This window comes from Perognathus longimembris, chromosome 28 (genome assembly GCF_023159225.1).
Source record: "Perognathus longimembris pacificus isolate PPM17 chromosome 28, ASM2315922v1, whole genome shotgun sequence".
In the NCBI taxonomy this organism is placed as follows: Eukaryota; Metazoa; Chordata; class Mammalia; order Rodentia; family Heteromyidae; genus Perognathus; species Perognathus longimembris.
The window spans coordinates 38,857,565-38,976,390 of record NC_063188.1 but is presented as its reverse complement, the minus strand read 5'-3'; the positions used below and the strand labels follow the sequence as shown (position 1 = coordinate 38,976,390).

General features: G+C 41.3%; 2 protein-coding genes and 2 pseudogenes across 2 annotated transcripts; 3 read left to right on the top strand and 1 right to left on the bottom strand.

Moving 5' to 3' along the window:
• Positions 1-11,966: 11,966 nt before the first annotated feature.
• On the top strand, positions 11,967-25,327 carry Arl13a (ADP ribosylation factor like GTPase 13A). Its single transcript, XM_048335347.1, has 8 exons — positions 11,967-12,025; positions 12,391-12,461; positions 16,331-16,580; positions 17,387-17,492; positions 18,192-18,379; positions 18,992-19,154; positions 19,460-19,640; positions 25,251-25,327. Exons 1-8 carry the CDS (start codon positions 11,967-11,969, stop codon positions 25,325-25,327), a joined length of 1,095 nt encoding a protein of 364 aa, XP_048191304.1.
• A 13,720-nt stretch (positions 25,328-39,047) lies between these two features.
• On the top strand, positions 39,048-40,940 carry LOC125343016 (annotated as a pseudogene).
• Positions 40,506-45,042, top strand: LOC125343015 (annotated as a pseudogene).
• A 2,770-nt stretch (positions 45,043-47,812) lies between these two features.
• Trmt2b (tRNA methyltransferase 2 homolog B) lies at positions 47,813-91,465 on the bottom strand. The gene is given in 15 exon segments (XM_048336107.1): positions 47,813-48,315; positions 54,385-54,484; positions 54,676-54,795; positions 55,806-55,907; positions 56,073-56,258; positions 56,261-56,286; positions 56,613-56,707; positions 65,841-65,987; positions 79,432-79,502; positions 80,935-81,034; positions 82,151-82,211; positions 82,213-82,283; positions 85,174-85,228; positions 85,913-86,147; positions 91,339-91,465. Coding segments are annotated over 14 exon segments (1,476 nt in total). The 5' UTR covers positions 86,128-86,147; positions 91,339-91,465; the 3' UTR covers positions 47,813-48,188.
• Positions 91,466-118,826: the final 27,361 nt, after the last annotated feature.

Here is a 118,826-nt window from a genome sequence, read left to right as displayed (position 1 = left end):
AAGTGTGGGTATTCCATCTCTTCTTCCAGACAGAGCAGAGCAGAACTTCTTCATTAATTACCATGCAAGATTCCTCTAAGCCACTAGTAGCTCTCGGAGAGGGGCATCATGGGTACCAATTTCAATTTCACCTAACTTGGACTTACTCAGCTTGAAAAAATGAGCCACAGAGATATCTAGGGCACAATATGCTCAGATTTCTGAGAAAACCCCAGCTTTCAGCTCTGGTTGATCTCTAAGCCCGATGCAAACAGGAAGAGAATGCTAAGGCAGAGTTGTAAACAGCTTGGATAAAGGTAGAATGCTATGCCAGCAACGAATGGAAGAAGCGAAGGGGAGTTGTAATAGCTTTTTGCTTGATGTTAAAAAAAAAATCTCTGGGAGCTGGGGATATGGCCTAGTGGCAAGAGTGCTTGCCTCGTATACATGAGGCCCTGGGTTCGATTCCCCAGCACCACATATACAGAAAACGGCCAGAAGTGGCGCTGTGGCTCAAGTGGCAGAGTGCTAGCCTTGAGCAAAAAGAAGCCAGGGACAGTGCTCAGGCCCTGAGTCCAAGGCCCAGGACTGGCCAAAAACAAAAACAAAACAACAACAACAAAAAAATCTCTGCCAAAATACTAACCTAATACATCCTAAAAGTACAGGGACTTCTCTGACAATATACAAGATAACATAGTTTTCAAAAAATTTTTGGAAGGCAGGCGATATTGGCTCAGGCCTGTAATCCTAGCTACTCATGAGGCTGAGATCTGAGGATTATGATTTGAAGCCAGTCAGGGCAGAAAAGTCCCCGTGAGACTCTTATCTCCAATTAACCACTCAAAATATGGAAATGGAGGTGTGGCTAAGTAGTAGAGTGCCAACCTTGAGCACAAAGAGAATCTGGGACGGCACCCAGGCCCTGAGTTCAAGTTCCACAACTGACAAAAGAAAAATTGTTTGGAAAAATGAGTAAACTTGGACCAACTGACTGAACCAGTGCTATAAATTCTAATTATTAATTGTATTCCCCAAAGTAAGAATATATATTAGAAAATGTATTGTTAGGGTTCTAGACCCCCTCTCCCCATTTCTCCCAAGATGCCCAAATCCCAAACTATGAAAGAGACTTGGCTTTACCCCTCCTGCCAGCAGAAGGAATAAAGCGTATCTTCGTGGATTGCGCTAAGCTGAGGAGAAAGTTGCCGAAATCCCCTTCCCCATCAGTCCCCTTCACGTGCCCCGAGCTGACGCAGGAAAGAAATTCCGGAGAGTCGGTCTGGATGGTCCACCGGTCTCAGAAAGCTTTAGTCAGTGGGGGGGTTTATAACGGTAATGGCGGGCAGGAAGAGGAGGGACTAATTGAATATTAATGATTGGTTGCATGGGCTGTCCCTCAAGTGATGTCATGGAACTTCCTCTATGGGCGGAGACCACAGCCCTCCCAAGAGCCGGGTCTCTGGGGGCTCCCGCCATGATGGCACGCACGTGTTCGTCCCCCAGGGGCGGGGACTTCTCTTCCGGTTGAAGCCGGAAGGAGGCAGGACGGGCTAAAGCCAACTGTCCTCTTAAAGGCACAGCCATCCCCGACAATGTATAGTCTCTTGTGATACATATTTAGGTGACTAAAACCATAAAAAAAACACAGGAAGTTGCAGGTGCTGGTTGTTCACCTGTAATACCAGCTATTTGGGAGTCTCAGTATAAAGGCCAGAGCAGGCATACACTCAAGTCCCCTTTTCAGACAATGATTGGGTGTGGGGTGTGCATACATCATTCCAGCTATATGAGAAGGGCAAACACAACTAAGATGGTAAACTGCTTCCAGGACCACTGGGCAGAAAAGTCAATGAGATCTATCTCCAAGGGCTGAGAATGTGGCTTAGCAGTAGAGTGCTTGCCTAGCATGCATGAAGCCCTGGGTTCGATTCCTCAGCACCATATAAACAGAAAATGCTGGGAGTGGTGCTGTGGCTCAAGAGGTAGAGAGCTAGCCTTGAACAAAAAGAAGCCAGGGACAGTGCTCAGGCCCTAGGTCCAAGGCCCAGGACTGGCAAAAAAAAAGTCTCTATCTCCATCCTCACTACATGGAAGCCTGAGATTGGGAACATAATGGTTCAACGCAAAGCCAGGCAGGAAAGTTTGGGAGGCTCACTCTTAATGCCCATGTTGTCAAAATGTAGTTTACCAAAGGTTGAGGACAATAGTTCCAGGGCAACCTGGGTCTGCATAGTTTGAGAATCTATCTCTATAGAGGGACTTGGGCACAGTGGAACATATTTTCATCCAGATAAAAAGACTAAAGAGGGTAGATTATAGTCCAGGTGTGTGCCCAGGTGAGAAATGAAAAAATGGTGAATTAAGTTAGAACCAATGGCCCCTCTAGAGCACTTTGGCCTAGCAAGCTGACACGGGATGCAAAAGCCACATTGCTTCTAAATTGCTTCAAAATGGCTTGCCTCTGTCCCTCTCTACTCCGTTCTGATTTGAATTACTTTCTTGTGACCCTGTGTTTGCAGAAGGAACCTCATTAGGAATTAACCAATGGGAATGTTGTAGGACCTGACCAATCAAGTGTCACCTTCCAAAATGTAATTATAACAGGAGTACATTATCAGAGCACAGCCCAGAGTATAAGAACTCCTTGACACAAAGACACAATGTCTATATGCATCTATATGCATCTGAAATGTACTACAGGAAATGGAAACAATGGAGGAACAAAGGGTGAACAAACACAGCAGTGATACTTACTAGACACTATGTTGAAAATGAACTATATAATTTGGGGGTGGGAATGGGAGGGAAAAACTGGGAGAGAGCAAGGGTAGGAGTGGCACTGTCCAAAAAGAAATGTATTCTTTACTGTGTGTGTGTGTGTGTGTGTGTGTGTGTGTGTGTGTGTGTGTGTGTGTGTGTGTTTTCCAGTCCTGGGGCTTGAATTCTGAGGCTGAGCACTGTCCCTGAGCTTCTTTTTACTCAAGGCAAGCTATCTACCCCTTGGGGAAGAGCACCACTTCCAGCTTTTTTGAGTAGTTTATTGAAGAGGCTCGCGCAGTTTCCTGCCCAGGCTGTCTTTGAACCAAGATCCTCAGATCTCACCTTCCTGAGTAGCTAAGATTACAGACATGAGGCACCAGTGCCCAGCAAGAAATGTACTCTTTACCTGACTTAGGTAACTGTAACCCCTTTGTACATCACCTTTATAATAATAAAAAATGTTAACAAGAACTCCTTGACAGACTTACTTAGAACAGGGAGATATGAGAATGGTGCAATGGACCGATAGAATAGCAGCAAAAGCCAGACATAGAGCTGTGGTTTAAGGAGTAGAGCACTAGCTTTGAGTATAAAAGCTCAGGGACAGTACCCAGGCCCTATGTTCAAGCCTTGGGACTGGCACAAAATAATATATTTGGGCCAAACACCTATAATCCTAGTTATTCAGTAGGTTGAGATCTGGGGATCATATAATTCAAAGCCAGCCTGGGCAGGAAAGTATGTGAAACTCTTTCCAATTCACCACCAAAAAGCCAGAAGTGGAATTGTGGTTCAAGTGGTCAAGTGCAAAAATCTCAGGGACAGTGCACAAGATCCCAAGTTCAAGCCCTAGGATTGGCACATACACACACAAAAATATTCATATAATTGTTGCTCATACCTATAATCCCAGATATTCAGGAGGCTGAGATCTGAGAATCATAATTCAGAGTCAGTCCAGGCAGAACAGTCTTGTCTCCAATTAAGCACAAAACACCAGAAATAGAGCTGTGGCTCAAGTGGTATAGGTCACCAACCTTGAGTGTAAAAGCTAAGGGACAGCACCCAAACCTTGAATTCAAGCTCCAGGACCAGGACAAAAAAGTAACTAATTAATTAAAATGTTAAAATATTTATTTTATTTTAAATTCCTATAGAAATATTACAGTTCACAGTTCTTACTCAATTCTATCAATAGCAATTGGCTACAAATTATTACCATACATATAGCACTATTTTTTACAATACCCATATGGTGTAGCCTTTTCCAGAGTGAAATATCAGAAATACTTGGATACATACTCGATAGAAAATTCACTAGGGAATTGGCTGGAGATGAATTTGTTTTTGTTGTGGTTTAGTATTTAGGGAGGGGGGTGTTATTGTTTGTTTTACCAAGAGAGTGCATGTTGGGCCTTTGGCTCTCAGAATACTCTTTTTTTTTTTTTTTTTTTTTTTGGCTTGGACTCAGGGCCTGAGCACTGTCCCTGGCTTCTTTTTGCTCAAGGCTAGCACTCTTCCACTTGAGCCACAGTGCCACTTCTGGCCATTTTCTGTATATGTGGTGCTGGGGAATCGAACCCAGGGCCTCATGTATACGAGACAAGCACTCTTGCCAGTAGGCCATATCCCCAGCCCCCAGAATACTCTCTTGTCTAGTCAATGGGATAATAAATGGAAAGGAGCCAAACCGGAAATGCAGATGTGCTGGGAAGAGGCCTTGGGAACTTGCAGGTGAGTGGGAGGCATGGATGGCTTCTGATTTCTTTTTGATGATATTTTATAATAATCTAAATGTATAATTATTCAAAACAATAAAAGAATGACTTCCTTTTGCTTTTCCACTTCTGCCCCTCCAAAGTAATGAATGTAACATGCTCATGGTTGCTAAGTCATCTGTTTGTGCTCACAGACACAAACATATATACATACATACACATATATATTTCATGCTCATATAGACACAAATATACATACAAATATACACATACACACACTATATATATACACACACATACATTTATTTAGAAGAGGAAAAGGAAGCTCAAATAGGTTAAAAATCAATAATGTGACACACAGTGGCTGTAATCCTAGTTATTAGGGAGGCAAAAAAATCTGAGGATCATGTTTCAAAGCCAGCCCAGATAAGAAAGTCTGTGAAACTCTTATCTTCAACTGTACACCCAAAAGACACATGTGTTGCTCAAGTATTACAGTGCTAGCCTTGAGCAAAAATGCTAAGAAACAGCTCCATTCCCTGAGTGCAAATCCCAGTACTGGCACAAAAAAAAATTGAAAATCAGTCCATGTATTTAGAAAGCCTTTACCTGGGACCTCGCAAAGATTTTAAACATCTCATTAAGATAATGATAGATGTTCCTACTATATGTGTGTTATATACATATATCCATCCCTATATGTTGTTTTCAGGTTTTATAATTTACAAGAATATAATTTTCAAACCCACATCATCTATAGGACATGAATGGTCCAGAAAACCCGCAAGACCTTATGAATAGTTTATCAAAACTAGGTGGTAGGTGGTTTGGTCTCTCTTTGTGTGATAGCATGCCTATAGACAGCAAGATTATCAGCCAGCTTCATGATTACAGATATTTTCCTAGGTGGTGGATGGTGGTGGAAGGTAAGTACATATCACCGTCTCTCTATTTTCACATACAAACATTGTTTCCCCTCTCTAGGGCAGCTCACTTGGACTATTCCAATATCTGTTCTATCTTCTCCATCCTCTCTGTTTATTGGGACAAAACACACATAATCAGAGTTAAAGATTCATGTTACTAAGGAGATAAGGCATTGAATAATTAGTTTCATTGTCCAACATACTCATCTCTTGCACCTCACTTTTTATCCAGAGAAATTATTGTGAATTCCTCAGCTATTAGTTTGCAGTGAATGAAACTCTTAAACTAGTTCCTGTCTTTAAAAAAGGTTGCCTTTAAGTAGTTATGCAAAGGAGTTGCTATTGAACAATGTAGTTTATTAATACACTGCATCTAGATCAATATCTCCCCTTTTAACATTCTCACCCATTCTCACCTACCCCACCCCTACCCCCACTTTTCTTTATTTTGTAGGATACACATTGAATTCTTGGCTCCATTCACTCCCTCTTCTCCTTTTCATTCATCTACCACTCTCCACTTGACCTCATCTTCCCCCTTTCAAGTACCCTTTCTTGATGTTTGTTTTGTTGAACTTTGCCTTTCTAAACCAACTGTACAACTGGAGGGGGGAGGAGAAAAATGAGGGAGGAGGTAACAAGTTTGATAAGAATATGCTCACTGCCTCACATATGAAACTGTAACCCCTCTGTACATCACTTTGACAATAAATAAATAAATAAATGTAAAAAAAAGAATATAATTTTCTCATAAATGTAAGTTCCTCACAATTTAAAAGTAGGATTTATTCCTGATGATATGCAACACTAGACAATTATGCTCATTCTTCTCATTTAAGCTCTACTAATTATGAAGATAATAAATAATATTAAGTAATATTGCATATGCTCATATGGTTTTTATCAATTTTATCAATGTAATTTTATCAATTACACTCTTCCCTGGCCAATCTAATACCAGCCAGTGGCAACAAATAATCTCAAATACTACTAACATTTTGCCTTTCCCAGAATTGCCAGGCAACAGAAAGGATGACCAAAGATGATGGCTGCCATTACCTTTCAGAATTTTAAACTCAGACTCAAAATTTAAAGAACTAGATATACATTCCACGTTTTTGTTTTGTTTGACCATTGGTGTTTATTATCTTACAGAAGATGTGAAAATATAGGCCCCTGCTATTTTCTGCACAAAGTATCCTTATTTTTGGTTGAACTCTGGGCCTGGGAGCTGTCCATGAGCTCTGCACCTCAAGGTTAACACTCTACCACTTGTGCCACAGCACCACTTCCAGTTTTCTGGTGGTTAATTAGGAGACAAGAGTCTCATAGACTTTCGTGCCCAGGCTGGCTTTGAGCTGTGATCCTCAGATCTCAGCCTCCTGAGTAGCTAGGATTACAGGTGTGAGCCACCACTCCCAGCGTAAAGTAACTTTTGAAATATGTGTCTTTATGTAACCTTACACAAGGAATAAATTTTAATTCACATATTTTCTTTTTCAGCTTTTTTTAAAAAAGAAAATTATTGGGGCTGGGGATATGGCCTAGTGGCAAGAGAGCTTGCCTCGTATACATGAGGCCCTGGGTTCGATTCCCCAGCACCACATATACAGAAAACGGCCAGAAGTGGCGCTGTGGCTCAAGTGGCAGAGTGCTAGCCTTGAGCAAAAGGAAGCCAGGGACAGTGCTCAGGCCCTGAGTCCAAGGCACAGGACTGGCAAAAAAAAAAAAAAGAAAAAAGAAAATTATTGCCTTGGTGTGATAGCTCATGGGTGTAAACCCAGCTACTCTGGAGGTAGAGATCAGAAAGATCCCAGTTCAAGGCCAGCCCAAGCAAAAAGTTAGTGAGACATCATCTCAACCTACAAGCATGTGTGGTGGGACAAGCCTGCTCCCAAGTACAAGTAGTTGTGGTCCAGGCTAGCCCTAGGAAAAAGCATGAGACCCTATCAGCAAAAATAAGTAAAACAAAAGGTCTGTAGTATGGTTCAGGAGTCTAAAGCACTTTACTTGAAAGTACAGAATCTGAAGTTCAAACCTCAGGACTGCCAAAAACAGACCATTATTATTTTAAAGGAAGTACAGTATGAAAAAAGAAATTACTTAAATTCATTAGTATTCCATTTCTTACTTCTTTTTTTAAATTAGCTTACATTAGTCATACAACGGAGACTTCGTTTTTTAAATTTTATTGTTATTATAAAGATGATATACAGAAGGGCTAGTTACATAAATCAGGTAAAGAGTATATTTCTTATTGGATAATTCCACCCCTTCCCTTGCTCTCTCCCCGTTTTTCTCTTGCATTGCCAACCCACCAGTTGTCTAGTTCATTTGCAACAGTGTCTAGTGACTATTGCTGCTGTATTTGCTCACACATTGTCCCACCCTTATGCACACCCTCTCTTACCCTCCCCCAAACAGATAAACAAACAAGACAAAAAGAAAAAAAATTAAGAACAACAATGAAGAAAAAATTCTTGTTTCCATTTCCTGGAGTTCATTTTGATAAATATTATCCTATATGACCAGATGTACATAGATAATGCCTTTGAGTTCCTCTCCTAAGAATATCTTCCTATGGTCTCACTGTGTGTGAAAGCCTAGACTCCTGTATAATTTATCATGTCCCAGTATATTACAGGTCTAGCTTCTGCAGGGGTGAACTTCACTGTAACCTTTCCACATATGTTTTTTTTTTTTCTTTTTGCCTGAGCATTGTCCCTAAGCCTTTTCACTCAAGGCTAGTACTCTACCACTTTGAGCCACAGCACCACTTCCAGTTTTCTGGTGGTTAACTGGAGGTAAGAGACTCACAGACTTTCCTGCCTGGGCTGATTTGAACTGAGATTTCAGATCTCAGCCTCCCGAGTAGTTATGATTTCAGGCATGAGCCACTGGCACCTGATTTCCACACATGTTTACAGTGTATTATAATTAATCTCACTTCTTCTCTGATAAATATTCTTAAAGTAGTGCTACTGAAAAGTCTTTGTTATAAGCAGCTTTTAGAAAGTTTGTTTTTTCTTTAAATGTGCTGACATGTTTGGACTGGAGAGACACAATTTCCGAATTGACAGCTATTAGAACCTTTTGGAGGGTCCTGGTTGCTTTGAGCAAAATTACTGTCAACCAGGGAACTGCTCTCATGCCAGCATGAAAAGTCCAATTCCAGCTCCAGAAGGCACTACTCAGCAAGCAGCTTGTACCAGATTTACCAACTGTAATTTTTACCCAGGCTGAGAAGGTGAGGGGAGTTGAAATGACATTTCAGCCCAAGAGAAAACCTGTGGTTGGATAAAACAGAACCCTTCATTCACATATCAGGGTGTAAGTGGTAAAACAAGCCCTTCATTTTCATAATAGCCCCAATTGGTACAGATGAACACTTTCATTTGCATAACAAACTACACTATCATTGGTACAGACACAGGTTGAGATCTGAGGATGGTTCAAAGCCAGCCCAGGCAGGAAAGTCTGTGAGACTCTTATCTGAAATTAACCAGCAAAAAGCTGGAAGTGGAGCTGTGACTCAAGTGGTAGAGCACCAACTCTGAACAACCCCCCCCCAAAAAAAACACATACACAAACAACAAAAAATAACAACTGAGAGACAGAACCCAGACACCGAGTTCAAGCCCCAGTACTGGCCACAAAAACTAAAAACTAAAAAAAAAAAAAAATTAACAGTCCCTGCTTTCCTACTTTGTCATGTAGGATTAAATACACTAGCAAAGAGTAAATGCTATATAGTTTCTTTTTTTTTGTTTTTTTTTTTGTTGTTGTTGTGTTTTGTTTTTTTGGCCAGTCCTGGGCCTTGGACTCAGGGCCTGAGCACTGTCCCTGGCTTCTTCCCGCTCAAGGCTACCACTCTGCCACTTGAGCCACAGCGCCGCTTCTGGCCGTTTTCTGTATATGTGGTGCTGGGGAATCGAACCTAGGGCCTCGTGTATCCGAGGCAGGCACTCTTGCCACTAGGCTATATCCCCAGCCCTATATAGTTTCTTAAGGAACTAAAAATATGACTAAAAGTTCATTTAGCAACTAAATGCACTAGCACATAGTAAATCCTATGATTCTGTCAAAGAAATAAAAACATGACTAAAAGTTCATTTAGTAATTAGCTATTATTGCACAGGACAGGGTGATGTAGTTCAGTTGCTATGAACCAGTTAGTGGTTACCATAGATATCTTAGAACCTTGAAAGCCATTATTAGTAAACAGCCTTCCCTTTAAAGTGGACAACTGGACTGTCTTAATCTAGTGAGACTTGAAAGCTCAATGAGCCTTCCTTCATTCTGCAGTTTATGGTTTTCAACCAAAAAGAACCAATTTCTTATCAGATGAATAATTAGTCACTCCCAGGTAAGAAAAATTATCTTCATATTACAGGTAAGAATTCTTAAAGTGATAAAAGTGGTAGGTTCAAATGTAGGTGATTTTACTCCAGACTATCCAGGAAGGGTACTGGTTGAGTTGTTTCCCACTTGGCTATCATACCTACTCTGAAAAACTTGTGTACTGCCATTTTGACCTTTCTTCATGGCAATGACAAATAAATAGTCTGATATCAAGCTAGGACACTCCACCAATGATCAAATAGGCATGAAGCCAGGTGAAGGTGGCAACTTAAAAACTGTAATCTCAGTTACTTTGGAGTCAGAGACCAGGAGGATGGAGGTTCATGGCCAACAGGGGCATTAAAGTTAGTGAGACACCCATCTCAATCAGTAGCTGGACATAGTGACAAACATTTGTCATCCTAGCTGTAGAGGAAGTATAAATAGGATAATATCAGTCTAGGACAGCCCAGGCATAAACACAAGACCCTATTTGAAAATTAAAGCTAACAGGACTGGGGATGTGACTCGCTGGCTCAAGTGGTAGAATGCCTGCCTGCCTAACAACCATGAGGCCATGCGTTCAACCTTTAGTAAATGGGAGATGACTATTAGGACACCAGAACAATGAGGCACTGATGTTTCAGACTCCATATCTTCTCAGCCTGACAAGTAAGGCTAGGGTTTTGATCAAAGACCATATATAAGATTTCCTTTTTTTCTAGCACAAGCCAGAGCAATTCTCCAGGAGGTCCTTATGGAAGCCGGAGAACTTCATAGGGACTAAGCTGTGCTCTAACAGATGCTACGAAATGTGAGTCTCTGGAAATGGGAATTCACTAAAACACTAGATAACTGGATGACTCTACAGACACTTTCCAAGTTACCTGTTTATATAGTGTCACATAAACTGCTCATCGAATAGCAAAGCCCATCTAAGTATCAACTGAAGTAATTTCCTAACCCAACCAAGTCTTCTTGTAACTCTGGACACCAATATAATTAGCCATTAGGGAACTGTAAATCTAAAGTAAACCACAGTGAGGTGTTCTTTCACACCTACTAGGATAGCTACAAACTAAAAAAAAGGTGTCTGAGAGAATATGGAAAAATTGGAACTGTCCTAAATTGCTAGTGGGCATGTAAAATGTTATGATCACCTTGTACAATAGTTTTGACAGTTCCTAGTATGGTTAAACATAGATATGTTACAGTAACACAGAAATTAGACCCAGAGGAAATGAAAACATGTCCACACAGACACTTACATACAAATGTTTCTAGCAGCAGCATTATGTATAAGAGTCAAAAGTGGTAATAACCTACCACTCATGAGTGGATAGTTACAATGTGAACTATCCATAGAATGGAATTTTTCAGCTATAACAAAGAAAGAAATATTGCTACAAGCTAGAACATGATGAGCCTTCATACAACTGCCTAATTTTACCCTTTTTATTTAGGTAGTCACTTTCAAATTTGGGTGCACACTGAGATCACTTGGGGGAATTTCTACAACTTCCTGGGAATCTCTGAGAGAGGGACACCTGGATTGAGGTTTGAAATCCTTTAGGCTAGATAATGTCTATGGTCCCTTTCAGCTCTACAGCTGCATGCATCAATAATACCCACCCCTTTGAAGCATAGGCAATAAGAGAACCAAGCACAACACATAAAATTTTACTTAGAACAGGTACAGTAAACCTTTTTTTTTCCCTGGCAGTACTGGAGTTTGAGGATAAGGCCTCACACTTATTAAGCAAGTGTTCTACCTGTTGATCCATGTCCCTAGCCTTGTCTGGGGCTTGGTTTGGCACCTAGGCTTCATTTAGAATTAATCCACACCAGCAATTCCAGAACTTTGGAGGCAAAGGGAAGAGAATTGTGAGTTTGAGGCCAGCCTGGGCCAGCAAGGTCTCATCTCAAATCAGTGTTTGTTCTCCAATGACCAAGTCAGCAAGATTATCCCTGGAAGGAATGAACTACAGCTAAAGGAAAAGGCTGGACCTGATTGGGTTGCTTTAATAACAAGTCATTCTATTTCACAGGAAGCTACATATTAAAACCTGCCACTGGAGTTGAGAATAACCTATCTATGACATTTATAGAGAAGAAATTCTAATAGTCCCAGGCTTTCTAATTAACAGCATCTGTGTAGTTATAAGCAGACATAGTTTATAATAGGCCTGATTTCTCATTTGCTTTTTTTTCCTTTAATGTTTATGAACCAAGGTGAATCATGCTCCGGCTACTCTCCGCCTGCTGGTCTCTGCTAAAAACAAATGAAACTAGACCAAGGTGATGTTAACGATGATTTCTCTAGACCTACCCCACCACTTCACTTCCTCCTGTGTATCTACCCACAGTCACTCAAGGAAGACAAATGAGCATGACATAGTTGGGAAGTGATTCAATTGCATCTGTGGGATTGGGAATAGAGTATAATCAGGATGCCAATCCTGCAAGGGAAGTGAGTCAGACAAGAAAAGCATCCTTTGAGGTTTGGGGAGGGGTTCCCACACCACCTTCTACCACATTGGGCCTTTTATAATGCATACATTGGGACTACTGTAGGCAGAACTTCAACATAGGGAACAACTTTTCAGTCTAAAAATTAATAGTACTTTTTATGGCTTTGGCTCATTTTTCTTTTCCTTTTTCAGGAATGTGACTATTGTCGTCGTTGGCTTGAACAACTCTGGCAAGAGTGCTCTTGTGGAAGCCTTTCAAAGATGTGAGGAATAAGACCATTAGATACTATTGTGGATCTCCTAGGGTTCAATGAGACAATTAGTCCATCTTTGCCTTACCGCCCTCAGTTTCACTGTTAGAATAAGCACCTCTTAATACACACTGTCCCCTTCTTTGGTATTAATAGTCCTGTTTATGTAATGTCTGTTCTATGTTCCCTTTAAGAGACATTCTAATTGAAAGTCTTCTTATGGTGTCAAAATGAGTATGCCCAACTATGTAAAGCATCAAGCCAATTATGAAGGATAACATGTTTCAAATGATGTCAGTTCCACAACTCAAAGTGGAATTTGTTCAAGATAAGAGAGATAGTGTGGGATAATAAAGAATTTTAATAAAGTGAAAGACTTTGTGACAGCTAATATAGCAAGTTGGAACTTGAGAGATATTGTCAGTTCAGAGATGTGAAGGTTAATGGCACATCTCCACTTCAATAGCTCAGCATTTCAAGAATTTTCACAGAATTTCAGGAAGCTACTATACTAGTTGTGAAGCCCTTGCTAACTGCTAGTGAATCAAAGGCCAACACCATGTCTGACATAAGACACCTTCAGTGTTTATTCAATGAAAGGGTATAAGGCATGGCTGCGTTTCATATAACCTTACAACCCTCAGCAAAGTACAGGAAAGAGCTAACCTGTTTCCTTTGCTCCTGGACTACCTGGAACCCTCTCAATTTTCTTGAACTACAGCAATGGTCTTTTGGTTGGCCTTGCCACCTCCAGCTGTCCCTGTATACCAGGACCCAAAGCTTTTCCATGCCTTCCACGGGGCCTCATCCTCTCAAATTGACTTTTTCGCTCAAGGCTGTCACTCTACCATTTGAGTCACTCCTTCAATTCCATTTTTTTTTGTTGGTTACTTGGAAATAAGAATCTCATGGGGCTAGGGATGTGGCCTAGTGGCAAGAGTGCTTGCCTCGTATACATGAAGCCCTGGGTTCAATTCCTCAGCACCACATATATAGAAAATGGCCAGAAGTGGTGCTGTGGCTGAAGTGGCAGAGTGCTAGCCTTGAGCAAAAAGAAGCCAGGGACAGTGCTCAGGCCCCGAGTCCAAGCCCCAGGACTGCCACCCCCCCCCCCAAAAAAAAGAGTTGTTTGGGGCTGGGAATATGGCCTAGTGGTAGAGTGCTTGCCTTGGATACATGAAGCCCTGGGTTCGATTCCTCAGCACCACATATATAGAAAAAGCCAGAAGTGATGCTGTGGCTCAAGTGGTAGAGTGCTAGCCTTGAGCAAAAAGAAGCCAGGACAGTGCTCAGGCCCTGAGTCCAAGCCCCAGAACTGGAAAAAAAAAAGAATCCTATATACTTTTCTGCCTAGGCTGGCTTCAAACCACAGTTCTGAGATGGCAGCCTCCTGAGTAGCTAGGATTACAGGTGTGGGCTACCAGCACCCAGAATTCCCCATTATCTTCTAAATAAGACCTCCATTCCTTAGCAGCACCAAGGCCTCTAGAATGTGGTTCCTGCGTCCTGTTTTAGCTTCATTTCCTGTGTTCCCCACATATGTCCTCAGAAAAAAATCAACGTGAATTCTGTGTCATTCCCCTGCCATCATAGCATTCGAATCCATATGGCTACACTGCTGTACCACCACTACCTAGCATTTCAGACTCTCAGATATGAGTCAGTCACCTCAAGACAACAGCACAAACTTAACCACAGGAAAGCCTTCCTTAACACCAAGTGCTTCTTGACTTGATCCCACTCTCTTCTCTCTGGTATGCACTTATAACAGCATTTTTGCACATTTGCAGGTAAATCTCCTAAAGTTTAGGGGAATAGGACCACATAGGCCCACGAAATCATTTACTACATGATGGGACAGACATGTATGATTTGGGGATGTTTGTTGGATGTCTGCAGCCATCTGCCTAGATTGATAATTTTGTATGGCCTGTAAATAATGTAAGTATCCAAATGGCCCTTGGCAGAATAAAGGTTCCCCACCCCCTGTGATCTTCTTGATAAGTAGTAGATTGTTCCATTTCTGTATCTTTACCCTCTGTACTATTAGTATCTTCAAGTAGCTAATAAACATTTGTGGAATGAGTGTTCTCCTCAGTTTTCAGTTCCACCATTCCCTTGATACTACAAGCCACTGGGGTTTTTTTGGGGGGGGAGGGGGACGGTTGCCAGTCCTGGGGCTTGAACTCAGGGCCTGAGTACTCTCCCTGGCTTCTTTTTGCACTCTACCACTTGAGCCACAGCACCACTTCTGGATTTTTCTGTATATGTGATGCTGAGGAGTTGAACCCAGGGCTTTATGCATGCAAGGGAAGAACTCTACCACTATGCCACATTCCCAGCCCCTACAAGCTCCCGTTTTATACCTTCTTTTATACCTACCACCAAGAGGAGTTCCAAGAACCACATTTTAGCCAGTGGCTCAGGCTAGCATCCCTCTTAAATTTGAGTCTTCATATTTTATGGTACATTCACTGGCAATTCTACCATTCCCAATTCTTTGATAAGGAGAAATGGCAAGAAAGTAAGGGCAGCAGGGGAGAAAAGGAGCCAAGATTAATCACAGGACCATAAAAGTGGGAATAACCCAAGTGCCAGTGGCTCACACCAGTAAGCCTAGAGACCCAGGAGGCTGAGACTTGAGGATCACAGTTCAAAGCCAACAGGAAAGTCCAGGAGACTCTTATCTACAAGTAGCCACCAAAAAGCTGGTAGTAGCAGAGAGCACACCTTGAGCAAAAAACCTCAGGGTCAGTGTCCAGGCCCTGAGTTCAAGCCCCAGGACACACACACACACAGCTTGAGCTGGGCCTTGAACAGATTATGGGTGTGAGTCACTGGCACCTAGGTAGAGGTTCAAAACTAGCCAAAGCAGAAAAGTCCACAAGACTCCATCTAAAAAAAAATAACCAGTAGCTGGGCTCCAGTGGCTCACACCTGTAATCCTAGCTACTAAGAGGCTGCGATCTAAGGATCACTGTTCAAAGCTAGCTCAGGCAGGAAAGTCCATGAGATTCTTTATCTCCAATTAACCACCAGAAAACCAGGAGTGGCATTGTGGCTCAAGTGGTAGAGCATTAGCTTTGAGCAGAAGAGCTCAGAGACATTGCCCAGGCCCAGAATTCAAGCCCCACAACCGATAAAAAAGAAGAAAATAGTAAACACTAGACTAGAGTTGTGGCTCCAGTGGTAGTGCACCAGCCAAGCAAGCAAGCCTAGCAAGCATGAAGCCTTGAGTTCAAACCCTAGACCCGCAAAAAAACAAAAAACTAAAAGTATTCCCCTTCCTACTATTTATTAGTAAGTATAAGTAGACCATACAACTTAGAACACTATAATAATTCTTATGATAATGGTAAGTCTAGAAGAAAGACATCATATCTGGACTGAACCTGGGGGTATGAGGAAAAACTTTCTAGCATAGACAAGGTCTAAATTTTTACTTCATAAAACAGGCATTAACCAAATACAGAATAGTGAAGAGAATGGCAGCTGGTGAAGGCCAAGGGCAAGAAAGAGCATGGCATGAGTATAGTCAGCGAAAAGGGGCAAATGAGTATAGGAAGGAACAGACTGGTTGGAAACCAGGGACACTGTGGTCACCAATCAGGGTGAAGTGTCAGGAGACACATCTGGCAGGTTTTGGATGAAAAGTCTACATTTTCTCCTAGGAGAAGTAGATAACACTAAAAGTTACTAAGCCAAGAGAAGGTAGTGTGGTACAGTCACAGTATGGAAGGATGCATCTACACATGTGAGCAAGATGCTAGGATACTTGGTTATAATTTTTCAGAGCAGGTTTGAGGCAAGGATCAACAAAAAGAATCCAACTAATATTTCTCCTCGCTCTGTTTGCTTCTCTTCTCTGTTCATACGTGTAGTACTTCCCAGCAAGACACAAAACAGTATAAAACCATCACTGACTACACTTCTGCTAGATGAGTATGAAGTATCCATCTATGACCTGATTGGAGACCTGAGGGGCCGAGATAAATGGCCAAACTACTATGCTCAGGCACATGGATTTATTTTCGTCCTGGATTCTACAGACTTAAGACGCATGCAAGAAGCAAAGATCGTCTTAACACGTCTGATGTTTGATAAAAGAGTGGCAGGGAAACCCATCTTACTGTAAGATTCTGCCTTTGTGTCCTACTTCCCCTTCTCAATTTGTCCCTTAAGAGAAATATAGAGATTAAGGGCTGGGTAATCCCCTTGGGCTCAGTTAGATGTTCTAGGGACTATTGGCAAGAGCTACTTTCTACCATATGCTACCATGTGGGACATGTAACCTAAATGTACACAGATCATTTTGCAGGTATGCATCAAAGAAAAAAGATACTTGAACCTCTTATCATCAACCTTTGACTCTTCCTGAAGACTCCTTTCCTGAATTTGCTTCTCAAATTTTCTAGTTTCAGTCTTGGATCCTGAAAAGTCATGACAACAGAGAACAAACACTATTTCATATAAATGGTACCCATGGCCTCCTCCTCTAGCTTGAGTTATGTAACTGGCACTTGTTGTGGGGTGAGAGTTTCAGCTGGTCAGGCAATCCTCACTCCATCTAAACTCCTTTATTTTGCCTTTTCCATTGTACATTAACAATTCCACCCATAGCATGAACAGAGTTTGAGAGAAGATGCAAAAACTCAAATCTGTTCATATCACAAGTGATTCTAAATATAAGTGTGGTGGCTTAATCTAGGGGAAGTGAAAAATACACCCTAGGGATTCAAGTCATTTATGCTATGGTTTCCTCCACTGACAGTTGGCTAGAACAACTTCTGGCTCCTTTCATTGGTATGTCTTGAAACTTAATTCCTGGATATGTAGCAGCTATATCAGAATCAGAGCATCTCCTCTAGCTCTTTACTTCTATTTTGATTTTACTTTTCCTTTCTTCTTTCTTCCGTCTCCCTTATGCCATGTTCTAGCCTAGCAAACAAACAAGACAAGAAGGATGCTCTGTCACCTTGTGATATTATTGATTTTCTACTTCTGGAAAGGCTAGTAAATGAGACCAAGTCCATGTCCAGAGTGGTAAGTGTCAACCCCTTACTTCTCTATTTTTTAGGGCCTGCTGGATGCAGATCTGGCCCAGACCCTAATCTGCCCCTTATGGAAAGCAAAGCTGCTTCATGCTGGACATAATGTACAGCTCTACAATATAACACTCTGCCTTTAAAACAGCAATGTAAAAGTTGTTCATTTTGCATTCTCATTTCATAGGTAAGAAAGTTAGAGGCTTAGATACTCTCAGTGGCTTGCTCGAGGTTATAGTTAATCCCAGACACCACAACCACTTTACTAAAAGATTTCAGCCCACTGGGCACTGGTGGCTCAAACTTGTAATCCTAGCTACTCAGAGGCTAAGATCTGTGGATCCCTGTTTGAAGCCAGCAGGGAAGTCTGTAAGACTCCAATTAACTATCATGAGATCTCCAATTAGCTACCAAAAAGTCAGAAGTTGAGTTGTGTTTCAAGTAGTAGAGTGCTATATTTGGGCAAAACAGCTCAGTGAAAGCATGCTGATCCTCAAGCCACAGGACCATCACACACGAAAAAAAGACCTTCGCTTTTGAAGCAATTATCTACCTTCTCAGATATAGATGCAACATGTTTCCTAAGAGGTGTAGACCCTATTTAGGCACAGTATAACTTGTGTGCCTGTGCTATTTAGATGTGGGGACCAGGATTCCTGGGATCCAGGCCTAAGACCTCTTTTTTATTTTGTCACAGGAGCCATGTTCAGTCACCAAAGACCTCCAAAGGAGAAATTATCAGTCAATAATTACAGGGCTACGATGGCTATTAGCTGCCATTGGAGATAAATATGAGGAGATATATACTCGCAAACAAGCATCTACTATGAGCATCCCACCTTGCAAGAGTACCAGAGGCTCTGGAGAAAAATATACAGCAGAGAGGTACTAAACTGCCTCCATTAGATTTACTGATAAGGATAGAATCAGGAGTCAATATTCAAATAAACAGGGGGTTGTGGGAGATGCTTGACTTCTAGGTAGCACTGAGAAACTCATTCAAGATCAAACAGCCCAAATGAGACAGCAATGCCTATCAACATTCCAACATAGATAAGTATACTTCCTACCCTGACACAACTTAAGTGTTCACATCAGTGGGGAGAATCATAAAAAGGTAATGAAAATCTAGCCACATTAGAGTTTCTCCAAAACAGGGCTTCTGTTCTCTGGCTTACAATGTGCAGAAGAAACTAAATACGGAGCCTATTGGCACTATTCTATACATGGGTATCATAGAGCTCCTTTCATGTTTTTAGCCCCTAGTCCTCTGATCCTCCCAATAATGAGGCATAAGGGAAAAGGATGGAAATATGAGAAACAGAAAAAGAAAACAAGAGAAGATAAAGGTTTTGAGGAGTAAAAGCATAGTGTTCTCTTGCTCTGTTGTTACTTTCATTGCCCAAAGGCATATTGGCAGGAACAGTGTAGTAACTCAGTATATAAAGAAGATTGAAAAGTGTGTTTCTACTACTTTGTCTTTCCAAACTTCTCCAGCTTACCTGCCAGAGTAGGAATGTCTAAAGACAAGAGACAGCATTTTGAGAAAAGACAGCATTTTGAGAAAAGACAGAATTCTGAGAAAAGACAGCATTTTGAGAAAAGACAGCATTTAGGACAACGCACAAAGGAAGCTAGACCTCTAAAGTCAATACTACAGGTAAATGGCTCCTTAAACATTATTGCCCAGGATTAATTCTTTTTTTTTCTTTTTTTTGCCAGTCCTGGGCTTGGACTCTGAGCACTGTCCCTGGCTTCTTTTTGCTCAAGGCTAGCACTCTGCCACTTGAGCGACAGCGCCAATTCTGGCCTTTCCTATATATGTGGTGCTGAGGAATCGAACCCAGGGCTTTCTGTATGCAAGGCAAGCACTCTTACCACTAGGCCATATTCCCAGCCTCCCAGGATTAATTCTTGAACTCTTGAACAGTGAATGGTTATTTCCCCCATCTTCTTGTTATATAGAAAGATGGTCTACGATTAAGGCCCAAAAAAAATATATCCGTAACGTTTGCTTTGGATGAACCCATGAAAGAAGGTGAATGTTCCAGAGGAACTAGAGTTCTGAACAATATTGAGCCTTACTACAAACAACGCTACAAATTAAGGGCACCAGTCGAGTATGCTGATAACAATCTGTTTGAAGGTAATGTTAAATCAGTGATAAAAGAAGAAAAGTTATATAGGCTTCCTTCCCAATTTCTACAATAGAATTCCTATTTTGACGCTGAAAGTCTTTTCTCAAACTATGAGGAACTATAAGGAAACTATAAGGAAAAGTATATTGAGAGTGCTCAGGGACCACTTTCTGCTCAGCCAATGTGATGCCCCAGCATCTTTTGCTGCTATAGGGCTATGTTAAAAGGCTATGATAGCAGTAGAGGAAGTACAGATTGGAATGGACTTTATGGAGTATAGTTTAACTGCCTCTCCTTCCCTCCTTCTCTCAATACATTCTAAGAACTGTAAACATGATGTTGGACATAGTGACTTGTGCCTATAATGCATAACCAGCTCAATTATTTAGGAGGTAGAAACTGGGAAGATCATAGTTTTGAGGCCAGCAAGGCAAAAATTTAGCAAGACTTCTCTCTCAATATGTTGTACAGGCCTGTCATACCAACTACACAGGCCATAAGGAGGAAGACTGTGGTTCAAACCTGGCCTCAACAAACACAACAGACCCTCTCTGAAAAATAACTTAAGCAAAAATGGGCTGAGGGTAATGCTCAAATGGTAGAGCACAACTGACTAGCAAGTACAAGGCTCTGAGTTCATCACCAGTACTACCAAAAAATTGTGGAAGCCATTTGAAACAGTAGTCTCATTTCTTGAGCTGTATAGTTATGTACCCAAAAAGCATGCTGGAAGTTGTTCCATCATAGCATTGTGTAGAAAAGGAAAATGATGGAAATAATGTAAATGTACAAGAGGAATGACTACATTTGGTCACATCTGGTCAAATCCTATGGAGACATAAAAAAGGCTAATACTGACACAGAAATTTTTCTATTACATACTTTTGTACATTATAAAGTGTATATATATGGAGATATTTGGAGGGGTGACATCAAAATATTAAGTGTGATTTTCTGTAGTGATGAAGTACTAGGTGATATTAAAAAGTAAAAGATCTAAGTGCCCTTTCTTAGATTTTTTTCTTTTGTGTATGGGTCTGACTATGCGTTTGAACTCAAGATCAGAGTGATCTCCCTTAACTTTTTTACTCAAGGCTGACACTCTACCACTTGAGCTATACTTCCACTTACAACTTTTTGTTTCTCTTCTGAGGCTGGCTTTGAACCAGATTACAGGCACGCATGGGCCTCTGATGCCCAGCTTGGATTTTTGTTCTTTAAAAATTTCATTTCTGGGTCTGAGAATGTGGCTTAGTGGTAGAGTGCTTACCTAGTATGCATGAGGCCCTAGGTTCGATTCCTTAGTACCACACAAATAAAAAATAAACTTTAAAATAAAAGATCCTAAAAAATTCATTTCTGGGCTGGGAACATGGCCTAGTGGCAAGAGTGCTTGCCTTGCATACAGAAAGCCCTGAGTTCGATTCCTCAGCACCATATATATAGAAAAGGCCAGAAGTGGCACTGTGGCTCAAGTGGCAGAGTGCTAGCCTTGAGCAAAAAGAAGCCAGGGACAGTGCTCAGGCCCTGAGTCCAAGCCCCAGGACTGGCAAAAAAAATTCATTTCTTAGATAGTAAGCAAATAACTTCAAAATACAGTGCAACTGTCTATGAAGATGGCATAAGGAACTTCAATGAAAGGTGTTTATCAACAGGAGATTGGGAGGGCAGGGAAAGAGAAAGCAATAGAGAGGGTTATTCTGAGCAAAACATAATATATGCACATCTAAACTACTATAGTGGTTCCTTTTGTAACAATACAAACAAACAAACAAAAATAAACCTGGGTGCCAGTGGCTCACACCTATAATCCCAGCTACTCAGGAGGCTGAGTGGTAGAGCATCAGCCTTGAGCAAAAATGCTATGAGACAAGGTTCAAGACCCAGTACTACAAACAGAATGTAATAAGAACATCTTGTTTTCAATTCTATTTTTTGTGTTTTGTTTTTAGTTTTCTGTACCTTTTGTCTTGTTTATCTGATCCATGGAAGGGAAGGGTAATCACAGAAACAGCAGGACAAAGGATGAACTAATGCAACAATAATACTCACTAGACACTATGTTACAACGTGGGGGATGGGGTTGGACAGAGGAAAGCAGGAGAAACAGTATTCAAAAAGAACTGTACTCGTTACCTTATTTATGGAACTATAACCCCTGTTCATCACCTTTACAATAACTAATTTTTAAAAGACCTAGTACTGACACAAGGAAAAAAAGTGGATGTCAGGAAAGTGAACCAGGCTCAGATGGGTGAGACAGCATTGGAAGGGTAAAAGAGACCAATTAGGGTCGATGTAATTTATTTACATTGAAAACAGAATAGAAACTCTTGGAATTGTTTTAAGAAAGGGGAATAGAGTAGGAGAGAATGATAGAGATGAGGTTGACTATGATAGTTTATATGTGTATGTGGCAATGTCACAATAAAATCCATTTTCTTTTTGTTTGTTTTTTTTGCCAGTCCTGGGGCTTGGGACTCATGGCCTGAGCACTGTCCCTGGCTATTTTATGCTCTTCCTCTTGAGCCACAGCACCACTTCCTGCTTTTACTGTTTATGTGGTGCTGAGGAATCGAACCCAGAGCTTCATGCATGCTAGGCAAGCACTCTACCACTAAGCCACATTCCCAGCCCCATAAAATCCCCTTTCTACTAATGTATGTTAATAAATAAAAATGGAGCCGGGCACTGGTGGCTCATGTCTGTAATCCTAGATACTCAGGAGGCTGAGAACTGAAGATTGTGTATGAAGCCAGCCAGGCAAGAAAGTCCATGAGACTCCTATCTCCAATCACCACCAAAGAACCAGAACTGGAACTGTGGCTCAAATTGGTAGAGCACTAGCCTTGAGGGATAAAGCTTAAGGACAGCGCTCAAGCCCTGAGTTCAAGTCCCACAACCAAGAACAACAAAAAATAATCTCTTATAATAAAAAGATACCACTTATCATAACACAATAGACACATTTCTTATAAAGCTATGAGGACCTGAAAGTTCATTGTTGCTATTGGTCACTCCTCAGTGCTCCTTAGAACCCCCATCACCAAGACTATGAACTGTCAATATCATCATGTCATCCTAGCTCTGAGAGAAATCTGATCTTTCAGGTTACTCCGGAGCCTTGGGGTGTTATGCCTACATGGAGGGACCAACACTTCACTAAACCTACAAGGCTCTGAACCCTGGAATGAAAGGGTAAGAATAAAAATTACTCAACTCTGGTAGAAGAGGAAATGTCTTGCTGTAGGCACTGAATGAAAGAATTATGGAATATATTATAACTGTATATAAATGTAACAAAAAAGCTCAGTGAGAACTATAGATCAGTAGGGGGTTATGGAATGGAAAAATAAAATTAGGCTATATTAAAGGGATAGGTACCACCAGAAGGGGATTGGGCTAACACAGGGGGATAAATAAGGATGTATATGGTAGAAATAGTTTGTTTGCATGTATGAAAACTGAATAATAAAGCCAGTTGAGGTTGTGTGAGAAATAAGATTAAGGAAAGTAATGGATAGGGTGAGATTGATTGGGACATAATGTATGCATATGTAGAAAAGTCACAATAAAACCTCCCTGCCTCACTAATATATACAAATAAAATACTTCCTAAATACATAGAAGTTTTTTTTTATTAAAAATAAGAGGAAATATCATTTCAGGTGTAAGTAGGTACCCCTAAATGTTTTTGTTTCCATAACCTCAGAACCTAGGGCAAAAATGAGTGGTTATCTAGGACAAAGAGATGTTAGGAGTTAGTACTGTGGCTAGTATTCCTTAAAGTACTAATTAGAATCTTAAAGATCCAAGAGGAGAGAGCAAGAGTAATAGCAAGTATGAATCTGGGACATGGGACAGGTGCGTTGTGGAGTACAATCTACACCCCTGTTGGAAACTGGCCAGTACACTTCTACTCAAGTGGTTTAGGAAGGAAATCTAATACTTGGTTTTGCCTACAAGTGACTGACTATTTTCTTTCTCTGATTAGACTTTTAACCAACAAGGGAGAAAAACACAAGGAAACCAAAGATCACCTCATACCCTCATACCCCTCAGCAAATGAGCTTACTCTAGAACTGGCAGGAAGGCTCAGCTTCTTAACTCCTATTTGAAAAGATCTCTCCAGTCCACAAGTCCACCTACTCTTACATCACCACATATTTGAGAACCACCATTGTTTCTGTCCATCTGTGTTCTAGCTAGCCAATTAATCCTATACTCATGAAAAAGCTGATTAAGTGAAGTAGCATCCATTTAAGAATGAATACAACCTTTGCAAAAAAGACTATCTTTGTACTTACATGCTCCTGATGAAGCCTGTGGACATAATGTCATTGATGACCAACTAAAACTGAGCCTCGGAAGTAATAGGGTTACTTAAGTAACATTTTTTTTCTTAAGGTTCTTATGTGTAAAGGGAAAGGCAAAATAAACTTCTTGTTGTGAATTATGCTCTACTGAATCATTTGTAATTACTTGCCCCTCCAAGAATGTGTCCCAACCACTGCCTGGGAAGCCCAGCAATTGCTTTCCTGTCTCTTCAGAAACAGCAACTGCTCCGTCTGCTAACACATAGAAGCAATGACCCTTCTCTTTCCTAGGCTGCTGTGGTAGTTTGTGTTGTTGGGTGTTTTTTAAATCTTTAAATAGTTGTACAGAAAAACTAACATTCCACATGTCAGTTTATAAGTACAACACATCTTGATTGATGTCATCCCTTTCATCATTCTCCCCCATCCCTGTGTTGGTGGTTTTTTACTATTGCTGCTATTATCACCTCCATCATGCACCATACCCCCAATTTATTAGTGCCTTCTGGATGCTAGGCACAATGCTATGTTCACCTCAGCACACAGCCTTTCAGTGCAAGTATTTCACCTGACTGCATTTTACAGATGAAGATACTGTTTAGAAAAAAGCAGAACAGGAGTGGAATCCAGATCTTTCTGATTCCAGAACTACTTTAGGCTAGAAAGATCCACTTAACACTTTCTCAAATATTCTCCAGAAAGAAAAAGCTACAACCAGGAAAAAAAACTGAAATGTATGCATGCCCATGTCAGGAGAATTATGTTAATATAAATAAACACACCAGCAATGCTAGCAGATGTGGTTCACTGAGGACATCATTTTGTTTTGTTTTGTTTTTCAAATTTTTATTATCAACTGACGTACAGAGAGGTTACAGTTACATACGTTAGGCATTGGATACATTACTTGTACTGTTTGTTACCTCGTCCCTCATGAGGGACGAGGACATCATTTTGTTAGGTGCTGATTAAATGCTTTACATATATTATTGCCTTTATCTTCACAAGCCTATGAAGTCAGTTCTATCATAGACACAGAAAGTGCTATGTTCACATAATTGAGACAATGTTTCCTGGGTACCCATTAGGAGGTGACAGAACTGGTTAGTAGTTATGGAGCTATGAAGAACCTTACAGAATCCCTAGTCTAGATGGGAAACCTGGGGTAAAGGCAGGTTAAGTGACATGCCTAAGATGGTTCAGGGTCACAGGCAGACATTCTCTGATAATCCCTATGCCCTGTGTATGCAAGCCTAGCTCTACAGTGTCCCTAAATTCTGTGTCTTCCTCTGTCTTTTAAAGCTCCTCATTCCATCCGCTTTCTTATAAACTATCTGATGAATGTTACTGAAGAACTTTGTCGACAAATACTCAGATAGGAAATAATAAATGCTTCCTCTGAAGAAGTCTTCTGACAGATTAGAGATATAGTTCAGTGGAAGAAAACACCTTGCCTGCCATGGATAGGACCCTAGGTTTGATACTCTGCCTGTGCACAAGCACACACATGCACGTGTGCATACACACACAGAGACAGACTAAAAGTCAGCAATCCATGGTATTTTTTTTTGGTCAGTCATGGGGCTTGAGCTCTGGGCCTGGGCACTGTCACTGAGCTCTTTAGCTCGAGGCTAGTGTTTTACCACTTGGAGCCACAGTGCCACTTCCAGTTTTTCTGATGTCTTTCCTGCCTAGGCTGGCTTTGATCTGCAATCCTCAGATCTCAGCCTCTTGAGTAGCTAGGATTACAGGCATGAGCCACTGGTGCCTGGCAAAACATGATTAAGAAAACTGAGCCAGGCATAGTGGCTTCCATCTGTAATCCCAAGACTGGGGAAGTGGAATCAGGAGGACTGCAAGTTGGAAGCCAGTCTAGGATAAGACTATGTCTCAAAAAATCAATAGCAAAAAGAAAGAAAATTAGGTCCTCCACATTTTTCTTTATGGCATATGTGTTTAGGAGATAGACACACTTTCTTAGCCAACAAGGAAGGGAAGTGGGTGGATGAATGGATGTGTGCCCTATGAAGATGAACAGGGTGAAAAATTTAGGTTGAAAAATTTATAGCAAAACAATACTGATGGTTTAGGAGGGGAAAACTGGGAGAAAACGAGGAAAGAAGTGACACTGTTCAAAAAGAAACATACTCATTACCTGACTTATGTAACTATAATCCCTCTGAATATTATCTTTACAATAACAATAAAAAAGTATATAAAGGTGAATAAACATACATGCTACTAGCATTCAGAAATTTCAGGCTAATGAAATAACTGCCAAGTGCAAAACTTGGTCTATCACTGGCACTGGAAATATTTTATGACATATGAAAATGATTTGTTTGCTTTAATGGATCAGTTAAACAACTTTCACAAATAAATGACACACAAGTGTCTCAACTTAATAAAAAAGCCGAATACTGGCACAGTTCCATTTGTGGAATGTATGTGTTCCTGAGGGTCAACTAAAATTTCTTATATAGAATTTATCAATCATAAAAACTTTCTAAAAGATCCCCCCATAAAGCCAGTACACCTTTATTCAAATACAAGAAATAAACTTTTTTTGGGTGAATCTTAATTTTGTTGCTACAAGCTGTTAATATACTTTCCAAACTCTATATTATACTGGTGACCTAGCAATTTCTCCCAGTGAAGACAGAAATAACAGTAACTCACCTCACAGATAGACTGTAAAATTTCAAGGGGATAATCTATACAAAAAAAATGTTCACCATAAACCGTAGCTTCTTTTGTTGATGATCCTCTTGTATCCTCTTCCTGTGGTTGTACCCACGCTATCACTGTATCTCATCTGAGTACCCTGGATACTGTATATACTGGTATTAGAATTAGGGAAGTGAAAGGGAATATCAAAATTGAGAGACAAAGGATAAAAAGACAAAGGACTCCAAAAGCAGTACTTGAAAAAACATTTGGTGTAAACCAACTGACCAACTCATGGAGGGAGAGGGAAAGGGGGAGAGGGAGGGGGAATGAGGGAGGAGGTAACAAACAGTACAAGAAATGTACCCATGGCCTAACGTATGTAACTGTAACCCCTCTCTATAGCACTTTGACAATAAGTAATTTTAAAAAAGAAAAAAATGTTCACCATAATACCTGGCACATCATAAATACCCCATTCAGTGTTAGTAGCTATTATCATGATTTGGAAGAAAACCTTGGCACTAAGAATATGGCACAAGTGGAAGAGCACCTGCCTAGAAAGTGCAAAGCCTTGAATTCAATCCTCAATACTGCCATATAAAGTACTTCCAGCCTGGGGTATGGTTCTTGTAGTAGAGCACCTGCCTAAAGGAAGAGCTCAGATGGTCAGAAAGCTATGCTTCTACATTAAAAGAAAAGTAAGGATTTTATTTTGAGAGTCATCTCCTTATTCTGTAGAGATCAATTCAAAAAGCAATGTCTAAGGGGCTGGGAATATGGCCTAGTGGCAAGAGTGCTTGCCTCGTATACATGAAGCCCTGGGTTCGATTCCCCAGCACCACATATATAGGAAATGGCCAGAAGTGGCACTGTGGCTCAAGTGGTAGAGTGCTAGCCTTGAGCAAAAAGAAGCCAGGGACAGTGCTCAGGCCCTGAGTTCAAGGCCCAGGACTGGCAAAAACAACAACAACAAAAAGCAATGTCTAAGATCTAAAGGACAAAGAATATAAAGACTCTAGGATAATTACAACCATTATATCTGTATATTCTTTTTGGGGGAGGGGGTGGATCAGTCACAGGGCTTGAGCTCTGGGCTTGGGTGCTGTCCCTGAGCTCTTCAGTTCAAGACTAGCACTGTACCACTTGAACCACTTCTGGTTTTCTTGTGGTTAATTGGAGATAAGAGTCTCACAGACTTTCCTGTCTAGGCTGGCTTTGAACCTCGATCCTCAGATCTCAGCCTCCTAAGTAGCTAGGATTACAGGTGTGAGCCACCAGTGCCCGGCTCCATTTGTATCTTCTTTAAGAAATCTAACTCAGAGGTTGAGGAAAAGAGTTGGCTCCTCAGTAGGATGCTGCCTAACCCAGTTTATATCCATATCATGTTGACTTTATTATTCTTTCAAGTGCTTAAAAGAAAATATGGCAGGTGGACACTGTTAAAACCAACTGAAGAATATATTGCTGTCTGTAAAGATTTCTTGTCAAGATGTCTTGGATTGCACTGTAGTTGAGGGATGACAGTGTAAATAGCTGAAGAATGTTGATAAAGTAAAAACATTTAGTTATGGAATTGTGTGTTGTGTTAGAAGGTTTCTGTTTGTGAAGTATATGTATTACAAGTAGCTACAATCTAAGGAAAAGGAAAGGGGAAAGGAAAAGAGAGGGGGAAGGTGAAGGGGTAGGGGGAAAAGGAGAAAGAGGTAAGAGAAAAAGGGAGGGGAGGGGAGGGGAGGGGAGGGGAGCCAACCAGTGGTAAATTAGGTTTGGAGTATGGAAGCCAGTCATGGCTAACCTAACTATAAATCCTTGGGATTTGAGAGTGGGTGCCTGGGCCACACCAGGGAACTTTGAATATGGTTCTTTCCTTCTAAGGATTACTCCTCTTCAAGGCAGTCACTACTATCATGATAATAAAGTATGTCAAACACTTAAAAGAATCTTGCCACCTAGTGTTCTTAGCCCTAAGATGTCATTGGCTATGGCTGGGATAGAGGTCAAGCCTGGACTTACTGCTTTGTTACCCAATCATAGAAACGCTTTAGTGGAACATCAAAACTTGGACATCTGACAGGATGACATGTAGACAATAAGAGCTGTTCAAAGACATACCCAGAAGAACTAGAGCCACAACTTACCTGCTCTTCCCCTTATTTCATCAGCTGCAACAATCTACCCTCCCACTCTGCTTGCCCTTTCTTTGACTGCAGGTTCTGTGAGAAACACAAGTGGCTTGTTAGCTCAGGCAAGGGAAAAGGCACCAGATTCCTGCTGTTGACATATGGATACCATCTCAGTGTTAAGGTTTATGGGACAGAGGCCATACATACACCTTTGTGCCCAGTCAATGTGTGTGACATGTGCAAGCAGCTTGGGGAAGTAGGGGTTTGGAGGGATTCTGCTGTGAAGTGATAACACAGCAGTGTTAAAGCACTCAGACTGTGCTGTGCACCAATGACTCAAAATCTCATGAATCCCACACTCATGCTAGTCGCCACTTCCAGGAACTAAAATAGACCTTTAGTGCTAAGAGACAGCAAACCTTTAATTCTGCTCAGAGAAATCAATGCAGTACTAAGAATTGGTATACTAGTCTATGCAATGGAATGCTACATAATCAAGGATGGCAATTATGTGCACTGTGCAGGTAGGAACCAAACGCAAAATAGTACTAGAGCTGTTTTCAGCAGACAAGGAAAGAGCCAGAAACATGCTGACCACAACTGCAGAAAGCATGCATGTCAGAGGATGTCTCTAAGAATAAAGATACCATGGTTCTTTCACATTCTATGTCCCATCCCCCATCTTGGTTTTCTTTTCTTTCTCTTTCCTTTTTTTGTCTCTCTCTTTCTTTTTTCTTTCTTTTTCTTTTTTTGTCCTTATTCTGGGGCTTGGGGTTAGAGATAAGAGTTTCATGGACCTTCCTGCCTGGATTGGCTTTGAACCACAATCCTCAGATCTCGGCCTCCTGAATACCTAGAATTATACACATGAGTCAACAGTGCCCAGCTTGGCTTTTCTATTTTTTTTAAGACAGTCTAACTATATAGCCCATGCTAGCCTCAAACTTGCTAGGTAATCCAGGCTGGCCTTGAACTCTTGATCCTCCTAACTGCAACTCCTGAATGTTGAGATAATATTAGAATATGCTACTACACCTGACTCCCAACACACTTTTAGTATTTTTTTGGTTAGTTGTGGGGCTTGAACTCTGGGCCTGGGGGCTATCCCTGAGCTCTTCATCTCATAGCTAGCACTCTACCACTTGAGCCACAGCACCACTTCCGGTTTTCTAGTGGTTATTTGGAGGTGAGTCTCACAGACTTTCCTGCCCAGGCTGGCTTCGAACCGCAATCTTCAGATCTCAGCCTCCTAAGTGGCTAGGATTACAGGCATGAGCCACCAGTGCCCAGCTGCCTTTAACACTTTTTAAAAAGAAAACTGTCATGCTAAATCATAGAGACATCTTACTACCTTATAGATGACAGAGGAGTTAATTTCAGGTAATCTGCTTCAGTGACCACACAAGAATTGAATCCTATGGACTTTTTGCTTTAAAATGGACTCTCTCGCTGTACCTGCTGATGTTCACAGAACCTACTAGAACATCACTGATATTTCTATGATGAAGTGAAATTTCTTTTTTGTTCCATTTTTATTAGCATTACCTTGGTTGTACAGGGGGCAGGGGTTCACTTTTTCACACATGCATATAATATATACCAATCAATCTCACCCTTTCAATCACTGTCTCCCCTTTTAAAATAATTTCATTGTTCTGTTTTCATACATGCAAATAAACTACTTTGACCACTTTCTACTTCATTCACTCTATTTGCCCGCCCCTGTCTCGTTTATACCCACCCCTCACAACAGAATTTGTTTTGCTCTTGTCATTCATTGTTTTTTCAAGCATGTATTAATTGTACAAAGTTATCTCACTATGGAAGTTCAGGTGTGCATGCTATGCTTTGCTTAGAAGAACCCTCTCTTGCTTTTCCCCCGCCCCTCATACTCTCTTTTTAGAGATTTTTTTTTTGCCAGTCCTGGGCCTTGAACTCAGGGCCTGAGTACAGCACTGTCCCTGGCTTCTTTTTGCTCAAGGCTAGTTAGTGCTCTGCCACATGAGCCACAATGCCACTTCTGGCCGTTTTCTATATATGTGGTGCTAAGGAATCGAACCTAGGGCTTCAGGTATATGAGGCAAGCACTCTTGCCACTAGGCCATATTCCCAGCCTTTCCCCCATCCTCTCAAGCCCCTAGTGATCAACATCTTTCACTGAAGTTCCTTATGCTGTCTCCATAAACAAATGCACTGTATTTTGAAGTCATTCACCTTCCCACTTCTTTCTCATATCTCCTCTCGTCGTCTATTCCTCTAAAATCTCAGTTAACTCATGTTCTATAATATATATTTATGTAGATGCCCATGAAATTTCCTTAGCAATATAATGAGGAATTTCTCCAATATTCCAAGCCATTCTAATCCAGCTTGTTCAGGGTTCTTAAAATATACATTTAGACTTTTTCTTCTTACTTTTCATTTTGAAATTAATTTTGAACTTAAAAGAGTTGTAAATACAGTATTTTTTTATATTTTTACTCCTCCTTGATTAATGTAAACATCTTATATACTATGACATATTGATCAAAACTATCACATTAATACAAGACTAGTTACTAGACACTTAGTTCAGATGTTACCAATTTTTCCAGTAATGCCCTTTTTCTGATCATGATCACATACAACATGGATCTTATGTTTCATTTTTAAACTCCCCCATCCAGAAAGGTTTCTTGTTTGGGTTGAAAAGGGAAGCTAGTAGGCATCCCAAGCAAATTATGGCACTAAGCTACTGTACCCAGAAGGGAACTCCAGCACTCAGAACCAAACCCTTAATCCATGACACTTCATGGTTATTTTCAGCAAACATGTCTTACATTAGCACTTCTCACAGTAGTACAAAGGGATGTGACACATGGGTTATTTTTAGCAACCAATATTATGAAGGTGACAAAATGAGAGGGATGAGCTTCCCTGTTTTCTATGCTTTTCTTTTTGTCAAACTGTATTTAAACTTTTCACTAGAAGCTGGAACACTTAACTGCAAGATAAATGCCGAGAAAACTCCCACACCAACAGGGAAAAGACTTTCCAAAATGTGTTAGGTTTCGTTTGCCTGAAATTAAGAGGTCTGTCGGGGATGGCTATACCTTTAAGACCTGGGACTGCTGGCTGTTAGCCACTCCCACCTTCACCCTGGGTCTGGAACCTCCCCCAAACCAGCCCCGCCTCTCGGAGCACATGTCTCATAATGGCCCCAGGATGGTCCTGGGGGTCTGTGGTCTCCGCCTCTGCAGGAAGTTCCATGACATCACTGTGATGGACAGTTCATTAGCCAATCATTAATACCAGTTAGTCCCTCCTCTTCCCGCCTTCATCACTGCTATATAAACCCCTCCCCTGAATAAAACTTTCGGAAGTCGGTAGTCCATCAGAAGGCTCCCCAAAATCTCCGTGTCCAGTGTCTGCTCTTAAAAGTAAGGGGGGCTTGGGATGGGTAGTTTCGATGGCTCAACCCCATCTCAGTTTAGCCCCAACCGGGACACGCTCTGGCCTCCCTTGGGCAGGAGAAGCGCGTAGGGCTGTCCCCACAACCAGTGTAGCGCGACAGAGGTCCAACTTTCAATGGTTTGACTATTTCTCTACTTAATCTTGGTGTAATATGAATTCAGTAGAAACCATATTTGAACTTGGAATTTAGACTAGGTTAGAGGTATGTGGTCCCCACTTTAGAGATACAGGGCAGCTCCAACTCCTTCATGTAATGGAGCCCAAATATCAACAGATGAAGCTCTACAGTGTCCCAAGATGCTAATGTATGATGCTCAGTAAATTATGTGCATTAAGTGCATTTTTAATTCGTAATTTTCCTTGATACTTTTTTATTATTATAAAAGTGATGTTCAGAGGGGTTAGTTGCATAAGTCATATAAAGAGTACATTTCTTTTTGGACAATGTCACCCCTCCCCTTGCTCTCTCTCAGGTTTTTCTTCCTATCCGCACCCACAAATTGTGTAGTTCATTTTCAACAGTGTCCAGTGAGTACCATTGCTGCATTTGTTCACCCTATGCCCCTCCATTTTATTTCACAAATTATGAAAGATTTATAGGGAAGGAATCCCATCATAGGCTGAAGATCATCTACACAATCATGACTCCTATTTTACAGGGAGAAAGGAGGGGAACAGAGTGGAAAAGTCTAAGTAACTTGTCCAAGGTCACATACCAACTCAACAAATGATGGAACCAGTATACTAGCCCAGGTCAGTCATTAAGCTGGATTCTCTCTCTAAGCACTCACCTTGCAGGTTTAAGCAATGAGTGACTGACCAAGATCCTCTCAAGCACATATCCTCTCAAGTCCTTCAGGGCAGTGGGAAAGGACAACAATGGAAGAGCAAAGTATAATACAATCTAATCATTCAGTACATACACACGGTGACTATCAACACTTTAACATTTGAGTTCCTACTTTTGGGTTCTCATAGTAAATGCCCCTGCCCTCTAGAAATCTTGATGAGTTCTGACAACTATCAATATTTACACATTGCTCCCTAACAGGATATTTACATATTCATTCACAGTATGACTTTGGGCCAGAGGTAGGCATTGCCACTTAACTCAGTTTCTTCTGTGGAGAAATGAGAAATCTAAAGTGGAAATATATATATATATATATATATATATATATATATATATATATACTGATAGAATCAAATCAGCTGATGGAGGTATTATTAAGTTTCAGACATAATAGTTATATTCCATTTCAAGTGTCCTTTTGCACTTGGATTAATTGGTGAACTCTGAAGGAGCATCAAATGGTTCATGACTGCACTTTACAAGCATGCCATTTTGAATTATATTCCTTAGGAAAATGATTAATGATTCTGTAAGTTATAAATTGCAATCTGATCTTAAAGGTGAAGGGTTGGAAGACTTAAATCTCAGCAAATGACTATCATTCTCTTCTTCTATGCAGCCCTCAAACTATCAACTTGAATTAGTATGTACTGGTTACCCTGTGGTTTTTAAGCTGATTGGACACTGGAAACATCAATGCCTCCCTACAAGACTGTAATGATTTAATTGGACTGGGGTGGACTAAGATTTGAAAGTTTAGGAAAAATAGAATACTTAAACATAGGCACAAGTTTGGGAGCCATAGCCTTAATCGGAAGATTACATGTATGGCAATCCATTTAAATAACCTTGAAGATCTTTTAAATTTTCAGACACTAGCCCAGCACTGGTAGCTTACACCTGTAATCCTAAATACTCAGAAGGCTAAGATATGAGTTTTGAGGTTCAAAAATCACCCTGGACAGAAAAGTCTGTGAGACTCTTATCTTCAATTAACCAGCAAAGAACAGAAGTGGAGCTGTGCTCAAGTGGTAGAGTGCCAGCCTTGAGAAACAACAACAAAAACAACAACAACAAAAAACTAAGGGAGAGCACCCAGACCCTGAGTTCAAGCCCCAGTACTAGCACAAAAAAATGAGTTACTTGGATGATACCAATTAAATCAGAACACAGGGAGCAGGGCTGCAGTCCTAGGAACTAGAAGGTATTCTAAGGCTCCCCAAGTAATTCTAATGTGCAGAAATGACTGGGGTGGTGGGCTCTAAGCCTGAGATAAGAGCAATGGCAAAACTGTTAGGCTATGGTTCAACACCTTTTGTAATGTAGCCCAAGCTAGTCTCAAGACCTTCATGACTCAGTTTCCTGAGTGCTGGGAATACAGGTCTCAATGGCAAATCATACCTTAATAATAGACTTCCCTTTTCCCTGATGTATGAGGGTTAACTTTTTGGTTTGTCTAGAAGTACTAGCAACTAATGGTATTTAACTCCACTTTCTATCATACCCACTGACTGTAGAAGGAATGTGAAAATGTGTCAGTCATCTGAGAAGCTTTTAAAATAATGATGTAAGGGTCACATAAAAACGAAGTAAATAAGAATCTGAAGGCATGACGATCAGGATTATTCTGTTTTAAAAAGGTCCTCAAGTGATTTGCATGTGCAACCCAAAGCTGACAGTCATTCTAAAACCAAGGTGTCTCAAACTAGAATATGCACCAGAATCACCTGTGGAAAGCCTGGCACAGTGGTGTAATTCTCTAATCCCAGCCACTCAGGAAGCAAAGTTCACTCCTCAATAATGCACGCACGCGCGCACACACACACACACACACAAACACACATCATACTACGGGGCCCTACTCATTTTGTTTCTGATCCAGCTAAGGCAGAGTCCAAAAATTTACATTTCTAAAGAGCTTCCAAGTTTTGCCAAAGCTGCTGATCCAGAGAGCACCATGTTTTGTCAATTATAGCTTGACTTGTAAAGTACGGGTTCTCAACTTCAGCTGTATCTCAGCATCACAGGGTGTGGGGCTCATTTTAAGAATATCAATACTTAAACCACTCTCCAAAAGCAATAAATTGCTATGTCTAGTACCTAAGCATTAGTAGTTTTTCATCACTCTTTAGATGATGCTAATGTACATTTAAATTAGCAGTTGCCATAGACCTAGATATTTTATAACTAGAAGAGATCATTAGTACAAACTTTTTTTGCAGCTTCATGGTTGGTTTTGGCCAAACATTTTATTTAGTATTCTGTAGTTGTTTAACACACACTTAAATGGTCTTACTGGGGGAGGGGGAAGGGAGGCTCTTGCAGATTCCTAAGGAAATGTCAAAAGGCAGAATATGGCCAGCATTATCCATTGTTGGTTTTTGGTACTGGGTGAATAGCACTTTGCTAACATAGATATCTGATCTCAGGCTTTTCATACTGAGAACATTGAGATTTCAGTTGGAAGACACCCTGAAATACTAAGAGGAGTGAACCCCAACCACCCTCTAACAGATAGTTTGTCTGTATAGGCAGGATGATTCATCTCTCAAAGGACACCAATGTACATCTAGGTGGCTAGGTATTTGTGGAAGATCTGGGAACTGCTTGCCTCACTTACTGGGAAAAGTAGAGAGGAAGTGGCCTTTAAGTTGGAAAATTACACTAGTATAAGTCTTACACACTTACATTTGCTTATTGAAAGCAACTTGTAACAACAAATAAAATTAAACATGTTTAACTTTTTTCCCCCCACAAGAACACAAAAATTATGAAGGGGAACTTAACAGGAAAAATTTAAAAAGCTAACACATTTTTTTTTTCCTTTTAGTAGTCCTTGGGTAGTTACGACAGAATTGTTTCCACTTTTTGTTGTTTCTTTGAATGGGGATTTTGGTCCAAAGTTTTGTTTGTTTCTAGTATCTGCTACTGCCTCTTAAGTTCCCTGAGAATTCACAACTACTTTAGTTCCATTGGTCCTCATGCCCCAGCTCCAAATTCTACTGTTCCTCTCTAATCTTTAAAATGTATTAACAAAGTGACCAATTTAGTGTGAACAGTAGTTTCAGTTTGCCTGAGACACTCAAGTCTCATGTCCCAGGGAAATCAGGATAGTTGCTCAGAGAATGGAAAACAGTTCTACACTATTACAATTTTGCTTCTAAGTCTCAGTTTCCAGTTCTTGGTTTCTAACTACTATTATCCACTGAAAGAACCAGGGCTCAGAGGAAAGGGCTGAGTCCATGATTAGGTCAGAGAAAATATACAAAAAGCATGAGAATTGTGTGCTGGAATCTAAGAAAGTGATCAGACACTAATGAGGGTAGATCTAAAGGAGGTGAAAGCAAGCCAGAGAAAATTTGAATATCAAAAAGAAAACTATTTGAACTGACTATAAAACATTGAATTCAAATAAAGAAAAATGTTAAGTGATATTTTTAAAAACTGGTTTGTAATACTGGAAGTAACTATTACACAACATTCTTGCTCTAAAAATTGGTAAAGGAAGGGAATAAGAAAGGGAAGAATGACAGCTTTGGGGGGAAATACAATCCACAACCAGAAGATGAGGAAAAGCACATTTTTACAGAAGAATGCCAACATATACCTAAATAAATGTACATGAACAACAGCATTAAGAAATCAACATTTTTTTTTTGCTGGGAATATAGCCTAGTGGCAAGAGTGCTTGCCTCGTATACATGAAGCCCTGGGTTCCCAAGCACCACATATATAGAAAACGGTCAGAAGTGGCCGCTGTGGCTAAAGTGGCAGAGTGTTAGCCTTGAGCAAAAAAAAGCCAGGGACAGTGCTCAGGCCCTGAGTCCAAGGCCCAGGACTGGAGAAAGAAAGGAGGGAGGGGGGAGGGAGGAAGGGAGAGGGAGAGGGAGGAGAGAGAGAGAGAGAGAGAGAGAGAGAGAGAGAGAGAGAGAGAGAGAGAGAAACATTTTTGTAATCACCAATTAAGTCCAGAAAAAAAAATATGTATATATTGCCAGTCATGGGGCTTTGCCATGCAGAAACTTTTCAGTTTGATTCAGTTCAGTTTATCCAGTCTTTTTTTTATTTGTTGTGATTATAGCTAGCAAGATAAATAGAAAGCCCAAAGAATGGGAGAAGATCTTTACTAGCTATACATCAGACAAGGGCCTCATATATAAAATCTACTTAGAGCTCAAAAAAACTAATGCCCCCCACAAACAAATCCTCAAAGAAACAACTCAATTAGTAAATGGGCTAAAGCCTTAAGGAGATTTCTCAGAAGTGTGAATGGCTAATAGACACATGACATGATGTTCAACATCTCTGGCCATAAAGGAAATGCAAAACTCATATTTCACCTCACCCCAATTTGAAAGGCCATTATCAAGAAAACTAATAACAGGTGCTGATGGGAGTATGGCCAAAGGGAACACTTACTACACTGTTGGTGGGAATATAAACTTGTTTGACCACTCTGGAAAGCAGTATGGAGGTACCTCAAAAGACTAAACACAGAGCTTCCCTATAATACAGCAATTCCATTTCTGGGCATCTATACAATTGACCACAAACTGGGCTACACTAAAGCCACCAGCACAACCATGTTCATTGCAGCATTGCTGACAATAGCCTCAATACCCCTCAGTGGATGAATGGATCAAGAAAATATGGTATATATACACAATGGAATTATATGCTTCCATCAAAAAAATTTCCCCCTTTGTAAGGAAATGGAAAGACTTGGGAAAAAATTCTACTAAGTGAAGTAAGGCAGACCTAAGAAACATAAGTACATGGTTTTCCTCATATGTAATAACTAGAATGTGCCTATAAATTGACAAGTAAACCCAATGGGTAGTAAAATACAAATAATTACACTTGGACATGATTAATTAAACAGCAATTTAAGCATTCACACACTGAGAACAAAAAAGGAAAGTCTTGGGGCTGGGAATATGGCCTAGTGGCAAGAATGCTTGCCTCCTACAGATGAAGCTCTCGGTTCGATTCCCCAGCACCACATATATGGAAAATGGCCAGAAGGGGCGCTGTGGCTCAGGTGGCAGAGTGCTAGCCTTGAGCGGGAAGAAGCCAGGGAGGTGGTCAGGCCCTGAGACCAAGGCCCAGGACTGGCCAAAAAAAAAAAAAAAAGGAAAGTCTTAGGAGAGGATCACAAGGCTATGTGTATAAAATGATACTTACTGAAATGAACTCCAAGAAATGGAAGAGGGTTTTTTATTTTATAGTTTTCAGCTTTTCTTTTGTTCTTTTCTTTCCTTTTTTCCTTTAGTTTGTTCCCTCTGTCACTGTTTTTTATTTTTGTACCCTTTGTCTTGTATAGAAGTTTACCTGATTAGGGGAGGGGAAGCACAGAAATGGTGGGACAAAGGGTGAACCAATACAGCAGTGAAACCCACTTACACTATGTTGGAAATGATCTATACAACTTTGGGAGGAGGGAAGCAGAGAGGGGAAAACTGGGAAAGAATGAGGGGGGGTGACACTGTTCAAAAGGAAATGTACTCATTACCTGACTCACGTAACTGTAACCCCTCTGTACATCACTTTTACAATAGACTTTAAGAAAAAGATGCATCATACTTACAAACTAACATGATGAACTGAAATCCTTTTGTACAACTTAAAATTTTAAAGGCTGCTTTTCCTCTTCCTCTCCCTCCTTTCTCCCCCCTCATTACCCCCTTCCCTTTCTTGCCCCAGCCCACAGCACCTGGTGCCCACCCCATCTGAAAACAGCTCCCCACTGCCCATGGCTTCTTTCATACTCTTGATCCACCATTGTAATATCTACCCTGATTTGCTCCCGGTACCATGGCCAACTAGCATATGTTACTGCAGAGAAAGCCTGCAATCCCAGCAGCCTCAGACAAAATAATTGGAGATTCTTTCGCTTTCTAAGAAAATACTAATAAAAGGTTATTTGGCATGAAAGGAGGTTCAGGTGTTTGGGAATTGAAAAAAAAACTGCTTTACTGGAGCTTTTAGAAGGACTGCACAATGGACATATTGAGCATCATTCACTGTGATAAAGAAGCCCATGTTGCGGCTGTATACTGCACTGTGTGTGCAACTCACTTGTGCTCAACATTCTCAAGTTACTCACTCTACAAAGATGTTAGCAAGGCAGAGGCGAGTGCCTCTAGCTGATAAACCTCATGAGAAAATGATGAGCTCTCAGCACCAGGTACAGGCTATTGAGTTTGTTTGCCTAAAAGAGGGTTGTCAAACTAGCCCACTTATGTACTGTGTCTGCAAAGAATATGCAAACAAGAAGGTCACAAGCACTCAATATTAGAACCACAAGCTAACCAGATCAGAGCATCAATTTTACATATGGCTCATTGCATAAGGAACTTCACTGAGGAAATCTCAAAATTATTCCAGAAAGTAAGTTGTAATTGTTCAACATATTGAAGGAGGAGAACAAATAATGGATGATGGGAGTGGAATAGCTCACACAGAATATGTACCGGATACTGTGGAAAAGGCCCAATCATGTGTCCACTATTTTTCTGATCTACATGAAATTCTATGTCATTGGGAAGAAATGGCTCTAAGTGTTGTTGATGCTCATGTTCAAGAAAAACTGATCTGGTTCAGGCAACAAGAAGATATGACTATTTTGTCCCAGGTTTCAACAGCATGTCTCCATGGTGAAAAGACAGCAGGATGTCTGTAGAGTTGTCTTGGCAAAACAGGAAATTACAAGATTACCAGAAATATTTCAGAAACAGCACCAACAGTTTATAGAGGATGCACATCATATTCAACTGGAGGCCAGTATTCTTGCCACTTTTACAAATGACAATAGAGTTCACACTGGACCCAAAAGGAAATTTGAATTGTTATATTACATTTAGATGGTGCTAGAAAAACTACCTTTTTGTTTAAGTTAAAACAGGATTAGTTCATGTAGCTCATTCCAACAATTAGTTTTAAGGTGTAACAGCAGAATATAAAAATCTAAAATTCTGGGTTGGAGACATGGCTCAGTTGGTACAGTGCTAGCCAAGGAGTAAAAGCATCAGGTAAGGAGTCTGAGTCCTGGTCCCAGATCTAAAATCTAAAATTCACTATTTGGGATGTCAGTAGAACACACAAATGAAGACCACTGTGGAAACATTATTAATACCCAAGCTATTGTATTTGTTGATGAGAGCAGTCAGAGACAGAATTAGTGAATGACACAGCAAACTTTCAAAGTTGCCAATAGAAAAAGAACAATGGGATGCTTGGCTCCTGATTTTTGCTAACAAACAGGAATATAAAGTATGGGCAGAGAAATCTAAGAAATGCTCATTGAACTAGTGCACTTCATGAACAAGCCCTTCATGAGCCATCTTCAAAGACAAGGCTAAACAGAGAAATAGACTTGGGGTCAGGCCCTACTCCTGGATCCTTGCCCTGCAATGGGATGATAGGAGCACAGACCACAAACAGGAGGAAAGGTCGAGGATGAAAATGGCTAAATATGAGTCTGCATCACTGTGGACAATGGCAGGGGTCAACCTTGGGCTCTCCAGATGGGCTTCCTCATCATTATGCTACCTGGCCAGCTCCATGGACAAGAAAGACCAGGCCCCTATGCAGGACATATTCTACTTCCCTGTGGAGGAGGAAGATACTTTGTTCGGTTCTTAAATTATAACAGCAGTTGACAGAGGCCATGGTTCGGAATACTCAGCTTACCTGAGAAGATTGTGAGAAGATGCCAAGTCTGGGCACCCAAGGTTGTAATCTAGAGCTTGCTTCTTCCACCTACCCTGGAAGTTCTGCACACAAACACTGAGGTGATCCACCCAAGGAAAGGTACATCTTTGTCCTTTGAAATATGGCCAGATGTTTTGTGGTCTGCTTAGGAAATCCAGGGAGGCAGCTTGCTTGACCAAGTTTATCCCACACCCATCATCCAGTGTCAAACAGTACACACCACACAGCAGCCTCTTCCCATCACTGCACATCCACTGAAAACAATCAAAAGGACTTGACCTGAAGAGATGTGCTGTGTGCCAGAAGCCCATTCAGTCAGCCTCAGAAATACCCATTCATCACAGGGGTCCAGACTGAGAAATCCTTTAACCAAAGCAATTGTGTCCAAATATAGGGACACCACCTCTCCTGTCTGCTCATTTTGTCACCACGTGAACATTGAAGAACAGGACTAACAATGAAAGATAACCACTGGCTCCTTTTCCCACTAGCTTGTATTCACCGTGGGCTGCTTTTGCTTACTTAATTTTCAGCTCCCCTCATCATGAGGTCTATATATATTCCATATCTCCTCAGGTGAAGTATATCCCCTCCAGGTCACCTTGACTCTGTCTGCTCACTTCAGGTATGTCAGCTAAGTCTCCTTGTGAATTCAGGAGTCCATCTTGTCCTTGTCACCTCAGCTCAAGTCCTTATCCTCTGGCTCATCTCAGCTGGACTTTGTATCTTCCGTTTCACCACTAGTCTCTTCCAGGTCACCTTAGCTCCAGCCCATCTCTTTTAGAACACCTCAGCTCGACTTTGTCCCCCTCCAAGTACCTCAGTTCAACTTGTCTCCTCCATTTCAACTCAGCTGGAGGCCTTTGCCTTCAGCTTGCCTCAGCTAAGTCTGTCTCCTACAACCCAATGCAGCCTGAGTCCTTAAACTCCATGTCATCTCAGCTTCAGTCAGCTCACCTTGGCTAGTCCACCTTTGCCAGCTCAGCTCAGCTCAAGTCTTCCTCCAGCTCATCTCAACTTGAATCCATCTCTTCAGCTCACCTCAGCTTGAGTGTCCTCCAGCTCAATTCAACTTGAATCTACCTCATTCAGCTCAAGTTATCAGCCACCCCCATCCCTAGTCTACTATTCTAGAATGCTGCAAATAATCATCAATGAGTAACAGGTAAACTGACACTTCATTGCTGCTAAGGTCAAAGCGAACATGAAATTTAGGAATCTGCTGTCCAACCATCTTCATCAAACAATGTGAAAGCAAACAGCTACAGGGGCTCCAATCCCCTTTAAAATAAGCCCAGTTTGGGGCTCAACTCTCTGAAACCATTCAATTACTGGTTTTCAAATAGTTTGGATTGAATTGAACCCTTTTTAAAGTGAAGTTGATTCTTTAAATTTTAAAAATAAAATTAAAATAGTTAAAAACTAGAGCAAAAAAGGAGTGGAGGTATGACTCATGTGGTAGAGTACATGCCCAGCAAGCAGAAGGCAGAATTCAAATCCTAGTACCATCAATAAGGAAGAATTTGTAAAAAAGATCAGATCAGAATAAAGGAAACTTGTACTTTTCAGGAAAAATGAATTCAATGTGCAGAAACAGAAGCTCCATTAATTATAAAGTGGCTTTTAAGTTTCATCAAGAATTTGTGACTTCATTTTAAAATTAGTAAGAATGGCAGAACACCAGTAGCTCATGTCTATAGTCCTAGTATAAAGAGGCTGAGATCTAAAGGTTTTGGTTCAAAGCCAGCCCAAGAAGCGAAGTCTGTGGTAACTTCATTTCAAATTAACCACCAAAACAAGCCACAAATGGAGCTGTGACTCAAATGGTAGAGTGCTAGCCTTGAGCAAAAGACCTCAAGGACAGATCCCAGGCCCTGAGTTCAAGCTCCAGGATTAGCATGAAAATAAGCAGTAAGAAGCCAATGACAAATGTTTACCAATAGAGAAATACAATTAAATTTATAATTTAGAAAAAATTTTGGAGGTGGAAGAAACCAAAGGGGATGGAAACGGATGCAAGCAGCCTTACTTGGAAAGATGACTTGCAACAATAATCTGGTGAGAAATGATGGCAGCCTGAAGAGATGTCAATTTGGTGATAAACTGGATGGGGCAATAGTACAAGATTAGATTCTACCTCAAGTGATTGCATAGACTGCTATATTCATTCAGACTGAGAATAGAGAAAGAACAGGACAGGTAAAAGATAAAATATTCAGTATTAGATAGGATGCTTGGAGCATCTTAAACAGGGGTAGTAATCCTACACCATCAAAGGCCATACAAAACTATCAATAGGACTAGGAATGTAGCTTAGTGGTAGAGTGCTTGCCTAGGACGCATGAAGCCCTGGGTTCAATTCCTCAGTACCACATACACAGAAAAAGCTGGAAGTGGTGCTGTGGCTCGAGTGGTAGAGGGCTAGCCTTGAGAAAAAGCTCAGGGACAGTGTCCAGGCCTTGAGTTCAAGTCCCAGGACAGGCAATTTTTTTACACTATCAATACAAGTGAAACAAGGAGAAGCATATGAAACATATACATCTGTCCTGTCATGTACCAAATGAATTTGAGGGCCTTATACAGCCCTTGAGCTGGATATTACCCACCCCTATATTAGAAGAAACCTAGATGGCATATACCTGATAAGACAGCTGGACAGAGAAATGGTTTCCACTTTAGATTACTGATAAATGGTTTTTTCCATCTACTAATGGCAAAACTCCATGTGCCCCAGTGCTGCTGCTCCCCTTTCTCAGGCCATTGCTTACTCTGAAGTCTATGGACATAATGGAAGGCCCCTTCAGCTTAGCTCTTCAACAGAGCAATGAGCAGATGTCTTCTTTATTATAGATTCAGGGAAATATGAAGAGGCTGTTTTTTTTTATTATTGTAAAGGTGATGTACAGAAGGGCTCCAGTTACATAAGTAAGGTAATGAATATAGCTCTTTTTTAACAATATCACTTCTTTTTTGTCACACAAACTTTGCAGAATATCTTAGTGAGGCCAGGAAGCTGACACAGTCTAAGCAGGCTCATTTATCACTGGAATTGCAAAGGGATAGCCACACAAAACAGCTCCTCCTCATCCAGATGTGGAAAGGGGCAAAACAAGAGAAATGAACGAAAGTTCAGCAGAACACAGACAACGACATGGCTACTCATCTTCAGAAACCTTAGAAACCCTCTACCAAGGATGCAAAGGGTAAGAGCCTCCTTCTTTCTCACAAATACAGACCTTCTGAAGAGAAACATATCTCTGAAATTCATGGGATCTCTGACAAGAGATCCAGGCACACTATTTTTGCTTCAGCAAAACAGTGAACTAACATAGACATGTTTTGGAAGCAAAGCCCCAAAAGGTGACAAAACAATTACAGAGAAGCAGGCAACCAAAACGTCAGATCTGAAGAGGCATGTGGGGTTCCTTGTGGCCAAGAATGAAAGATAAGGGAAGAAGATAAACAACTAAAAGCTGAAAAGTACAGATTTCTACACGGTCCAATAGAACAGGAGCTGGGTGTAGATGCTGACTTTGTAGAAAAGTCAGTTATGGAGCTTGTTACCACAGGCAGAGATAGCCATAGCCTGGCAGGAGTTTGCAGCAAATACTGGGAAAGCCAAGAAAACTCCAATACCCAGTCTTTTTCCCTTGGATTTTCCATTTCAGAATTTCCACTGAGGGGCTGGGAATAGGGCCTAGTGGCAAGAGTGCTTGCCTTGTATACATGAAGCCCTGGGTTCGATTCCTCAGTACCACATATATAGAAAACTTCCCCAGCACCACATATATAGAAAATGGCCAGAAGTGGTGCTGTGGCTCAAGTGGTAGAGTGCTAGCCTTGAGCAAAAAGAAGCCAGGGGCCGTGCTCAGGCCCTGAGTCCAAGGACCAGGACTGGCAAAAAAAAAAAAAAAAAAAAAAAGAACTTCCACTGATAGAACTCTCTAAAGATATTCTGAAACAACTTACAAATAATTAAAATGCAAACCACTGGGGAGGTCAGAAGATAAAAGTATTCAGAAACAACTCAGTAACACAATTACTCCAGAAATAAAAAGGGAATAGCATATCTAAGGCTAATCCTGGAAATGCATCATCCTCTGGCACAATGTGGGAGAAGAGGCTTGCCAGGCTTAGAAACATTCACTGTGAAATGTGTGGCATATCTGATTCACTAACTTGAGCTAATGTTTCCAACTGGGCAAATACTAAACTTCTGGAGGTTTGTTTTCTCCTCATACAAACCAAAAGACTACCTGGAAAATGTTTTGTTAAGAATAACTTTTCTGGGGCTGGGGATATGGCCTAGTGGCAAGAGTGCTTGCAATATATTACCCTGAAGGGTTGCTTTGTATTTGAAACAGGATTTCTATCATGCGGTGACTGTATGCACTCCATTATGCACATTTTGTGCCACACTTTGCACTACCCACAAACATGAAGACTATCAGGAGAAATATTTAAATTTGTTTAATGAGGGAAGGAATCAAATAAAGAAAACTACTAGTTTGCATAATTAATCAGGGTGCCTTTTACGTTCTAAATTTGCTATATAAGGCATCATTTGAAAATACCAAAGAGATATCCTTTTGTGTTTAATGATACATGAAGTAATGCTAGTTAGCAGTATTTGTAAGAAAAGAATAAAGTGATTGTGTTTCATTAAAAAAAAAGAGGGGGCTGGGAATATGGCCTAGTGGCAAGAGTGCTTGCCTCGTATACATGAAGCCCTGGGTTCAATTCCCCAGCACCACATATATAGAAAAATGCTGGAAGTGGCACTGTGGTTCAAGTGGCAGAGTGCTAGCCTTGAGCAAAAAGAAGCCAGGGACAGTGCTCAGGCCCTAAGTCCAAGGCCCAGGACTGGCAACAACAAAAAAAAAAAAAAAAAAAAAGGAAAAAAAAAGGGGCTGGGATGTAGCTCAGTGGCAAAGAGCTTGCCTGTCGAGTGCAATGTTGTGGGTTCAATCCCCAGGACCAAAAAAGAAAAGACAAAAAATAGTTCAAAAAAAAAAAAGGGCTGGGAATATGGCCTAGTGGAAAGAGCGCTTGCCTCATATACATGAAGCCCTGGATTTGATTCCTCAGCACCACATATATAGAAAAGACTAGAAGAGGCACTGTGGCTCAAGTGGCAGAGTGCTAGCCTTGAGCAAAAAGCAGCCAGGGACAGTGCTCAGGCCCTGAGTCCAAGCGCCAGGACTGGCAAAAAAAAAAAAAAAAGAGGGACTCTTCTTTGGGCCTCTCGCCACATGGAGAGTTGCTGCTATTTTTTTCGTGGCTTTTCTTTTACTTACAAATAAATTTAAAAAATCAATTTTCTCTTATTTGAAATAAAAAGAAAATTTGCTTAATGTTAATAGCTGTTTTCTAAAAATTTTTATTTTATTTTATTTTTGCCAGTCCTGGGGCTTGGACTCAGGGCCTGAGCACTGTCCCTGGCTTCCTTTCTTGCTCAAGGCTAGTACTCCACCACTTGAGCCACTTCTGGCTTTTTCTGTTTATGTGGTGCTGAGGAATCCAACCCAGGGCTTCATGCATGCAAGGCAAGCACTCTACCACTAAGCCGTATTTCCAGCCCTCTAAAAATGTTAAGTTATAAAATATTAAAGTATAAGCAAGACAGACGTGATTGCATATCTGTAATCCAGCACTCAGGAAGTTGAAACATGAGCTTTGAGAGTTGCAGGCCAGCCTGGGCTATACAGCCAATACCCTGCCTCAAGAAAAATAAAAATTTAAATATAAAAAATATATATCCTCTTGGAGACAGAGAAGAAAAAGCTGAGCAAGTACAGGGGCCATGAATTCAAGCCCCACCCAATACCAGTGCTATTTATTTATTTATTGTAACTCCATTACCTAAAACTAAAACATAAGAAACTGGGGGGGGGGGTTTGGCTGACTAACATAGCTAAAATTTGTATCATTTTAGATTATTTCTAACTTTTCAAAATAGATTTTTTTGTATTGTGCATATATTTCTGTATAAGTACCACGCGCTAACCGATTGCGCCACTGGAGCTGCAGTATTGTGCATATATTTCTGTAATTACACTTTTTTTGTTTGCAGTACTAGGTTTTGGACTCAGAGTTACGTACTTGTAGGCAGATGCTCTACCCTGAACTCTCCAAGACCTTTTTTTGTTCTAGTTATTTCTGATAGGGTTCTCACTTTTTTTTTAAAATCTTAGAGGGGCTTCACTAGAGGATCTCACTTTTTTACCAGGCCACCCCGGATCCTCCCATTTATGCTTCAAACTGTAGCTGGGATGACAGATGAATGCCATCACATTTATTTTTTTCTGTTAAGATAGGGATATTGAAAAATTTTGCCCAGGCTATCCTCAAACCGAAACCCTCCCCATCTTGGCTTCCTAAATTTAGAGCTACCAGCTACATAATCCAAATTGTTGGGCAGGTATCCAAGAACATCTCTAAAGCTTAAGAAATGAGCTAGCTTTCAATATGTATGTTATTATAGTACTATTAGATTATTGTAAGATTTGGGAATGTTCTACCCCCATCCTGAACAGTAAAACTACAGGTACAGCAGTCAGTCTCTTTTGTTGAAAGTCCTCTTTCTATTGTGGTCTGCCCAATAACCAGTTTCCCTTTTATAGGTGACAGCTAATTGGTACTATTGCTTCTGGAAAAAGCTACATTTTTCAAAGCCTGGAAGTCTAGAAAACCCAAAGGAATGGATTTCTATCCGTGATCACTCAGTTACCTGCAATTGCTTAATAACTTGCTCTGATTTTTCCAAGGCTCATCTTGGTTCTAGTTCTAATCCTTGGCTCCCTCATGAACCTGAAGTAGTAAAACCACTAAGCAAATGCACCGATCCCAGCCAATGTAAAATATGTACAGCTTGCTTAAGAACCCAAAAAGCCAGGTACTAGTGGCTTACACCTAAAATCCTACCTATTCAGGAGGCTGAGATCCGAGGATCATGGCTTAAAGCTAGCCCAGGTAAAGTAAAAAATGGAGCTGTGGTTCACCTGGTAAAGTACTAACCTTGAGCACAAAAGCACAAGGACTGCCCTGCCCTGAGTCCAAGCCTCAACTGGCACACGCATGCACACATACACAGATACCCATATGATCAGCACAGCACAAGCAGAATGAGATGGGAAAATGAGGCTGTACATTAAGACCATGACAATCAGATAAGAAAGAAAGGAACAGTCCTAATCCAGAGCTGACAAGTTGGGAATGGTCCATACAAAGCACACAAACACTATCACAGGGGAGTCTGGCAGCTAAGGTTAACATGGCTCAGACATCTACTTACTATGTTCTTCTTACTAATGATCTTTACACTGGTTTTCCCCAATAAAGTCCTCAGGGCCTGAAATGCAACAGTATGGCTAACCTAGAAGTTTCTGAAACTTCAGCTTTAACACCATTTGCAGTTTCCTACATGGCTTAGCATGTAAAGAGGAGCACCAGTTCACAGTGTGAGGTGTGGGGAAACAAATCCACAGGTACAGCTTCTCTCAGGACAAAAGGCTTGCCTAGAAGCTTCTTGGCAGAGTCTGGAGGACAGCACAACCTGTAGAAAGAAATCATATTATGGCTTCCTAGAAACCACACCTATAGAACACAACTGTTGAAATGGAAGCTATCCATCCTCTGTATATTTCCATGGGCTTCTCGCTATATTTAAAGAAATGCTTTTCTCCTCTATCTTCCACAGTTCAGCACTAGAAGCTCAACTTAAGATAGGGCTCCATCCCAATAAACTCTAAACACTAGCTGAAAAGAGAAGCAAGTGAACAATGTATTTATGATCCTCCAGTACAACTTCATGGTTAAAACACAAACTTAGCCTGCAAAGTGTCGGCTTGAACCATAGGACCACAGCAATTGTTTAATATACAGTTTCCCAAACATCCCAGCTTAGCCATTTGACAAGGCACAGTGCTGGCATTACTCCATTTATTTACTTACTTATTCATTCATTCTTTCACTTATCCATTTATGCCAGTCCTGGGACCTAGCCACTATTTCTTAGTTTGTTGCTCGAGGCTGGCACTCTACCTCTTGAGCCACAGCTCCACTTCTGGCTTTTGGTAATTAGAGTAAGAGTCTCATGACCTGCACTTCCATTGAACTTTGATCCTCAGATCTCCACTGAATAGCTAGGATTATAAGCTAGAGTCACTAGCACCCAGTGGTAGTTTTTAGTCTTGCAACTGCGGGATGACTGGGAGCTCTATCTCACTATTGCTGACTAGCATCTTGCTGTCTAGCTTCCAAAATTCAGTGTAGTTTCTACTAAATATGTATTGCTTTCCTGTGGTTGTGAAGTCAAGAACATAAGCCAAACCCATCAGAAGTTGTGCACAGAAATATTCATTCAGTTAAATTCATTCTACTGAAACTTTTCAGAATAGATGATTATTTTTCCTCTCATTTCAAAGGTTCATTATAGAAAGTACAGACAAGCAAAAAGAACAAAATTCACCTACAAGGTCACCTACAATATCACCATTTGCATTGTGTGTGTGTGTGTGTGTGTGTGTGTGTGTGTGTGTGTGTGTGTGTGTGTTTGTATGTGTATACGTGCTAGTCCTAGGGCTTGAACTCAGGGCCTAGGTACTGTCCCTGAGCTTTCTTTTTTGGCTCAAAGCTAGTGCTCTACTACATGAGCCACAGCTCCACTTCTGGATTTTTTGAAAGATTATTAGAGATAAGAGTCCCATTTGTGAAGAAATGGAAAGACTTGGAAAAAAATTATATTAAGGAAAGTAAGCTAGAGCCAAAGAAGCATAGGCTGCATGGTTTCCCTCATTTGTAATAACTAGAATACACCTAGGATATTTGTAGCAAAGGATCACAATGGCTCAATATCTGTGCGTATATGACCATATAAAATGATGCTTATCGAAATGAACTCCAAGAAATAGAAACAAGAGGATTTTTTTAGTGTACTGTTTGCAGTTATTTCTTTTTTCTTTACTTTGGTTTATTCCCTGTTGACACTTTTTTTTTAATTTCTGTACCCATTGTCTTGTATATAAGTTTACCTGACTTGGGGAAGGGAAGAAGAATCACAGAAATGGTGGGGAAAAGGGTGAACCAATGCAAGTGATACTCACTAGACACTATCTTGGAAATGAACTTTATAACTTGGGGGGGAGGGAAGTCAGGAGATGGGACGTGGGAGAAAATGAGGGAGGGAGTAATGCTGGTCAAAAAGAAATGTACTCATTACCTTACTTATGTAACTGTAACTAACCCCTCCGTACATCACCTTTACAATAAAATTCAAAAACTTTAAAAAATTTAAAGAAAAATAGATCAGAAAAATAAGAATCTCAAGATCTTTCCTGCCCTGGCTGACTTCAAACTGCAATCCTTCAGATCTCAGCCTCCTGAATAGGTAGGATTATAGGCATGAGCCACAAACACCTGGTTTAAATTAGTTTTTACATCTGAAACCAGAACTCAAACTCGGTACCTGACACCTTTGCTCACTGGCTAGCTCTCTACTAAGCCATAACTCCAACCCCTTAAATTAGTCTAATTTTTTTTTATTCTAAAGATGATGTACAGAGAGGTTACAAGTCAGGTGTTGAATACATTTCTTTTTGAACAGTGTCACCCCCTCCCTCATTCTCTCCCAGTTTTTCTCATGACTCCCCTCCACATTAAGTTGTACGGTTCATTTCCAGCACAGTGTCTAGTGAGTATCACTGCTGAATTCATTCACACCTTTATCCAATGATTTCTATGCTTCTCATTCCCCTCCCCTAATCAGATAAGTGTACATACAATACAAAAAGTACAGAAATAAAAAACAGTGACAAAAGGGGAAAAACAGGAAAAAATAACCACAAAAACTAAAATAAAAATCCTCTTGGTTCCACTTCTTGAAGTTTATTTCAATAAGCATCATTATATATGATCATACACATAGCTATTCATCCCTTGTGATCCTCTCCTAAGAATGTCCTTCTCTGGTCTCACTTTGTGAATATTTAATAGTCTTGTTTAATTTATCATATCCACGTATATTTTTGTCTTTTACTATCCATTGGGTTTACTTGTAGATTTATAGGCAAACCATGGAGCCTATGTTTCTTTAGGTCTGGCTTACTTCACTTAATATAATTTTTTCCAAGTCTTTCCATTTCCTTACAAATAGCTCAGTGTCCTTCTTTCTGATGGAAGTATAGAATCCTATTGTGTTTTAAAAGACAAATTCACCCTATACATATTGTAAATATGGATTTATAATCAGTTTAAGGCCCAAACCACAAAACTGGAAGAAAATGTGTTTCCCTAGATGACACTCAATAATTTAAATAGCTCTGTTCAATTAAAATCAAGTATAAGGTAAACATATTCAGTATCATATCTCCAGGGAATACTGTTTATTCAATGTAAGAGAATAAATATTAGAAGGAGTCAGACAAGCATGAGTTTTGGGGTTTTGTTGTTGTTCGTTTTTGTGCCGGGCTTGAACACAGGACCTGGGCATTGTACTTTAACTTTTTTTTCTTTTTGTAAAGGCTGCATCCTACTATTTGAGCCATAGCTCTACTTGGTAGTTAACTGGAAATGAGTCCTTTTCTGTCCGGGCTGGCTTCAAACTGAGATCTTCAGATCTCAGCCTCCTGGTTAGCTAAGATTACAGGTGTGAGCCACCAGTGCCTGTCACCAAACATGTTTTTATATGGTGTTCATATAAGGAAAATCAAATGAAAATGACAAGTAATAAAAGAATAAGGTAGTTGGCCATAAGACCAGTAATAATTCAAAAATAGTACAAAAAGATCCCATTCATAATGCAATAAATACTCTACAATCTCATATCCCATACCTATCATCCATCTACGTGGGAGGCTGAGGCAGAAATTCAGCCTGGATTCACAGTGAGACCTTGCCCCCAAAAAGGATTCCAGTATCATGTATTATAAAAATACATACCTCTAGAGAAGCACACTGAAAATACTAGAGTGAATAGATATGACACACATTTGAATGGAAAAATAATGTAAACTTTGTAATTCCTCGTCATGTACTTGTAGCACACAACTGTAATCCCAGCTACATGGGAGGCTGAGGAAGGAAGAACACAAGTTCAAGACCAAATCGGGCAAAGTTAGTGAAAGGGAGGCCCTATCTCAAAAGCAATTAAATCTCTCCGCCAATACAATTAATGTATACTTATAAAAAAAATCTTGAAAAAAAACACTTAAGACAGTGAGATGTGATCTTATCATAAAAAATATATAAGCCAGGCATCAGTGGCTCACGTCTGTAGTCCTAGCTACTTGGGAGGCTGAGATCTGAGTATCACAATTCAAAGCCAGCCCAGGCAGGAAAGTCCATAAGACTTGTATCTCCAATTACGCACTAAAAAACTAGAAGTGGAGCTGTGGCTCAAAGTGGTAGAGCACTCAACTTGAGCAAAAGAGCTCAGGGACAGCGCCCAAGCCCTAAGTTCAAGCCCCAAAACTGACAATTAAAAAATGTGTTGCAAGGACATAGAAAGCAAAACTCTTAAACACTGCTGATGGGAATGTAAATTTGTACAACCACTAGGGAAAACAATGTGGAGGTTTCTCAGAAACTAAAATCAGATCACACTTATGATCACGCTATCTCACTTCTGTGCATGTAGCCAAAGGAAAATAAATCAACATATATAATCAGCAGTAGACAGATCCTTACTGCTACACTATTCACAATAGCCAATACATAGAATCAACCTAGATGTCCATGGATAGAGAAATAATGCCTTCTATATATAATGGACATTATTCAGTTAGTTTAAAAAAAAAAAAAAAGAGAATAACAGCCAGGTGATGGTGGCTCACGCCTATAATCCTAGCTACTCAGGAGGCTGAAATCTGAGGATTGGAGTATAAAGCCAGCCTGGGCAGAAAAATACATAAGACTTTTATCTGCAATTAACCATCAGAAAGCTGAAGTGGCCCTGTGTCTCAAAGTGGTAGAGTGCTAACCTTGAACAAAAAAAGAGCTCCTCAGGGACAGCGCCCAGGACCTGAGTTTACTCACTTCGACTGCCAAAAAAGAATGACATCATTTGCAACAAAATGATGGAACTAGAAGATATTAAGTGAAATAAGGCAGACACAGAAAGGCAAATATCATATGTTCTCTCACATGTATATCCTACCCCTTTAAAAATTTAGTATTTAGGGGGATGTGCCAGTACTGGGGTTTGAATTAGGGCCTTGGGCTCTTGCTTAGCTTTTCTATTCAAGGCCTGGAGCTCTACTTCTTGAGCCACACTTCCACTTCAGGTTTTCTGTGCCAGTCCTGGGGCTTGAACTAAGAGCGTGGGGAGCAGTCCCTGAGCTTTTGTGCTCAAGGCTAGCATTCTATTACTTGAGCCACAGCTCTACTTCTGTTTTTTCGTTTTGTTTTGTTTTGGTGTTTAATTGGAGATCAGAGTCTTACAGATTTTCTCGGCCTCCTGAGTAGTTAGGACAATAGGCATGAGCTCCAGTGCCTGGTGTGCTTCTGATTTTTTCCTGATTAGCTGGATTTCTCTGTCAGGATTAGCTTCAGAACTCAATCCTCAGATCTCGCTTGAGTAGCTAGGATTACAAACATGAGCAACCAGCACCCAACTAAAAAAATAGTATTTTGTTCATCATTATTTTGGAGGGTGAATTTTGATGTTTTTAAATATTGCACTAAAAATGTATTTGAAGGCTGAAGAAAGATGACTCAAATGGTAGAATGTCTGCCTAGCAGCATGAGGCCTGAGTTCAATCCCCAGTTTCATTTTTAAAAACAAGTATCTTGATCACTGAAATCTGTCATATCCTCTTACAGTGTTATAGCTATTAGGTCTGCCCAGGAGAACAGCCCCTTTCCCCCTTCCTCTTGTGAAGGACTGCACAAACCTTATCAGAAATCACCTACCTGAAACCATAATCACCTGACTGTCAATTACCTGACTGAGTAAGCAAAAGGTAAGGTCACTTCTGCATTCACTGCAGCCACACATCCTCCTCAATTTTCCCTATATGATTCTCTGTACCATCAGTCAAGCTGCACGCTGATCTACACACTGCTCGCACTACTTTCCAGTGCCACCCAGCACAACTCTCTGCACATCTACATCTGGTGCAGGCCAGAAGTTTGGTTCTCCTAATAAACTCTCTTCTGCCAGAACTGCGTGGTGGTCTCCTTTCAACCACCCTTACAGTAGCCAAAGTGAATGCCTGACCTGCCTCACTTGAAATCTGGCCCTGCAATTAACTCTTGAAGGGGACAGGATTGCTTTTTTTCCTTTTTCTTTCTGCTTCACTATACTTTCTAAATTGTACACACTAAACATGGATTATACCAGGCACACATGGCTCATGCCTGTAATCCTAGCTACTCAGGAGGCTGAGATCTGAGGATCTCAGTTCAAAGCCAGCCTGGACAGAAAAATCCCCATGAGACTCTTTTGTCCAGTCAACCACTCAAAATCCAGAAGTGGAGCTAGTGGTAGAGCGCTAGTCTTGAGCAAAAAAAGAGCTCAGGGAAAGCAACGAGGCACTGAGTTCAAGCCCCTTGACTGAAAAAAAAATTAAAAACATGGATTATTTTAACAACTGGAAAATAATAACAACAACAACAAAAGACTGACTCAGTGATATTCCTTGTGGTCTCACCATGAGGCTTGCAAGAAACAAAACCTAGTGTGTGGATAGCCTGGCAGTTCCGGATGGCTTGAACCACCTTGTAATCTAAAGAAACAAATACCATTATTAATACAGTTAACCTATCACGGTCCCCATTATAGATACTCCTAACCAACCCTTACTCAGGACTAACTAGGAAGCTGGTTCATAGCTGGCACACTGGGGCCCCTGTAGCATGGTGTGGGAGTAAGGAAGTAAAGTTCACCAGGAATACTCAATTAGCCACTCCTCCTTACGCAGGCCTGCACGGGCTGGGTTCACCACAGCAATAACTGACTGCCCATCTTCCTTTGACTTTAAGAACTGTGGCAAAATCTTCTCTGCTCTATCAGTGTGAAATTCACAATTGGTGATACCTGTGGAAGAGAGGCCCACATGACATAACTCAGCCCAGAAAGAGGATGCCTCAGCTATACAGAAACCTACAGATGCCTTTCCTTTTGGTTCGAGAAAATCTCTGAATAATCAGGAAAGAAATGCTTTTAGACCTACTTCACTCATCTCCTGGTACATCTCAATATGCCTTTCAGCTTGAGAGACATACTGGCATATGTGTTACCTACACTTAGACAAGAATCTTGAGTTTTCAAGTAGTCTTCCTGCTGTATCAGGTTTCATTCAGTGCTCAAAGAGTGTCTGGAGGTAGGGTAGAGATGACAAGTCATTTTCTATAGTGTAATCTGGCAAGGTTTTATTTGAAGAAAAGGTTTTAAGGCTGAAATTATATGTTTGAAACCTATTGTATTAGGCAGTGATACTTCATGAGCCTAATGTCAAGAAGGTTCTTCTATTCTGTTGGAAGCTTTACCCTTTCCTCCCTAACAACTAGACTTGTTCATTCCCTTGGGCTCTTCTTCTGAATAGAACAATGACAGTTATTGGAAGTGGGGCACAGATGGTTCATGCCTAGCTACTCAGCTCAGAAGCTGAGATCTGAGGATTGAGGTTTAAAGCCAGAAACTCTTATCTCTAATTAACCAGTAAAAATCCAGAAGTGGCTCAAGTGGTAGAGCACAAGCCTTAAGCAAAAAATCTAAGCAAAAGGAAGCAGCCCTGAGTTAAAGTTCCAGTATTCGTCCCCATCCCCTCAAATAATAGTTATAGAATTTTTTTCTGAAAGGCCATCAATTCCAACTTTGACCACTTTAGAACCCTGCCTGCCTACTGGTCATGGATATAATAGTCCCTCCTTCCCACAAAACCCTTTCCATGGTTCAAAAACAGTGGCATCTTCTCGTTTGCTTGTTTGTTCCTTGGTTATGGTACTGAAGATGGAACTCAAGGTATTATACATGATAGAGCTCTACTATGAACCACACCTCTACCCCCTCCACTGCATCACCTAATTTCTGTCCAGACTGAGTACCATTGAAGGCTGCTGTCCACCTGGCATCCTCTACCGCCTGCTCCATCAACTCAATCCCAAGAACCTGGGAGGCATGCTGCGCTAGGGAAAGGCCAATCACACCTGGAGAAAAGAGAGCAGGGTATTTTAGGGCTTAAAACCAACAATGCTGTACCCGTACCATTACCACCATCTCCTCCCTCCCACCCCTGCGAGGGTCTTAGGTTCTTGGCAGATGACAGGTGAGATCTAGGCAGCATGCAGAACCTTCCATGGGTAGCTACTTGCCAGTTCCACAGCAGATATCAAGGAGGACCATATTAGAATTCACTCCACTCAGCTCCCCAATGGTCTGATAGAGCACCTCAGCACCAGCAGTGTTAATCTGGAAAAAGGCATCTGGAGAAATGCAGACCTTCAATCCTAGAAGATCTGCAAAGATGTGGGGTTCCCCAAATAAGAGCTGGTAGGGGACTGCTGATGACTGCAACGGGTCATGGTGCTTGAAAAGAAGAAAGCATCTTGGAATGGCAAACCATTTTATTACTAGTGTTGCCTGGAAGGGGAGGTCCCAGCATGTCAATTAGGAGAGACAACTTCCTTGCCATGGCTCTCAGGGCTCTGTACGAGTTGCCTTTTCAAGAGAGGAAGGTACATGCACACTTTTTCTTTCACATTCTGGTCTGGTTTCAAAGATACAGCTGGTATAAAAAGAGCCATGTCTAGTTGTCTCAGAGCCTCCATTGTCAGAAACTTTTCACAAGCAATCCACAAACCTAGGCTACAAGCCATAGGCTCCTACTTGCTCTCTGATTGCCCCAGGTTTACCTTTCCTGGAAATAAAGGGAAGTCAAGTCGCAAACTGCTCCAGGGCCTTTGATGAAGAATTCCTTTAGAGTCTCCTTCTGAACACAGAGCTCCTCCTGTCCAAACCACAAAATCAAGTCAAATAGAGATTCATCTGACAGTTTTTTCCCCAAGCTCTACAGTAATCAGCCCTGAAGTCACCAGACAAGAAGACATATTTCTTTTTGTTTGTTTGTTTTGTTTTTTGCCAGTCCTGGGCCTTGGACTCGGGGCCTGAGCACTGTCCCTGGCTTCTTTTTGCTCAAGGCTAGCACTCTGCCACTTGAGCCACAGGGCCACTTCTGGCCATTTTCTATGTATGTGGTGGTGGGGAATCAAACCCAGGGCTTCATGTATACGAGGCCAGCGCTCTTGCCACTAGGCCATATTCCCAGCCCAAGAAGACATATTTCTTAAATTCTATTACAAATAACACTTAACATAAAGCAACATTCTGCATAACAAAAAATAGGCTATTTTCTCATCTCAGTAGAAGCACAGCTTAGTTTTTCAGCTTTTGACAAATCCTATACAATAGATCTGGCACTTTTTCTACTTTGAAGCTCTAATAGCTCTCTGAAGAAAGTGTGAGTTTTTCTTGTAAACAAGGAGCTAAACCAAGCCTGTGTTCCATCATGCTGAGGCAGTAACCTTTCAATTCCCTTCACTGCAGCTTGCCCAACCACCTACCCAAACATCACCTCACAAGATGTGATCCTTAGAAAACAGGATACACAGAAGAGAATTAGCAGGGCAACTTCCTTTTTTTTCTAGAAGTGCCACAGCTTGAGCACAAGGCCTGTGTACTATCCTTGACCTTCTGGCTCAAGGCTAGTGCTCTACCACTTGAGCCACTGCTCAATTTCCAGCTTATTTTGGTAGTTTAGTGGAGATAACTGTCTGACTTTCCTGCCCAAGCTGGCTTTGAATTTTGATCCTCAGATCTCAGCCTCCCGTGTAGCTAGAATTAAAGGTCTGAGCTACTGGCACCCAGCTAGTAATTTCCTTTTTTGAGTTCAGAACTTTTAAAAAATCTTTACATCATCACAGAAAGCTTAAGCATTAGCTTGGCACACAAATACAGCACTGTAAATGTGAAGCTATAGAATTAAAGAAGGTAGATTCAAGTTCCAGCTTCACTTTTTGGTGGTGATGGAATTTGAATTCAAGGATTTGTGCTTGCTTGTCAGGAAGGTACTCTACTACTTAAACCATGTCCCTAGATTTGCTCTGCTACTAAATGGCTTTTGTGTGGCCAGTACTACAACTTAAACTCAGCCTCATGCTCATTCAATTTGCTCGATAATGGCTAGAGCATTACTAAGGCTTGAGCCTCATTTCTAGCCAGCTTTTGATGCTTAATTAGAGATGTAGTCTCATAGACTTTTGTGCCCACATTAGCTTCAAACCACAGTCTTCTAGGGACTTCTCTGTTTCCTGGGTGGTTCATATTACAAGTGCAAGCAACTGGCACCAATATTAAGTGCCTTTTAAATCTTGAACGTGTCTATATCTCCATTTATTTTATCTGAAAAAATGAGAATGGCAGCCAAGTGCTGGTGGCTCACACCTGTAATCCTAGCTACTCAAGAGGCTGAGATCTGAGGATAGGGGTTCAAAGCCAACTGGGGAATGAAAGTCTGTGAGACTCTTATCTCCAATTAACCACCAAAGCAGAGCTGTGATTCAAGTGGTAGAGTGCCTTGAGCACAAAGCTCAGGGAAAACACCCAGGCCCTGAGTTCACACCCCAGGACTGGCATACACACAAAAAGAAACAATGAGAGTGACAATATTCTGCCAAATCAAGTTGGTTGAGATGACAGAAATGTTTTACTATTACAAATATTACAAATGTACAGCATAGTTTTTTTCGGAAAGATGGCGCCGAGACAATAGGGAGGCACCCCGACTCGCACCAACTGAATAGCGAGCTGGGAACTCCAACACCCAACACTCCACCAAGAACCCAGCAAAACCAGCATCCAGAAGCAGTGGAGAAACGCAGGAAAACAAAAAGGAGCAAAAAAGAAGAACCGAAAACCTACACGGAGCCGGAGATTAATCGGGGCACCCTCCCCCCACCAGCCGGCCCTGGCCCAAACAGGGTCAGGCTGGGAAAGGGAAACCCGGCGATCGGCAGACAGGTTGCCAGGAGCGCAGAATCCATATAGCGGGAGACCCCACGGACACAAAGCAGGGTGCGGACCAAGACACACCCAGCAGCGACGAGAAGTTCGGGTCCACACCGGATTCGGACAAGGGAACCCAGCGCGGCAGAAAGAGGGAACGGGGGAGCCACCACGACACTTCGCCAACCCCTGAAGGGCCAACGGCGGTGCGGGACACGCACACAAAGCAGCAAAAGTGAGTCCCCCATAATCCCTTCCCCCAACGGGAGACCCAAGCCCGACAAAGACGATATATCTCCCTCCCTCCCCCTCCCCACTCCCGTGGGAACAAAGATTCCCCAAATCAGGCGGGAAGCTCCCAGCAGGCACTGGGAAGCCAGTCTAGCAGGGGAAGGGCGGAACAGCCCCAAGCCCCCAAAGGTTCCTGAACTGGCAGAACCGGCCCCGTCCCCTTCCCAACAGGGGCCAGGGACGGCCGGCAGGGCAAGCCCCACCCGAGGCGCCTAGACCTTGCGGACTCTTACAACTAAAATCACAGGCGCTGGTGGGCAATACCAGCCCAGCAGGGTCACCTGAGCCTGATCTCGTTCCCCCTCCTCGAAGCGGAGGCGAGGTCTGAGGGTGCCAAGCCACACCCGGACAGTCGATCCCACTGGGCCCCACACATACTGCTTCCCCCCCCAACGGACTCGCGGGAGGGCGCAAGCACAACCCAACAACCCAGGGCTCGCTCTGGGAGGCAGACCCCACTTAAGTGCCTGTTGTAGGGGACTCACAGTGCACAGGAGGGCGGGGCCCCGGCGAAAGCGCCCGCTCTGATAGGCGTGCCCTGCACTGGTGGGCGGGGCCACAGCGACAGCACCTGCTGATGCAGACACGCCTACACAGAAGGGAGGGAAGAACTACACAGACTTCCAGATGCGCAAATCACAAAGAAACATAACTCAGTTCATCAAAGGACAAGCCAACTCGCCAGCTCCAAAAAGCAGCACGACTGGAGAGGAGATGGAGAATAAAAAAGCAAATGAGGACATGTTAACAGGAATGATCGAAACCGTCAGAAATGAAATCAGAAAACAATTCCAGGAGTTTAGAGCGGAAATCTGGAAGGACACCCAGGAAGCCAAGAAAGAAATGGAAGCAAAACTGGATACAATGCAAGCCTCGTTTAAAGAAATGGAAGCAAAAATGGATATAATGCAAGCCGCCTTTAAAGAAAATCTCCACACCCTGAGAATTGAAATGCATGAAAAAATAGATTTAAAATACAACTCTTTAAAGGAAGAAATTTCCACGATCAGAGCTGATATGACAACCATGAATAGCTCTCTGACATCCATAAACTCCGCAATTGAAACCATAACACAAAGAGTGGACCATATGGAATCCAGAATCTCTCGCCTGGACGATGAAGCAGCTGACAACAACCAGAAAATGACCACACTCCAAGAAAAGGTGAAGCTTCAGGGAAGATTACTCCAGGAACTAATGGACAAAGACAAGAGATATAATCTGCGTATAATTGGAATAGAAGAAGGAGCCGAATATCAGAGCAGAGGGCTTAATCATGTTCTCAATAAAGTTATTGCAGAAAACTTCCCCAATCTCACAGGGGACCCCATCCAGGTAACCGAAGCCTATAGGACACCTGGCAGGCCAGACCCCAGGAAAACCACCCCAAGGCACATAATATTCAAGACTACAGACCTCAAGATTAAAGAGCAAATTCTGAATTCAGCCAAAGCGAAGAAGGAAACTTTTTTCAATGGGAAGAGGATTCGAATAACATCCGACTTATCCACACAAACTTACCAAGCTCGAAGTGAGTGGAAGAACACCATCCAAGTACTTCAGAATAACAATTTACAACCTCGGATCAAATATCCAGCGAAACTGGAGTTCACATTCGAAGGGAGAACCAGATCTTTCCACACCAAAGAGGAGCTAAAGGAGTATGTGAATAAAAAACCAGCCCTACAGCGAATATTAAGAGGGGAAGCCCACCCAACAGAGATCGTAAAAGACACACAGACAGATTCAGAAAGAAACTTCAATAGCCAAAGTCCAGCAGAAACACAAGCTCACTAAAGACAAGAAGAAAAAAAAAAAACAACAGGAAAAAACAGCCCAACAAGAAAATGGAAGGAGAAAAAACACCCTTATCCTTGATCTCTTTAAATATAAATGGCTTAAACTCCCCGATCAAGAGGAGCAGACTGGCAGAATGGATCCGCAAGCAAAAAGTTGACATCTGTTGTCTACAAGAGACCCACCTTACAGCAAGGGACAAAAACAGGCTTCGAATGAAAGGATGGAGCAAGATCTACCAAGCAAATGCACCCACCAAAACGGCAGGTGTAGCCATCCTGATCTCAGACAAGCTGGATTTCTCTTTAAAGTCCACTCAAAAAGACAAAGAAGGACACTACATATTGATACAAGGAAAAATCCAGAATCAAGACATCACGGTGATAAATGTATACTCACCGAACAAAAGAGGCCCGACATATGTCAAGCAAATTCTCACAGAATTACAGAGCAAGATAGATGCAAACACAATCATAGTGGGTGACTTTAATACTCCTCTCTCTCCAAGAGACAGATCCAACACCCAGAGGATTAGTAAGGGAGCTGAGGACCTAAATAACACCATTGCCCAAATGGATCTAACAGACCTATATAGAACCTTCCACCCTACAGAGACCCAATACACCTTCTTTTCAGCAGCCCATGGATCATATTCCAAAATAGACCACGTCATAGCCCACACAAAGAACCTCAGCAAATACAAAAGAATTGACATCATCCCATGTATTATATCTGATCACAGTGGATTAAAGGTAACCCTCAACAACAAAGGATACCACAGAGCCTATACACACTCTTGGAGGCTAAACCCCACGCTGCTATCCAACACTTGGGCCACAGATCAAATTAAAGATGAAATCAACGAATTCATAAGCCACAATGACAAAGAAAACACATCACAAAGAAACCTATGGGACACAGCTAAGGCAGTACTGAGGGGCAAGATCATTGCACTCAGTACCCACATTAAAAGAATGGAAGCAGAGCAGGTGAATACCCTCACGATGAAACTAAAACAACTGGAGAAACAAGAAATGACAGAATCTAAAACGACTAGGAGGGGAGAGATTACAAAGATTAAAGAAGAGATAAATCTGATTGAAAATAGAAAGACCATTCAACAAATAAATAAGACTAAAAGCTGGTTCTTTGAGAAAATAAACAAAATTGACAGACCCCTTGCAAGACTCACAAAAAAAAGAAGAGAAGAGACTCATATACGTAAAATCAGGGACTCCACAGGAAAAATTACAACAAATACACACGATATTCAAACAATCATAAGGAGCTATTTCCAAAACCTCTACTCAACAAAAAACAATAATTTTACAGAAATGGATCAATTCTTAGAGAAGTACAAACTACCCAAACTGAACCAAGAAGAAATAAATCAACTAAATAAACCAATAACTTACGGTGAGATACAGGAGGTAATCAAGAACCTCCCTACTAAGAAAAGCCCAGGCCCAGATGGATTCACCAATGAATTCTACAAAACCTTTAGTGAGGAGCTAATTCCAATACTCCTCAAACTCTTCCGCGAAATAGAAACGGAGGGAAAAATCCCGAACTCATTCTACGAAGCTAATATCATACTCATCCCCAAACCAGGCAAAGATCCAACAAAAAAAGAGAACTACAGACCAATATCACTAATGAACACAGATGCAAAGCTCCTCAATAAAATATTAGCTAACAGGATCCAGAAAGTGATCAAGAATATCATACATCATGACCAAGTAGGCTTCATCCCTCAGTCACAAGGATGGTTCAACATCCGTAAATCAATCAATGTAATTCACCACATAAACAGAACTAAAATCAAGAATCACATTGTTATCTCAGTCGATGCCCAAAAAGCCTTTGACAAAATACAACATCCATACCTATTAAAAGCTTTGGAGAGAACAGGAATAGATGGAACATTCCTCAAAACAATAAAAGCCATATACAACAGACCAACTGCTAATATCATATTAAATGGAGAGAAACTTAAATCATTCCCCCTAAACACAGGAACAAGACAAGGATGCCCACTCTCCCCACTTCTGTTCAACATAGTACTGGAATCCCTAGCCATAGCAATAAGGCAAGAGGAGGATATCAAAGGGATCCACATCGGCAAGGAAGAAATCAAGTTATCCCTATTCGCAGACGACATGATCTTATATCTCAAGGACCCAAAAAACTCAGTACCCAAACTCCTACATCTAATAAACCAATTTGGCAAAGTAGCAGGATACAAAATCAATCCACAAAAGTCAGCAGCTTTTCTGTACACCAGCAATAGACAAACAGAAAAGGAAATTATGGAAACGATTCCATTTACAGTAGCCAAAAAAAGAATAAAGTACCTAGGGATCAACTTAACCAAGGACGTGACGGACCTATTCAATGAAAACTACAAAAATCTAATAAGGGAAATCAAAGAAGACACAAGGAGATGGAAAGACCTCCCATGCTCATGGGTAGGCAGAATCAATATAGTGAAAATGGCCATACTGCCCAAATTGTTATACAAATTCAATGCAATACCTATCAAAATCCCAGCCACATTCTTCACTGAAATAGAGAAACCAATCCATAAGTTCATATGGAACAGCAAAAAACCTAGAATAGCCAAAGCAATTCTAGGCAAAAAACATAGTGCAGGAGGTATCACCATACCAGACTTCAAGCTCTACTACAAGGCCATCATAACAAAAACAGCATGGTATTGGTATAAAAACAGATCGGAAGACCAGTGGATTAGAATTGAAGACCCAGAAATAAAACCGCACTCTTACAGCCAACTGATATTCGACAAAGGAGCTAAAGACATACAATGGAATAAACATAGCCTCTTCAACTACTGGTGCTGGGAGAACTGGGCAGCCATATGCAGAAAACTCAAAGTAGACCCAAGCCTATCACCATGCACCAAGATCAACTCAAAATGGATCAAGGACCTCAACATCAGACCTGAATCCTTGAAACTACTGAAGGACAGAGTAGGAAAGACACTAGAACTTATAGGCACAGGAAGGAACTTCCTGAATAGAGTCCCAGGCGCACAACAAATAGGGGAAAGACTCAACAAATGGGACTACTACAAATTAAAAAGTTTCTGCACAGCTAAGGTCATAGCCACCAAAATAGAAAGACAGCCAACGATATGGGAAAGGATATTTACCAGCACAGCAACAGACAAAGGCCTGATATCTGTCATCTACAGAGAACTCAAAAAACTAAGCCCCTCCAAGCCCAATAAACCTATTAGGAAATGGGCAAAAGAGCTAAAGAGAGACTTCACAAGAGAAGATATAAAAATGGCAAAGAAACACATGAGGAAATGCTCAACATCCCTGCTAGTAAAGGAAATGCAAATAAAAACAACCCTGAGATACCACCTCACCCCAGTTAGAATGGCCTATACTCTGAACTCAGGAAACAACAAATGCTGGAGGGGCTGTGGGGAAAGAGGAACCCTTCTCCATTGTTGGTGGGAGTGCAAATTAGTACAGCCACTTTGGAGAACAGTATGGAGGTTTCTCAAAAAGCTCAATATAGACCTACCCTATGACCCAGCCATACCACTCCTAGGCATCTATCCTAAACAGCAAAACCCAAGATATCAAAAGGACATTTGTACTTCCATGTTTATCGCAGCACAATTCACAATAGCCAAAATTTGGAAACAACCCAGATGCCCCTCCACAGATGAATGGATCCAAAAAATATGGTACTTATACACAATGGAATACTACATAGCGATTAGGAATGGTGAAATATTGTTATTTGCAGGGAAATGGTCAGAACTCGAACAAATAATGTTGAGTGAGACAAGCCTAGAACACAGAAAACAAAGGGGCATGATCTCCCTGATATATGACTGTTAACAAAGGGAGATGGAGAGACAGTAGAGACCAAGTCTGTGAACACTGTATATGTGCTTGATACATTGTATACTGCATATGGGTCTACCTGACCTAGACAAGGGATGGGAAAACAGGTTGTAAGATATCACAAGAAATGTACACAATGCCCTACTATGTAACTGCACCCTCTTTGCACAGCACCTTGTAAAAAAAAAAAAATTTATGTTCAATTGATAATAAAAAAAAAATAAAAATTAAAAAAAAAAAAAAAAAAAAAAAAAAAAACAAATGTACAGCATATTTTGAAAAGCTGCTATACTCACCACTATGCAATCAAACAACAGTAAAATATCTGGACATGCTAATCTCTATGGAATTGACATGTGGATTTAGTCAATTATCTATTACTATAGGAAAGTTCTTGTGAAAATACCTGGGATTCGGGCACCAGTGTCATAAACCTGTAATCCTAGCTAGTCATAAGGTTGTTAGCTGAGTATCAAGGTTCAAAGCCGCCCCCGCCCCCTTCCAGGCAGAAAAGCCTACAAGATTCTATCACTAATTAACCAGCCAAATTTTAGAACTGAAGGCATGGGTAGTGGTGGTAGAGTTCCAGCATGCAGCCAGAAAGCTGAGCAGAACTACAATATCCTGAGTTCAAGCCCAGGCCTGGGACAACAATAAAATTAGAATACTTGGGAATCCTTATATGATAATTAGCTTGGTAATGTAATTTAATTATGCCAGAAATATGGCTAAATAGTATTCTTACCATCTTCTCCTCCCTATTCTTTTTTCCAGACCTGGGGCCCGAACTCAGGGCCTAAGCACTGTCCCTGGCTTCTTTGTGCTCAAGGCTAGCAGTCTACCACTTGAGTCACAGCACCACTTCCAGCTTTTTCTATATATGTGGGTGGTACTGAGGAACCAAACCCAGGGCTTCATGTATACAAGGCAAGCACTCTAACACTATGCCAGATTCCCAGCCCCCTTCTCTCTCTTAAATGTTCTCCCCAACTTAAACAAATATTCTGAGGATGTATAGTTCCTACCTTCCACCCAGAAGCTTCTAAAAACCAACTGCAGCAGAGCAACAGGGTTGCTACAGAAGCTGCATCACACTATGAAACTCACCTGACTTAATTCCTGGGGATGGAAAGTTATGATAGCCATGGTGTGTCCCTGGCTATTGGTTCGGATTGTCATCTCACGCCAGTGTCCACCTTCATGAAAGACAAGGCAGGGATCCATCGGAGACTGTCGAAGGAATATTTCATAGTACTAAAAAGAAAACAATAACATTACACAGGCAAAACTAACAAGTTCCCCAGCTCATTTTTCATACTGGATAATTATTTCAGGCTGTATTTCAAAATTTATATACTGAAGCCTTTATCCCCAGTACCTGAGGATGTGACTATATTTGGAGAGAAGGCCTTTAAAGATGCATGGTAGCATAAACCTAATTCCAGCTCTGGAGAGATGGCAGCAGGAGGAGCACTAGCTCAAGGCCAGCCAAGGTAAAGATAGCAAGACTCTGTCTCCCAGAAAAAAGGCAAAAAGGGCTGGAGTGTAGTTCAAAACTGGACACAGAGAGTTTTTACCAGGGATAAATACTCACAAAGACAAGACCCTGTGGGGAACACAGCAAAAAGATGGACATTTGCTCCAGAAAGCAGGCCTGCCAACATTCTGGCCTTTGACATGTAGCCCCAGAAACCAAACATGCCAACATTCTGGTCTTTGACATCTAGCCTTTAGATAGTGAGGAAATAAAGTCCTGTTATTCAATGAACCACCCAGTCTATAGTATTTGCTATAGCATCCTGAGAAGAATAAAACACTGATACACAAAATATGATCCCTGCCCTGTGACCTTACAAAAGATACTATCCACTGTATTCTGACCTAGAAGCTCCATGAAGGCCTAGCTAGCATTTTATATTCAGTCTGCAATAAAATAACGTCCAGTGTGAAACATAGTATGAATAAATATATGAAAAAGAAGAACCTCAGTTTACTCTATACACGATGAGGAATACAATAAGCTTTCATTTCTGTGAAATCTTCCTGGCAGCAATTCCTAATGTCTAACTAACCTGCTATGAGTCATTCTTACTTATAACTTCCTGATGTAAGCCTATCATTTTTCTATCATATAAACAGGTGCCAACTGCACTATACCTTAGTTAGATCCTCCATTTCCTCTAGGGAAATAAACAATCCTGCAAATGCAATACCAATTTAGTTGTTGTGATCTCAACGATCTTTAAACCCGGGAGGAGTAGGGTAAGGGAGAGTCATAGAGGGGGTGGAGGAGATTGACTGGAATAGATTATACACACACAAAGAAATGTCAACATGAAATTCCCCCATTGTATAGCCAATGTATTCTAATAAAAAATCAAAATAAATCCTTAAAACCAAAATTTTTAAACAAAAGCCATTGCTACTCAACAGTGTGCAATTTGATTTACTAGGTCCTTTTCTTTTTCTTTTTTGCCAGTGCTGGGGTTTTAAATAAAGGCCTGATCACTGTCCCGGAGCTTCTTTTTCTCAAGGCTAGCACTCTACCACTTGAGCCACAGTGCCACTTCGAGTTTTATCTGTTCATATGGTCCTGAGAAATCGAACCCACAGCTTCATGCATGCTAGGGGAGCACTCTACCATTAAGCCACATTGCAAGCCCCTCTTTTTGTTTTCATAATGTGTGCCATCTAAGTATTTAGGTTTTTTATTACTGTTTGAGGGGAACAGAAAGGATGACATCATCCAAAAAAAGAAATGTATTTATTACCTGATTATGAAATGGTAACCCCTCTATATAATACTTTAATAATAATAAACTATATTAAAAATAAAAAATAATTAGTTAAGGCTGAACATGACCATTTTTGCTATAATTTGATATAAATACAATAGAAGATAGGCTTAAATGTACTCAACATTTTTTTTTCAAATTTTGAGGTTAGTGATTTAAAAGAAGCTTGGTTCAACTGTTATTTATTGGATGGTTTTAGAAAGGAGTGCTTTTTTACAAACATGATTCAAATGTCACAGAGGTTCTGAAAGAATAGTAACTGAAAAATTAAGCCTGACTTGGAAGAAAATTTGTAAGTAAATATGAAATACAGCATCCTGCTGGAAATCATTGGCTCACATCTGTAATTCTAGCACCTAAGAAGCTAAGATCTGAGTATCCTGATTTGAACCCAGCCTGGACAGAAAAATCTGAGACTCCAACTCCATTAACCAGAAAAAGCCAGATTAGAGGCATGGTTCAAGTGGTAGAGCACCAGCCATGAGAGAGCAAGCCCAGCAAGATGCTGAGTTCAAACTCTGGTCCTGGTACAAAAATTAAAGAAATAACTGCTTGCACTATATGACCAAAGGCCTCAGTTTCTTTGCTCTAAAATGGAGACAGAGTCCTAACCTTATATGGGAATGCCTAAGGGGCATTCTGCTTCAAAAAAAAAACAAAATATTCCTACTAAAACTTGTACGAAAATAAAAGAAGAAAAAGCACAAGTTTAAGCTCACTGTGCTATTAATCTTCCCTTCACATTTTCATCCACAATCATTTTCCTGCCTTACTATGAGATCATTCCCATGAATATATGTACATGCCTTTACTCTTTCACTTTAAGACAAAAAAGAACTTTCTCAAACACATAGCCCCCTCCTAGTCATTACCATTTCTCTATTCCTCTTTGTGGCAAATATCACAAGAAATGTGGATGCTCCACTTCTTCCATTCTTTTCCTTTTATACATTCACTTGAACCAATTTCCTACTACTCCACCAAAAGAGCTGGCATTAAGGTCTCCAAATTCCTTCTTGTCATGATCCATGGCCAATTCTTAGTGTTCACCTTACTACACTGGACACAACTGATGACTCCCTTCTCTTCCACTCACATTCCTCAGTAGGCTCTCAGGACTTTACACTCTCCTGTTTCCCGTGGCCTCATTAGCTGTTTCTTTTCAGTAAGGGGAACTATTTTCTAGACTTCTTAACACTGGAGTGTCCAGGGATTGGTCCCTGTTCTTCTTTTGTCTACTCTCAACCCCTTGGTGATCTCAGTATTTTGATTTTAAATAAATAACATCTATGCACTAACAATGCCTACTGTCTGGATTTCTCTCTTGAACATCCCTCCTCCCCATATTACCACAGTCATATGACACATAATGATGTCTGGGCCAACCACGATGGTTCTATAAGTCACAAAGAAGCTGAAAATTTCCTATTGTTTAGTGATGCCATAGCCATCATCATTGTACTGTAATACTGTAATGTATTACTCTCATGTTTGTGGTGATGCTGGTATAAGCAAATCAACTATGTTGCCAGTCAAATAGAAGTACAGCTCATATGCTGGGAGCCAATGGCTCATGCCTGTAATCCTAGCTACTCAGGAGGCTCAGATCCCGAGGATCAAGTTTTGACACTGTCTTGGCAGAAAAGTCTGAGAGACTCCATCTCCAATTAACCAAACATGCCTGACTGAAAACATGACTCAAACCAAGCACAAGGCTCTGAGCTCAAACCCTAGTACCAGCAAAGAAAAAAAAGTATAGCAATACAATTATGAATAATATACTTGATAATGACAATAAACAACCATTACCGGCATATATATATATATACAAGCTATACTTTTTATTATTTTAGTGTGTACTTCTTTTGTTTATTAAGAAAAGAAAGAAAGCCTGACTCAGTACTTCATACCTACAATCCTAGCTACTTAGGAAACAGAAATTGGGAGGATTGTTGCTTGGGGCCAGCCCCAATAAAAAAATGCCTTGGCATGTTGGAGTATACCTGTCAGTCAGCTATGTAGAAGGCATACAGTAAGAAGACTGAAGTTCAGGCTGACCCAAGCAAGAAAAGTAAGACTCCTATATGAAAAATAACTAAAGCAAAAGTGATTGAAGGTGTGGCAGAATTTGTAGAGTATCTGCTTGGCAAGTAGGTCAAGTTGAAAATCTTGTATTGCCATTTTTTGCCAGTCCTGGGCCTTGAACTCAAGGACTGAGCACTGTCCCTGGCTTCTTTTTGCTCAAGGCTAGCACTCTACCACATGAGCCACAGCGCCACTTCTGGCTCTTTCTATATATATGGTGATGGGGAACTGAACCCAGGGCTTCATATATATGAGGCAAACAGTCTACCACTAGGCCATATTCCCAACTCTGTATTGACATTTTTTTTAAAAAGAGCAAGTTTTGTCAGGTACCAGTGGCTCATGTCTGTAACCTAGTTACCCAGGAGGCTGAGATCTAAGGATTGCAGTTTGAAAACAGCAGTGAGAAACTCAAGCAAGAGTGTGAAGCATTGACCACACCAGTACAAATACATGTGTAAGTTTACTGTCAACGCATTGACTCACACAGGCAACAGCCTCATCTCCTGATTTCAGCATTATCCCTTCTTGATTTAACCTTGTTGTTTGTCCTCGTGTATGAACAGACCACACCATATATCTATACCACAAAGTGTAGGTGTTTAGTAGACTATGCCATGTAAGTTTGAGTAAGTACGCTCTGATGTTTTATCAACAATGAAATCACCTAGCAAGACATTCTCCAAAGACAGCCCTGTCATCAAGTGACCCATGACTATATAATCAGCTAACTACTTCAAATATTTACTCAGATGCCTAACGTGTATCTCAAATGCAATATATCCAAAGCTGAAGTTTGAATAACCCTTGCCTAAATCTTCTGTGCCAGCCTTTCCAATCTCATTTAGGAGTAACTCTATCAATCCACTTGTTCCACTCAAGCACTTGTAACCTTCCTGTTTCCTTTGGGTTCTCTCATGTCTCTAAACAATCCATTGACACACCCTGTTGTTCTACTTTCAAGATATCCCACACCACTACCCCTGGCCTCTATCATCTCTCACCTGGATTACTGCAACTGCCTCCTAAACGTTCTCCCAACTTCAACCTTCCTCCTTCAATATTCATTTTCAACATTGCAACCTGAGAAAGTTGGGTGTTGGTGGCTCATGCCTGTAATCCTAGATACTCAGGAGGCTGAGACCTGAGGACTGCAGTTTGAAGTCAGCCCAAGCAGGTAAGTCCAAAGACTCTTATCTCCAAACTTAACTTCCTAAAACCCAGAAATGGGAGCTGTGGCTCAAAATGGTAGAGCACTAGCCTTGAGCACAAAATCTAAAGGACAGTTCCCAGGTCCTGAGTTCATGTCCCACAATTGACAAACCAAAATTGCAACCTGAATAACCTGGCTTAAAAACCTAATCATATAACAACCCAAACCAAAATTTCTAATGGTTCTCCATTTCATTCAAAATAAAAGTTCAAGTCCCAACAATGACCTCTGAGTCACTCAGATCTGGCTATAATTAACACTAATCTCCTTTACTACCACTCTTCTCAATATTCCCTCAAGCCTCCTTTCATTCCCCCAGAAAGTTCCATCTTAGTGTCTTTACCAGGGCAGTTCTATTTCCTACAATCTCATTACCCTTCTATATGGTTAACATACTCACTTCATTTAATTCTTTTTTTTTTTTTTTGCCAGTCCTAGGGCTTGAACTCAGGGCCTGGGTATTGTCCTTGAGCCTCTTTGCGCTCACTCTACCATTTGAGCCACAGCCACTTCCAGCTTTCTTAGTTTAATGGAGATAAAGAGTCTCACAGAGGGCTGGGAATATGGCCTACTGGCAAGAGTGCTTGCCTCACATACATGAAGCCCTGGGTTCGATTCTCCAGCACCACATATATAGAAAATGGCCAGAAGTGGCGCTGTGGTTCAAGTGGTAGAGTGCTAGCCTTGAGCAAAAAGAAGCCAGGGACAGTGCGCAAGCCCTGATTCCAAGCCCCAGGACTGGCCAAAAAAAAACCAAAAAAACAAAAAAAGAGTCTCACAGAAATTCCTGCCTGCGGGCTGGGGATATAGCCTAGTGGCAAGAGTGCCTGCCTCGGATACACGAGGCCCTAGGTTCGATTCCCCAGCACCACATATACAGAAAACGGCCAGAAGCGGCGCTGTGGCTCAAGTGGCAGAGTGCTAGCCTTGAGCGGGAAGAAGCCAGGGACAGTGCTCAGGCCCTGAGTCCAAGGCCCAGGACTGACCAAAAAAAAAAAAAAGAAAAAGAAATTCCTGCCTGGGCTGGCTGTGAGCTGTGATCCTCAGATCTCAGCCTCCAGAGTAGCTAGAATTACAGGGGTGAGCCACCTATACCCAGCTTCCTTTAATTCTTTATACTGGGATTTCTCAACCTTGGTACTGCCTACATTTGGGAGGCTGCAATTCTTTTCCCTATACTGCCTCACTCTTAAATATTGAACAGCAACTTGATTAAAGCCTTCACAATGGAAAGACTATGCCCAAAACAATAAACAAAAAAAAAAATTCTAAGGTCCCAGGGCTGGTGGCCGACACTGTAATCCTAGCTTCTCAGAAGGCTAAAATCTGAGAACCACAGTTCAAAAGCAGTCCAGGCAGAAAAATCTGTAAGACTCTTATCTCCAATAAACTACTCAGAAAAAGCCAGAAGTAGTGCTGTGGCTCAAGTGGTAGAGTGCTAGCCTTGAGCACAGAGGCTCAAGGACAGTGCCCAGGCCCTGAGTCCAAGCCACAGGACCAGGAAAAAAATCCTAAAAAAAACAAAAAAAAAACAAAACAGAAAAGTCCAATTACAAGGAAAAAGGGCAGATAGTTAAAAAACATAGACATTGATATATTATATTGGATGATATATAAAAAGGACAAAAAAGGAAAGGGTTTTACAATTTAAAGACAGAGTAGTAAAAAAAAATCAATAAAGGTGTTGGTGTTTGTCACAGGGAACTAAGCATGATGATTATGCATTTTTCTTGCCAGCCCTGGGGCTTGAACTCAGTGCCTGGAGCTTCTTATGCACAGGCTAACACTCTACCACTTGAGCCACAATGCCACTTCCAGCCTTTTCTGTTTATGTGATACTGAGGAATTGAAGCCATGGCTTCATATATGCTAGGCAAGCACTCTACCACTATGCCACATTCTCAGCCCCTAGTTATGCATTCTTATAATACCAGCTACTTGGGAGGCAGAGCTAGGAAGATACAACTGGAGGCTAGCCTGGGTAAAAAGTGTAAGATCCTATGTGAAAAACTAAAACCAAAAACACTAGGTGGTGGTGGCTTAAGGGATAGGCAAGTGTAGGGCCCTGAATTCAATACCCTGTAGAGCAGATACACCCACACAAATATAAAAAGGAAAACAAAAAAAGCAATGATATCGAAAATAGGAGGGAGAGATGAGTAGATTATAAAAGCATTCCATGAAATCAAAGATCTAAATAGTAAGAGGCACAGAGAAAACACAGAAAATGGGATAGAGGGGTGAGTTACGAAAAAATGTCAGAAAAATTTCCCATATGTGAAAGTATTAGTTTCCAGGTGGACAAGCCCTACTAAGTGCCCACTACAATGACTTAAAAGGCCCATGGCATAAAGAAGTTTCAGGGATAAAGACTGATTCCCAAAAAAACTTCTGGAGAAACAATAAGGAAGCCATGCTACAATCAGATCTTAAAGGTACATACAGACTCTTATGTCCAGCAGCCAAATCACAATGAAATAAATAGTGTCTTCAAACTTATAAAAGTAAATGGTGTCAATCAAAGGACTTTACATCTAGAAAACTCCCAGTCCTTTCTCAGGAAGAAAAACAAGTGGCTTATAGACATTTGGAGACTAAAAATTTACCTCCAAGGCACTCTTCCTCAGGAAGCTAATGGGTTGTACTCTAGCCAAATAAAGGTGTAAATCAAAAAGGAACACAGGGGACCTAAGAAAAAGGAAAGTAAGACTATGAAGCAGCAACATTGTCAGGATCAAAGCTTCACAGGTGGCCTAGTAGGCTGGCATGACCAACTCCAGAAACTTTGATGGAGCCTTTAAAGCATTGCATCATGGTGCAGGTCAGCCCATATTATTATAAGGAGGAGCTGGGGGCATGGTTCGGCACTATTGCACCTGCCTAGCAAGCGCAATAGAAAAGAGAAGTACAAAGAGGTCCCAGGAAAAAGACTAGGATGCAGTAGCATCATCAGAAGAAAGCCATCAGGGGTAAGAAAAAGGATGAAAAAGTGCAGCAGTGGAGCTCCCTGGACATTGTGATGAAAGTGAACTATACAACTCATGAATGGAGGGCTGGGAATATGGACTAGTGGTAAAGTGCTCGCCTCATATACAATGAAGCCCTGGGTTCGATTCCTCAGCACCATATATATAGAAAAAAGCCGGAAGTGTGCAGTGGCTCAAGTGGTAGAGTGCTAGCCTTGAGCAAAAAGAAGCCAGGGACAGTGCACAGGCCCTGAGTTCAAGCCCCAGGACTGGTAGAAAACAAAACAAAACAATTCATGAGTGGAAATGGCAGGGACTGGGAGAGAGTGAGGGAAGGGAAGACACTGTATAGAAGGAAATGTACTCATTATCAGATGCAAGTAATTCTAATATCTCTGCATATTACATTTATAACAATATAGTAATTTTTTAAGAAAAAAAATCATCATGGAACAGCTTCAGATATCAAAGGCAATATTTCAGAAGGAAAAGAAGAACAACAAGCTAGCAAGCAGAAAACAAGAGAAAATTCAAACTACAGTCAAAAGTTTCTTTTGGATTTGGCCAAATAAAGGCCACTAATGATGGGCTGGTGGCTCATTCCTAAAATCCTAGCTACTCAGGAGGCTGGGATCTGAGGGTGGAGGTATAAAGCCCACTTGGTCAGGAAGAGTCCATGAGACTTTTATATCCAATTAACCAACAAAAAAGCCAAGAGTAGAGGTGTGGCTTAAGTACCAGCTCTGTGAGGGAAAAGCCAAATGAAGAATGTGAGACCCTGAGTTCAAGTCCCAGAAGTAACATACAAAAAACATAAGGCAACTGTCAATTTGTATAAGATATAGTTCTATGAAGTGTTAGAAGGAAAAGCACTACCCCCGCCCCCTTTTACTGAGAACTGAGTAAGGACTAAGATTTCAGTATTATCTGTAGATAGTTGACAAGAGTTCTAATAGCTCTACTTTCTCAATGAAGAAGTAGGACTGGCCGTTTACCAAAAGCAAAGGTAGAGGTGATGGGGTAGGAAGTTTAAGGAGAGGTTAAGAGTTTAGAAAAGTCCCAGATGAGGTTCCTGGAAGGAATGTTTTTTTCAGTATGATCCTCTATCAGGGGAATTATGGATGTGTGCTATCTGAAGGAAGACTCCAAGGCCAGAAAATACAATCAATTAGGATGGTAGGAGCTGAGAAGAATTAACAAAGATTTATTTTTCATTTTTCTTTTTTCTTTTCTTTTTTTTTTTTTTATTTTGCCAGTCCTGGGCCTTGGACTCGGAGCCTGAGCACTGTCCCTGGCTTCCGTTTGTTCAAGGCTAGCACTCTGCCACTTGAGCCACAAAGCCACTTCTGGCCATTTTCTATATATGTGGTGCTGGGGAATCAAACCCAGGGCTTCATGTATACGAGGCAAGCACTCTTGCCACTAGGCCATATTCCCAGCCCCAAAGATTTATTTTTAAAGAATTAAAAAGGATCCTTAAACTCTTCAATGAAATAGAGAGTAAAAGCTTGTTACCAAACACATTCTATGATGTTAGTATAACCCTTATCCCAAAACCAGACAGGGACTCATCAGGGAAAGAGAACTTCAGACCCATTTCATTTATGAACATTGATGCAAAACTTCTCAAGAAAATTCTGGCCAATCGAATTCAGCAAGTCATCAAAAAAAATCATACATTATGATCAAATGGATTGATTCCAGGGATGCAAGGCTGGTTCAATATATGCAAGTCAATCAACGTAATCTACCACATCAACAGGAGCAAGGTCAAGAACCACATGGTTATCTCCAGCACCCATTTATGATAAAAGCTTTGGAGAAACTAGGATTCCAGGGAACATTCCTGAATACAATAAAGGCTGTCTATGACAAACCCACAGTGAGCACTACACTTAATGGTGAAAAGCTAAACCATTTCCTTTAAAATCAGGAGCAAGACAAGGATGTCTGCTCTCTCCTCTCCTCTTCAACATAGTACTACAATTCCTAGCCAGAGCAATCAGGCAAGAGGTAGACATAAAGCAGTTCCAAACAGGAAAAGGTGAAGTTATTAAACTGTCTCTCTTTGCAGACGACATGATTCTGTATCTAAAGAACCCCATAGACTCTACTCCCAAGTTACTTGAGCTGATCCAAAACTTTGGCAAAGTAGCAGGATATAAAATAAATCCTCAAAAATCAATGGCTTTTCTATATACCAACAACCCTAAGAGCGAGGCTGAAATCAGGAAAGCAACTCCTTTTGCAATAGCTTCAAAAAGCATAAAATACTTAGGAATAACCTTAACCAAAGAAGTGAAAGACCTCTATAATGATGACTTTAAAAATCTGAAAAAGGAAATTAAGGCAGAACTAAGGACATGGAAAAAACGTCCCATGCTCCTGGATTAGGAGGATTAACATTGTCAAAACGGCAATTGTTGGGGATTATTATGGCCTGGGAAAGGCTGCCCTTCCACCAGCCTTGGGACAATAGAAGTCCCTCCCACCTTCTGGCCTCCACCCCTTGGGAGGTGAACACGTGCGTGCCACCATGATGGGGTTGTCCCGCCCACAAAGGGAAGTTTCGTGATGTCACTTGATGAACGTGACCCCTAGCCTATGACTGGCCCTTTGGCCAGCCCCCTTTCTTTCCCGCCATTACTTCTATATAAGTGCCCTTCCATATTAAAGTCTTTGAGACGCTTCCCACCACCGCAGCGTGTCCCTGATGCCTTCCTTTTCGCCTCCGCCCTTGGTAACATGTGGGGGGACTGGGGGGAGGGGAAGCATCAGCAACCCTTCCTCAACTTAGCACAGGTCCATGTGAGCACGCCTTTGGCCTTCCGCTGGCGGAGGGCCAGGCTGAGTGCTCTTTCATAGAGTTTGTGGTTACCATTCACCCCGTGGGGGGAGAAAGGGATCGTCCAGATCCCACAGCAATATTGCCAAAGGCTATCTACAAATTCAATGCAATACCCATCCATATCCCAAGACCATTCTTTAATGAAATAGAGGAAGCAATCCAGAAATTCATTTGGAACAATAAAAGACCCCGAACAGCAAAAACAATCCTAAGTAGAAAGAACAGTGCTGGAGGAATTTCAATACCAAACTTTAAGCTGTATAACAAAGCTACAGTAATAAAAACAGCTTGGTATTGGCACTGGAACAGGCCTGAGGACCAATGGAACAGAACTGAAGACCCAGAAATGAACCCACCAAGCAATGGGTACTTAATCTTTGATAAAGGAGCTAAAAAAAAATAGGATGGAAGAAAGACAGCCTCTTCAACAAATGGTGCTGGCAAAACTGGTTCAACACCTGTAACAAACTAAAACTAGATCCCTATATATCACCCTGCACCAAAATCAATTCCAAATGGATCAAAGATCTCAAAGTAAAATCAGATACCCTGAAAACAGTACAAGAAGGAATAGGAAAAACACTTGGGCTCCTCGGCACAGGACGAAACTTCCTTAATAAAGGCCTAGAAACGCAACAAATCTAAGGTTGGACAAATGGTACTGCATGAAACTGCAGAGCTTCTGCAGGGCAAAGGACATAGCTTGCAAAATAAACCAAGAGCCCACAGATTGGGAGAGGATCTTTATCTGCCATACAATACACAAAGGCCTCATATCTAAAATATATGCAGAACTCAAAAAAATAAATTCCTCCAAAACAAATCCTCAAAGAACCAATGGCCCCCTCAACAAATGGGCCAAGGATCTAAAAAGAATTCTCTGAAGAGGAAATGAGAATGGCTAAGAGATGCATGAAGAAGTGCTCTACATCACTGGCCATAAAAGAAATGCAAATCAAAACAACATTGAGATTCTACCTCACCCCAGTAAGAATCTCCTTTATCAGGAAAACTAAGAATAACAAATGATGGAGGGGATGTGGCCAAAAGGAACCCTACTACATTGTTGGTGGGAATGTAAACTTGTTCACCAGTCTGGAAAGCAGTATGGAGATTCCTCAGAAGGCTAAACATAGAGCTCCCCTATGACCTTATGGGCATCTACCCAAAAGACTACAAGCAAGACCACACTAAATCCACCAGCACAACTATGTTCATCGCAGCACAATTTGTCATAGCTAAAATATGGAACCAACCCAGATGCCCCTCTGTAGGTGAGTGGCTCAAGAAAATGTGGTACATATACACAATGGAATTCTATGCCTCTATCAGAAAGAATGATACTGCCCCATTCGTAAGGAAATAGAAGGACTTGGAAAAAAAATCATACTGTCAAGTGAGCCAGACCCCCCCAAAAAAACATGAACTCTATAGTATCCCTCAAATGGAATAATTAGTAAATTTCTAGGATAGACATAGCAGAAGATCACAATAGCTATGCCCGTATGAACACACAAGAAAATGCTAAGCAAAATAAACTCCATGTTATGGAAATAAGTGGTATACCATTGTTGTAGTTAATTTAAACATGCCTTGTGAAACCTTACCTTTTGTTTTTCTCTCATATTCCCTTCCTGTGGTTTTACTCCAGCTATTACTGTAACTGATCTCAATACTCCAGATACTGTATATACATGTATAGGATCTAGGGAAGGGAAAGGGAATATCAAAATCGAGAGACAAAGTACAAAAAGACTAACCATTGCAATAGCAATACTCACAAAACCAATTGGTGTAAACCAACTGGGGAGGGGAGAGATGGGGGAAAATGAGGGAGGAGGTAACAAGAGATATACTCACTGCCTTACATATGAAACTGTAACCCCTCTGTACATCACTTTGACAATAAAGAAGAAAAAAAAGAATTAACAGGGATTGCCAGGTGCCAGTGGCTCACACCTACAATCCTAGCACTTCAAGAGGCTGAGATCTGAGGATCATGGTTCAAAGCCAAGCTGGGCAGGAAAAGCTAGGAGTATAGCTGGGCTCAAGTGGTAGAGTGCTACTATTGAACAACAACAAAAACTGAGGCACACTCACAAAAAAAGAATTAACAGGGATCAAGAGAGCCAGTTGGGAGTTTTGTCCAATTCTCACTATCAAGGATCTGACTTTCTGTTGTTGTTAAGTTCTATAAGAACAGGTACCACATCTACTGTCTGGGTGAGTCACCATGCAGGCCCCACCAACTGACACAGTAGCATTCAATTAAATGTACCTGTGAATCAGCAGGACATAAAAATGTCTCAGAGGTCAACATGATGATGTATATATCTTACCAGCACACCTACATCTCTCAAGGGATTTTTTTCAATTTTGTTCTGCTCCATACATGGCATTCTAAATACCTCAAACACCTGACAGTTATTATAGTTTCTCAGCAGTGCTTCTTTCCTAATATTTTCCTGTTATTAAAGTCCTTGGACATCTGACATTTCTAATAATGGATATAGTTCTGCCCCCTTCTCTTCCTCCTCTCTGACATGACACGCTGGCAGTATCTGTCCAGATTAGGGGGTACATTTTTAGGTGAGAGGTATAGCTCAAGTGGTAGAGTACTTGCTTAGCAAGTGCAAGGATCTGGCTTCAATCCAAAGGACCACACATACACAAAGACAAATAGGTATGCTTTCAGTACCCGAAGCAGGTCTGATATTAAAATGTCAGGGAAAATGTTGTTCTAAACTGCAATGCCTCAGGCTATCTTCAACCAGCTCTCATTCCTTCTTACCTGAGCCACTTGATCATGTTTCTCAGGGATGTTTTTCAGATGGTTAGACTGTACACACACAATGTTCCCATCTATAGAAAGAAAGCAATTTAATTTACATAGTTTTCACTCTAAAAGATGATTTGATTTAAAAGAAATATCTGGCAATCCAAACTCTTTCCTTCAGAGGTATATGTAGGTATAAAGAAGCAAAATGTCTGGTACAACTGGGTGGTCATTTTTCAGAGAAAACCTAATCCTTTCCTGGTTTAGCCATTAAGCAGCTACTTCTTTTTTTTTTTTTTTTTTTTTTTGGCCAGTCCTGAGCCTTGGACTCAGGGCCTGAGCACTGTCCCTGGCTTCTTCCTGCTCAAGGCTACCACTCCGCCACTTGAGCCACAGCGCCGCTTCTGGCCATTTTCTGTATATGTGGTGCTGGGGAATCGAACCTAGGGCCTCGTGTATCCGAGGCAGGCACTCTTGCCACTAGGCTATATCCCCAGCCCAAGCAGCTACTTCTTAATGGAGCTAGTCCTCAATATTTTCTCTCATATCACAAATGTGCCATATGAAACTTCTGCTTTCAACTCAGATTTTTAAAGAGGGAAATAAAATGTAATGGTTTTTGTTTTGCTATCACTGAGTAATAGAACAGTGACGTCATATACTCATTTAATTCAGCACACAAAGGGAAAAGCCAAATGTCTGCCCTAATGAACTATAGTTTAAAGCATATGGATATTAAACAGTGTAACTAATATAAAATGATAGTGTTTCCAAGTGGATTTATGGAAAATGGGCAGACAGAAAAGCTCAGGAATGAAATCTAGGAATGGTTACAAGAATTAGGTCTCAGAAATGCAACCATGATTTTTTTCAGCAGTATTCAGTTCCCGATTCAATGCTCTCTCAGATTTACCACAGAAAGGTCTAGTTTTTAGGGGCAAGAGGATGTGAAATAGACATGAGTGCAATAAAGAGGGCAATCTCCCAGTATGGACAGCAGCATAAAAGAGGACAGTAGTGACAACAATGATGATGACATGACAGCAGCAGTGCTAGCTAACAGTCACATTGAGGAAAATAGCTTATTTTGTGGGCTAGTACTGGGCTTGAATTCAAGGTCTCTGGATCTTGCATAGCTTACTTGCTCACTGATGGAGCTCTGTCACTTGATCCACAGCTCCACTTTCAGCTTTTTGCTAGTTAAGAGATAAGAGGCTCATGGAGGGGCTGGGAATGTGGCTTAGTGGTAAATTGCTTGCCTGGCATGCAGGAAGCCCTGGATTCAATTTTGCAGTACTACATGAACATAAAAAGCCAGAAGTGGTACCGTGGCTCAAGTTGTAGAGTGCTAGCCTTGAGCAACAAGAAGCCAGGGACAGTGTCCAGGCCTTAAATTCAAGCCCCAGGACTGGCAAAAAATGTCTCATGGACTTTTATGCCCAAACCTACTGACACTGTTTCTACACTCTTCCCTTTCCCTCCCTGTTTTATTTCTACTAGTCACAGGTTTTGGTTGACCTTTCCAAGTTCCCAGGTAGTATCCAACAGTCTTCGGATTGCCATCTGGGCCTCGGTTCACAGAGAAGGTGGACTTATTTTGGTAGCCATTGATGAGAGGCTAGAGAAGGCAGAAAGACAGGAAGGGGATGAGGTTAAACAAAATGAGGACAATGGTAAGGAAATCAGGAAAGTTCTCTGGATGAGGAAACAAGATGTTTCCTTGGAAGATCTAGTATATGGGAATGTCTGCAGCCAAATAAAAGGACACTCTAGCCAGGTACTAGGTAGCTGAAAGCCTCTAATCCTAGCTACCCAGGAGGCTGAGATCTGAGGATCGTAGTTCAAAGCCAGTCTAGGCAAAAAAAAGTCCCTCAGCCTCTTACCTCCAACAAACTATTCAGAAAAAGCTGGCAGTGGCACTGTGACTCAAGTGATAATGCTAGCTTTGAGCAAAAGAAGCTCAGGGGCAGTGCCCAGGCCCTGAGTTCAAGCCCCAGGACCAGAAACACTTTTAAAAAGGGCACTCTATGGTAGAGAGGAGTTTCAATCTTGCCATAAAGCGGGAGTCAGCAATTCATTCTGTAATGGGCCAGGGTAGTTTATGCTTTGTGGGCTAGCCACGTGTCTCCTGAGACCACTATTCAACTCTGCCACTGTAACACAAACAAAATGCTATACATAAACAGATGAGCTTGGCTGTGTTCCAGTAAAACTTTATTCACAAAATCAAGCAGCAGGACAAATGGGTTTAAGGGTTAGAATTTGACAACCCCTGTCACATGTTAAATTCTGCATCTCTGAAGCTTCTGAAGCATATACTCTTTCTAAGAAGGTAGTACTATAGTGCTTGATAAAGTGATATCACTACATCAGACAGCCTTGAATAAAATAATTCAAGTACTTCATTAGTTATCTAAATATACACTGAGCACATGCTACATACAAGAACTTCCTGGTCACATTGACAGATGTAAAGAATGTGAATCTCAGCTTTGGCACTTTCCAAATATATGTCCTGGGCAAATTCCTTGTTCTTTCTGAGCCTTAATGTTTTCATCTATAACATAAGAGTACCTGTGCTTCAGGGTTATTGTAAACAGTACAATGAGGCAATGATGAATGAGAATCACCTAGCAAAGGGCTTGGTTCCTAGCAAGTACACAGTAAGTAATGCCTGATATCATTAGCCATTGAGTGGCCTTAATAAATAAGGAATAGGGAGGTGGTGGTTTACAGAGGGCATAATAGGATGAAGAAGACAACAGAGACCCTCTGATTGGGGTGTGGTTACTGCCATTGACTCCATTGAGCATTTGCAGGTCAAACCCCAGTCTTTGTAAAATTTTCTTCTGACCTTCAAATTTCACCTGTAAAAGAATATAAGCAATGACACAGACTTTTGTAGTTTTCCCTTAAAAATGGGAAACAAACAAGATACTTTAATTGTGATAATTTGCTTTTTTCTTAATATTTTTCTGATTTTATTTTTAAATATAACATGAATGCTTTTATTAAGGTGTTGTACAGAAGGGTTACCATTTCATAAGTCATTTCTTTTTAGACAATGTCAGCTCTTCCTTCACTTTTTCTCAGTTTCCCTCATCCCTGCCACAAGTTACACAGTTGATTTTCCACATAGTATATACTGAATAGCATGATTGCATTTGTTCACCCTTCCTCCGTCCCTTTGTGTTCCCTTTTTTGCCCCCTAAAAAGAAAAAAAAAAGTAAAAACAACCACCACAACTACCAGCAACAACAAAAAAATGTTTCCATGTCCTGGGAACATTCATAGGTCATAGTCTCAAAATTAAAACAAGACCTAACAGGGTACTGAGGAAAGACAGTAAGTTCTAGCTATAAGAATGGCTCAAGTGGTAAGAGTTCCTGCCTAGCAAGTGTGAGGCCCTGAGTTCAAAATCCCAGCACTGCCAAAAAAGTATGGTTCAAGTAATAGAGAACCTGCCTAGCAAGCATGAGACTCTGAGTTCAAACCTCTGTGCACCAGATAAAAAGAGTGAGCTCTATATAAGTTCATCCTTTTATCTGACCTTTCAAACTAAACACATCAGTCAGGGCTGTGCAGTAAAATTTTGCTAATGAAATAGTTCCATTTCTGTGGTATTTTGTATGTTCACAACAGGTACTGATGACCTGAAATGTGGCCAGTAGGACTGAGGAAGTGAATATTTGTGGTACTGGGGATCCAATACAGGGACTGACAAATCTAAGGTAAGCACTCTACCCCTGAACCCTCCATCCCATAGACTTACTAAAGCTTAATTAATTTAGCCAGGTATCAGTGGCTCAGGCTTATAATCCTAGCTACTCAAGAGGATCAGGGGGCTGGGAATATGGCCTAGTGCTTGCCTCGTATACATGAAGCCCTGGGTTCGATTCCTCAGCACCACATATATAGAAAAAAGCCAGGAGTGGTGCTGCGGCTCAAGAGGTAGAATGCTAGCCTTGAGCAAAAAGAAGCCAGGGACAGTGCTCAGGCCCTGAGTCCACGCCCCAGGACTGGCAACAAAAACAAAATAAATAAAAATCAAGGGGATCAGATCTGAGGACTGTGATGCAAGGCCAGTCGACAGATAAATTGGGGAGACTCCTGTTGGGGTCTGGCTATACCTTTAAGAGGCAAGTCCCTTCTCCCGCCCTAGCCCTAGGGCTGCTTGGCTGTTAGGCACTCCTACCTTCTCCCCAGGTCTGGAACCTCCCCCGGAAGAGGTAGCAATCCAGCCCTGCCTCCCTTCTAGGAGTACATGTCTCATAATGGCGCTGAGCCGTGCCCAAGAGGGCGGTTCTGTGGGCCGTGATCTCTGCCCATAGAGGAATTTCTGTGACAACACTATGATGGGCGGCTTGTCAGCCTATCACAAGTATGCACTTAGCCCCTCCCCTTCCTGCTGCCATTACTGTTATATAAACCCCTCCCCTGAGTAAATCCGGTGGACGTTCCAGAAACTTACCCCTAGACAGCCCGCGTGTCCTGCCTCCTTATTCTTAGCGGAGGGGGGGGAGGGGGGGACGTCTTGCAGCCACACACGCCAAGGCTTGCACATAGCCCTCACTCCAGCTTTGCCGTCTGCGGGACGGGTGGCTTACGCTCAAGGGTGAAAGGGGACTACACAGGAGGTAATAAGGCCCGACAGACTCCTATCTCCAAATGACCAGCAAAAAGCTAGAAGTGAAGTTGTGGCTCAAATGTTAGAGCATCGGCCTTGAGCCAAAAAGCTAAGTGAGATCTCAAGACCCTGAGTTCAAGCCTCAGTACCAACACAAAATATTTAATTAACTCATAGAGTCATCTCTTCTTCAAAAGCCCTTAAGTGTTGCTACACCATACTATGCAAAGCTGTACACGCCCACGCCAACCTCCCAAAAACCCTACAGAACTCAAAGAAAAATAGAGCTAGGAATGTAATATTCCAAAACGTTATCAGCAATCCCCAAAGGAAAGGTGCAACCCTAATTTTTTAAAGTAGTATTTTACACATGTGAAATGGTTATGACACAAGACTACGATGCCAAGCACAGCAATTTAGCCACAGACCTGAGATTTACCTATAAATTCGGATGTCATAAAGCTCACCACTTGTGGGTTACTGTGAAGTAGTAAAAGTATTAGTTGGATGGAATAGTCAATGGGTGTAGCTCATAGAACTAAGGGAGTGACAGATGTGCATGTGCATGTGTACAATTTATGTATTCTTACACAGCCTGGTTCAGCTGCATGAACTTTCCTTCTTTCATCTAGTACCTCTCCTGGACAAAATCACTCTTAGGCAAATGTGAAATCTGCATTAGGCTCAGATTGCTCCCTAATATGTCAATCAATTGGAATAAATTTCTACTTTCAAAACAACTGTGGTAGAAGTGACTTTATTTAAATTTAAACAGCACAGGCAACTACTAGCTCCTGTGTTGGAATAGTAAGACCACTGCTATATTGGAATGTACAAGAACACTGCATCTTACACACACACACACACACACACACACACACACACAGAAAGAGAGAGAGAGAGAATGCTATAAGAAGATAAAGGAAAAAGGAACAAAAAAAATCAGCATCTGAATGTATGGATCTAGGGTACACACTGTAACTGACCTAAAGTTCACATTTCAGAGTCATTTGCATAGCAAATTTAAATACCTGTGGAGCATCTGTGCAGAACTTCCCAGTAGGGCTTGGCATGACTCTCATGCCATGCCACTGCTGGGAGGAAGAGGAAGAATAAAGCTGAGAACCTACCTTCAGTTGTTCTTCATAGCTCAGCCTCCAGAGTGGTGTCACAACATCAGCCAGCCTTGAAGAAAATAATTCAGGCATTTCATTATTTACTGAAATTTGCACTGAGCACCTACTAGACATAAGTACTGCTTGCCACCACTTTCTCTGGTGCTTTACTTATTATTCAGAAGACAAAACTGTCATGCCCCAAGGGAGATGAAGTCTGGGAGAAGTGCCCATTTTGGTGGCATCTACTTAACAAAGCACAAGAGATGGGCAAACCTAATATAAGGAAAAGCCACATTTATCAGGTGGTAATTAATCATATTTTTAAAAGCTTCACTGTTGGGTTCCTTTAAATAGCTTACCACCCTAATGCTTTTAAAATATAATTTGATTTAGAAAATGTGTTTGTTGCATAAAATGAGGCATATTTGTGTTTGTATGGCTGCAATGGGACTATTCATTTCTAATCTATTCAATATCATTCTGGATTCTTGGACTTCAGCAAGGGCCTGTTTTAGAGATCAGGTCCTAGAGTAATACCTGCTTTCTGACAAGCACATTCAAAGAAAAGGAGAATGTTTTCTGTCATCCTAAAGCAGTTCTATCAATATCCTTCATATATTCTCTATATATCTGACCTCAGGTGCCCTCCTGAGCCATGGAAATGCCACACTAGTTAGGTTGGCAACATGGAATTTCAGGAGATGCATAGATTCAGACTCACTAGAGAAAAGGGGTATTAGCTTGATTTTACCTTTCCTGCCAAGAACCATCAGACAATCCGAAATGACTTTGTTTCTTCTCACTTTTTTGTCCACTTGAATACTTCTTGGCATTCACATGGGTGAAATTCCCCTTACATGCTATCCCCAAAAACGGTTGAGACCAATCTGGTGGTTTTCTGGCATACCAGAGAAGCAGTCTTGGCTTGGAGAAGAGACCTACCCTGGAGAGTCTCAGGCTATGCATTAGAATCCTCCTCTTGATGCCTGTCAAGCAAAAACACACACTAATTTACCTACTGAAGGACTGCCAAAATGAAGCACAACTTGCAAACTCTTTATTTCACACATAAACTCTTATGGAAAACAGTACCTGGCACAATGCTGGCATGGAACAGATATTCAGCACAGAGGGCCTCTTTGGCATTCAAGGCAGGGTTGTAAGGTCATAAAATAAAGAGATGAGGAAAATATTTGTCCTAAGAATTGACCTAAGGTGATAACATACCTACAGGCAATCTATTTCCCTCCCAACCAATAGCAATCAGTCAACCAACACATACTAAGGGCTTCCTTTGTGTAAAGCACCACGTCACACTAGTACTGAGGGGGTTACAAAGGTTACATCCTAGCTGAAGAGATTGAAGGTGGACCCAATAAAAAGTGAGAAATTAATATAATATTATTGGTTCCTGCTGAGGGCTCAGGAAAGGCTTCCCAGAGCAAGTCGGGTTGGCAACAGACCATAAAGAATTGGTCAAGTAGTCCTGTAAGGACAAGCTGTGAGATAAAATGAGAGCTCTGAGTAAAAGGAAGAACAAAATGCCAATGAAGAATAAATTGCCAATAACTAAACCTAAAAAAAGTAATATCTGGAAAGCAAGACACAATTCTGGTGACTCAGAGGAGAATCATAATTATGTACAGCTGTAGACGGCAAGGGGGTACCTTTGATGCATGCACTGACACAATCAGGGAGTCTGAGGCAGGAACAAAAAGGGAAAGATGGTGGAAGTAGTAGGAAGTAGGGCCAAATGAAGACTGTGAACTGTCAGGAGTTTAGACCCTAGAGTCAAAAGACCTGGACTGCACAAAGTAGATAGGTAGATTTAGGCCGGATACCCATTCATCAGACCTTACTTTTATATCACCTATAAAACAGGCACCAGTGGCTTACACCTATAGTCCTACCTACTCAGGAGGCTGAAATCTGAGAATTGTGGCTCACAAGAGCCAGAGTGGGCCTGCCCATAAGATTCGTTATCTCCAATTACTTACAAAAAGAGCCAGAAGTGGAGCTGTGACTCAAGTGGTAGACTGCTAGCCTTGAGCAAAAGATACCAGGGACAGCATTCAGGCCCTCCTGAGTTCAAACTCCAGGACAGGCACACAAAAAATGATAGATAATAACAGTATCTACCTCATACTGTGGTTGTAAGAGGTAAAGACCTGAACAAAAAGTACTACTAAGGGTGTAGTGTTTTGGGTAGTCAAGCACTTGTGTAGCATGTATGAGGCCATTGATTCAATTTCCAGCATTATAATCTTTAACAAGTTCTTAGCCGCTAGGCACAAGTGCCTCATGCCTATAATCCTAGCTACTCAGGAGGCTAAGATCTGAGGATTGAGGTTTAAAGCCAGCCTGGGCAGAAAAGTCTGTGGGACTCATGTCCAGTTAACCACCAAAAAATCCAGAAGTGAAGCTGTGACTCAGGTGGTAAGAGTTCTAGCTTTGAGGGGAAAAAACACTTAGGGACAGTGTCCAGGTCCTCAGTCCAAGTGTCAGTACCAGCATACACACAAAAATGTACTTAGCAGATTAACTAGAGATGATAGGTATAAAGCTCTGAGCGGTGTCCAGAACCTGGAAAACGTTCTCCAGTGTTAGTCACTGTCTGTCTTTAAAGTCATGTCTGGAGAGCCAGGCAGTGGTAGCTCCCATCTGTAATCCTAGCTATCCAGGAGGTTGAGATCTGAGGATTGAGGTTCAAAGCTAGCCTGGGCAGACAAATTTGATTCTTACCTTCAATTAACCAGCAAAAAGCTGGAAGTGGAGATGTGACCTAAGTGGTAGAATACCAGCCTTGAGCAGAAAATGCCTAGAGAAAGCATGAAGTCCTGAGTTCAAGCCCCAATACTAGTAAAAACTAAAGAGTAGAGACATGGCACAAGTGACAAAAGTGCCTGCCTAGCAAAGCAGGAGGTCCCAAGTTAAAACCTAATACTTACAAAAATACCTACATAATAATGTATTTAAAGACAGTATGAAGCTGATTTGGAAAGGCAATATTAAAGGAGCAGGTGAGTAAAGTAGAGGAATCATAGAAATAAATCTGAGACAAAGCAGAAGAGTTAAAACTGTTGGCTGAGAGCACAAGCAGGTTTCTCTTTGGAAAGAATAGGGCTCTTAACTGATCTTAGTACCCCGGATACTGTATAGACGTGTATTGGAAGTAGGGAAGGGAAAATAAATACCAAAAATGAGAGACAAAGAAGAAAAAGACAAACAACTGCAATAGCCATACTTACAAAACCAAGTAGTGTAAACCAACCATACAACTCATGGAAGGGGGGAAAAACGAGGGAGGAGGTAACAAGTTAGATAAGTAATATACTTGCCTTACATATCAAACTGTACTTCACTTGGACAATAAAGAAAGAAAATAATAATAATAACAGGGCTCTTTACTTGGGCCTATTTATCCTAAGGTAACTACCCACTGCTCTGTGAGCCCCTTTATTAAATGCCCTTGAACACAAGTGAATGGATTTAGCCTGAAAACCTACTCATTACCTTTTAACCATTGACCTTTGCCTAGATTTTTGCATAGCTCAATTCAGAAACACATGTAAATATTTAAAAAGAAGCAGGGACAGTGCTCAGGCCCTGAGTCCAAGCCCCAGGACTGGTAAAAAAACAAAGTTCAAATATGCAGGAAGTTTATTAACAAATACTCCTGCATGGTGCTCCTACTGCTATATTAGTTTGTAAGAGTCAATGGATCATTCAGAAGGTGCTGTCAGGGATGTTGTAGTATTTATCCCATAAACCATTTGGTATGATTGCAAAGTAATAAAGGAAAGGCCTCATCATGTCATCATTTGGGGGGGGGTGATTTCAAATTTCTAATAGAATATATTTAATTTGCCTGTAGTTCAGTAAACAATAGCCCTTTCTATCCAATTCCCTCCGTAAGCCTCAAAAGTTGTCTTAAGAACACAGTTTAAAAGGATATGTTTGCCTGAAAAGAAGTATACTCATTACCTGACTTACGTGAATGTAACCCCTCTGTATATCACCTTTATAGTAGCAACTTTAAAAATGGAAATTAAAGGGGGCTGGGAATATGGCCTAGTGGTAAAGTGCTTGCCTCGTATACATGAAGCCCTGGGTTCTATTCCTCAGCACCACATATATAGAAAAAAGCCGGAAGTGGCGCTGTGGGCTCAAGTGGCACAGTGCTAGCCTTGAGCAAAAAGAAGCCAGGGACAGTGCTCAGGCCCTAAGTCCACGCCCCAGGACAGGCAACAGAAACAAAACAAAAAAAAATGGAAATTAAAAAAAAATTAAAGGCTATGCATATTGGAGGAGGAACAGGAGATCTGAAAAACTGGAAGATAGCTATGCATGTTTCCACATTCAAACATTTCTGAGTATGTGGATCCTCTCACTGGTGAGTTGCCATCATGACTGTGGCACATGTGCCCTGTGCCCAGCAGGAGGTTCCTTATACATCTAAGTCTCTTCCTCCAAATAGCAATTATAGTCTAGTTTCATGTGCCAATCAGCCCTTATTCCTGGCAGGGTACATACTGTGGTATTTAGTAATTTGTGTGACTAAATATATTTTTCAAGGCAGGACAGTAATATGAGTCAGAAGTGACTTTTACTTCCTTGTTGATGTCAGAAGAGACATTTGTTTACCAAAAAAACCCTTACTACTTTCTTCTTATAGTTTTCCTGTTTCAAATAAATGTTTGGGGGTGTTTCTCTTAGTAAATTAAAGACATTTGTGATACAGTTGCTGTGTAACAAGCATGAAGCCCTAAATGCAAATCCCAGCATTGCCAATAAATAAGTAAATACAAGAAAAAGACATGGGCTTAGCACAGGTTTAGGCAAGTCACAGCAGAGGATCACAAGAGCCCAATAGCTATACCCTTATGAACACCTAAGATGATGCTGAGTGAAATGAACTCCATGTTATGGAAACGACTGTTATATCACTGTTTTAACTACTGTCAACGTGCTATGTGTAACTGTAACTTCTATTATTGATGATCCTCTTGTATCCCCTTCCTGTGGTTGTACCTACACTATCTCTGTATCTTATCTGAGTACATTGGAAACCATGTATACTGGTAAACAGTGGTATATAGGGTAAAAAAAATACAAACAACTACAAAAGCAATACTTGCAAAACTGTTTGGTGTAAATGAACTGAACAACTCATGGGGGGAAAGGGAAAGGGGGAGGGGGGAGGGGGGAATGAGGGACGAGGTAACAAACAGTACAAGAAATGTATCCAATGCCCAACGTATGAAACTGTAACCTCTCTGTACATCAGTTTGATAATAAAAATTTGAAAAAGAAAAAGACATGGGCAACAACTACACTACTTCTGCCTCACGAAATAATCATTGGCCAGAAAAGGGACCAGAGTCCAGCACAGTCACCTCCACTGTTGTGAGGTTCAACTCAGAGATTATTAAAAGTGTGATCCACACTAGGACAAAGATCCCTTTGGAGCAAAATATCCACACACTGGTAAGGGTCCATCCTGTTCATTGTCTGATTGCCTGACCCTCAGTTGTCTTGGCCTTGGCAAGGGTTATTTGCTAAAAGCTGAAGGGCAGATAGGTTTAATGCAGCTCCCCCATTGCAAACAAAGCACAGTCACGGCCTTCTTTCCTTTCCCCATCCCGACCTCCGTTATTCTTTGGACAACTTTTTCTGCCGTTGCGGGTGTATAAGAAAGATAAGAGAGGGTAGGAAGCTAGGCCCCAGTGGCTCATTCCTGTAATCGTAGCTACAAGGAAGGTGAGATCTGAGGATCACGGTGTGAAGCCAGCTTGGGCAGAAAAGTCCCCGTGCGACTCTCATCTCCAATTAACCTCCAGGAAAACGGAAGTGGAGCTGTGGTTCGAAGCTGTAGATAGTTAGCCTTGAACAAAGCGCCCAGGCCCCGAGTTCAAGCCCTACAACAAGGAGGGGGGCCAAAAGAGCGAGACAGTAGGAAAAACATATCGCATTATTCAACGTGGCCCAGAGAGGCCGGAGTCTGGGGAAAAGAAGCGACCGAGTTAAGAGTATATCCGCAGGCGCAGGCCGGGCCGCGACTTTGGCCTAGGAAAGCGTCCCAGCCCCGCCTACCACTTTAAATTACCCGCCCAAAGGCAGTTTGGCGAGGTGTGCAGTCAAGGCTCCAACGGCTTTCTGAGCCTTTTAGCCCCTTACCTTCCTCCGTAACCAATAGGGCTCCTTCTAAGTTTGCGGTAGCACACCAAAAGCTGGTGGGTGAACAGATTTTCTGGAGGGGAGGGTCACTTCCTGGTTTGCTAGGCGCCCCGTACCCATGCACGCGAGACTCGGGGCTCCTCCTAGCGGGCTGGAAGCTGACTCCCCGGGGGAAATGCTCTCCGTGACTTTCCTCTAAAGTCCCAGGCTATTGGAGTTTTCCAAGTTCTCCTCCCCTTCCCCGAGACCCCGCCTGCCCCTGCTCATTTCTGTCCCATTGGTGAATCTGGGAAAGCCCGGGAGTGAAGGGAAGCGAGAAGGGAGGGGGAATAAAAAGAAACCTGCACCACAGTGTTAATGCATCCAATCCTGGGGATGTTATAGGTTAATCTATTTTTTATTTTTTGGTCGGTGAACTCAGATCCTAGGCACTGTCCCTGAGGTATTTTTTTACTTAAGGTTAGTGATCTACCAATTTGAGCCACAGCACCACTCCCAGTTTTTCAGTGATTAACTGGAGATAAAACTCTTACAGCCTTTCTTTCTCAGAGTTTTCCATGGTATCAGGCTCCAAGCTAGGTGTTCAATAGGAATTAAACAAACATTTTGATTAACCATACTCACTAAAAGAAAATCTCATTCCCTTTTGCATCCCCACCCATCCCAACCATCCCAGCAGATCTAAAGCAAATCTGTTATTTGAAGAGGCAGAAACCTGCAGGATAAAGAGAAAAAAAAGAGATTAGGGAAAACATAACCCCGTTATATTTATTTAATCTGATATGGCACGTTTTGTAGAAAAAAAATCCTTAATTTGTAGGAGAATGAAATATCCCTTATTATAGAAAATGTTAGACTCTACAACCTGAAAATCAGTAAGTAGACATGTCATAGGTGATAAGCAGTACTGTTCAATTAAATAAGAGCTGAAGCCAAGATAACCTTCTGTGTAACTTCGTTACCAGCAAAACAAATCACAACAAAGTGAAATTTCTAAATATCTGTCAAACATTCTCATTTTGGTGCAAGGGAAGATACCTGAAAGACTAAGGGAATTTGGAAATAATTTATATGAAAATGATTTAGCAGTTAGGGCTGGTTTACTTCTGTTGAATAGATTCTTCCAAGTGCTTTGTTTAGAGCGAGGACTAAGACGGAGGCTGAGAGGAATAGATACACAAACCACACTCTGAAAGGTTGTGTGACTTGATGGGAAGACTCACTGGGTAAGAAAATGCAGCAATCAGAGCATTGGTAAGTCTAGGAAAGCAGCCATCCTTTTAGTAATCAGGAAGGAAAAAATAATGTGCAAACTGGGTTGAATGCCTAAGATATAAATAATCAGGGGGGAAGATGGTGAAGGCTGCAGTATGAGAACAACTTGTACCAGGCAGGCCTTGAGAAAGCAGGCCTTACTAAATGGAAGAGAGCTAAGGAAATGGGATCTGCATATTATATAATAGGTTTTAGGGGATACAGGAAGGCCTGGAGGGCTGGAATGAAGAGTTTTAGATGGTTCCTATAATAATAGCAAGCTTATGAAGAGAGTTCTAATGCAATGTTTCTGAAAGAGAACTTTGGTAGGTTAGAGACTGCCATGGCTATTCAGATGGGAGGTGAAGTCTGCACTAAGGCTATAGCATATAGTCTGTGTGTGTGTCTCTGTGTGTCTCTGTGTGTCTGTGTGTTTTTCTTAAAATATAGTCAGGGAACCAGAAGCTGGTAGCTCACACCTGTAATCCTAGCTACTCAGGAGGCTGAGATTTGAGGATCAGTGTTTGAAACCAGCTGGGACAGAAAAGTCTGTGAGACTCTTGTAAGGTTTGCCAGAAAGGAAACCCACCACATGGTTCAGGCAGAAAGGAGTTTATTGGGAGGGAAAGCAAACTGCCAGCCCACACAAGATGGAGGCGTGGGGAGATAAAGGGGAAGGAAGAAGGGGTAAAGAGAAAAGAGCAAAAGAGAAAAGGAAGGAGATCAGGGACCGTGTTGAGCCGGATTATAGGAAAAAAGCAAGAGATATGGCCAGGTGAATTCGATGTGACCTCAGAGAAGGAGGAGGTAACTGCCTCTAGGTGTGCCGTTACCTAGGCAACTCAGGTACTGGGCAAAGACTTAAATAGGTAGGGGGCATCTGCATGGAGCCCTCCAGGAGGTGGACCTTAAAACTCTTATCTCCAATTAACCACAAAATAAAAGCTTGAAGTGGAGATGTGGTTCAAGCAATAGAGCTCGAACCTAGAGAAAAAAAAAAAAACACCGAAAAACCTCAGGGACTTGAGTTCAAAAAAGCCCAGGCTCTGAGTTCAAGCCACAGAACTGGCACAAAACAAACAAACAAAAAATGTAGTCAGGGGCCCATCTGCAACTTAATGAGCTGGGATGATTGGAACAAATTCAGACTCATTATCTACACTCCAACATCACTGAACTGAAATCTCAGAGGATGGGAGGGCTCAAGAGTGTCTGGAGGCTGGGAATGTGGCTTAGTGGTAGGCTGTTTTCCTAGCATGCATTAAGCCCTGGGTTTGAACCTGAGTACCACATAAACAGAAAAACCAAATGTGGTGCTGTGGCTCAAGTGGTAGAGTGCTAACCTTGAGCAAAAGAAGCTCAGGGACAGTGCCCAGGCACTGAGTTCAAGCCCCAGGACCGGCAAAAAAAAAAGGTGGGTTTAAAGCAAGCATCCCAGATGATATTTATTGTACAATTTGAGCACCCTTTTCACACACCAACTAAAATTTCAGATTAATTGGATGTCAAAAAATTAAACAGTAAAAGGCCTGAAATAAAATATAACTAGGCACATATTTAAAATCATAAACCTTAAGATATTATATATGTTACGTGGTTAGAGACGTTATTGAGTTCGAGGGAGGGGATTCCCCATCCCTCCAAGAGTCCTCCACTCAGAGACAGTCCCAAGCAAAAAGATGGATTTATTGGGGAAGCAAAAAGCAAACTGACCGGCCAGGGATGCAGCACAGACTCAGGAGCTGAAACTGCAACAGTGAAAAGTGGGCTGACCAGGCAGAGACACAGTGCAGACTCGGGTGCTAACACCATGACCCCAAGCAGTCCTCAAATTGGGATTTATAAAGAAGGTAAACACGTAGCACAGATGTAGAAGGTTGACGCAGGAGGTAGGGCAAGCAAGAAACAAGTTAATCAAGCCATTTACAGAAGCAGAATTTTGGGGTCAGTTTGACGTAATCTACTCCCCCCCCTCAACATTTCCTACCATGTTTCCCTAATCAAGATGGAGTCAGCTGTACTCCCTACAACAATATATGACAAAAATGTAATAGCTGGGTGCCAGTGCCTCACACTTGTAATTCTAGCTTCTCAGGAAGCTGAGATCTAAGGACTGGTTTGACGTGAGCCGTGACCAGGAAACCTGCTCTTATCTCCATTTAACAAGCAAAAAGCAAAAAGTGGAGGTGTGGCTCTAGTGGTAGAATTCCAGCCTTGAGCAAAAAAGCTAAGCCAAGAATGTGAAGTCCCTAGTTTAGGTCCTAGTACAAGTATAAAACAGAAAATGAAATAAAATTAAAGGAGAAGTTAGGATGAATTACCTGTAGGATGGACTGGTGGATCAGGTTAGGGGCTTTTAGAGTACTAGTAATATCTGACTTCTTCATCTGGGTGCTACTTATACAAGTGAGTTCACTTTGTGAAAATGCATGGGGATTTATCAAGTAGAACTTCTTTGATATGTTCCCTTTTCTATATAAATGGTATACATCCATAAAAATTTAACTTAAATAGTGTCTTCAAAATTTTGTGTGTGGGGGCTAGTCCTGGGGCTAGGACTCGGGGACTGGGCACTGTCCCTGAGCTTTTTTGCTCAAGGTTTGAGCTGTACCACTTGAACCATAGCTTCACTTCCAGCTTTTTTGGTAGTTAGTTAGAGATAATGAAGAGCCAGACTAAAGCCATTTTAACCTGAGATAAGCAGGCCCTGTAAGCAAACCCAGGACAAGTTTATTAGGGCCCAGCCGGTCACAAACTCTAACTGCCTGGGAATGCTTAACTCTAACCGCCCCCCGGAATGCCTCGAGCCCTGAGCCAATCAGATTTGTACCCGTATCCTAATCTTGCTTGCTTGAACACCTGATGGCTGTAACTTTGTTTTTTGCCTTTATAAGCTCTGTGAAATCGCAGCTCGGGGCTTCCTCCTAACCTCCGCTGCGTTGGAGTGTACAACAAGGCCCGAGCTGCAGCCCACTTGAATAAAGCCGTGCTTTTGCATTTCGGAACCTCTGAGTCTCTTGGTAGTCTTCTCGCAACTTGGTATAACAATAAGAGTCTCTTGGGCTTTCTTTTTCAGGCTGGTTTCCAACACCGATCCTCCAATCTCAATCAGCTTCCCAAGTAGCTAGGACTACAGGCATGAACAACCAGCAGCCAGTGAAAGTTTTATAATGATACGGAAATAAACATATGTATAGGGCAGTGAAAAAAGCAAGATAAAAAATTGAGCAAGCTGTACCTGATGGCACACACCTGCCATCTTAGCACTTAGAAGCCTATGGCAGGAGGACCATGAGGATGAAGCCAGTCTGGGTTACATGGGGGAGTTTCAGGCAAGTTTAGGCTCATAATGAAATCTTGTCTCAAAAACATATTTAAATCAAAATTGAGGCTGGGGACATAGTTCAAGGAGCAGAGAGGTTGTCCAACATACATGATGCGCTGGGTTTGATACATATTAGCATAACATTTATTGCATACAATATGATCTTAAGCCCATTGTGTGAAAATATACTGGATTAAATGTGTAAAAAATGCACTGGAGTGCAAGTGTAAGTACACTTATAATTCTAGCTACTTAGGGAACTAAGATTGGGAAGGTGATGGATCAAGGTCAGCTTGGACAAAAAAAAAATCATAAGACTCCATTTTAATGAGTACAAAACTGACTTACCTGTCATCCTTGCTATGTGGGAAATGTAAATGGAAGGATCACAGGGATCTCCCTGTGAGAGACCCTATTAAAAATATCTAAACATTCACACAGTGAGAACAAAGGAGGATATTCTTAGAAGAGGATCACAAGGGCTCGATTAGCTATGTGCATAAGATCTTATAAAAGAATGCCTATCTAAATGAACTCCAAGAAATGGAAACAAGAGTTTTTTTATTATACTGTTTTGGTTCGTTGTTGTTGTTGTTGTTGTTGTTGTTGTTGTTGTTGTTGTTGTTTGCCAGTCCTGGGCTTTGGACTCAGGGCCTGAGCACTGTCCCTGGCTTCTTTATGCTCAAGGCTAGTACTCTGCCACTTGAGCCACAGCACCACTTCTGGCCGTTTTCTAAATATGTGGTGCTGGGGAATTGAACCCATGGCTTCATGTATATGAGGCAAGCATTCTTGCCACTAGGCCATATTCCCAGCCCCTCTCTGTTTTGTTTTTGTTTTTTGTTTTCGTTGCCAGTCCTGGGTCGTGGACTCAGGGCCTGAGGCACTGTCCCTGGCTTCTTTTTGCTCAAGGCTAGCACTCTACCTCTTGAGCCACAGTGCCACTTCCGGCTTTTTTCTATATATGTGGTGCTGAGGAATCGAACCCAGGGCTTCATATATACAAGGCGAGGGCTGGGGATATGGCCTAGTGACAAGAGTGCCTGCCTTGTATACATGAGGCCCTGGGTTCGATTCCCCAACACCACATATGCAGAAAATGGCCAGAAGTGGTGCGGTGGCTGAAGTAGCAGAGTGCTATCCTTGAGCAAAAAGAAGCCAGGGACAGTGCTCAGGCCCTGAGTCCAAGCCCCAGGACTGGCCAAAAAAAAAAATTGGGGGCTGGGGATATGGCCTAGTGGCAAGAGTGCCTGCCTCGTATACATGGGGCCCTGGGTTCGATTCCCCAGCACCACATATACAGAAAATGGCCAGAAGTGGCGCTGTGGCTCAAGTGGCAGAGTGCTAGCCTTGAGCAAGAAGAAGCCAGGGACAGTACTCAGGCCCTGAGTCCAAGGCCCAGGACTGGCCAAAACAAAACAAAACAAAACATATATATAAGGCGAGCACTTTACCACTAGGCCATATTCCCAGCCCCTGTTTTGGTTCTTTCTTCTTCTTTTTCTTTCATTTTTCTTTGGTTTATTCCCTTCTTTGCTTTTGTTATTTCTGTACCCTTTGTCTTGTATATAATTTTATATGATTTGGGGAGGGTAAGGGGTAGCACAGGAATGGTGGGGAAATGTTGAACTAATTCAGCAGTGAAATCCACCAGATAATATGTTGGAAATGTACTATACAACTTTGGGGAAAGGGGAATCAGGAGAGGAAAAACTGGGAGACAATGAAGGAGTGGTGACACTGTTCAAAAAGAAATATACTCATTAGCTAACTCATATAACTGTAACCCCTCTTTACATCACCTTTATAATAATTTTTTTAAAAAATATCTGGAGCAAAAAGGGCTCAAGTGCTAGAGCATCTATCTAGCAAGCTCAAAGGCTGAGTTCAAACTCCAATCCACTCCTAAACTGATATGTTGAATTCGAAGGATAAAAGGAAAATAAATGGATAAGATGCATGCAATAAAGACTGGAAATAAATATGCCAAATGTTTAAAGGGATTGTCTCTGGATAGTGGACAGGGGGTGATTTATTTGTTGGCTTCCTTTCCATTTCTGAACAATGGACATACATTACATTGACAATAGGGCCCTGAAACTGGTCAGACGGAAGAATCAACTTGCACTAAGCAGATTTACAGAGACTGGCTTAAAAGATAAATACTAGGGCAGCAAATATGGCTTAGTGGTAGAGTGCTTGCCTTGCATGCCCTGGGTTCAATTCCTCAGCACCACATAAATAGAAAAAGCTGCAAGTGGCACTGTAGCTCAAGTGGTAGAGTGCTAGCCTTGAGCAAAAAGAAGCCAGGGACAGTGCACAGGCCCTGAATCCAAGCCCCAGAACTAGGAAAAAGAAAAAGGTAACCACTAACGAAAAATAGCATTTCTCGTGACAAAAATATTCTTCTGTACTAACATCATACCAGATGTAAGCACCAACTCAGAAACCACGTGGACACATAGTCATGTAGAAGAAAGAAAGCATTTTAATGTCAGCTGGACACTGGAGATATCAGACAGCCAGGGAAGAACATTATATAGGCGATTTATAGCAAGGGAAAGCATCCTATATCTGGCATATAACCAGGACAATACCTTTTGTAGCAGACACTAGAACCAGGAGTGGGCATCCCGACTGTGGCAGCAACATGTTTTTGACACAGTTGGGGCTGGGGGTACTTGTAGTTTGGGTGGGAATGGGCAACTGTGGCCAGGTCTGGTTTGTGGGTGACTCAAGATAAAGGCCGTCAACCAACCTAAAATATGGGCAAATATGCCAACACTTACCAACTATTGCTTTTTTGTTTTGCTGGTCCTGGGGCGTGAGCTGTGGTCCTGGACCCTGTCCCTTTGCTTTTGCACTCATGGCTAGCTCTCTACCACTTGAGCCACAGCTCCACTTCTGTTTATTTTTTTTGTTTGTTTGTTTGGTTTTTGTGTGTGTGTGTGTGTGTGTGTGTGTGATTAATTGGAGATAAGATTCTCTTGGGCTTTTCTGCCCAGGCTGGTTTTGAACCACAATCCTCAGAAACCTGAGTATCTAGTATTGCAGGCATGAGCCACTGGTGCTCAACTCCTACCAATTATTAATGTACCAGATACACCAAACTAGAAGTCAGAAGGTCACATGTCATTTGAACAAATGGAGCTGAATGTTTCTAAAGGAGCTTTTTGATTGGGTTCTTTATAACATGTCTACCAGACCAGAGGTCCTGCTATTTGAAAAGTGTCACATAAACACTGACTCTCCTGTGCTTTTTTTTCCCACCACTGGTTAGCAGAATTTTCTGTCATTACAATCTTACTTGCCTCCTATCCTCATTACATGTCACAGTTTCCAAGGAAACAGCTCATCTTTCATGAATTACATTCTAGGCTGGTAGCTCCCAGGTGAGATATTGGGAAGCATCTTAATCTCATCTGCAGTGTATCTACAAATTATATTTACCAGGGGTTGCTTCGGGGAAGAGTCACAGATGGCTAGTTTCATCCACTGTGAGATTTAAAAAAAATTTCAACTGAGGAGTCTATCATTTCCTGATTTATGCATCTACATTTTTTTCTAAGCTATATTTCTTAGGTTTGGAGATCCACATTCTTTTCAGTGCCTTTCAGTGCTTAAGAGAATGCCACTGCTGCTAGGAAAAATAAGAATCCAAAAGGGCATCTTTGGGGAGACAGAGGAGATAGGAGACTGTCTAATTGGGGTCCAGCAGCATGCATGCAAAGAGTTAACATGATAGGAAAGCTCTTTTATTATGAGTGGGAGGAATTACCCTGGAGAACTGAACACAAAACTACCTAGATACTTTTATACTTCTGGTTTCTTGGTAACACAGATATTTACTACCTTACATTTACGTGGTTGGTTCTGGTGTTCATTTTCTCAATAAGGTCCCAAGCCATTGCTTTTTGTTAAGTGTGTGGAAATTTGCAATTCAATATTACTAACATTTCAACACTGGCGGCTCACCCTTCACAGCTAGATGTGCAAAAAGAACAGAGGGACATCTACTCCATGTTTCACTCAGGAATGCCAGCGATATGCCTGCACTAAAAGCACAAATTCTACAATCACCCAGAGGTTGTAATTTCTATCCTCTCCAAATTGTCATCCTCAGCAAACCTTTAATAAAGATACTTTTATATCCTGCATTTCTTTCAAGTGCAATTGTTAGGTTGCATGAGATGGTGTGACCAGATTGCTTTAGTGTCTCTCCACTTTCATGTTCCATGATTCTGTGAAGAAAGTAGTAAGTGAAACACTTTCAGTTCTACCTCATTTTTTTAAAGGAACTCAGTCCTGTTGGAAATGAAAGTGATTATTCAGAAAAGTTCTGACTATAAATAAGCCCTTGGTATGTAAATAAGCCTATTTATGGTACTTCCTTTGTTCCACCCATTGTATTAACAACTTTTATTTTGCCAGTCCTGGGGCTTGGACTCAGGGCCTGAGTGCTGTCCCTGGCTTCTTTTTGCTCAAGGCTAGCATAGCACTCTACCTCTTGAGCTACAGTGTCACTTCTGGCTTTTTCTGTATATGTGATGCTGAGGAATCGAACCCAGGGCTTCATGCATGCTAGGCAAGCACTCTACCACTAGGCCACATTCCCAGCCCCTGTATTAACAACTTTATATGCATCATGTCTTGCAGATACCTATGCAACACACGGCAACATTAGTAGCTGTACTTTATAGTTGAGGTAGAGAGGGATGAAGGACATGTCCGAGGTCACACAGTAACTGGGACTGAAACATGAATTCAGCTGTCTAATGCCTATAGTTTTACTTTACTCTTTTTGTTTTTATTTTATTTGAGTTTGAACCCACAGCCTTAACTTTGCTGGGTTCATGACCTATTCATTTAAGCCATTCCTCCACCCTCACCCCCCCCCCCCACTTTTTTCCCGCAGTCGTGGGGCTTGAATTATGGGTGTGCACAATGTCCCTGAGCTCTTCAGCTCAAAGCTAGTGCTCTACCATTTGAGCCATAGCGCCACTTCCGGTTTTCTAGTAGTTAATTGGAGATAAGAATGTCACAGACTTTCCTGCCCAGGCTAGCTTTGAACCACAATCCTCAGATCTTAGCCTCCTGAGTAGCTAGGATTACAGGCATGAGCCACTGGTACCCAGCTTCCTCCACTCATTTTTTTGTTTTAATTTTTCAGATAGGATCTTGCTCAGACAGGATCTTTTTGCACGAGATTTGGCCTCAGACCGTGATTTACAATTTCTTGTGTAGCTGGGGACTTCACATAAGTTGGAGGTCTCACTTTTTGCCTTGGGCTGCCCTCAAACTTATTCTTCTGATCTCTGCCTCCCAAGTGGCTGGTAAGAGCCATCACACATGTCACTTTTTTTAGGTCCAGATAGCTAGGTATCGGTATCTTGAGACCCCAGACCAGTGCCTTAACTTACAACCACTCTTACTAACCATCTCTCCTTGGCTGGCTCCAGACCAGGATTTAGGACCACTGTAACAGATGAGAGCCTTAAACAGACATCCCTGCCTGGTTTTCTTTCTTCCTCTGGCTATGACCCAATCAAATAAAATCAACTTCCACCAACTCTTGCAGTCCCACAGACCCACTGTCAAAAGTGCTAGACTGTACATGAGGGGTGCATGTCTAGCTTTGGGTGGAGGGTCCCTTTTGCAGGTTTTTTCCTGTGCCAGTGTTAAGCTATCTGTCTATTCTCTGAACCTCTTGAACCTAATAACTTCAACATTTTTGTGTGTCAGTACTAGGGCTTGAACTCAAGATCTCTCACTCTTACTTAGCTTTTTCACTTACAGCTGGTGCGCTACCACTTAAACCTGACTCCAGGGGCTGGGGATATGGCCTAGTGGCAAGAGTGCTTGCCTCCTGTACATGAGGCCCTGGGTTCAATTCCCCAGCACCACATATACAGAAAATGGCCAGAAGTGGCGCTGTGGCTCAGGTGGCAGAGTGCTATCCTTGAGCAAAAAGAAGCCAGGTACAGTGCTCAGGCCCTGAGTCCAAGCCCCAGGACTGGCCAAAAAAAAAAATGACCTGCCTCGTATACATGAGGCCCTGGGTTCGATTCCCTAGCACCACATATACAGAAAACGGCCAGAAGTGGCGCTGTGGCTCAAGCAGCAGAATGCTAGCCTTGAGCAAAAAGGAAGCCAGGGACAGTGCTCAGGCCCTGAGTCCAAGGCCCAGGACTAGCCAAAAAGCAAACAAACCTGACTCCAGGCTTTTTGCTGATTCATGGGCGATAGTCTCTTGGATTTGTTCCCAGCCAGCTTTGAACCCTCAGTCCTCACATCTCAGATCCTTGAGTGGCTAGGATTACAGGCTAGTGATCCTCAAATATTAGTGTGCATCAGAATTCCCTGTAGAGCTCTTGAATCTCAGATTACTACACTCCCATCTCCATTGTTATGATTTGGTAAGCCTGAGAACTTGCATTTCTAAGTTCCCAGGTAATATTTGGAAGACCTGTGTTTTCTACTCTACTGCCTCCTGTCCAAGAAAGGCGAGGAGCCTACCTGTGCTGAATCTAGGAAGGAAAACATGTGTGCTATCCAGGGCTTGCTCTCTCCTCAGGACTCTGCTGAGGGATCCTAGGTGACTTTCTGTTCCTCCTCTGTCTCCTAATCAAAACCAGAAAACTAGGTAGAGAACTTACTTTGGGGGAGAGCACAATGCATAGGCTGTGCTCAGAAACATAATAGTTCTGTTAGCAGCAGGATACGCCTTGGGTTAAGCTCAGTTTCTAATCTAGTCTTTGCTGTTATCAAAAGCTGATCCATTTACTGCATGCTCTTAGGTTCTCTTTTTGGAAGTAACTCAAAGTGTTAAAATCAAAGAGCACTATTTACCAAGTATAGCTGCTACCTGTCAGTTGGGGTTTTGATAGAACTGACACATTCAGCCCGATCCTGTGGAGGGTCTCGATTAGCACTATCTTGTGAAGCTGAGGAAAGAGCCATTACCACACAAGCTCTCCTCGGAGCTGTTGTTCACACTTACCTTATAAAGAACATATACTGCCTACAGTAGCCAGTCAGAGGTACAAGTTGAGCATAATACTAATCTTCCCATACTCTTGTCTTTTCATTTCAATTTACCTTGTATTTCTCTGAGGTACAACTGAGTTTCCTGAGTTTTTAGTTTTAGTCAACAAAGTATATTCCTAAGTGTGATATTCCTCAGTGTGAGTGCCTATTAGAACCCTTGGAGAGCTCTTTGAAAACACCTATGTCCACCACAATTACAGGAGAATCTCTATGGGTGGGCCCAAGATATACATTATAAATAATTTTCCAAGTGATCCCAATATCAGCAAAGCTTAAGAACCAATAGTGGTCAAGAAATTAATCTCCATTGCTGTGCAGGCTCCATTTTGAACTCTGCTACTTGTAAGAAGATAACCTTGGGGAAATAGCCCAGCATCTTTTGAGTCTCTACTTCCCTATTTAAAAAAAAAAAACCCAAACATTGGCCAGGCACTGGTGGCTCACACGTGTTATCCTATCTACTCAGGAGGCTGATCTGAGGATTGCAGTTCGAAGCCAGCCAGAGCAGAAAAGTCCATGAAACTCTTCAATAAACTACTCAGAAAAAGTTGGACATAGTGCTGTGGCTCAAGTGGTAGAGTGCTAGCCTTGATCACATAGAAGCTTAGGGACAACATCTAGGCCCTGAGTTCAAGCCCCAAGACAGGCTCATGATTGTGATTCTAACTACTCACAAAGCTGAGATGATCCAGAAGATTGTGGTTCAAAGCCAGCGTAGGCAAAAAAAAATCCATAAGACTCCACCTTCAAAATAACCAGCAAAAGCCAGGATGAAGTGGTAGAGCGCCAGCTGAGCAAGAGTACACTGAGTTTAAATCCCAGTACTGGCAGAAAAAAATGTCATAGTAATAGAACCTAGTGGATTGGTTTTATAAAGAGGATCAAATGGGATGGTAGGTTTGGTTTTGTTTGATTTTGGTTATTGTTTGTTTTCACAGTGCTGGGGACAGAACCCAGGGCCTTGAGCATTCTAGGCAAATGTTCTTTCACGCAACCCCGGAGTAGTAGTGCATATAATGAATGCACCACAGTTAAGGCCTGAGCCACATAAAGTATATTAGCTAACACATTATGAAAAATGGTAAAATAGTAGTTGAAGGTAGTAGTTAATAAAGTTTTAGAACAACACAAATGTCAAATCCAGGCTCAGGAACATACAGGCAAATAACTTTGAGCAAGTGATAAAGTTAAGAAATAATTAGACTTAAAATTTTAGTCATAGCTAGGTACCAGTGGCTCATGCCTGGAATCCTAACTACTCAGATGGCTGAGATCTAAGAATCGCAGTTTGAAGCCAGCCCAGGCAGGAAAGTCAGTGAAACTCTTATCTCCAATTAACCATCAAAGAGCAGAAAGTGGAGCTGGGGCTCAAGTGGTAGAGCATTAGCTTGGAGCAAAAAAAAAAAAAAAAAAAAAAAAGAAGTACAGACTTAGGAACAGTGTTCATGCCCAGAGTTCAAGCCCTGGAACTGGCAAACACACACACATAAAACTAAGCCATATCAAGCTTTAACCAAAGCCTAACAATAATAATAATTATTTCTCCTTTTAGAGTTTGCTATAAGGAATTAATGAAATTATGTGTGGAAAACATTTCCAATGGCACATCGTACCTTGGAGTTCCTAAGAAATAAGAAACTTCTATTACTTTAAATCATTTTTATTAGATTTGAGGACAAAGCAAAGTCATTTCCATTTACAAGTGCTAAATGGTATTCTGAGTACCAGTATCATCCTTAGTCCCTAGCAAGGATGGCTTTTTCTCTGAAATCTCTGCTTTAAAGATATTTCTTATTACAGATACTCAAGAGCAAACTCATTAAAGAAGGCATGGGTAGTTCTGTCACTTAGTATCCAGTGATCAGTGTTGGCACAGAGTTGCCCTTAAGTTTCCACTTTCATGAACTTAATAACTTAAGAATTCTTCTTATCTCTTGCTCTATGTACTTGAAACAAAAGGCAAATGCATCCAAATGCCATGAAGGTTTGTGCGCGGTGTTAGACACTGCCTTAAGAGTGCAGGAAAATTTTGAGCAACACAAATGCTTAGTAGTAAGAAAGACAAATATGTCACAACCTTCCTCTCTCAATAGCAATAGATGTTTCCACAACAGTGGTCCTTTCCCAATAATACCAAGCTTGAGCTTTCTTGCTTCTCTCTGTGCTACAATTCATGGTTGCTTGCCATGAGATAAGAGGGCATCTATTTGTACTCTTGCCCCTGGCTAGGCAAATATTAAAAGCTGCTTTGTAGCAAACATAGTAAGATGGGAAAAAGAAATGAGGTATAACTATTGAAGACAGAAATCATCATTATTTGCAGTTGATTTGGCTGTCTATTGAGAGACACCCAAGGAAATCAACTAAAGCAAGAGTAGATTTAAGGAGAGAATTCAGGAAAGAGTTTAGCAAAATGCCAGGATAACTAACAATCAACAGCTTTTCTGTAAGCCAGTTAAAAGATTTAGTGGGAGGAAATGCTCACATGCTGATGAAAAAGGGATAAAATTCCTAGTAAATCTCATCTAAAAATATATAGGCTGAGCCAGGTACAGTAGTATGCACCTGGAGTCCCTACTGCTTTGGAGTCTAATGCAGGATTTTCTTTCTGGTGCCATTAAGGGAGATTGAACTCAAGTCTTTGCACTCTTGCTTGGCCTTTTTCTGCTCAGAGTGGGTACTCTACCATTTCAGCTATGCCTCCAGTCTGGTTAATCAGAGAGAGAGAGAGAGAGAGAGAGAGAGAGAGAGAGAGAGAGAGAGAGAGAGAGAGAGAGAGAGAGAGAGAGGAATTCTCACAGACTTTCTTGCTCAAGCTGGCTTCAAATCAACCATGATCTTCTGATCTTAGCCTTCTGAGTAGCTAAGATCACAGGAGTGAGCCACGGCACTGGGCCTCTCACTGTACTTTTTTTTTTTTTTTTTTTTTGGTCAGTACTGAGGCTTGGACTCAGGGCCTGAGCACTGTCCCTTGCTTCTTTTTGCTCAAGGACAGCACTCTACCACTTGAGTCAACCACCACTTCTGGCTTTTTCTGTGTATGTGGTGCTGAGGAATCAAACCCAGGGCTTCATGCATGCTAAGCAAGCACTCTACCACTAAGCCACCTTCCCAGCCCTCACTGTGCTTTTGATTTGCATGTCCCTTAAATATTTTAAAACAGTAGCCCCTTATCTGATGGATGATTTTCAAATATGTCCTCCCAATCCAAGGATTCTCTTCACTCTTGTCTATTTCCCATGTAATATAATCAGCAAGGCCAGATGCATGGTTCAATGGTAGAGTGCCAGTCTAGCAAGCACAAGGCCCTGAGTTCAAAACCCAGCACCACTCTCCCACCAAAATTACATTGTAACACACAAACATACATGCACATACACAATTATTATTTGTCAATTAAGAATAAAATACAAAGATGGTCATATAACACAGAGGTTGAAGGATGATTTCAGCACATATGTTCAGAGACCACTCTGAGTAACATATCAAGGTCATGTCTCAAAACAAAAACAACCAAAATAATATAATAAAATAATTTAAAAAAGGAAACAAAGATATTTGTACACTTTTCAGCAACCAAAATTTGAAAAAGTAGAAGTTGATGTCTTATTTCCAAATGGTAGAATTAAATTGTATAAGACAACAAATTTTTAAAATTAATTACATTTTAAATTCCATACAGTGGAAACTCAAAACCATCTTATCTTCATGAAGGATTCTATAGTTCTCCTAAAGTAATAAATAAGGCAGAAGTCAGGTGTGGTGGTACACACCTATAATGCCAAGTGGGAGGCTTTGGAAGGGTGATATCAAATTAAACACTAGCCTGGGCTATATCACACAACCCTATATCAACAATGGTAACAATAAAACATATATAGGAGACAGAGGCAAAGGAAGGTTTGAAGAAGACAGTACATTTATAATATATTAACACTTCAAAAACTTAAGTTTTATAAAAATGGTCATACTGTCACAAAAATCAACAGAAAAAATATCAGGAGTATAGAGTGAAAAAAAAGCCTTGTAAAGGATCTAGTAAAAAAATGAGAATCTGGTATACAATAAAGGGAGCATCAAAAACTAATGGGAACAAAACTAATTAACAGTATTAGCATTAGAAAAGAGCGAGAAAGTATAAAACAGTTCCATGAAAAGAGGAAAATGTTGAAACTTGAGCTTAAAAAGAAATTTGGGGTGTGTGTGCGTGTGTGTGTGTGTGTGTGTTCATCCGGGAGCTTGAACTTAGGTCCTTGGCACTATTCTTGAACTTTTTTGTTCAAGGCTCACACTCTACAACTTGAGCCACAGCTCCACTTCTGGCTTTCTAGTGGTTAACTGGAGATGAGTTTAAAAAACTTTCCTACACAAGGGAGCTTTGAACCTTGATTCTCAGACATCAGCCTTCTGAGTAGCTAGGATTACAGGTGTGAACCACCAGCCCCTGGCAGCTTTTGATCTTTCTAATGAATGGCTGCGGTGAAGATGTAAAACACCCTCAATTATCTAATGCAGATCTGATATAGTAATGCCTACAGTCCCCTATGCTGTTGATGGAAGGGTCCATTTTCTTCCTGGAAAGAACTTTGGTGTGATGTATCAAGAGTCCTTTCCACAATCATACTTTGAAATAAAGAAGTAGCATCAGCAGCACACTGAGAAATAGAACAGGTTTAAGTTGAATACCCTGAGTAATGTTGGCTTTGCTCTGGATTTAGGAAATCTCTGTACTTCTTGCTCAGTTTCCTCATCCACAATTAATTATATGAATTTCACAGTATATGAAATTCACTTAGCAGTGTCCAACATCCTCTGATAGGTAAATATTAGCTATTATTTAAAAATATATATGGGGATGTATTATATACAAATGTATATGTACCTGTTAAAAGTTTATAATTTTGATCCATTCAGCCTCTAAGAATTGATCCTAAGGAACAATTCTGGCATTTACACAAAGATTTATATACAAGAATATGTATCTCATCTTAATTTGTAGGATGGAACAAACATGGAAACAACATCAACATTTAGCAAATCTAGCAATAGAAAAATAAACGAATTCTAGTCCATTCAAATGTATTATGCACTCTTTAAAAATAATTATTTTATAATCATACTTTAATAGGTCCTGGGGGTTGAACTCAGGGCCTGGACTCTGTCCATGAACTTTTCTGCTCAAAACTAGTGCTCTACCCCTTTTGCCACAGTTCCACTTCTGGCTTATTGGTAGCTAATTGGCAATAAGTCTCATGGACTTCCTTGCCCTGGCTGGTTTTGAACCACAACACTCAGTTCTCAGCCTCCTGCATAGCTAGAATAACAGATGTGAGCCAGTGGCACTTGGCTAATGCTCATTTTTTTTATTGGCTTTCTGCATAAAATCTACTGGTAAGTTCAAATTTTGAAAAGTGAATTTATATACATTTCTGTCATAGAGAGTTGTTTAAGCAAAAGGTTAAAGGATTAACAAATGTTTATATAATCAATTGGGATAATAATTTTTCTTATATTATTTCGTATCTTACACATTTGAATAATATATACTATTTCCATTATCATTTGGAAAGAAAAGCATTATATATAATAATTGCTTAACTATGTGAATAGTCTTCCCTAGGTGCTCATTTTACTGCCATGTTCAATATAAAGTATTTGGGAAACAAATTATAGAGATAAATATTTCATACTATGGTGAAATTTTTTTTCAAATTTTTATAATCAAACTGATGTACAGAGAGGTTACAGTTTCATACGTTATGCATTGGATACATTACTTGTACTGTTGGTTACCTTGTCCCTCATACGCCCCTCCCCCCCTCCCCCTTTCCCTTTCCCCCCCTGAGGTGTTCAGTTCACTTACACCAAACAGTTTTGCAAGTATTGCTTTTGTAGTTGTTTGTCTTTTTTTACCCTGTGTCTCTCAATTTTGGTATTCCCTTTCAATTTCCGAGTTCCAATACCAGTATACATGGTTTCCAATATACTCAGATAAGATTACAGAGATAGTGTAAGTACAACCACAGGAAGGTGATACAAGAACATCATCAATAATAGAAGCTACAGATACACATGGGACGTTGAAAGTAGTTACAACTGTGATATAACAATCGTTTCCATATCATGGAGTTCATTTCACTTAGCATCATCTTATGTGTTCATAAGGGTATAGCTATTGGGCCTTGTGGTGCTCTGCTATGACTTGCCTAAACCTGTACTAATTATTCCCAATAAGGGAGACCATAGAGTCCATGTTTCTTTGGGTCTGGCTCACTTCACTTAGTATAATTTTTTCCAAGTCCTTCCATTTCCTTACAAATGGGACAATGTCATTCTTTCTGATAGAGGCATAAAATTCCATTGTGTATATGTACCACATTTTCCTGATCCATTCGTCTACTGAGGGGCATCTAGGTTGGTTCCAGATTCTAGCTATGACAAATTGTGCTGCGATGAACATTGTTGTGCTGGTGGCATTACTGTGATTTTGTTTGTGGTCTTTTGGATAGATACCCAAAAGTGGGGCCGCTGGGTCATAGGGGAGTTCTATATTTCGCCTTCTGAGGAATCTCCATACTGCTTGCCAGAGTGGCTGAACCAGTTTACATTCCCACCAACAGTGAAGTAGGGTTCCCTTTTGGCCACATCCCCTCCAACAATTGTTATTGTTAGTTTTCTTGATATATGACATTCTTACTGGGGTGAGATGGAATCTCAATGTTGTTTTGATTTGCATTTCTTTTATGGCCAGTGATGTAGAGCACCTTTTCATATGTCTCTTGGCCATTATCAATTCCTCATCAGAGAAGTCTCGTTATAAGTCTTTAGCCCACTTGATGAGGGGGCTATTGGTTCTTTGCGGTTTTGTTTTGGAAGAAGGTAATTTTTTTAGTTCTGCATATATTTTAGATATGAGGCCTTTGTCCATTGAATGGCCGGTAAAGATCTTCTCCCAGTCTATGGGCTTTCTGTTTATCTTGCGAGCTATGTCCTTTGCTGTGCAGAAGCTCTGCAGTTTGATGCAGTCCCATTTGTCCAACCTTTCTTTGATTTGTAGCCTTTCTGGGTCTTTGTTAAGGAAGTTCCGTCCTGCGCCAAGGAGCCCAAGTGTTTCTCATACTTCTTCCTTTAGTGTTTTCAGGGTGTCTGTTTTGATTTCGAGGTCTTTAATCCATTTGGAATTGATTTTGGTGCAGGGTGATATATAAGGATCTAGTTTTAGTTTGTTGCATGTGTTGAGACAGTTTTTCCAGCGCCATTTGTTAAAGAGGCTATCTTTCTTCCAAACTATTGTCTTAGCTCCTTTATCAAAGATTAAGTGGGCGTAGTTCTGTGGGATCATTTCTGGGTCTTCAATTCTGTTCCATTGGTCTTCAGGCCTGTTCCAGTGCCAATACCAAGCTGTTTTTATTACTATAGGTTTATAATACAACTTGAAGTTGGGTATTGTAATTCCTCCAGCACTGTTCTTTCTGCTTAGGATTGTTTTTGCTGTTCTAGGTCTTTTATTGTTCCATATGAAATTCTGGATTGCTTCCTCTGTTTCATCAAAAAATGGTGTTGGCCCCAGTTAGAATGGCCTATACTCTGAACTCAGGAAACAACAAATGCTGGAGGGGCTGTGGGGAAAGAGGAACCCTTCTCCATTGTTGGTGGGAGTGCAAATTAGTACAACCACTTTGGAGAACAGTATGGAGGTTTCTCAAAAAGCTCAATATAGACCTACCCTATGACCCAGCCATACCACTCCTAGGCATCTATCCTAAACAGCAAAATCCAAGATATCAAAAAGGCATTTGTACTTCCATGTTTATCGCGGCACAATTCACAATAGCTAAAATATGGAAACAACCCAGATGCCCCTCCACAGACGAATGGATCCAAAAAATATGGTACTTATACACAATGGAATACTACATAGCGATTAGGAATGGTGAAATACTGTTATTCGCAGGGAAATGGTCAGAACTCGAACAAATAATGTTGAGTGAGACAAGCCTAGAACACAGAAAACAAAGGGGCATGATCTCCCTGATATATGACTGTTAACAAAGGGAGACGGAGAGACAGTAGAGACCAAGTCTGTGAATACTGTATATGTTCTTGATACATTGTATATTGCATATATGTCAACCTGACCTAGACAAGGGATAGAAAAACAGGTCGTAAGATATCATAAGAAATGTACACACTGCCCTACTATGTAACTGCACCCTCTTTGCACAACACCTTGTAAAAAAAATTTATGTCCAATTAATAAAAAAAATGGTGTTGGGATATTAATGGGTATTGCATTGAATTTGTAGATAGCCTTTGGCAATATTGCCATTTTCATTATATTAATCCTCCCAATCCAGGAGCATGGGAGGTTTTTCCATTTCCTTGGTTCTGACTTAATTTCGTTTTTCAAGGTTTTAAAGTTCTCCTCAAAGAGGTCTTTCACTTCTTTGGTTAAGGTTATTCCTAGGTATTTTATGTTTTGGGGGGCTATTGCAAAGGGAGTTGCTTTCCTGATTTCAGCCTCGGTCTTCGGGTCGTTAGCATAGAGAAAGGCCGTTGATTTTTGAAGGTTTATTTTATATCCTGCAACTTTGCCAAAGTTTTGGATCAGCTCTAGTAGCTTGGGGGTAGAGTCTATGGGATTCTTTAGGTATAGGATCATGTCATTTGCGAAGAGAGAAAGTTTAACTTCATCTTTTCCTACTTGGATCCCCTTTATATTTTCTTTATATTTTATATTTTCTTCTTGCCTGATTGCTCTGGCTAGGAATTCTAGTACTATGTTGAAGAGCAGGGGAGAGAGTGGACATCCCTGCCTTGTTCCTGATTTTAAAGGGAATGGCTTTAATGTTTCACGATTTAGAATTATGCTTGCTGTTGGTTTGTCATAAACTGCCTTGATTATGTTCAGGAATGTTCCCTGGAATCCCAGTTTTTCCAGGGCTTTTAGCATAAATGGGTGCTGGATTTTATCGAACGCTTTTTCCACATTCAGAGATAAAACCATGTAGTTCTTTAGCTTGCTCCGGTTGATGTGGTGGATTACATTAATTGACTTGCGTATATTAAACCAACTTTGCATCCCTGGGATGAATCCAGTTTGATCGTGGTGTATGATTTTTTTGATTACCTGTTGAAGTCGATTGGCCAGAATTTTGTTGAGAATTTTTGTGTCTATGTTCATCAGGGAGATGGGTCTACAGTCCTCTTTCCGTGATGAGTCCCTGCCTGGTTTTGGGATGAGGGTTATACTGGCTTCATAGAATGAGTTTGGAAGTGAATATTCTCTTTCAATTTCATTGAAGAGTTTGAGAAATATTGGTGTGAGTTCTGTTTTGAAGGCCTTGTAGAATTCTGCGGTGAATCCATCTGGACCTGGGCTTCTCTTGGATGGGAGATCATTTATTGCCGTTTCTATTTCAATACTGGATATGGGTCTGTTTAGAAGGTTTAAAAGTTCATGGTTGAGTTTTGGGATATGAATTTTTTCTAGGAAATCATCCATTTCTTCCAAGTTCTCGAATTTGTTGGCCTAAAGGTTTGCAAAATAGTCCCTTATTATTTTCTGAATTTCAGTTATTTCTGTGGTGATGTTACCTGTTTCATCTCTTATCTTGTTTATTTGAGTGTGCTGCCTTCGTTTTTTGGTCAGGTTTTCCAGGGGTCTATCTTGTTGATTTTTTCAAAGAACCAACTCTTTGTTTTGTTGATTTTTTCGATGGTTTTTTCGTCTGTAATTGATTTAACTCTGATTTGATTTTAATTATTTGCTTCCGTCTATTGACTTGGGGTTTGGCTTGTTGTTCTCTCTCAAGGAACTTAAGGTGCTTCCTTAAATTACTGAGTTGCTGTTTCTCCAGTTTGTTGATGTATGCACTCAGAGATGTAAATTTTCCTCTGAGTACTGCCTTTGCTGTGTCCCAAAGGAACTGGTACTTTGTGTCCTCAACTTGGTTGAATTCCATAAACATTTGAATTTCCGTTTTAATTTCTTCAATGACCCTCTGATGGTTCAGCAGTGTGTTGTTTAGTCTCCATGAATTGTAGCATTTTCTGTGGTGGCTGGTTGAGTTGACCTCTAATTTTATTCCATTGTGGTCTGAGAGAATGCAGGGAATGGTTTTGATACTTCTGAATTTGTACAGATTTTCTTTGTGCCCTAAGATGTGATCTATTTTGGAGAATGTTCCATGTGCTGCCGAAATGAATGTGTATTCTTTCGTTGCTGGGTGGAATATTCTGTAGATGTTGATTAAGTCTAGTTGGTCTATGCAATTGTTTAGTTCTGTGGTTTCTTTGTTCAGTTTTTGGCGTGTTGATCTGTCCAGAGGTGATAGTGGAGTGTTAAAGTCCCCAACTATCAATGTGTTTGGGTCTATGAGTGTTTTTAGAGTCAGTAGTGTTTCTTTGATGAAGTTGGGTGCTCGTGCATTTGGTTTGTAGATATTTAGAATGGTTATTTCTTCCTGAAGGAGAGATCCCTTTACTAGTATGTAGTAACCTTCTTTGTCTCTTCTTACCTTTTTAAATTTGAAGTCAATTTTGTCTGATACTAGGATTGCAACTCCAGCCTGCTTATGGGGGCCATTTGCTTGATAGATTTGTTTCCAGCCTTTCACTTTTAGAAGATGTTTACTTTTGCTGGATAGATGTGTCTCTTGGAAGCAGCAGAAAGATGGATCTTGTTTTTTTGATCCAACTTATGAGCCTATGTCGTTTGATTGGAGAATTAAGTACATTAATGTTGAGAGTTAGGATTGAGAGATGATCGTTTGTTCCTTTCATTATCACTATCTTGTTTAAAGCTGTGTCTTCCCATTTCTTGATCTGATGTTTACTAATTAGGGTTCATTTCTCTGTCTGTATTGGGATCTTGATTATTATCCCTGTATAGTACATCTTTGATGATTTTCTGTAAAGCTGGTTTGGTGGGGATATATTGTTTCAGTTTTTCCTTATTGTGGAAGACTTTTATTTGACCTTCGGCTATGAATGAGAGTTTGGCTGGGTACAGAATTCTTGGTTGGTAGTTATTTTTATTTAGTGTTTGGTATACTTCATTCCAGGCTCTCCTTGCTTTCATGGTCTCTGCTGAGAAGTCTGGGGTAATTCTAATTGCTTTTCCTTTATATGTGATTGTTTTCTTTGCCCTACCAGCTTTGAGTATTTTTTCCTTTCACTCTACTGAACCTGTTTTGATCACAATGTGTCGGTGGGATGTCCTATTCTGGTCTGGTCGGTTTGGGGTTCTAAATGCTTCTTGTATCTGTATAGGCCTTTCCTTCTGGATATTTGGGAAGTTCTCAGCGAATATTTTGTTAAATAGGTTGCCTATCCCATTAACCTCTTTCTCCAAGTTTTCCTCAATACCTATTATCCTTTAATTGGGCTTCCTGATCGTGTCTTGAATCTCCTGTAGTGATCTGTTTTGTTGATTGCACTGGATTTGTATTGATTTTTTATCTTTCTCCATAGAATCTAAGGAATCTTCAGCTCCTGAAATTCGATCCTCTGCTTCAGTTAGTCGGGACTCTAGGCTAGCTACTTGATTTCAAATCTCTTTTCCTTCTGACTGATCTTTCCTGATGATTTCCATGTCATTTCTTAGGTCTTGTATGGACTTCTTTACTTCATTAACTTCATTACTTTGGTTTTGAGTGTTGTCTCTCAAATCTTTAAGCTGGGTAGCTATCTTTTCATTTGACTCTTTAAGTTCATTTATCTTTCTATTAGTGGATGTCATGAAATTCTCCATTAATTTTTGCTTTGCCTCCTCACGCTCTAACATAATTGACTGAAGAGATTCAAACTTTTCATTTATCATGTTTATCAGTAGACTTTGTAGAGCATTTTGGGGGTTCTCTTCTATGTCTTTGATTGACTGCTCTGCTTCCTGCTTGTTTTGAGTGGGGGATAAGACTTCATTGTTTGCCATCTTTCTTGTGTTCCTTCTGCCCATTTGAATTGGGAATGCCAGTCTACCAGCACCTGTGAACACTGTTTAAGACCCAAAGCAGCCCTTACCAAGCACTGTTGTGTAAATCTTACAAGTTCACAATTATATACAGATACCCTGTATACCTGTCTATAAAATTAGATTTGATGTTCCTAAAGAATACAATTTCAATATAACAACTGATCCTGGGCCCTGTATTCAGTAGTTACTTATTTACTGTTATAACCCTATAAGCAATTCTTGTTTTTATATTAAGCTCTTTTAGGACTGGCTTTCTTTATGAACCCCTTTGATTCACTCGGATTAAGCTGGGATACCCTCTGTCCAATAACCAGGAGTCAATGGAGACTGGAGGTCCAGGCAGTAAGTCAGGAGGGTAAGTTGGAGGTAGTAAAGAGAATAGAGTAAAATGTATTGGGGAGGAGGGGTGGTGATTTTGGTTTAGTTTCAGTGACGTGGAAATGTGGAGACGAGTAGAATCAGTAGAAAGAACAAGGTTGAAATGATAGATAATGGAGAGTTAGCAGAAAAGAGTGGAGGTGTTATTCTTAGGAAAGTAATTTTTAAAGAAACAGAGAAATAAAGTAAAAATACTGGAAGACAGATGCACAAAACAGAGAAAAATTATTTTATTTTATTATTTTTATTATTTTTTTATTTTTTATTTTTTTTGCCAGTCCTGGGCCTTGGACTCAGGGCCTGAGCACTGTCCCTGGCTTCTTCTTGCTCAAGGCTAGCACTCTGCCACTTGAGCCACAGCGCCGCTTCTGGCCGTTTTCTGTATATGTGGTGCTGGGGAATCGAACCTAGGGCCTCGTGTATCTGAGGCAGGCACTCTTGCCACTAGGCTATATCCCCAGCCCCGAAAAATTATTTTAAAAAGATAAAAAAAAATAAAAAGGAAAAAAATCAGAAAAGGAACAACCCAAACAAACAGAAAAGAAAAAAAACTTGATAAAACAAACAGGTAAAAATAGAAACCATGAAAAAAAAAAAAAAAACCGACGTCGTTTCCGAAGTGAAAAAAAAAATTTTTTTTAAAGTTTAAAAATGTTGAAAAGAAAAAAACATGGAGTCCTCCTTGTTTGGGTGGTCTTTCCGCAGTCTCTGGTTTCCTTGTGATGGTCTGCAGTCTATATTCCTGATTGGCTGGGTTTGGCTTGATTTCAGTTTGCTCCTCTGTCTGATGTGAGGCCGTGGCCTTTAACACCTGGCTTTGAATAGGATGTGGACTCAGCAGGGCGGGGCGCCTCTGGCCAGTTTTACCCGGCTGAGAGTTGCTTGCCTGGGTGAGGCTTCTCCCTCCTGGGTGGGGCGGCCTCCCTTGGCAGAGGAGGCTATGGAAAACAGCTCCGTTTCAGGCTGGGAATTGGGCTTCCTCTGTGTCAGGACCCTTTAACTGTCTCAGGAACTATTCGTTTCCCTGACTGGTGTTTCCGTGCCACCGGGAGCTGCTCGCTGCTTTTGCTTTAAATTTAGAAATTCCGGTGGACAGGGCGGGTCACCTCTGGCTAAGCCTTGGCCCAGGACGCACCTCCCGCCTGGGCAGGGGGCGTTCTCCTGCTCGGAGCTGGCCCTCACTAGTCGGTCCCTCTTGCCCTTTTCAAAGATGGCTCCTTTGACCTCGCTTTCCCAAGGCCCGCTTTAGTTCCAATCTGGTCTGATCCTATGCCAGTGGCAAAGATGGCACTTTGCTCTGGCGGTGAGGGAAGGGCTGCCTTCCAGAAGCTGCTCTGTGGGCACGAGTGAGAATATCTTCCGTGGGGTAGTCACACTTACTCTGCGATTTCAGGTCATCCGTGCTCAGCCACCGTCTGGAGTATTTTTCCCTGGTCTCCGCTGTGTGCTTTAGCTGCGTGGAGTGCGGGTTGCTGTGCTGGGCGCTGTGCCGGCGCCAGCACTGGCGTGGCAGTGGGATGCTGCCCAGAGCTCGAGTCTGTGTTTTCAGACGAGCAAAGTCGATTTTTCCTTCCGGGCCAGAATCCCTGTATTGTTACAACTTACTCTGGTTGTCTTTCTAGCAGTAAAAGTTTCTATGGGGTGAGAAAACTGCGATGTCGGAGGGAGCTAAGCTAGTGCACTGCAGCTCCTCCGCTGTCTTCCCAGAAGTGACTTTGGTGAACTTTTTCAATTCCTTTTAAATTTTTATGAAAAAAAATATTGCTATTGTAAGAAATCAATTGTCTGCTATGAAACAACAAGCCTATGAGCAACAAAGTCTTTGCTTCATTTATTTGTGTCCTATTGTTCTTAATTATTTTTGTGTGTTATGGGGCTTGAACTCAGGGCGTAAGCACTGTCCTTGAGCCTCTTTGTGCTCAAGGCTAGTGGTCTACCACTTGAACCATAGCACCACTTCTGGTTTTTGAATGGCTAGTTGGAGATAAGGGTCTCACAGGGACTTTTCTCCTTGGCTCACTTTGAACCACAATCTTCAGATATCATCCTTCTGAGTAGCTAGGATTACAGATGTGAGCCACTAGAGGAGCTTGTTCTTAATTCATTTGTATGCACTCAGTAATTTAGATTCTTTTGTTAGGAAGCATCTGAAATTCTGCCATCAAGATGTTAATGGCTGCTAAATTCTAGTGTGACCTCTTTAGCAGTATTTGCATCTAAATGCATCAGTCCCTACCCCAACCTCCTCACAAGGGTTTCTTCTAGGTTTAGTGCACAAAATGCATTGTTGTAAGTACTATTGGGGGGGGGTGATATATATATGTTTATATATATAAAATCTCACTATGTACACACACGCACACACACACACACACACACATATATATATGGGGTTTCTAATTTTAGAATGATGATAAACTATTGTCTGTAGAGTGGATCAGGAAGGTCGAAGAAGTGAGACATAAATCCACTGATTTATATGCACTATATTGTAAGGTCCGCCCCAGGAGGGCTCCAGGCAGATGTTCCCACTTGGTTAAGTCTACACCCAGTTACCTGGGTAACCAACATACCTGGAAGCAGTTACTCCCCCCTTCCCTGAGGTCACATCCTAATCTACCTGGCCACACACCCCTGCCCCTGCCCTAAAGGCAAGGCCGGGTGGGGTGGTCCCTTTTCCCCAGCCAAGCATCATCTCTGCCGTGTCATCTCAGTTCGGTAATAAACTTTTCTCCTGCCTGAATACTGCGTAGCTTTCTCCTTTATGGGCTACTTACTTTAATAAACCTAACATATAGAGTGTATGTGAAGTGGGGAATGAGTTAAAGTACCCCATTTTCAGGCAGCCCCCATTATGAGCAAACCCAGGACAAGCTTATTAGGGCCCAGCTGGTGGAGAACTCTAACCACTGGGAATGCTTAACTCTAACTGCCCCCAGAATGCCTTGAGCCCTGAGCCAATCAGATTTGTACCTGTGTCCTAATCTTGCTTGCTTAAACACCTGATTGTTGTAACTTTGTTTTTGCCTTTATAAGCCCTGTGTAATCACAGCTCGGGGCTGCCTCCGCTGTGTTGGTGGGTAGGACAAGGCCAGGGCCGAGGCCCCGCTTGAATAAAGCCTTGTTTTTGCATTTCGGAATGTCTGAGTCTCTGTGGTCTTCTTGGTGGTGGTTTCGCGACTTGGCATAACAGTATGTATATATTATTTTTATTCCTATATACATGTTTCTGAATTTTATTTATTTTATTGTAAAAGTGATGCATAGAAGAGTTACAGTTACATAAGTCAGGTAATGAGTACATTTCTTTTTTATCAGTGTCAACTCTTCCCTCCTTTTCTCCCAGGTTTTCCCTCCTGACCCCCTCCCGCCCCCCTAAGTCATGTAGTTCACTTTCAACATAGTATCTGGCACCAGTGAGTGGCACCAGTGGCAGAAGCCAAGGACTCATTGAAAGGAAGATAGGTGGGAAGGGAGAGATGAAACCTGCCTAGTAAAGTGGTTAAA

What these genes read in the sequence shown, in the direction of transcription:
- Arl13a (XM_048335347.1), top strand. Translation starts at nt 11,967, where the DNA reads ATGCTCCGGCTACTCTCCGCCTGCTGGTCTCTGCTAAAAACAAATGAA. An exon ending in ACAAATGAAACTAGACCAAG is followed by an intron (nt 12,026 to 12,390) that starts GTGATGTTAACG and finishes TTCCTTTTTCAG; the next exon opens with GAATGTGACTATTGTCGTCG. An exon ending in TGTGGAAGCCTTTCAAAGAT is followed by an intron (nt 12,462 to 16,330) that starts GTGAGGAATAAG and finishes TCATACGTGTAG; the next exon opens with TACTTCCCAGCAAGACACAA.